Source organism: Macrosteles quadrilineatus, unplaced genomic scaffold (genome assembly GCF_028750875.1).
Source record: "Macrosteles quadrilineatus isolate MER2022 unplaced genomic scaffold, UCM_ALF_1.0 Scaffold_7__1_contigs__length_78375512, whole genome shotgun sequence".
NCBI classification, from domain to species: domain Eukaryota; kingdom Metazoa; phylum Arthropoda; class Insecta; order Hemiptera; family Cicadellidae; genus Macrosteles; species Macrosteles quadrilineatus.
Window position 1 is genome coordinate 19,729,624 of NW_026542600.1, and position 119,458 is coordinate 19,849,081.

The following is a 119,458-nucleotide window of genomic DNA, read 5'->3' on the forward strand; positions in this document are numbered from 1 at the left end:
CACTATGCCACGTCTCCATCGCCTTGGAAACTGTCTTCCAGAACACCTGGACTTCTTCTCCATGTCCGATGAAGTCTTTAGAAATGGGCTGAAGAGTTTCTACGCTTAGCTGCTGTTGATCATTATACTGTCACCTTCTTTTTTGTTTCTTTATCATTGTAGTTGTTGTTTACTGTTACTTGTTTTTTGATTTTTTATCTTTGTTAGCAAATTACCAAATTTGTTGTTCCCCATGTTGATTGTTAATTATTGTTGTTATTTATTGTATTTATTGTTATTTATTGTTTTTTATTGTTATTTATTGTTTTTTATTGTTATTTATTGTTATTCATTGTTATTCCTTGTTATTTTTTGTTATTTATTGTTATATATATTGATATACAGGGTTATTACAAATGATGTTCATGATTTCATACATACATAAAATATAGTTTTAATTCTTATACAAAGAAATAAAATGGTTACAACTTTTGAAAAACTCAAAAAGTTTCGACACAGATACACAGAACTTTAAATGCTCGATACGAGAACCCCTTGTTGTACGACAGCTGTCAATAATGTAGTCAAGCTTTTGCTAGACTTTGAAAAGTGTTTCTAGGTCTATTGTTTCGATAGCATTGGTAATCCGGATCTCAAGTATGCTATCTGATAATAGTGGTGTGTACGCCTTATCTTTGATGTATCCCCACAAGAAAAAAATCAGGGGGTGATGTCTGGAGATCTTTTAGGCCAGTTCAGGGGTGTGTCATTATTCGGACTACCGAGCTCGTTCCATATCTCAGGCAGCACATTGTTAAGTTCAGCCCTACTACAAGTAACATTCAAATGCAGCCATTTCTCTTAAATTTCAAGTGTCACTTGTCAATATAGTGGTTACAAGGAGGATCATCGTTAAACCTGGTTCTAAAGTGTCGTTGCGCACTAATAACAGATTGGTTAATGTAATATTCCGACTGGCAAAAAGCTTTCCTGCCTTCAAATTCAGCCATTACACAACACTTACAACAATTGACTTGACAAACAGCTGATATGCACCCAAACCAATGTAAATGAAACTTTATGAGTTTTTCTTTCCAATGGTACCAACTAAAATAGTCTTGAAACAAATTAACACAGTAAGATTTATAATCAAAATCAGGAACATCATTTGTAATAACCCTGTATTTTGATACATTCTTATTTATTAGGGTTCTTTAGTCAGGTCATCTTGATGTTATGTATGAATTGTTCTATGTAAGTCTGAATGAAACGTCTTGCCATGATTGTATGTTATGAAAATGGAGTTTTCCGTCTGTAAATATATAAATAAATAAATTAATTAATTAATTGCCTTTAGCTTATCGTTAAAAAATATCATCCAGATTGCGGGGGGGGGGGGGTCAAGTTGGAGCGGTCAATCTACCGGAGCGTGAAGGTAAATTGTACAGTATAAGTTAATTTGTACAGTTCATTAGACATCTGATCTTTTAATATTTTAAAATCCGCGATCATACATACAGATCAAACTAAGATTTAAAAACAAATGTAAAAATTTCACAGTCTGTTTTTTATATAGTATCACGTAATTTTAATTTCGATTAAAAATGCGTCGTTTAAGATTCCTTTCTAAAAGTCTTTCTTTAGAATCAGCTGACTATGTATAAATATTAGTTTTTACCATTCATATTCATGTCATACTTTGTATCGTCTACGTCTAGTTGGTTACCTACCTGTCGTCATTCGTAGTTAGTTCAATTCATGAATTAGGCAAGATACAAGTGTCATTTAACTGTCGTAAATAAATCAGATCGGATTCTTAAGATGAGATTAGGAATAATTTAATCCAGGCCCTGATTTTTAAATAATTTTAACTGATATGGGAGCTAAAGATTCAAAGCAAACTTGCATTACATATGAAGAGGCTGTCAAGAGAGGTAAGATTAACACTTCCCTATTTAATGTAAATAATACATTTGCGGATTACATTGGAATAAAGCATAAACCATATATAACCACGGATAAACCATAGCTAGTTGGTTTAACATTCGAATAACCATCTTAGATCTTAGGAAATGCAAGATTCTTTGCATATAAATCCATTTAGTGTTTACACTTCAAATAACCCAGGGCCTTGGTATCAAGTGTTTTTCCTGGTGCCATATAGGCCTAGGCCTATTTACACTTTTGAATCTTTACTCATAACCAGGCATATTCATTTCAACCCAGGATAGTTCTTTCCATTCAAGGGAATGTAATATATTTGAGTGAAATAGGCTTTTAAATTTGAGGCGGCGGCTCTCTTAGATCAATAACTTGCTGTAAGCTATATTTCCTATCAGCTCAAATCTTCTGAAGAGTATAACAGTCAGCTTTTCTTTTTATTAGAAGGGGTGTATACTAATTAACTATTCCCAGGAAGTAGTTTTAACATGTATGGTACCGGTACCTAGTTAGTTGGCAAGAAGGTTAGGAAATTGATCTCTGGACACTTGTTTAGGAATGGCCTGCCTGTCCAACGGGCTTTTTACGTGTTGTATTGGTCTTTATGGGGAAGATAACTTGATCTCAGGACACTCGTTTGCGGAAAGGCCTGCTCAACAGGCTTTTTTACGTGTTGTATTAATCTTTATGGGGAAGATAAGTTCAACTATCCGCTATATACAACGGATAGTTAAGTTCAAATTAACTAGGCAACAGTGGTTATTCAACTAGTACTCTACTTAGCTAATAGTACGTGTACTCAACTGGTACCCTATGGGGTGCCGCAAGGCTCGGTTCTGGGTTCCCTACTGTTCATTTTACACATCAACGACCTTAGTGTTGAGGGGGGAGTGCTAATGTTTGCAGGTGACAACACTCTTCTCAGTAGGTGGCGAAATCTTGATGAGTTCATTATCAACCAGGAACTAGCTTTCGACCAAGCTAAGACATGGTTCCAGTGTAACATGCTACCTACAACTGAACGAGTCAAAAACACAGTTACTACTCTGCAGTCTCAGCGAAATATAATTTCACAAAGCCGCTGATCCCGTAATACTTTTGGGTTTCACTCTGGACCGTAAGCTATCCTGGGATAAACACATTTATGTGATCACCAAGAGATTGTCCAGAGTCGTGTTCCTGCTGCGGAAGCTTCAAAGCCTACTCGACCGCAAATACCTAACAGTGGTTTATCTTGCCCTATTCCATGCTCACATTCATCGACTGCTTCTTTGGGGGTACACTTCAGAGTGCTACAGACTGCTTTTGCTGCAGAAGGCAGCATCACTGCCAGCCCCTGTTTCGGAGTTTGCGGATACTTACTGTACCATCGAACTACATCTTGATTTCGCCTGGTAGGTATATGTTAAGCGAAATGAGGCATTCTTCACCACCCGAAGCAAAATTCATGACCACTACTTAAGAAGCAGATCTAATCTGGACATCCCGAGATGCAGGCTAGTTAAGACTTTAAAGCACTTCCCGGACTTGGCGTTGAAGATGTTCAACAGGCTTCCAATTGATGTTAGGCTGCTTGAGAAAAACCGCATTGAGTGTGACTTGGTGCGGTGGCTAAAGGCATTGACTATTGCATACAGAAGAAGACATCCCATCTATATAGATCAGCTGTCACCAATTTTTGACTAAAAAATAATGTAGTTGTGTGAGCCAGTCACAGATTGCGCTAGTGTCTAAAACTTTATTTTGTACCTTATTTCTCGTTACTGACATAATTGCTGGGTCACAACAGTTGATATAGCTCATAATAAGTCATTCCATCAGTTTGACTTGGTAAAAACCATCATGTAATCGGCAGAAATCAGTAATTTAGATCAGCGCAATCTGTAGGTGGCTCATATCAACTAAGACAAATTTTATTAAAAACCTGGCTACAACTTTAACATGGGGATGGGATGTCTAGTTGTTGAATTAATAGTCAAAGCTAAAGGACATGGCTTTCTACTCAATTGATGAATTTTTTTGCCGATTCACTCATTTCCCTGCTCGCCAATAGTGCTCTGTAAATATTAATGTCACTTAAATGTTTCCATATTCAATTTTATGTATGAAGTGTTGTTTAAATTTTATTGAGACGAACAATCCATTTTCTCTGGTAAAAGTTCACGACGGAAGTTAAAAGGTATAGTTTTCGCTTCAAGAAAATTAATAGGCCTAAATAACACACTTTCGCAGTCATCACTTGTAGGCTGAAGGATGAGTTCATCTATACATGATGATATGGTCTCACAGGTCAGGCCCTGTATTTTACTTAATAAGCAATGGTTGACCATTTGATAGCAAGTACCTGGATTTTAAGCTCATCGAGTTGGGAAATATGGGTGTACGTTGGGCCCAAATAAGTTATTATAAGTTAAGTTGGATTTTTTGTTGGCTTGGTTTGGATACCTATCCAACCATAAGTTAGAAGCTGCTAGCCATGATGGGATATGATAAAATCTGCGTTAGGTTTCCTAATTACCATCCATAATAAGCCTAATATAAATCAAATGTCCTGCAGACTCTGCACCCAATACCCCTGGCAGTTTGGATTTCTTGGTGCAGTTCTTCAATGTTCGGTTTGGTGCTTATTCACTCAAGCTTTTGTTAGGTGTGCCTATTTTTAATGGGGGGGGGGGGAGACTTGTAGTAGGCTGGAGTGAAATGAAAAGAAATGAAAATCCTTCTTTAGGCCTATTGAGGCAAACTTAGGACCTCATGGTCCTTTCTTACAGTTGACCTCTGAGTAGACATAGACATAGCCTTAGTTCACTGTGGTCAGTTAGGGAGTGTTGTTGAGTAGGATATTTGAAAGTTTTTGTTTCCATAAGTCAAAGATTAGGCCTATTCCTAAGACTTTTATATTTTTAGCAGAGGTCACTGCCAATATCTTAAGGTTCTAGGTTGTGTAGAAGTTTAAATTCTTATGAAAGAGGAAAATTTAATTAAACGCAGAGTAATCCATACCGGTATGTATTTTTCTATATAAATTATATGGGGAACTATAGGGTTTAGTAAATTCTAAATCAATGATAGATTAAGGTAGGCCTATTGATTGTACTAGATTCTTTAAATAGACGGCTTTATACCGTAGATGTTGTTTTACAACTAACTTGATTAGCATTTATGTGTTGGCTCTTTTATACAAATACAATAAAATAAGTTTCCTAGCACTTTAAAATGCATTCACAGTATACATTGATAAGACTGTAATTATATAGGCCTATCAAAGATGTTAGAATGGCTATAGATTTCGACCAGTGACTACAGACATAATTTGGCCCAATCGGAAACTGTTGCTGAAGATTATTTTGATGTACAGTTTAAAACGTTCGCTACCGATCGTCAGCTATAGTTAATGCCAGACTTTAAGACACTAACCTATCCTGCGGGCCAGATTGCTCTTTTGGACTAAGCTTATTGAATTAAAAATACCTACAGACCAATTTTTTATGGGGCCTATTCGTTTTTTTATCAATTAGGGTCTAAATAATTGGCTATTTATTAAAGCACTATTTATTGCAATAACAATTTCAATCCTGTATTAAAAAAAAATAAGTTTTGTCGTCAACTAAGATAATAGTTGACATCAGTCCATCGCTTTCTTCGTTGTAGTCTATGTATTGATTTCTTTAACCATATAACCAGTAATATGACGATAGTTATCCATGATATAAAACTTCACAAAAAGGATTAGGAATAAACACACACCAAATCACTTAAAGAGGAATGGGTTAACTAACCCTTCGAGACCTGTAAAAATTTATATGTGTAAAAAAAATGTTTCCAGTTTTACAGAAAAAAATCACCCACGTGTAATGGTTTCTATTTAGGGGCTATTCCATTAGACAACCAAGTCGATAAAACAAACCGTACATTAAAGCCATAAAGTGTGCGTATTGTTGACGCCGGTTTGTGGAAAAAAATCCATGCTTGGTCTCTAGTTAAGGAATTTTTTTAACATGTCGGTAGCAAATGTGTTTAGTAGAATAATGACGGAGAGTTTTACTATATTGAAAAGTAGAATTATATCTGAAAAACCTTTGTACAAAAAAGAAAATTTTGTTTATGTAAATATCCTTACTTCCTGCTGATTAACCATAATGAGTGAATCTACCGATGACAAAATTCTATTTGACCAACTTTGACTCTATTGAAATCTTGCTTACGCTGATTGTACTGCAAATGCACGTATACCTGACTAAACTTGTTATCTACTGTTATGCCAAGAAATGTAGTTTGACTTGCATCTGTATTGCATGCTTTGTGTCAGATTAAATAATAAATCTTTAGATTGAGAAATACACTTGTGCTGCATTGGATAGGTATTTATAAAACATGATTTAAATTCAACATTCACTTTTTAAGCCGGGTTTTCCTAGGCACGGAAGTGGAGAGCGGAGAGAGGACTCCACTTGTCTTAGGTAATTGAATGTTACTGTTTTCCTAGAAGCGGAGCGGAACACCATGTAAATCTCTTTTCCGCTCTCCGCGTTCCTCTCTCCGCTTCCGCGCCTAGGAAAACCCAGCCTTAGATTGGTTTTGGGAATGCTTTTAATCAAATTTAATTGGTCTATGGTAAGAACAGTTAAGTTCGATGAAAGATGAGAGTTGTGTCAAAAGAGAAACAGAAAAAAGAGAATAGGGGTATCCATAAACATGGCAAATGAAGCAGTCATTAACAAAAGAGGACTATAACCAAAGTTCACGTGGCTTGTTTTAATGTAGACCAATTCTAATAAATTATAACTAGTTGTCTAAGAGGGCAACTAAGTTATTTAATTTAAAATTGGAATTCTTAATTTTGGAGCTTTTTTATAACTCAGATATTGACAAAGGTATTTAAAATGGATAATCAATGTAAAATGTCCTGTACATTGTTTACTTAGCTTTTTTCTTTTTTACATAAAAAAGTCAGTCTTCTGTTTAAATCTATAATAAAAACCACCCAAAACTGAGTGAAAGTTAGATTTTATCAGAGATACGATGCAATATGCAAGCTTATCAGCATCTGAATTCATTAAGTGATCATTAGAACTTGCAATATTGATTTTCTTAGTTTGTCAATAGACCCATTTACAGTAGGCTATAAGAAAACCATCTGTGCATTGACAAGCCCATCACAAATTTTTATTATATTTTAAAATTTATTGATCTGATGTAATAGTACGTTTAGGCATATGTTATCAGAATTCATGGTGTTGATAAATCAACAATCTTAAATGTTGATTGCAATTCTGTAATAGTTCAAATATATTCCCATATGTTGTTCATTTTGTATAAACATGAATACTGTATAATGTTATTGCCACTGATTTTAGTAATTCTTATATACTCAGGATACATGGTTTGGAAAATATATTTAACTAATTGCTTATAACCTTGGAAGAAACCTCACCACTTAACTAGATATTATGTCTGGAGGTACAGTACAGTAGCACCAGTTTAGACCTTTATTACTTCAAACGTGCCTTTGGTTCATAATGTTGGTAAGGTGTATCTTGTATTTGTATTCACCATCCAGTGTTGCCACACAACCTGAAGTACTGAAAACCTGTCATTAGTATGCTAAATATAAACCACAGCGACACAAAACTCCAATGAGAAGTACTGTAGCCTATCACCTCCAGATCCTATATATTAATAGGCAAGCATGTTTCTTGAAAACCTTTTTTCTCAGCTCGAGTTCATCACAGGGAAAATCCACGCATACTGTTAAAAAGATATTTTCCTGTAGATGTACAGAATCCCTTTATAAATTAAAATAGGCTCAAAAATAAGAACAAAAAATGACTTTAAAATAAAAAAAAATAACATGGGCCTTACGGGTTGCCATGCTGGTGACAAAATATAAACAGAAAATCAAAAAGAATGGAAGAAATTCCAATCACATGTTTTATTTACAGCGTGAGGTGAAAATAGAGAAGTCTGTACATTACATATTTTTGGTTGGATTTTAGACCACTGGACGACCTCTAGTATTCGTTATAGCTCAGTGAATCTTAGGGGGGCCACACTTGTAATTTTTAACCAGCGAGATTGGTTTTCCGTTTTCACGTGCGACGCACATGGAAGAGTTTGACCGTGGCCACACTCGTCTTACGAGAAAGGTTTTTCGGGCTAACCAGCGAGACTGATAGAGCATGCCACACTAGCAATAAAATCGCCCCTGTCCATGATCCGCACTCCCCCCCCCTCTCCACGCTCACTGCACATTAAATCAGTCACGTTAAAACTAGAAACGTCCGAGGAACAAATCTAGCGAGATAAGATGAGTGTGTTCACTCCCATAAGCCGCAATGCCCCGCGACTAGTTTTACGTGCAATGCCTGTGGAATGTTAGTAGAGAATACACCCGCAAATCTGTTTGTCAGTCTCGCTGGTAAATCAGTGAGACTGATAAACGCATTTACGGAAGTTTTTACTCTAGTGTGGCCTGCCCCATATACCGTAATATAACTCTCAAACCCACGGGGTGGAAAAAAATCGGCAAGGTAAGATGAGTGTGGCCCTGACCTTAGGCCTACTGTTTGATGAAACATGTCAGTTTTTCCTAGGCTGTCATGCTTCATTTAAAAAACCATCTAGCTTAATATAAAAAAAAAACTGCATTGTTAGTTGCATCGTGTCCGTCACCGGGGTACTTATGGCCAGCCGTGCATTCATTTTTTAAAATAGTTTGTGTCCGTGTTCGTGTTTATATAAGTTAAATGTACTATGTGTAATGACGACGACAAGATGTCCCAATATTTTTAAGAGGCAAGAGGCTCGACAATGAAACCACTGATGTTTCAAAACTAGTTGTCATAGCCTAATTTTAGGATTGACAACGTAATGTATGTTAACCTATTTATATTGTCAATAATCAATCCTGGAGGCAATGACAAATAAAAAAAATGTATTAAACCCTATAGAAATAAATCTTTGAACTTAGTACCTACGTTTTACTATCAAACAATGTATTAGAAAACAATTTAAATTGTCCAAATATGCACAAGTTACCTATATTTAGAGTTCATTTCATACTGTATCATTAAATATTAATGAATATTAATTTTGTACCTTCTGACTTTCTGCAGCGAATAGGAATGCTAGAAGATAAAAATTTATAATCATACATGTATTGTTTGAATCCCAATCATGCAAAATGTACGGTAATGTATTACAGTAACACATGGTTGTTAAAAAATGTCTGGCTATTCACAACTAAATTTAATATGTAAAAATAAGTTGTTGTATAGTTTTTTTTTGCTTCATCTAGCTGTATTCAAACATATTGTATTAATGACAATAATAATTATTTTTAAACCCCAGTGTATTTTTCTTGTAAATATTTTAAGTTGATAGGGTATTTAAACATAAAGCTTACTCATGAAGGACTCTTTGAGATGTATAAATATAACTTGTCACAATGTTTGTTCTGTTTCAGTCAATGAGGCGGAATACAAACGCTTGAAGGAAGCATTCAAGAGGCTGTCCAATCTCAATGGTTTCATCAGTAAGCAGTCTTTTGTAAAAGATGTCCTGGGAGATGGAGTCCCAGTACCCGTTGCCGAGGTAAGACTTTCTATCAGCATCAATTCAGTTGCTAATTTACCCTAAATTGCCGACCAGTCATTTTATGGCTGATCAGGGTCCTTTCTGTAGTGCCATCCGCCACAAAATGACTGATCCACTATTTTACATATATTCAAGCTTATAATCAACAAATTTGTTTGCTATCCTACTAACTAGCCTGTAATATTTTTATTGGGTTGGCATAATTTAGGTCTTGTTTTCTTTGTCTGCTGACTTGACAATTCCTAGTCAGCTGATGAAACAAAATGTATACCTATGTTATACTTATTTTTGGGTTATTTTTACCAATAAACATTTATAGTAGGTATGAAATATTTTTTTACAACATATAAACAAAGAGGTCAACAATTGTGGTTTGGTTTTATTTCCAAACGAATGATTTAACAATATTCTCTTTTTTTTTAAAAAAAAAGATGTGTAATACAGTACAACTGCCTTGTAAATGATATTTTTAATTCATTTGTTAGTGAACTATGTAAACTGCAGCAAAATACTGTGGGTGGCATTTTGGAAAATCTAATCAGCAGTTCCAGGGTTCGTAACTTACAAACAAAAACAACAATTTATTAAGTTACTTACCGGTACTTCATGAAAATCAATTCAATCATAAAAGAAAATGAATTAAAATTACAAAGTATTTTTTTAAATGATTTAATATCTATTTAACAATCAACAGCAAGCAGCCAACAACTACAGTAGAATCCCTCATATCCGACCTTGGCATAACCGACTCCTCAGTATATCCGACCTTAGGCACCGCTGCAGTAGCGCAATGACAGGCTGTGGTCGGGTGCGGGAACAGCTAATCCGCTGTGTGAATGAGTGTGTGAAATCGTTTAAATTTAGTTTAATCCAAATGAAAGCCATATTATAGCATGAACTGCAGGCTCCAGTCGTTGTGGACGTAGTTTTATAGGAACCCAACAAATAGCTGCACTAAACTAGTATTACCAAGTGGAGGGAAAAAGCAGGGGCGAAAACCCCGAATACACCATGAAAAAATACCGCAAAAATTGCACTAAGCACAATTATGAGGTTAGGTTCCTTCCACAATGTTACACCACAGTCATTACCGTTAAGTGTCACTAAATCCAAGCCAAACCCCCACACTACACTAAATGTGGAACAGTCCACAACCGAAAAAATAGTCGGATCTGAAAACAAACTATACCGGATTGAAGTATAAAACTGGCACAATAAGTGGCAAGTGAAACAACGTCTCACACTGGAACAATACTTTAGAGGTGGGAGTGCTTCATTATTTAACGTAGTCCGCTGCATGCACTAGTCCCGCACTACGCTAAATAATGTAGGCCGCATTCAAAGTGTTAAAAGCTACAGTCTACATATCTACAAAGGTACCTTCTAGCAGCTTGATTTTTGAGCCTCTAAACGACCTCGAGATTTTCGATCGAGAGATAGAACGTTAGGTCAGAAAATCAATCTCTGCTGAAATTTAACGATTGTGGTATATTGCAATTGAAGCACTCGTCCGTAAAGATCGATATTACTGCGATAAAATTGTGACATTGTGATGTATATGAATTGCAGTATGCCTATAGTATTAGGCTATTTATAGTAATGATTTATCACATTGAATTAATATTTTATAAGAACACTTTAATGAAGTTTCTTACTTGCAAAATGAGTTTCTTGCTCCTCCTGATAACCAACCTTTTGGCCGTTCCGACCATGTCTCGGTCCCGCCATTGTCAGACATGAGGGGTTCTACTGTAGGCCTACTGGTATTATGTACAATACTTTTAAGATGGTAAAGTCTACATGTGTCAAACTAATAAATTAAGATACTATTCAATTATATGAAATAATAATACAAAACCCTTATCTTTTTAAGTTTCAAAAAAACTTTTGATTCATTCAAATCAGCTTATAAAGATAAACTACATATTTCATTGCTAACTATACCAATTAGTTACCAAGATAGTAAAAATGGTAAATGAAGTATATTGTCTCCTCTCCTGTATTATCTTGATAAATTAATTACTTTATATACCCAGCTTGTTTAGGCCATACAACTTATTATATCTTCAAAAAATTTGGCAAATAAGTGTAACAAAATGGAATAATAAAAGATTACTTATAATAAAATATAACAACTTAGAACCACTTAAAGTAAAAATATTATATTGCTATACTAGCTAATATGAAAATATATATGATAATAAAATATGTTAGTATTAGTTTGAGTTTATTTTGTCTCGAAATTGTTGATAAAACAAATTTAACTTTGCAGTAACTGGTAGCTGCTAAAACAATTAAATTACTGAATCAGATCTAATTAATAGGGACAAGATTCTTGATATAAATTATATTTATGAATAGAGATTATATTTACACTGATGTAAAGAGAATCAAAGAAGTAGGCCTATTTAACTCAAAATTAAACATCAAGGTTTTTGTTATGACAATAATTATTAAAAGTTAAAGGAATAAAAATCAAAGTTAAAGATACAATTTCAACAGAATTTTGTATAAACAAGTTTATCCGCTTATGATGTCAAGAAACTATTTCAGTAAACTTACCTCAGTAGTTGGTTTTTGGTCAAGCTTAATTTTTTCTGATTTTTTCCAGTACATCTACACAGCTTGTGGAGGGACAACCAAAGGAATTGCTCTTAAAGAACTGCTATGTGGACTTGTTCTTATCACTCGTGGTCGGGAAGAGGAGAAAATCAAATGTAAGATTGTATCTAAGGTTCAGTTAACTAATTTTAATCAAATTTAAACCCTATTTTAACTCAAATGCTCTTGTTTGTTATCAGATATGGAGACGGTATTTTTTATAGCATAGACCTACAGTATTTAAAAAATTGCAATAGAGTCTTTCATTCCTATTTTATGCAAATCGATTACTTAGATTAATTTGAAGAGTAAATCAAATTTTTGTCGACCAAATATTTATCAATGTGTCCAGCCAACTTGGAAGCCAGTAATTGTATGTGAATTCTGATGACCAGGGTAAAATCGGTGAATTGCACCTGAATTTGTAAGAAACCGGGAAATTATAATCTTTTAATATTAAAGAAAACACCCAAAATTACTGATTTTCATTGTTTTGCGTCATCAAAAATGTTTTGTGAAAGTGTTTTGTTTGAAAAGTTAACCTGAGTACACATTGAGATAATGTAATTTATATTGTACTAAGTGTGGCATGTTACATCATGGTGTGGTACTTGAGTGTGACTTCCCTTTCACCATAAAATAATATTTAATTTCAATCAAAAAATTATTTAGAACTTTTTCTAACAATACAGTAGTTGTTAAAAAGTTAATGAAAAAACTATCTGATTGAACGATTTACTGATATGCTGTGACAGGCATGCCAATCATGTTATATTGTGAATTTTATGTTTTTGTTGTACAAAAGATAACTATCTGCCCTGTTAATCAGTAGCGGTAACCCCCCCCCTCACTGTTCTATTGGAAAGTAATCTTTTAAGAATTGTGATCTATGCAATCTCAATAACAAATCCACTATTTTATTTTTTATTTTCTCTTAATCTAGGCCTAACCCCTATTGAGTTCTTCAATAGACTAAAAATTGGTTCTCAATTAATTTTTTTTTAATATTTTAAAACATCATTGCTGAGCGTAAGAAACTTTAAGATACAAGTTTCCAACTTTGTGAATTAAAAGATATTTGATTGTAAAAGATTTTTCATAAACATTAAATTCATCACTGTACCATAAAGGAAGTTTTCTGTTCCAAAAAAAATTTGTAAAATGAGATAGTTTCACGGATAGTAAATTCATTTTTCTTAAAGTTATATAAAATACATTGATTTTTAAGTAACCTGTAACTTAATCCACAGAACCTTAGAATCAGAAGAATAACAACTGTTTATCAATATTTCCTTCAAAAATTGTATCAAATCCATGATTTTTACATTTAATTCCTAAAAAATATTTTGGAAGACCAAGACGCTATAGTTGTAGTGTTGTTGTGGAACAGCTACCCCCTCCCTCCCCTGATTTCAAGATCTAAAACAGCCAATTTTGTTGATTGACATATGTAAAGCAAGGTGCTATTTTAAAAACCATTTTCCCAAATGAAAATTTACAGTTGTACAGTCTATAACCATGCTTTTATATTCAGAAATATAAATATATTCAGTTAAAGTATACCTAGACGAAATATTCAGATCACTAAATAAATAATTGAAATATTTATAGCACATTTTCAATATTTTTGCCATTTATACTCTTAAAATTTTCCAGATTCAATTTGTTCTTTTTCTTTGTTAAATTAAATATTTTTGAGTCAAGCTTTGTTATACCTAGAAATAGTTTTAAAGTTATTTAAATTCATTATTTCATTTCAGCTCTGAATTTTCTTATTGCTAACTGAAAATACAGGAGTTTGATCACATATTTTTTTATCTGGCTCCAGTGGTTCTGTAACAGTAGGAATTAGAGTCCCACTAATGCACTGATAAAGCATGCCTCCGTGCATGATAATTGACATGTTATCAGAACCTATGAAATCCAATCTAGGTCACCAAGGTGTTAGGCTTACGCCTACATGCCATCGCTGCATTGTGATGATGGGAGCAGGGATCAATGCTGCTTCCAAGTTATTTTAGTTATTGGTTTGTGGTTTCATGATTAAACCAATTATTTGCCACGTTTGTAATTGTTATTTTGGATAATACTTGGTTAAGATCATACTTACCAAGAGTGGGTAGTAATTATCAACATCTTGGTATTGCCTGAACCACAATAATAAAATAAATAAAATATATATTTTTAAATAGGCTACACAAATTTATCTATTTAAGATATTCTAACATTTTAAGGCCCTCAAAAATCCAATATTCTACAAAAAAACTTAAAAATAATACATACAGATTTGTTTAAACTTTTACAAATCTTAGGTTTTAATTACCTACTAAACATTCCAATTCAACAGCTTGTCATTTTAGGTCTTTCTCATTTAAGCTAGTTTGCTAGTTGTAAAAATGTAATGAAAGTAAAACATGTTGAACAATTTAATCATGCTTGGCTGGTGTTTATTTATTTTAGCTGTATTTTTATGACTTGTCAAGTAAAATGATATCCTGGAGAACACAGTTTTATCAGATGACTAATCTCATTATTTTGTCGACAGTTTTGTTTATGCTGTATTCCAATGAGAGTGGCACTCATGTAGTCAGAGAAGAATTCCAGAAACATCTACATGTATGTGAGAGTGGTTATATACCCGACTCAATCGGAAGCCTGTTCAATGAGGTACGTTCAATCAGGTTCATTTATATTTGGAGTACTATCTTGAAACACAAGTCTTTTAGTGGAGTTAGTTCTCTAGAGAAAGTTTTAAATAGGTTGTCTCCAAACCACGATATTACTTATTAAGTCCATTGGTGACTGGCGGGATTTGAACCAAGGTCTCCAGGACAGCTGTTCCACACTGTAACCACTAGACCAGCTGGTCCCATAATGAACAAATGAATTGGCTTTTCAGTTTATAACTGCTTTATTGACTGCTGTTTAGTGTAATTTAACATTCAGTACAACCCCACTAATCCAACACTTACAGGATCGGGACCATGCTGGGATAGTGAAACTGGATTTTGCGGTAGACGATGATAATGTTTCCATTACTTCAGAAGATGTCCTAGATTTGACTGTGATTACAGGGGATGACCATAACGGCTGAAGATTTGTCCATAATGGACAGATTTTTGCCACAATTAAATATTACTGTGATGATATTGTCACCGATAGGAGACTGCAGTCAGATTATGCAAGGAGTCCTACTGTAATTAAAAAAAAAAAAAATCAGCAATAAATAATTTTAAAACAAATTTCTTTGGTATTTTGGTGCTCTTTATATTAAAGTGGAGTCTTGAAGAAGTGATGAAATCATCTTCAAAGCTATCTGGAAGTTTTTCATTGATTTTTGTTCTTTTGGAAAATAAAAACAGGCAAAGAATATTTAAAAGCTTGTCTAGCATCAAAATACAGCACTAATGCAGCATAATATTCTACAATGTTCATTATCTTCTCACTCTAATCTTTTTTACGTGGTTAGCACCACTCCCATGTTTCTAAATTTAGGGAAATGAAGTAGGCCTATTGTGTAATGTATATTACTGTGGAAAATCCCTCTTCAAATCAAATAAAAATGACTTATGATATCAGAATTTAAACTTTTAGAAATATGAAAACTTTGAATATTGTATATATTGTCTGGTAACTTAACAACCTAGCTTTAAACCAGTTGTCAAACTATCTACATCCTTAATATATGATTAGTCTGTTGCATTATTAAATTGTGCAAGTTAACCTTTTAAACATGATTATTACAGAGGAGGAAAGACCAAGCAACATATGAAGAGTTCCGTGAGTGGCTGAAGGAGTACCCAGACGCCACTTCACTCAGTCGTTGGCTTCTGTGTGAGCCTTGTACAGTCACTATCAGCAATGAAATGGAGACCCCCACATTCTACCAGACACTTGCTGGGGTTACACACTGTAAGTTCATTATATACAGTATAACAAATGTTGTACTATTACAAAAGACTTTGTCTTAACCGACACCGGCACCGGATCAACTGGAACTGATGCTCAGATAAACCACCTATCTGGGTAAAAATGGGGGTTGTTTCATTCACCCTGAATAAAAAAAACTATTTGGTTTAAACTAGCTTTACAAGGAATCTACTGACATTTGTTCCTATCTTTATCACAGTAATAAAAAATATAATAGTGTCTGTGCAGCAGGGTTTCCACCCCTCCGGACAGTCCCTATTTCGGTCCCTTGTGCCTGTGTTCATGCCCATGTTAATCCGAGGGGAGGGGGGCCCGTCTCGATTTTTTCCTAACCAATGGTGTTAACCCTGCTGTGCTGGTTTTGTTTTGAACACACAGGAAACTCAAAGAAATGAAATCCCTCCGCTGCATCAAGCCTCTAGAATTAACCGATTTCAAATTGTATTGATTGGATTTTCATTAAAACATTTCAAAAAACAAACCATATTTGAAAAATATTAGATTTATTAGGTATGATTAAATGTTTAATAGTATAGGATGAAATAATACATTTGCCATACCTAATTGTTTTAACTTATTCAAATAAATATGTTATTATCGTTTCAACTTTGCCTATATTATTACCTCAGAAACTAAAAAATTCTAATTCAAATTACATACATTATTTTACATATATATTTATAAAAACTTTAATTTTGGTCATTCAAAATTTGGTGCGATATAGTCAATTTAAATGGTGTTTATAAAAACTAAAAAATTAGCCATATATATTTTTAGTGATAAAAAGGTATTAAATATATCATAACAAAGTACTAAGTAGGCCTATTAACACTTTATTAAATATATCAAACAAATAAGAAAGTGACTTGATTATTCATTTGTTAAAGCATTTTCACCATGAATAATTGCAGTGATTAGACAATCTAACAAATATTAAATATTTTTAGCAATTAAATTTCTAACACAATTCTAATGATTTCACTATCACAAAAACAATTCTGATTTTCAAGAAAAAATGATAAAAGTAGGTTCATAGGATGCGTTTAGTGCTGATAAAACTAAAGTATCGGAAGGCCTTAAATCATCCAGTTTAATGATGTTTATCTTTACGATTGCCGTTGCTGCTTGAACAATGCACATTTGGCATGCACAAGATTATCTTAATAATGCTTGGCTTCATCCAGTATCTGGAATATTGGAAGCACTTGGCAATGAGGAATGTGAACTGTGTTATGTGTTAAATAGACATACGTATTTCACAATCAAACCTTTTTATGGATTTTAAATTTTATAGTTGGTTTTTTAAACATTGAGCTGAACAATGTATTATTCATGTTGGTTTTATAAACAATTTTCATATCCATGTGGTTTTCACACTGCAAAGAAGAAAAGAATTTCAAGATCAAAAGTAGGGCATTGTAAGTATTTGAAGATGATAACTTATTGTTTTTTACATATTCTTTATTTGTTCATTTAAATATACAAACAGTTTTATTTTAAGTTAAAATAACAATAACAACAAAAATACCTTTTATGTGTAACTCTTCATTCATGTTAAAATAAGTTATAAGTTCATTCTTTAGCAGATAAAAGCAACTTATTTTTGTTATAAATTAAAATTTATTCTTCTTCTTTATGAACAAATAATCTCAATGTACAAAAAAAAATATGGTTCAGTTCTTATTGTGTTAGGTAACATTTAACAATAGAAATAAAATTAACAAAAATTTTATCACTTGGTCATAAGTAAATAAAGTTAAGACCTCCGATTAGGCCAAAACTATTGAGGACTGAGGAGTAACATTTAACGATATGATCATTTGCTGTCACTAAAATACATTGTTATATTATTGTTATATTTTTTTGTAATTTTACTACATTTCAGACTAATCCGAATAATTTGGTAAACCGAACAGGGCTGGTCCCAATTTGTTCAGAGTAGTGACTGTTGGTTTTAGGTGTTTAATTCAACAAATTATTATATTTTACACTTTTGATACAAGTTAGTTTTGGTTACAGTGGAAGAGAGGGACATCATTGAGCTTGAGAAGCGCTACTGGGTTCTGAAGGGGGAATCAAGAACTGGGAAGTTAGACTTGGACACTCTCCGACCCCTGATAAGTCCTCCTGTACCGTTGACTGTGTGTGCTGGAGTCTTTGCAGCCTTTGATGAGAACAGAGACAACCACATAGACTTCAAGGAGATGGCGTGTGGTATCTCAGCCGCCACCAGGGGCCCGATGGCAGAACGGCAAAAGTGTGAGTTTTCCCTTTTATCTCCAATGTTCAAAGAGACCTATTCATTTTGGATGAGCTTACAATTATTGATGTCCAATTAGAGGTAATCAAGATCACCTTAACTTATTTTTTACATATTTACAGTAAACCCTTGTATATGGCCACATCAGGACCTTAAACGCAATCAGAAAACAATTTAGGCAGTTAGGTGCCCTCAGTAAATATTTTACCCATGTGGGTTGATGCAACTCCTAAAAATTCACGTGTGGTCTATTGATTTGAAACCCAAACAATTAAACATATAAGATTGAATTTCCCTTTGGTAGAATTAGTTATCTTCCAATTAAATTTTAACAAATTATCACTGGCTATGATCTTTAAAATCATTGAAACTAGTTTTCTTTTTATAGTTGTTCATGTCAAAAATTTGTTTTCAGTCTGCTTCAAGGTTTTTGACCTTGATCGTGATGGTTATCTTTCCGAAAGCGAGATCAAACATATGGTGACAGTCCTACTTCACGTACGCAACGAGAACCACACTATGACACCAAAACTTGGTAAGACTTAGTAGTATTTAATTTAGTGACATTTTGCATTTAAATTTGTATTTAAAAATACAAGTTTATAGATTTTTTTTAAATTAGGTTGACAGGATCTTTTATGCATCAAATCCTGAGAGACGTCAAGTGAAAACCCCAAAATCTTACAAAGATTTCTTGATAGATTCCAAAAATGATTAATTTTTAACGACTTCTGAAATTTGACAATTATAAGTATTAATATTTAAGCAATATTAATAACTTAATTGTAGGTTTAAGTAACAAAAGAAATTATTATTTTTATTTATAAATCATTATAAATTATAGCCAATTGAGTTTTTAAAATTGCTACCGTAAAGTGGTAAAAAGTCATAATGCTTGGCAAATGTAATCATTATGAGAATCTGAATGGGTAAATAATCACACATTTTGTAATAGGCTACATTAGTATGTTAAATATTGATTTTAAACTATTTAAATATATTTAAACCTTGGGGTACTGTAGTTAATGCAAGGCTAAAATTCTATAAAATAGCACATTTATAAATTTTATTGCACCATGAATACTCCCTTAGCTGACTATTTTCAGATTGTAGTGTTTGATTCTTTGGGTAAGCAATTCATAAGATGTTACCATAGTATACCGTTTTAAATTCAAATTTGAACATAGACTTTTCAAAGCTCATGACTTTTTGTAAATATGATTACCACATTTATGTTGTTTTTGTTATTGATCATGCATCACACAGCTTTTTAATAAATCCTTCAAACACAACTCATACTAAAACAACTAATGATGAACTTTAACATCAATTTGACAGCTCCAATGGTTTTCCTTTAATTTTTTTCCACAAAAGTTTTTTTCAAAAAAATTGTTGTTCTCTCTTAGTTTTATTTAATTCTCTTAAGTGCAAATTATGTCATTTTTGTCCAAATACAAGACATTAGTGTGTTAATGTGAGAGTTCTTAAGAATTTGAAATAAATAACAGTATAAAATCTACTGACATGATTAATTGATTTCAGGATGTGACGCTAGTAAGGAAGAAGAAGAAGTATTGTCAGAGTTGAGGAAGCGTGCTTCACCCAAAGGCTTAACTATTGAGGAGTATCTTATTTGGTCCATGGAGAATAATCTCTCTATGGACTTTCTATGCCTTCTATTTCAGGTTGGTTCTTCAACAATGAAAATAAGTACGGTAATGATTGAAGTTAAAAAAAATTTCTTTAGACAGGCAAAGTTAAAGTGGTATGGCTCTTTTTACACTTATTTGTAAAACATTTATGTTGCTGGTTGAACATATAACCTTTATCATACGGTACTGAGGTGTATATGATCCTTTTGTGTAGTTTGCTGTGAGTACATTACTCACTGTAATACACTTTTGTGTTTGATTGTGCTATCAACATCCTGTGTTCAGTAATATTTTTAGTAATTTGAACTTTGATTCAGACTTTTTGTTAGTAAACAAGAGTGTATTTTTATTTTATTTTGTTCATTTAAGTAGTTGTATCTGTTTCCTCCTTAGCTTAAAAAGTTATTGGGCATTTGCATTACCGGTATATATATAACATATACAACATATCCTCAATACAATACAATATAATGTTTAAATTTAACATATCCTCTTCCAATAACTTATTCCCAGCCCTTGAAGGTTCCTCTTTCTCTCCCATCTACCATCTCACTCCCTCTTTTATCAAAATCTCTTTTCAGCCTGTATTCCAGTGCCACGATTGAAATTGTGACCGGGGGCGTTACCGGGATCGATTTAAATAATAAGAATTCTTTAGTGAGAGGTAAAAGAATGTTTAATCATTATTCAAATAAAGTGGATGGACAATATGATAAAGATAATAATAAAGACAATAATAAAAATGGATGATAAAATAATTACAGGCTCCTTTTATTTAAGTAGGCCTAAGCAAATGAAATTTATATATCAAACTCTAATAATTATAATTCTGTTTGACACGTTAATATATTCAAACAGGAATTTAATAGTCACTATATTTATTCACACAAATTATATATGAAATCAATTATTATAAAATTGATTACGATTAGTATCAATCAATCACTGACTTTAAAAGGTTAAGTTAGCCTGGACAATCACAAAAATTATAAAGTTAAATATTAATAAAGAAATCGCCTTACCAAAAACCCGGAGACCGGCGAAGTGTCCCCGATAGATGACTGGGGCCAAGTGTCTTCCTTTCGGTCAACTCCGACCTCAGTCTCTCCAAAGTACAATTGCTAAGTCTACGGTTTTTGTGGGTCGGTCGATTGAGCAAGCTACGTGTCATCAAGAATTCTGTCTACTAAATGCCAATGTTCTGACACTGGTATATGCATTGTGAAATCCATTTACCAGGTCTTTTACTTTTGAAATATAACCCCAAGATTTAGAAAATAATTTTTGGTGACTACCCGTCATATTACCCCCGCCCAGTTAGACATGGTCCCCATGTCTATTAAAAGGAACCTGTGCAATTGAAAATTAACAATGTCAAATTTAGATTCTTAATTGGTGTTGATGAGAAGACGGTAGAGATGTAGAGCGGCCGTGGATTAGGTTGTGGCAAAGACTGGTGGCGTCAGCGTAGATAGTAGACTAGTGTCGGGTGTGGCGGCGACCATGCGGACTATGTGCAACTCAGCGATGTGTTGTTGACTGTCTTTGGCATCTCAGCTCCCATGGATATATGTAAACAGAAAGAAACAACATGTGTTAGTGGTTGTATGTATGTTATGTAATATAAAGAAAGTTGTTTTTTTTAATTTTTTTATGGTTTTATGGCAAGGCGAACAAAAAAATAATTAATTATTAGCAACAGTTTCGAAAGTAAAAAGAGATAAAAAATATGCCAATTATAAACTGTTGCTGTTATAATTTTCCTATTCATGAAGATCAGTGATTGTGTGATAGTAGGGCAAACACTAAATTAATGTTCTAATTAATGAATATATGTGTGGATTGTTGACCTATATTATTACAATGTATTACACCTAAATCTACCTACTATTAAATAATCCTTTTTACAAATACCTAGTACCTTTTTTTAGGAGATTTGCTTTAACCAATTGTTGATTTGCTATAGTATAACATAAAACCTTTCATTCTACGTATTATATTTACTACACTACCTAAGAGAAAAATCCAAATACAATTTATTTACGTCAAATAATAGTCCCTACTTAATTGATATAACTATGCTACTCTACAACTACTCTCTTCTATCATAGAATGGTTTCATCCTATTTACATGGACTACGTCTGTTGTCCATTTTCCCGCCTTTTGAAGATGAATCTCGTAGTTGAGGTCCGAGAGCTTCTTCCTCACTTCAAATGGTCCACGATAGGAGGGGGCCAATTTCTTTGATCCTTCGCTAGAGTGGGGAGTTGCTAGAAGTATCTTGTCACCCGGATCGTAATGCCGTGGTGTGTGTCCTGCATCATGACGGGTCTTCTGGCGCTGCTGGGCTTTGTGGAGGATGTCTGGGATTTTCTCTCGCACATCGTGGATTCTCTTGACTGCTTCTAAGATGTCGTTGTCCGGGATTGTTGGGAGGATGGCCAAATCGATGGGATGAAGAGGCTCATAAGCGTGCAGCAGATAGAATGGTGAGTGTCCGGTGGATTCCTGTATTGACGTGTTGTAGGCGAATGTCACATTGTCCACAAACTTGCTCCAGTTGGTATGCTGGCTGTTAGAGTAGAAATGAAGCATGTCCAACAGCGTCCCGTTGAAGCGCTCCGTGAAACCCTGTGACTGTGGCCGATATGCCGAACTCTTCTTATGCTGGATTCCTAGGGCGTCGAGAAGCTGTTTCAAGATGTCCGCAGTGAAGTGTGTTCCTCGATCAGTCTGGACCTCTTGAACACACCCGAATCTTGGTAGTATTGTTTCCAATATGAATCTTACTGTAGTTTTTGCGTCTGCTTTCTCCACGGCTTTGGTGACTGCGTATCTTGTGGTAACATCCGTTGCCACAATTATATATTGTTTCTTGTTGGATCTAGGAAGGGGACCGAGATAATCTATCTGTATCTTCACAATCTATCTGTATCTCCGCAGGCTTTCGTTTGTCGGTTTTCCTAAGTTGGCAATCTAAACAAGATCGGACGTAGGTAGCGATGTCTTTATTCATTGTCGGCCAATAGTATCGCATTCCTATTTTGTACGCTGTCTTTGTTATTCCCGAATGTGCACCAGAAGATAAGCTATCATGGAATGCATTTAGTATATCTTTTACTAGAGCAGTTGGGACGGCTAGCAAAAGTTTGTTCCCATTCCTAAAGTTGGATTTGTAGTAAAGAATATCGTCTTTTAAGACATACATTCTAGAGGCTCTTCTAATCTTCCCACGTGCTCCTACAGGATCATGAAGTGCATTACGAATGCTTAAGAGATACTCGTCTTCTAACTGGAGTTTGTGAATGTTAACTTGAGTGACCAGGTTTATCAGCATCTCCTCAGCAACTGCTTCATTGTCTATTTCCACGTTGATCGGGTTCCTGCTCAGTCCATTCGGGACCCTCATTACCGCACCAGGCCTATGTGTTATCGTGAAATCAAAGTCAATCAGTTTCATAGCCAACCGATTTAGCCTAGAACTCAAATTCTTAATGTTCTTGTAATACTGAAGACTAGCGTGGTCATTGTAAATAGTAAAATGTCTACCTAGTAACAACGAACGGAAATAATTCACTACAAACACCACACTTAAAAGTTCTAATTCAGACACAGTCCAACGATTCTCCGTATTCTTCAACGTTCTGCTGACGTAAGCAACGGGTCGCAATGTTCCGTCCACTTGGTACTGACACAGCACTCCACCGACTCCTACTCGACTTGCGTCACACATAACCACTGTGTCAAGGTTGTCACTAAAATGAGCTAGTAAGGGTGGAGTAGTCAACGCATCTTTTAACGCCTTAAAGGCCGTTTCATGCTCTTCTGACCATGGTAAGCTACGCGAATCGCAGTGCTCCTTCTTGGTTAACTGCGTTAACGGATGAGCGATTTCACTGTACTTGGGGATGAATTTCCTATAGTATGACGCAGTACCCAGAAAACTCCGCACGTCTTTGACTTTACGGGGACGGGGGAAATCCTGTATAGCCCGAATATTTTCCTGGAGGGGCCTTATACCATTGGGCTGTACTTCATGCCCCAATATTTCTATTTTAGTGTAGAAAAAATGACATTTAGATGTCTTAAGTTTCAAACGAGCGGTCCTAAGTCTTTTGAATGTCTCTTCTAAACTCTTAAGCTGCGAGTCAAAAGTGTTACCATACACGACCAAGTCGTCAATGTATAAAACTATTCCGTGATAACAGCAATCCCGCAAAAACCCTGTTCATTGATCGCTGGAAAGCATTTGGACTAGTTTTCATTCCCTGAGGGAGACGGGTATACAACCCCTTGTGGGTTATGAAAGTTGTATAATCCCTATGCTCGGGGGCTATTGGCTGTTGAAAAAATGCCTGATTTACGTCCATTTGAGAGTAGAATGACGCACCTTCCAAAGTCTCAAGGATAGTATCTATTCGGGGGAAAGGATATTTGTCATCCACTATTAGTTCGTTAATTTTCTTATAATTATGTACTAAACAAAACTTTCCCCCAGGTTTCTTCACCATGAAAGTAGGTGCAGCATACTGGCTCTGACAGTGTTCAATAACACCAGCTTCTAATAAACCGTCCACCTGTCTATCTAATTCTTCCATTTCTTTGGGGCCTAACCAATAGGGAGGTAGGGCTACGGGTTCCTCTGACTTAACTCTTATCTCGTACGGGGGAATATTTGCTTCCTCTAAGTCTGTATCGTCCTTAGCAAACACGTCCCTGTAAGAATTTATTAGCTCCTGTGCTAATTTGAATTGAGAAGGCGTTAACTGTGGGTTTATATCTATTTTGTTCCCGCCACTATCATTTATACTTCCTGAGAAGGTAGGAAGTAGAGGGTCCGATTTAGGTACTATCGTTAGAATATCAGATTCTACAACATCAGAGATACCATTAAAAATAGGGCTTAAAGTCACGTTTTGGGGCTCGTGGAAAAGTGTTCCCAAGTATGAGTCACGTTGGATGCATCTAGTGTAAAGTTTTGGGGAGCATCGAATAAATCGACTGAGACTATTTGTACTGGGGCACTACGTGTAGCGGCTGACTCATCATTGCGCGCGGAAGTGCGTGTCCAGTTACCTAGCATCGGCAACTCTGTACGTTGACCCTGGCACGAGAACGTAACTGTTCGCTTATCATAATCGAGTACTGTACAATACTGAGACAAGAAATCATTTCCTAGCAGTAAAGAACAATTTAGTTCCTCTACTACAAACACATTATGTACAAAACACTTAGAGTCTATGCGAAATTCCACTTCTGCTTCACCTAACACATTTAAATGGGTTTTACCCGCTGTAGTGAGGAGTGCGTTAGTTGGCTTGATAATATATTTTGATTCTCTGAGCTCCTTGCTATTTACACATGAAATATTAGCTCCAGAATCTAAGAGTATAGCTACTTCACCGCCCTCCATTAGTCCGTTCACATGCAAAGGATATCTTTTCTTGATTCCCCGAGTAACAACTGAGCTGCAAACACTTTCCGCTTTCATTTGTTTTGTAAAGTCAGAAAGGAACCTTACATGCTTTTGCTGATATTGCTTTTGCACGCATGGATTGTAAATGTTACACTCATCATTATCTATGCTATGTACACTGTCGTTAAACTTCCGAGGTATTTGGCCAGCGGGGGGAGGTTCATCATCCCCCGGCCTAATTAGTTTTTTTTATAACGAGGGGCACGACAGTCAACAGTGAAATGTCCCATGTTATGACAATTCCTACAAGGCTGACTGGGGAAGTTAGAGAAATGCACCTGTTTACCAGGTCGACCCCCATAATGTACATTTTCCCTGCGGTGATAGCGGTCACGATCACTATACGAATTAAGCTGAGTATAAGACCTTGAATTGTGGTAAGGGCTTTCAGATCGGTAAGGACTACGTCCTCTTTCATCTCGATTATTATAGCTGGTTCGGGCGGGGGAATGGCGATAACTTGGTCTCCTATTCTCCTCGCCTGGCAGGTGATCGGTGATACTTTTGGGAACTAGACGACCTATTTTCTTCATGACGTGGTAAACTACGAGAGCTATGTGGAGTATAGGGCGAGATATCCCTACGAGATCGCCTGCTGTCGTCTAAGGATCTGTCGTCGACTCTATCTTTACCATAGCGTTTAACTCTGTCGGTTTTAGCAGAAACATGTATCTCGTGCACCATTTCAGTAAGAGAATTTAATTTGGCTTCAATATCAGCATGATTGGACTGCTTAGGTTCTAATACCCCAAATCTACGCCTTAACAAGTAATTACCATGCTCAAATTTAGCAATGTTCGCCTTTAACAATCCTAGAGTGGTATTATCCAAAATAGAAATTTGCTGTAACATCGCAGGATTTAACCCCTTTAGAATATGACCGCAGATTTTGGACTCGTCCATTGTCGAGTCGACCAGCCGGCAGAGTTTTTCAACATCAGCAGTATATTCTGCTACCGTTTCATTAGGTTGTTGGACTCGTGAGTTTAGCTCTAGCATAAGCAGTTCTTTAATTTCAACCGGTGCAAAATTCGATAAGAAAGCAGTTTTGTAAGCTTCATAGGTAGCCTGAGGGTTTTTAACTTCAAGATTTTCAAAAAAACTCAATGCAGCGTTTTCCAGATACATGGGAAGATATAAGACCTTTTTATTATCATCCCATGCGTTTATCTTGGATGCACGCTCAAATTTGTTAAAAAATATGTGAATATCCTGACCAGCTTTTCCCGTGAAATTTCCAGGTTGATAAAAAGGAGATTTTTCCCTATTCATAGTGACGGCTTCTGAAGGTTCAAACGTAGGAAGTGAACTGTTGGTCTGGTCGACGGTATGCGATTCCGAGCCGGCACCTAAGGTCTGGATGTCAGTATTTTGATATACGGGGGCGGGGTTAGCGGTAGATGGAAGTTGTCTATTATCTAAAGTTATCTCATTATCAGACTCATTAACTGAATCATAAGTGTGGAACTCACTTGGTGAACTATACAAAGTAAGTTTGGAATCTTGATCGTACTTAAGTTTCAACAACCTAAGGTTTCCTCTTAAATAGTCTAGATCAGCGTCTACCGGATAAGTTAGCCCTAAATTTTTATACCAGTTTAATACCTCCTTTCTATTACAGCTTTTAATGTCTGACAAACGTAGTGCGTCCGTTACTCGCCATTACACATAGTTTTGTTATATGACATGAAAAATTTATTAAATAAAATAATTCACATAGCTAATGTAACAAAATCAATCCACACATTCCTACGTTAAAGAAACACATTACTAATTTTAAACTCGCTATAGAAGCCTATCGCATCCTATCAATAGGTACAAAATAAAAGACATAAACAGATATAAAATTCAACTTTAGACAGCGTTAATGTTATCAATCGTCATTTAAATAAAACGGATAAGCAATCTTCAATAATACAAAACAAAAATATTCGTGTAAATAAGCTAATTATAACCGAGCCCTAATACCTGGTAAAAGACGTACAAAACGAAAGAGTGGCTAACAACTTTAAAACTAGATTAATACAGAGGCCTAACAACAAGAATTAAGCATGAGCTGCAGCTCACTGTCGTCAAGCTATTTATTCTCAACGAGGGTATATCAAACGGCTTAAATCGCTTATCATGCGCCCAAAATCAAAAATAGATAATACTTTTATAAAACACAACACTAAATAGAAATTACGTACTTTCTAGCATGCACAAAAACATACAACGATTGTCCAGGTAATAATAACAAAGGCCTAACAATTATAGACATATAAGATGTAACTCAAACAAAAGAAATTATTGATGTACACACAAAAGAACTATTCTTAAGTAAAAACTTAAGACACGGCTGTCTCCACCATTTGCCACGATTGAAATTGTGACCGGGGGCGTAACCGGGATCGATTTAAATAATAAGAATTCTTTAGTGAGAGGTAAAAGAATGTTTAATCATTATTCAAATAAAGTGGATGGACAATATGATAAAGATAATAATAAAGACAATAATAAAAATGGATGATAAAATAATTACAGGCTCCTTTTATTTAAGTAGGCCTAAGCAAATGAAATTTATATATCAAACTCTAATAATTATAATTCTGTTTGACACGTTAATATATTCAAACAGGAATTTAATAGTCACTATATTTATTCACACAAATTATATATGAAATCAATTATTATAAAATTGATTACGATTAGTATCAATCAATCACTGACTTTAAAAGGTTAAGTTAGCCTGGACAATCACAAAAATTATAAAGTTAAATATTAATAAAGAAATCGCCTTACCAAAAACCCGGAGACCGGCGAAGTGTCCCCGATAGATGACTGGGGCCAAGTGTCTTCATTTCGGTCAACTCCGACCTCAGTCTCTCCAAAGTACAATTGCTAAGTCTACGGTTTTTGTGGTCGGTCGATTGAGCAAGCTACGTGTCATCAAGAATTCTGTCTACTAAATGCCAATGTTCTGACACTGGTATATGCATTGTGAAATCCATTTACCAGGTCTTTTACTTTTGAAATATAACCCCAAGATTTAGAAAATAATTTTTGGTGACTACCCGTCACACCAGTATCTTCTAGGTTTTCCTCTCAACCTTCTCTTTATTACCATCAACTCCATTTCCTCACCAATTATCTCGTTTCACATTCTTCTCACATATTAAGCTATGCAACTGAGGTAGTATACAGTTGTATGTGACAGGTGTGTCATATCGTGCTGGGACTGCGACCCACGTCTAGTCAAGAGGAAGGAGAGATTGTCAGAGGGTGGTTAGAGAGGGAGGAGAGGAGGGGCTACAGTGTTGGTCAGTTCTGGTACCTGATAGCCATGGACTGGTGGGTGTCTTGGTTGGAGTATGTCGGCTACCCCAGGAACCTTGGAAGTGTGAGTTTTTACCTAACTATTCCTAGTGCCAATGCTACTAAGCAGTGCTCGATTTGTGGGGGAACAGAGTTCCGGTACTTCTCTTTCGGAATGATAAAAATATTGTCATAAATAGGTGCTAATCACATTAAATAAGTTACAGTTCCGGCTCGTCATTTTTTACAAATCGAGCACTGTTACTAATTGATATGACGAGTCAAATACTTTATTAAATATGTCAAACAGGGTTTTGACCTGAATCGATATTTTTCCTGCTCCTATAGTAAACTATGTTGTTGGTTTGTGAATTTGTCACTACACATTATTCTTTGTGCTACAATTGCGAGCTTGCTTATGTGTTGGATACTTGGGCCTAGTTTTCGGAATCACCTTTACTAAATAATCATCACAAACGAACTATAGATGGCTTAAATAGTTATTTTATGTTTAATAAGTTGTTGGTGGGGCTGGATGTTGAAATACACATAGCTTAGAAATAGATGACTAAATTATCAAACACAATTTAATTAGTAAATTGGGAGAGCATATACTAGGTGGTAAATAGATTAGTTTATTCTGCCCTATTCATTGGTATGTTACTTTAGTCTCGATAAAATAAGATGCATACCTAGTGTAGTCCTCAATTCTCCGTTAAGAGTCCATGGAGCCTAGACGTTTTAACTTATAAAACAATTTAGAATCTACAAAGCAAATTTTCAATCTCTCAGTATACTAGTTATTTTAATTACAATAACTTTGATATTTGAACAAATATTTTTAGGTGGTAAATAACTAAAAATCTTCAGCGGATTTTTGAAAATAACAAAATTAACATTGCTCTTATGACAGGCAAATCCTAGATGGCCGTTGGCTTTCATGGACTCCCTGGCAATACATTCAAAACAACAAACAACATTTCTAATCTCACAGTGTACTAGATATTTACATTATAATGACTTTGGTGTTAAAAAACTATTTTTGGATGATAGTTAACCCTTCAGCAGCTGTTTGAAACTATCCAAGATGGCCCCTTGCCTCCAAGGACTCTTAATCACTAGTTCTGGAGTTTCATTGTTTCATTTTCAAATCCAACTGTTAGAACTGTAACTATGTTGTCCTCAATCAAAACAAATATTCATCGACTATATTTCATTTACCATTCTGGTTCTTACATTGATATATGTCATTTTGTGGTGTCATTTAGATGAGTGGCAGTGAAGTTTCTCTGAACAATATTATATCATCAGATTACAACCCAACTGGCAGCCTGAAGCGAGTAGCTCAACGACTGACAGGCAATAAGAGGACTATCGTAGAAAACTGCCTGGCACTTGAGAACTCTCCAGTAAGTTAAATCATTGAATTATACTCTGTATACATATACCATTACATACAAGTACGGTACTTTTAGTTTAGGGAAATAAATTTATGTATTTTTCTGTGGAATTGGCTGGTTTAACTGAAAACTTACACAACTACATACCTTGTGTAAACAACCGCACCTAATAATTTACATTTACATTTTTTAGTAAAATTTAACAGAACTAACTTAATAGTTGATCATAAAGTCATCCACCTCATATAATAATAACACGAGGCAAGAAACATGCGTTAACTTCCAATTTCATGAAACTTGATTACAGTGTATAAGGACTTACAACAAGCTCCATGAGACCTCTTGACTTTGAGTCACAGAACATGAAGTTCCATAAAAGTCTTGTTAATTTGTTTGGAATTGCACCAAAACATTTTATAAGTCTTTATGTCCTTAAATTGTTTCTGCTTTCATATGAATTCAAGCTTACACTTAGATACCGTACCTTTAATTCATTAAGTGCTAAATATAATTTGAACTAGGGTGAGTAAAGGATTGTAATAGTTTCAACTGGCAGTTTTTCATACATATTACAAAGTCCATAAAGAGATTTTGTAACTTCAACTAATGCAATTATTAATAATATTTGCACCTAATTATCTTTTTTTGTTTTCAGGTGGTGGTGACTGGAATAACCTCTCTTGAACCATCAGAGCCTCCAGGCCTTAGTCTTAGGTAATAATTGTTTTTCTTAATAACAAATAAATATAGCATTTAAGGCTACAATTTTAATTTACACAATTTACTCTTCTACAAAAGATAAAAAAAGGGTAAATTTTTAGTTCAAATACCACTATTGTTGTTTATCTAAATACTTAACTGAATTAGATTCAGTAACTGGTATTTGTGTTTCAGTGTGACTCCTAGTCCATCCCAGTCACCGAGACCCATCCGGCGCTACCCTGTCAAGCCTGGACCCATCGACAACTCGGGTCTGGTTGCTCCTCCTATGTTCAAGGTAGTAATATAGCTAACAATTGACTAAGATGTGTTTATTGTATTAGTATTTATCAAGTGTGTCAATACTTTTCTATTTTCCGCTTAAATTTATTGCACTGTAGTTGTTTTGAATGAGAGAGGCTACACCTCCAAGATATTTCCGATCTCCTGATAAAGTCCCTGATATTTCAGTTGGGTCCCAGATATCCCCGAAATTCCACAGAATTGTATAGTGTAACCCCAATTGTTATTAACTTTAAGAAGTGATATATGGTCTGAACCAAAAGATAATTTTCATCTTTCAAATCAAATCAAATATGCCTTTATTTAGCAAGCGTTCCTCAGTATATACTGCTTTACAGGATAACTCTTGTCAATTTACTATTACTAGATAAAACTAATAACAGGAAGTATAATATAATCAGAAAGTATATATACAAGCAAAAAATTCTATTTACATTGCTATTTTAATCTATTTACAAAATTTGAGGTACTTCATTCACAGCTGTATACATTTATTTTATTTTATTTCTGAAAGCTGGAACAAATATTATCTTTGTAACGGTTATTTGAGAGTTTGAGCATGAAAAATGAAGTTTCACTTAAAAGGATGGTAAAGATAATGTACCCCTGTGCTCACCAAATAAACTGACGATCGTAGTGAGAGCAACCAAGAACTTTAACCTAAACTCCCTAAAAAGAAGACCTATGGTAGGCAAATGAGAATTGACCTTATTTTACACATAATGTATCCTTGAAAATTGCTAGGTAAGGTCCTTGAAAATTCATAAAACACTCAATTTTGGTATGTTGATGCCATTTTAATTAATGTGACTCTAATTGTGACTAATTTATTATAGTCCATTCACAAAATTTAGGTGGTTTCAATGGATATTCCCCCACTACCTTTTTTGCTTGATGTATATGTTGCAGCTGATAGACGTTTCGGCAAACCTCAGCTGTTGACATATTGTTTTAAAGATAGGATCAAGTGGAGGGGATGCATTTCTTCCCCTAAAACCGCCTAATTTTTTTCAATGGAGTATTCTACTTCTTAACTTTATCATAGGTAGCCCAAGAAATAATTTTAAAACTAAACCATTCATAATTATATAATTTTTGTCATATTTAATACTAAGTGTCAGAGACTAAACTTTTTCGTAGACATTTTTAATTTAATCATTGGAATATTTGATTTACAGGTTAATAGTCTGACTGGAGAGGGAGGAAAGCTCAAGAAGAACTTTGGGATTCGATCCCGAGACTTTGAACTGGTTCCCGATTCATTGTGGAAAGCTCTTTCTCAGTGGTATGGAGGGTCCCCTGCACTACCCCGCCAGGTAATTTAAAACTTTTGATGTGTGCAATTTAATTATTTTAATATGTAATTTTTGTCTTTGGAAACCTTTATAGTTCAAGATTTATATTTGGCACTAGTCATACAAAAATGTTGCATTGGACATTGTCAGGTTAATCTTAAATCTATGTAGTTGAAAACTGACACATTTCAAAACCAATTTTCAGTCATTGTTGATCACTTGAAAGTCTATGTGTTTAGTGCAGAATTCTGCCCTCTCAAGAATATGTGATGCAGCTATTTTCATAAATTATTTCAATGAACTGTGTAACATTGAGGAACAAAAAAGTTTCTTTGGCCTATTCATGGCGCCTGTTTTCCTTAGCTACGATTTGGCTTGCACACTGTTAGGGAGTTTTTTTTTACGCTGCCTAAGAGTCTGCTGACTGTAGATTACTTGGTTTGCAATTTTCTCAATGGATTGGCAATGAATTACCACATTTGAACAAATATATTTTAATCCATGTCCAACTAAAATTATTTATGGTCAAAAAGTTAACAATATTAACCCCATAAAACAATACTGTATCAAAATAAAAACTAAAGGAATTGTGATGGTTCGCTAATGCTCTTAATCTGCCACTGCCCTTTACTAGATGTTTACAATAACAAGACCTAAGTGGGGCTCAACTGTATTTGAATGTGTTTTGCCAGGTTATATTGCCCAAGGGGGGTAGCCAGGTTGAGTTGGAGCTGTACCCCATCACAGTAAAGTTGCTCCGTCACCAGAGCCAACCTGCTAGGCTACCTCAGCAGCCTAACACATGGTCTGGTATGGTGGGGGGTTACGGAGCAGCAGCACTTAGTAAGTATCTTCTATACTAGATGCTTAAATTTGCAAAGATATATCTGTTTAAGGCTCTAGGGCAGGATTTTGATTTGTAGAATGAAGGAATAGCAGCAAGCTACCTCAGAAGGGGTACAGTTAGGCTATAGAACACTCAAAAGATCCATAAAACACACGTTTAGCGAAACAAGAACTATCTTTTTCTACCCCTGAAAAAGTCCCTCAGGGGATGAAATATTGTGTGTACTATGGCCTACCTGTACCTCTTTTAAGGTAGAAGCTGCCATTTTCTCATTCCAAGATATATTTAACCTGATCATAATATTTTTCAATCCTGATTGAATACTATAACCTTGACTTAGTGAACCTCAATATTACAAAATCCTTATAAGTAATAGTAATGGACTTTTTTAGGACCAATTAGTAAATTTAATTTCATTATGTTTACCCTTATAATATGATAATTAAGATTATTTAATATTATTTATATAAGTGTATAGTTTTATTCATGTTTTGGAGGTTAAGTGGTAGAGAGGACTTGCAAGTCCTAACTTCACCTCTTACATAAAGACATTTTTCATTTTTTCAAGTAAGAAAGTGTAAACTATAAGGTATGATTGAAAAATCCCGGATCGGTGTAATATATTTTTTACCATTATATATAAAGTAGTAATAAGACTTGGTATATTGATATATACCATAAATGTCTACTTTATTAAGCTATTATAACTATTTTATCCCTTAGATGGCCCATTAGGAGTCAGATGAAATTCTTAAATAGCAGCATAGGTTGAGTTTGGTATCACATTAAAGGTCTTTGTTAGTAAAACACATTGCCCCAAACGCAAATTCGAAAGGACAACCTAGTCAAAAATGACAGCTATTCAAAGATTCATCGAATTTGCAATGCTACTATACGCTACCTCCTCATGCCTGCTAGAGTTTGGAAGAAAATCATAAACTTAAGCATAGGTTGATATGCACATCAAATAAAGATCTTTATTAGTACAATACAATACCGTAAATTTGAGCTCAAAAGAACAACTGAGTAAAAAACAGCAGCTATTCAAGGATTCAAATGACTTTGAATGCTTTCTATGTCAGTAGGTACAACAGGCTACGCATATGTATCCAACCTGCCGACTGCTCCGAAGCGTTATCTCGCCTACTTGGCTACATTCAGCAGAATGGCCACTGTCAATCAAGTCTACGACTTCCTATGCGAAAGGCTTCATTTCCGAGCAGATGACATGCGTCTATGGCTCTACAGAGACGAGGTATGTATTAGTTCAACTGACTACTTGTGTGAAATTAAAATTAACATAAAATAGTGCATAATCTCAAATCTGTAATACTGACTGCCTTTCTCATGTATCAGCTGGCCAGCCTTCATGTGGTGATAATCGTGGTAGCAGTGGGAAAGGTGGTATGATAGAACAATCAATGTGGTTTGGTTAGTTTCAGTTTGTTAGATATGACGCTACATTGTATGATCTAACGGTACATGGATCAAACTGGCAAGTTAAATAAAAGTAACCAGGAGAATTATAAATAGACAATATAAAATGAATTTGAGTTGATACACAACATTTTTTCCACCCTTACGTTTAAAAGGTTAATTTATTTTTATTTTAAAAATTAATATTTATTTTAATTATCATAAACATATAAATGGGGTCTGGAAAAATATGTCTCAAAATAGGTCTCAAAATACCCCCCCCCCCCCATTTTGAGTGTCCGCTGTGTGAGTTATGGTGATGATACAGTGTTGGAGACAGCAGCTATAAAAAATGGTAGGCATGCCATGTTTTGGTAGGCATGCAATTTTTATTGACAATCTTACAATAATCTTACTAAGAGATGTACAAATCCATCCATACAAGATTACTACGAAGTTACTATTAAAAATATAAGTGAAAGAGATTTTGAAATCTGCAGGGCTGCCTACGAGAACATTCTTCACAACGTACCCAATCACTGTTGTTCAAGTGTTTGACTGCTACCTTCTGTAGTGTATTCCAACTTAGGTTGGGCGTTTGTGTATTGTTAGTTGTAATGTGTTAGTTAAGTTTTTTTCACCTGAGGATGGGATCAGATTCCAGATCCCGAAACGTTGTGTATTGTTTTTTTACAATCGTGATGGAAAATGTCTGCAATAAACCTGTTTTTTTTTTTTTTAACAACATAAACTCACCATCACCAACAATGAACTTCAAACAAAGAGTACCCAATCACGCTTTTTAGTGTTTGTCTGATAATGGTGACCACTTCCACTTGTCATGTACTGTAAATAAAAAAGATTCCCTCTACTGGGCTGCATTAAACCCACAGGAACTTCACCAACGACCACTTCACAGCCCCTTTTTTAAAGTTAGGCAACGATATAATAAAATTCAAATCGCTACTGTTAAATGATTTGAGTTCCTCAGACCTACTAAACATTTGAAGTCATTGAATAGCAAAAAATTGTATTTCAACAAGAAGGGGCCATAGCACACATTTCATATTGATTCCTTTTCCTATTCCTAGCAATTTTTAGAGAGTTGTTTCCTAAACGACTCTCTTTGGGAAGAGGCATCTCATTGCCCGCTTGGTCACCCTATGTTTTTTTTCCTAAGGCACTAAGGATGCAATCACCCAAGCGGTGACTGCCATTTCAATGAATATCACGAATTTCAATTCATTTAATTTCAATTTCATTGAATTTCAATTTTTATTCAATGAAATTCATGTGGCACAACAAACTATGTTAAACTTCCAGAAAAGAAAAAAAACAATGTCTCAACAATGGAGTGCACCATTTATCAGCTATAGTTTTCAAAAACAAATATTGTAAAATGATATACAGTAGAACCCCGGTTAACCAAATTCAGGTTAACCGAAACCGTTTTATAAAATAATACAGGGCTAAAATATAAGTAACACATAGTGTAAAATAATTTAGTAACTTCAATTTGTTCTACTTCCTGTCCTGCCCGTGGCAATGTACGTGCGTAAATTGATAGGCCTATCTGTTATAGTTTTTAATCGTTTCAAGTTTTGTGTTTATGTTAAATGTGTGTAACAATTCTGACGACACCTCAAGAAGTGGATCCTTTTATGTGCCTGACGATGGTGGAGTTAAAGAACTACCGAAACATGTATCAAGTAAATTTCGACACTACAATACATGTCAAGGATTTTCTGACAAGGAATTTTTTTACCAATGAAACGCAATCCTGGGGCTATCAAAATGAATTATCAATTGTTTATTTTAAAGTATTTTCCAACCCATTGTAACATTTCTGTAGCTAAAATAACCGAAAAATACTTTATTATATAGTCATTGTTTTAAATTCATTATTCTTACTCACGGTGGTAATACATAGGCAATTGTTAACATATGACGGATTGACCGAAATTTTGTTTATCCAAAATGGCTCCCCCCCCTTTATTTTGGTTAACTGGGGTTCTACTGTATTAATTACTTTTATAAATAAGAGTATTAATTTTAATAATCTTTTGAAAAACGGGAGGTTTTTTCCGGATTGTGTCTATGAGTCCAATATAAGTAGCCTTAAATAACCAGTAGTTTACATAACGTACAGCACACATACACTCAAGTTGATATGTCAGTACTGAGTATTGAAAGCAAACAGTAACCCAAAATAGAACATTCCAAACAATTACAAATCAACCCTTTTTTGGGGTTTCCTATCATGTTGTGAATGGCGCCTAGTATTTGTTGTGACAAGTGACATAGCTGACAGCGAGTAATGAATGGGGATTGGAAACAATAGGCTTATGACGTTTGGATTGGAAGTGAATCGTTGAATTGTGAAGAGTAGGAAAATTCAGTTGAAGAGGCGGAGAGTACTGGCGGTTCAGCTCGGCTGGTGACGACACAGGAAGCAGGAACAGTTGATGATGGTGAAGTCACAAGATCATACATAGTTTCTGCCATTGTCACAACAAAATTTACTGCTTCATTGTAAACCTACCAGCTGGTCTGTTGATTGAATGTTAGGTCATGGGCTATTAATTAACAACTGTTTCTCAGGATATGTCGGCCTTAGTCACTAACAAGACTACATGATCGCGCCACTCATCCTACACTCATCTCCATTCATACTTGGCTTAAAATACCTACTTAGTATGGTCGCCATTTCATTGAAAAGTATTAAAAGGTCTCATTTAATCCAACCTAGTTCTTAATGGTTGATTAAACATACGTTTGGCAGTGAATTTACAAGTAGTACTATGAACTGTGTTACGAGTAGAGATAAAAAATCTATTTAGTGCTAAATTCACATCTTTGTTTTCAAAAGTTGTAAATTTTAATCTTTAGTTTAAAAATACATACATAGTCACTTAATTTAAGTTCCTGAATAGTTGGTCAACCATACAAAATGTAACAAAAGATTCTATTTAACTCACTGTGTTATTTAGTTTCCATATGCACATAATTTAAATCTGTCGGTAATGGAACTTGAATAGACTTTTAAAATATGTTCCTATATAATCAATATATACATTTATTCGCATAATTTAAATTTAGTGGTAGTCTAATAAATCCATCTGTGTGTCCATGATTTTGTGACGATAATTAATTTTGTAACCTTAACCTGTAAAAAGTAACCTGTAGTGTTGTAGTCTGCTTGCTGCAAATGCTAGAAATTATTTTTTTGGACCAAATATAGCTAATAGTGGTTTACAATTGGCTAAGACCAGTAATTGGTACAAGGGTGATAGAATGGTATCAACATTTGGTACAAACATTGAATAGTAATTAATTACACCTTGGAAACCCTTGAGTAGGAACTGGTTCCTTAACAATTGATCTGACTTTATCTTTGGAAATAGCAAAACCATCTTGTCTAATTACATACCCTAAATACTGTAAGCTATCACTGAAAAAATACATCTTTATGAACGGTTAACCCTTTTGTATTCAACTTATTACACTTGTATCATAGTCTCGACAGGTGTTCAGCGGTGTCAACTTCAGTAACAATAATACTATTAAAAAAAATTAACTTACACCGGGGATACCTTGTAATGTTTGTTCAATTAATCTTTGAAAAATTCCAGTGCCGGACAATATTTTGTAACTATCTGCAAGGTATAGGATGTCTGTCTACTTCAAGATATGAACTTAAGATTATCACCGTCAACCGGGGCTACTTTATAACAATTTTTTTGAATAACTGTAATAACTTTTTTATTTATAAAGGTATATATATATATTTTATATCAAATTGTCCGGATTTGCATGAGCTATTGAGCTATGTAGTAAAAAAAAATTAATTGCTTATGTACAATAAAAAAAAAATAAAATGTACCTGTAAAAAGTAGCCCCGGGTTCGGGGCTACTTTATTACAGTCACTTGGGATACCAATAACTCCAAGATGGTTAGTCTAAGGGGTTACTTTATAACATGCATTTGAAAGCTGGGGCTATTTGGAACAGTTTGGTGGAAATTGCATTTTTCTATCTCTATTACTTTAGAAGTTACAGCAAATTGGAAAAACCGTTGCGCGGGGAACTTTGTACACCATAAGGGTTTTGTAAAGTATATATACAGGGTGTTTTTTTAAAAACTTGCATCTTTATTTATGTAAAAACCGCAATAGATAGAAATATGCAGTTTGCGGGAATCATCTATTGACGTAGGGGGACCAATTGTTTTGAATTCAACGTTACATTCACATTCCCCCCCTTTCCCCCCTGCCACCAACTTATTTTTTTTAAATAGCAAGGTACCCCTTGTGACATATCAAATAAAAGAGCATAAAAAAAGAAAATGTTTGATGAAAAAAAATTGAAAATCGGTTCATAAATTTGTGAGATATTCCCCCCCTCACCCCCCCGGAACTTAATTTTTTTTTTAATAGCAAAGTACCCCTTGTGACATATCAAATGAAAGAGCATGAAAAAAGAAAATTTTTGGTGAAAAAAAATTCAAAATCGGCTCATGAATTTGTGAGATATTCACCCCCCTTTTCCCCTACTCATAACTTGTTTTTTAATAGCAAGGTACCCGCCCTTGTGACATATCAAATGAAAAATAAATTTCGCCAAAATTTGTCTTTTTTCATGCTCTTTCATTTGATATGTCACAAGGGGTACTTTGCTATTAAAAAAAATAAGTTCCGGGGGGGGGTGAGGGGGGAAATATCTCACAAATTTATGAACCGATTTTCAATTTTTTTCATCAAAAATTTTCTTTTTTCATGCTCTTTTATTTGATATGTCACAAGGGGTACCTTGCTATTTAAAAAAAATAAGTTGGTGGCAGGGGGGGAAAGGGGGGGAATGTGAATGTAACGTTGAATTCAAAACAATTGGTCCCCCTACGTCAATAGATGATTCCCGCAAACTGCATATTTCTATCTATTGCGGTTTTTACATAAATAAAGATGCAAGTTTTTAAAAAAACACCCTGTATATATAAATGAAGGAAAGTATATAGAGTTGTAATGATGCATGCAGTGAGTTACCAAAGAGTTATACTTAACTAAAAAAAATAATAATTAGCTCTAAATTACCTGTGTTTTTTTTGTCTTGTCCGGGAAAATTGGCTCCAGAAGCAAGGGTCGCCATGCCCTTTCAGATAAAAATCTGCTGTAGCTGTAAGTAGTCTGTTACTTATTCTATTTCTAGTCCTTCAAACTTGTGTGGAAAACTTAACAGACCTCTTCTATTAAGTTTGGGCTCATTCAGCACTGCCACAATATCAGCAAATGGCATGTTCAGGTCTTCATCGCGTAGTTCCGGCCAGTGGAAAACATTAACAGTTCCCGGCACTTTTCGAAGGAACCGTACGTCACAAGCATTTGGTAATGGTGACAAGAGCAAGGAACACATCAAGCAGTAACCTCTCACAAGTTAAACATGTATTGAGGGGGTTATAATTGATTAGGTGGTAAAAGCAAGCAGGATGGGGCATGAAAAAATTAAAATAAGCAGTGTACAAAGTTACCCCGGGTTTTAAAAATTTGTGTACCTTTTTCAAAAATTTTTTTTTTTTAATTAATGATAATTTTTTTTGTAACATATTTGGTATTTTTAGAGTCCCAGAAAGTGGGGTAACAACATATAAAACAACATATAATGGGACCGAACCTAGGTCGGATAACTCCAAAGGTTGGTTAAAACGGGCAATCCCTAAAATCATAACATAATGAAGTGCTATTTGGAAATTATACAGGGTGAATTTTAAATGAGTTCCCCCCCTACTTTTTTCTACATTTCATAAGATATCATCTCCGGACCACGACAGATCATTGTTGAGTAGTAAGTACTTCATTTTGACTGGGTATACATTTTTGGCCGCCATCTTGGATCCACCATATTGGATACAAAGTTTTTTTTCAAATGTAAAGGTAGGGTTGTGACCCATTATTTCAAACTAGAATTTTACGCTGATTACAATGCCGCAATTAGTTTTTAAAAATCTTGATCCGTTCTAAAGTTATGAGGACTTTTTATAACTTTATTTTTAGCGCATTTTAACATTGTGCATTTACAAACTAAGACCATAATCTCAAAATAGTGCTAGATAAAGATAAGTATACACCACCATTCATTGCCGACATATTTTCACTTGGTTATGATGGATGTAGCTTTTTCAGCCGCCATCTTGGATCCGCCATTTTGAAATGTGATCAATTAATTTAAATATGAAGGTGGTGTTGTGACCCATCATTTTGAACTACTTTTTTATGCTGAACTCAATGCCGCAATCCGTTTTTCATTTGCATCTTTGGTTTTTGAAATATTGAAATTTTAAATAAGACTATTTTAATATTTCATCAAGACAGCTTGATAACCAAAAACGGATTGCAGCATTGAGTCCAGTATAAAAAAGTAGTTCAAAATGATGGGTCACAACACCACCTTCATATTTAAATTAATTGATCACATTTCAAAATGGCGGATCCAAGATGGCGGCTGAAAAAACTACATCCGTCATAACCAAGTGAAAATATGTCGGCAATGAATGGTGGTGTATACTTATCTTTATCTAGCACTATTTTGAGATTATGGTCTTAGTTTGTAAATGCACAATGTTAAAATGCGCTAAAAATAAAGTTATAAAAAGTCCTCATAACTTTAGAACAGATCAAGATTTTTAAAAAATAATTGCGGCATTGTAATCAGCGTAAAATTCTGGTTAGAAATAATGGGTCACAACCCTGCCTTTACATTTGAAAAAAAAACCTCGTATCCAATATGGCGGATCCAAGATGGCGGCCAAAAATGTATACCCGGTCAAAATGAAGTACTTACTACTCAACAATGATCTGACGTGGTCCGGAGATGATATCTTAAGAAATGTAGAAAAAAGTAAGGGGGGAACTCATTTAAAATTCACCCTGTATAATCATTTGGAATTATATAATCATTATTTGAAGTCATACTTGCATTATTTATAAAATAAACTACTCGCATCTCCTTTCTCGTATTCATAGAAAAGTCATAAACACAAAACATGGTTAAGTCAAATAGGCCTACATTCAGTGGAATTATAATACTTTTTTTTGCGCTCAAGATGGCCGCTTGCTTGGTTCTAGTGTGAATTGTGCTCCCATTAAACTGCTTTTTTCCTATGCTTCGTATGATCTTCACATATATTGCATTGTTTCTGCTTTGAGCCGTGAGTTCTATGTGGCCTTCCGTCTTTATAAATAACAAATCTAACAGCTATTATCAGACACCTAATCTAATTCACTACTGAATTTTTAATTAACAGGATTAAACCAGCTTAACATCTCAATCACATCTGTCATTCTGTCAACCACCTGTATGTCACTCTTGTCAGTATCAACGTCACTAATACAGATTCGTTTGGTCTGGTCGGCAGCTCAAAATCATATTCTAATGGATCTATGAAACTTTTTTTCCACTGCCATATTGATCAATTGTTGTTACTAGAAATAGTACAATTGGTTATAATGCCTACCAACAAACGCATTTAAGGATTTGTCTTTCCACTTGCATCTGTATTCGCACGGACTATCTGTTTCAAATCAGCCTTAAGAAGCTATACTATACAAAAATCAAATCACCATGATGAACATTGAAGGAGCCTGTATTGTTTGTATGAAAAAGGTACTGGATGATGAAAAATCCATAGGTTGCGACAGTCACTGTGAACGGTGGTTTCACATTGATTGTATCAAGATGCCACCTACTGAGTATGCAAAGTTTGCGGGAAATAAGAATCTGAAATGGAACTGCAACAGGGTTGATTGCGATGAGGCTATCAAGGGTCCCATGGTTCAATTAATAACTCAAATTGCTGAACTCACAGGGAAGATGGATCAGCTTATTAAGAAAGTCACTTATCAATTTCGGTTAAAAAAAACACAGACTTGTTTCCATATTCGTGAAATTCGTGATATTTCACATAAAACAAGTTTTGAAAAACCTGCCATTTCTGCTAGGGATGAGATATCTACCACGGGTTTGTGTCATTGTTTCTTTTGACAAACTCTTCAAAATGAGGGGTCTTTAAATAGGGGTTGCTATTTGCAAAAAAATTATCTCCCCCTACCCCCTATCCTGTTGTGGGTGTTTAAAACGGTTTTTGATCTAAAAAATTGCAAAATCAATGCCACAAACAGAATATTTCTATCTATTTCGGTTTAACAAATGCAGATTTGTTCCCATACTTAATTCACACCCTGTATATAAACTCAGACTTCAGTAGCTTGACCTTTTTTTCAAAGGTACAGTAATTCATTTATAAAAACTGTAACAATAACACTGTTATAATGTCATGTCTCAATATAATGTATAGTGTACAGTAAGGTTTAATATTCATTTCATGTTACGACGGTCCCTGCACTCAAGCTTGGCTTTGCACGGACCTGATTTCATACACATAATGTTTTTTCCTGAATAAATTTTGATAAATAAATATAAGAACCAAACCAAAATATTTAGTGAGGTGCAAGAAGCAAATTTCTATCGGTCTGTTTTGGTTAACTCAGGTTCTATGAGTGTAATAAATTCGCCTAGATTCCCCCGTAACACATTCTTGAACTGTCATGAGATGTGTCTATACCAAAATTCATTGATTCTTGATCTCGATACCGGAATAATTAACTCATTACCATGGTGCCATACTTTTTTCTTTTATTTTTCGGAACAATTATTTTCATAGAAAGGGTACACTTCCATATCTGTTGGCACAAAAAACCGAATGAAAATATCAATTGATATATTGTTTGGTTAGTTAGGTAAGGTTAACCTAGCCTAACTAACCAAACGATATATCGAATTAAACAATAGAATAATCAATATAACTCATTCGGTTGTTTGTGCCATCAGTTATGGAAGTGTACCCCATAGAAATGCAACAAAAGATAAGTTTACAGGATAAATATCATATAAGTTAATGGTAGGCCTCTTACAATTTATCTAAAAAAATATAAGAAACAAACCAAACTATTTTTAGTGATGCAATTTTTATTGGTTAGGGATTTTCTTGATAAATTTGACAAGTTGGATGTCCCCTCAAAACGTTCTAGAACAAGCATCTATCTCAGTTTATCTAGCATTGGTTTTAAACTTTCTTATAGCCTACAATTATCATTTAACTTAACTTCAAAATTTATTACAGGTTTATCATTCTAGATGAATACAACTGTTTCAAAGCTCTTTCTGGAAATAAAGGAAATAGGTTCCCAGCATATTTTTACAGCTTTTCTAATAGTTAAAAGATTCAGTCAAACTAAGTACAGCCTACTTACAAAACAAAATGCAAAAAGCAAAATAAAATACAATACAAAATGCTTTTGAGGACAAGCATTCCATGTCCATTGTCCTATGTGATCTGTCAAAGGCGTTTGACGTTGTCTCCCACAGTATTCTTCTTCAGAAGCTGGCTCGATATGGGTTAGGTGGGACTGTGCTCAAAACACCAGACTCCTATCTTTGTGAGAGGAGCCAGATGGTGGCCATACAGGGGGCTCTCTCTGCTCCAGCTAAGATGGACCATGGTGTCCCGCAGGGATCGATATTGGGGCCTTCATTGTTCTTGATCCTAATGAACGACCTCAGTAGGGATGATAAAACCCTCCTATACGCTGATGACACAACTTTCTGTGGCAGGGGACAACACCCTCTTGAAGCGACAGCGAAATCAGATGAACTGATCAATAATGCAAGTAGCTGGTTTGGGCACAATGGCCTTAAGCTAAATGAAGCCAAAACCCAGAAGCTTCTACTAACGCTCAGCAAAACCTCTCCATCTCAAGACGAGCCAGTAAAACTACTAGGGTTTGTCTTGGATTCCAAGTTACAATGGGACTCCCACGTTGATGCTGTGTGCCTTAGGCTTAGGCGTGTAATTTTTCTTCTTAGGAAACTCAAACATCAAATCACGCAGAAGTACCTCATGACAATATACTTCTCATTATTCCATAGTCATATAAATTATGGAATCTTACTCTGAGGCCACTCATCAGGGTGTATCCGTATACTAAAGCTACAAAAACAAGCAATAAGAATTGTAACTGGAAGTAAAAGATCGCAGCCATGTAAACCCATCTTCAAACAACTTAACATATTGACAGTATACAACCAATATATATTCAGTTGCCTGCTTCATATAAAATCCAACTTGCATCTGCATGAAAACAGAGGGGAACAGCATGATCACAACATAAGGGGAGCACACAAACTCAACACAACTAGATGTAGGCTAGCAATGACGAGAGATAGTTTCCCGCAGGTTGCTGTTAAGATGTTCAATGCCCTGCCGAAATGTTTAGAGGACATGGAAGATAAGGTTTTTACCAAGAATTTAAAAGAACTTCTCCTAGCAAACCCATTTTATTCAATTGATGGATTTTTCGAAAACTCGACAACACTGTCGCTAGAATAAGCATCCACCGCCAATGCGCAGTCAGTTTATTTTAAATATATGTTTATTTATTTGTAAATAGTAGTTTTGTAAGGATTTTGACGCTATCTATCCGGCCCAGGCTGGTCAACAATGAAGAGGAGGTATTCAGGTATTAGTTAGAAGGCCCTATTTACTGGCAAACATTGAGGTTATAAAATAGCAAAGTCATAGCATACTGTCCTTTTGTATGTAGGCCTAACACAATAGTCATTTGTAAATGGTTCGCTATATTGTTATGTTATACGGTTATACTAAGTTAATCTTATTAGGCCTATTTATTTATTGGCAAACTATTTATTGTCTTGAGACAATAAAAATATGTTATAAATTATTGTAAAATGTTAAGGCCCTATACCATAAATAAATTAATTAAATCAATTACATTAAGGATATACAACAACATATTAAACAAATATGATAAACAAAAAATAACATGAACCTTAACAACCAACAATAGACAAGGTCAAAAACATAATCAGCCTAAATGATTTTAGGGCAGTAACTTAGTCTACTTATTCTGAGGAATAAAAACAAACACAGGAAGCAGCAATGCTTGTAGTTGTGTAAATTAAAAGATACAATATCAATAAAGATATACAGTATTTAAGCTATAAATGCATTGCAGATTAGATAAAATTTCAAAATAAAACCATTAAGTTAACAGTAGGCCATCGCCTAAATGGTTTACATCACAAAATGCACAACTTGGAAGTGGGAATCCAAATAAACATATAGGCCCTACGAATAGTTTAATAGCCATTGTAAAATTGTATTAGCATATCTTTGTCATAATGATTGCATCATTACCACAGCAATAAATAAAGTCGTAAACAAACTTAAGATAAGCCTTGATATGGTAGGTACCAACCAACTACTGTACTGGACTTGATCCCGCGATCACGGCAAAATTATTGCACAACAGATAAACCAGAACCGTCATTATCAATTTATTAATCCTTGGTTTTTAAGTTTTATATAACCTTAACATTTAGTTTTATGTAAAATCATAAAACGGGTTTAAGGCAGAAGGCAGTAACTTATGATTGTTCACACTGAGAAATAGGTTATGCCGTACGGCCAGAAGTGGAAAACCATATTACCGTAGTCGTAAAAATACAATAGCCTTTACATAATTTTTATTGTCGTGATAAAGCGTTAAAATATAATTGTAATTTCATGATTCCCTTTGTAATAAATTATAAGGAATTCGTAAACAAACCTCTGATAAACCTGTTTATTTTCTGCTAAGCAAAGCAACTAACCGGCGATTTTGACACTTGCTCATCCCCGTTCCCTTCCATTCCATAGTTGGTGACGTTTCAGTCCAGGGAGTCGAAACGAAACCCTACTGGGACTGGACTGAAACTGTTGTAGGACCATGACCTCTTCCCTAACAACCATTGAGAAATGTTATACAACCGGCTGTGGCATAAGACCAACAATTCCAACAATTGGACAGCTGACTACCCAAACCGCAAAGAAGACAAATTTAAATACCTAGTATTTCCGATTGGAAAAGGCTGATAGTAAGACTAAAAATGTCTTTTTTAAATTATTAGTTTTTGTTTTTAAGAAAAGTGTAGGAGAATAAATAGATTCCATATGCGTGATTCCGTTTGGGTATGGTAATTTTGATAATTTGGGTTTAGAAACCTATCGTAGCTTAATAGTTTACAACACACAATTAGGCCTACTGAAAACCTAAAAAGAGCTCATTGAAGCTTCCAATGACGCTATGAGTTATTACTAAAGGCCATGAGGCCATGGGTATCGTTCATTAGGTTTTGCCTTTTCAATATCACTGTCCAATGTCATAAAACAATCCTAATTTGGTAAATTGATCAAACTAATAATTAATAATACTTATAAATATATAAACTAATACTAATGCTAATTAAATACTAATTAAAATAATTTAACTAATCATAAACTAATAATTTTAGTGTAGGCCTAGCCTAGGCCTACACTTTTTACAGCCATAAACTTAGTGACTGATTTTAAAGATTGGGTTTAATTTTATTGGTGTTAACTTATCCAAAACATATTACAGCTAAAATATTAGGTTGGGCTTGAAGCCTAGGCGAGGTTTCGGTCTTAGTTTAGGGTCTACAAAAGATTTTCAAAAACATTTTGTTCTCATTATTTAGCCCATTTTGAACACTTTTTTGTGTGGCACTTTGGAGAAACGCATAAGTAAGTTATTTCACCCTAACACGTGAAAAGCGCTAAAAATCTGCAAATGTCTTTTGGATAAAATTATGTTTTTGCATATTTATATGCAGGATTTAGCTTATTTAAAGAATTTTTGTTTATAGCCATCGTAAAATTTTATTAGCATATCTTTGTCATAATGTGAAATGGGGTTTTCCCTTGGGCAATTTTTCAACAAATGCTGTTTTCACTCTGGAAATCAGGTTTAAAAAATCATAAAATGTTGAAATTTACCTATTTTTGGGTAGCCTAAACCAAAACAATTTTTTTCAAATTTGCAATATAAGTTACAGTACTGAAATGTGCTAAACTATGTTAGTAACTTACTTTCAGTTGCTCTAATCTAAGTTAATTTACTTTGCCTAACCTAGGCTTAGAATACAATTTTTTTCTCTTTAGTTTTATGATTTGGGCCATTTTGAGCAAGTGATTAAAAGATTAAATAATTTTATTTGAACACTTTTGGTGATTTTCAGGGTGAAAATTGGGGTTTCCCTCAAAAATTTCAGAGGGATGGGTTCGTAACCTAAAGAACAAATACCCCCACCACAGCAAACCCGTAGACTAAGCGAATTTCCTTTAGCCTAATTGGATTTCTTCAGCAAAATATCTCCTTAAAAATATCACATTTGTTCCCTATTTAAATAGCATGAGTAAGTTTAAAAAGTACTTAGGTTTGCTGCAACAGGGAGGGTTAACAAGTGTTTTTTTGTTGTTGTGAAATGTTAATAAACTTATTTAAGTGTAAAATACATTTGTTATCCAAATTTGATCATCATTAACAGGCAAACTTTGTAGTTTAGGCCTACTTTTTCTCCTTAAGAATAGCATAGGAATTTAAAAATTAAAATTTTTTGGAATTTTCTTTGTAACCATTATGTGTAGGCCTATAATAACACTTAATATACTAAATTATTTGTTATTTTAAGCTCTACAAAATGGTTTCAAAGAAATCACAAAAAATTATGTTTTTAGGGTTATGCTGGTCGCGAACACATTCGAATAGGTTTACGTGTTTGTACCAAATATCAAAATAGCATCATTTTTGCTAGAGTTATCGAGTAAACGGACGTATATAAATATATATGAATCTGAACGGATGGTTTTGGCCTCTAGGGACCTCAAAACGAAAAAATAAATCGGCCCCGGGTCCAGGTCTTACCATTAGTACTGTAGTCATAGCTTATTCCCTATGTGGGAATTTTGCAAAAACTACTTTTTTATAATATACCAATTTTCAGTGTGTTTTACAATTTTCAACTTTGATTTTCCAGGTGAAATAGGCGTTTCCCCCATAACTACCAGAGGTAAAATTTGATCAAAGTGTGCCAAATAATGAGATTTTCAAAATTAGTTTAGAGATCCTAAACTAAACAAATAACTTACTGGATTCTCTAGTAGACATAAGCTTATACTTAACTATATTCAATATATAGGTCTACTAGCTCTAGATTCTCGACAGTAACTAATTCATCCATCAATTGCCCTCTTATTAACAAGATAACTAAGGCTCAGTACTGATTGCCAATATCAGTTTATTATTTCTTATCACTTGTACATCAGCCACAAGTGAAGCAATATTTATTATCACTGTATGAACCCTCGTAGATTTGTTAAAATATTTTTTATCTGTCTTAGCAATCTTAGGATTAAAGTTTTTTGTTTTTTTTTTAGATAAGGGCATAACTTAAGGTCTAAATGATTTTTTAAATTGTTAATTGCGAACTGCTACCCGATTGTGAACGATAGTGATATTTTGAACTATAGTTCAGATAGGCCTAAACTAATACTAAACCATAAAAATGAACTATGAATTAGAGATTTTAAAGTACCAAAGAAAATAAGGCTCATATTTGTATATTTAAAAAAATACCATAGGCAGCCCTAGATTTATAAATTTTAATATCTTTGGCCCAATGGTGTATCCTACTTAAAGTTAATACTTACATCAAGAGCTAAAACAGATTAACAAAATCTGTTAAATCCATCTATCTAATTCAAGTCATTGTTGCTTCTTTTGGGTTGTAATGAATGACAAGTTACCTAGTCAGGTTTGTAAATGGGTATAGTTTGCTGCAACTCACTTTAGCTATTGTACCTGAGAAAATTGAAGTCCATAGCACTATTGATACACAAAAAATAGAACACAGATGTGTCTTCCTAGTACAGGACTTCTTCCAAGAGTAAATATGTTTGAGAAATGTTAGTCAAAATTCAGTACCGGTACTGTTATAATCCATAGTGTTGCCAACAGTTTTGAATTTTAAGTGCCATTTCTCATCTATCTACTTGCTGAAGAGGTCCTATATGAAGTACATAGCACAAAATATTAGTGTTGTGTTATGTGTGATGTGATATTTTTCTATGTACCGGTACCCATAAACCCCGTAGATTTTAATTTTTTGGCTTAACGAGTTTAAAAAAAAAACATTAAGTCACATGTTTTATTTAAAGTACTTGAATAATGCTTTAATTGTTCGCCAAAACCGCTACGTATTGTACTCAATATCGGATAGGCCTACTTTAATAAATAGTAATTTGATGGTTGATATACTATTGTCATTGTGTATTTTGCAGAACAACATGTTGTTGATGGAGGAGGAGGAAGCCACTCTAGAAGATCTTGGAGTGTGTGATGAAGACCAATTGCTGATTGAAATTAGAAACAAAGACCAAACATGGCCTGAGGAGATAGGCTCTCTGTCTATGTCTCCCAATGATAAAGCCAAACAACGTAAGTTGAGAACCAATGTATATGCTTGCTTGTAGAACATCTTTTGCCTACTTCATTTTTAAACTAGTTGTTTAGCCTCCGGATTACTGTATTATACTTAAAATGGTTTACAATACCTGCATATAGTAATCCTTTGTTGCTGATTTAGGCAACTAGTTTCAGGTCTTGTTTTGAACCATCATCAGGCCTGAAAACAATAAATCTCTATTCAGCTATTAGGATACTGGAGGGAAACAATGAATGAATGAACACGCACCGGTGATAAGAAGACAGAGACAACGTCATAGACCACTTTGACCACCAGTCTAGACTTTACCTCAGCCCGGTCACGATCGATTGTCAATGTCCCTTCGTGTTTTTTGTAATGTGTGTCAGTTTTGTGTTATCGTGTTTTTTATATGTTTTATTTATTGAACTCTGTTTGGTAACGACCTTCGAATGAAGTGATTACCTGACACCTTGAGGCCTGATGATGGTTCAAAACAAGAACCGAAACTAGTTACCTAAATAAGCAACAAAGGATTACTATATGCAGGTATTGTAAACCATTTTAAGTATCTTTTGCCTAAATTATGTTAGCTCTTTCTTAACAGATTAAGTTTGATTTGTAAATGAAATACTACTGTGATATAGAACCTATAGGAAATTACCACTCTGTTCTGTTACGCTTAGTGCCACTATTTTATATAGTGCCACACAACAAAATCGCCTAATTTCGCGATCAGCGCCCCGCTTTCGGTCTGCAGCTTGTTTGTGTTAGAAACGGTCGAGGAGCGACCTAATCGAGAACCCCTCCTCCTTGTTTTAAAAGGTTCTTGAAACAAATTGCAACGCCGCCATGACTCTTGTATCTTGCATCTGGATAAGCTCTATATATTAAGTTTTAGTTAACCTTACTTTTTATAACTTTTTTTCATACTTTTTCTTTTGAAATGGCGACCATACAAAGTAGGTATTTTAAGCTAAGTATGAATGGAAATGAGTGTAGGATGAGTGGCGCAATCTTTTAGTCTTGTTAGTAACTAAGGTCGACATATTCCTTAGACACATCTGTTGATTAATAGCTCATACAGCTAATGACAACTAAGGGACCTACAGTTTATAGTGGAATCCGAACCACATTTTTGCCTTGGTATTAACAAATTGGGGAAGCCGGGCTTTCGGCCCATTTTGTAAAAATGTTAATTCCAGAATTATGATTACCTTGCTTAACGAGGTAATTCTTCCTAGACATGCAAAAATCACCACGTTGAAACCTTAGGAATAATTCATTCAGAAAATGTCTTAGAGTTAAGATATTTTCAATAAGTAGTTAGGGAACGCATTAGACCAGTTAAATTATCGTCACAGGCAATGTATCGGACCTCTCACCATATTTAAAAATTTTGTTTGGAAGGTTAGTTATAAGTTAGTTCAATGTTCTATTTCCAAGTAAATTAAAAATCTCTATAATTAAAACATTATATAAATCTGGTAGCAATAAGGACCCTTTAATTACAGACCATTATCTATTTTGCCATGCTTATCTAAAATCTATTATCATGCCATGAATTAACCATTAGTGAATTATAAAATCGTCTTTGAGGTGTATCAAATATAGTGTACCTCAAGGTTTGATTCTTGGTCGCATTTGATTTCTTTGTTATATTAAAAGTCTGCCAATATCATTAACAGATAATATGGCAAAATTGAGTCTATATGCTGATGATGCAAATTTGTTAGTTTCTGGTAAATGTTTTAATAGTGGGCTTATAGTGTGTTTCAAGAGTGGGTCCAAAACAATTTGTTATCTATAAAAAAATACTTAAACTTAAACTTACTTTACTTATACTTACTTAAATTATTACTCAATTTCAGTACAGCACAAAGAAAAGTCCAGAATTCTGTATGATGTATGTATGTAAATGATCTCCAAATTACTCAGGTAAAGGTGACAACATTTTTGGGTTTATTGCTTGATGAAAATTCATCATGGTGACTCCATACGGATGAATTGTTACATAAAATTTCCTCGGGTTTATTTTCCTTTAGAAATCTGTCAAAATGTTGTACCCTTGAGATATTGTTTAAGGTTTACCATGCACATATCAACTCACATACATTTGGTATGAAGTTATATGGCCCAAATATAGGTTCAGTTGTATGGGATTTACATATTTTTTTTTGTGGCAGTTGGCATTTTACATTTCTTCCATGGAAATTTGACACCCCTGGATATTTGCCATCCTAGGTCGCAGCCTGATATACTCCTGAGATTTCATTCTATAACATTTTTTAAATGTATATAAAGCTACGCGCGCACTAGGGCAGCACGGCACGGACGGACGGGACGGGACAACCGCACATCGGCAATTTAGGACAGTCTGCGAGCTAAAACTGTGAGTCCGACTTCGGCGGTGACCACGAGACCAGCACCTGGTCGGTACGGCAGCTCGGAAATGTCCTAGAGTTCTGTCTCTCAGACTTTTTAACAAACGGCGGAAGCTGCCAAACGTCCGTTGTCGGCCGTCCCGCCGTAGTGGGCGCACTCATATTACATTCAATGTTATTAACTTTTAAAATTTGCCGTGCCAAACATCCGTCCAAGCCGTAGTGCGTGCATAGCTTAAGTTCAAAAACGGGGTTTCAATTTTAAAGCTAATTGTGGTCTATTCTATTTTAAGTTTTATTTATTCTTTGTTTGTTTCAGCTGTGGCCACTGAAAAGGGTGCTACGGGACTGAACAACTTGGGAAATACTTGTTTCATGAACTCTGCACTCCAGTGTGTTAGCAATACTAGAATACTTACCAGATATTTCCTTAACAACTTCCATCTGTACGAACTTAACAGGTAAACCTTGGCATATGTGCCTCAAACAGATTTTTAAGTCTTTGTGTATGTTATTATATGTGCCAATTTGTTGGTGAACAGTAATGTTTTCTTTTAGTTTGAATTTATTCAAATAATTGGTACTACGTTATAGTTTTGTCTAGATATTAGCCTAAATTCTAGTGTTAAGTGCTTAAATAAAAATTTGTTTTGTAGCCTACCATAAGATAACCATCCAATTGTCTATGTATAGATTGTTCTTGGTGTAATATATAAACTTGTCATAAACACATGTTCAAGATGCATACTTGGGAATAACGAATAGAATTTCTTACGAATAGCAATATTCATTAGTTCTTTCTGTTAACTTCTATTTTATTTGTTATTTTTTTTAAAGTGCTGGAAATAACTTCTACTCAGTTATATTTATAGCTAACGAATAGTTTTGGTCAGGTGAAAGTATCTTAAATACGGGTTATTTATGTTATGTGATCAGTGAGGGTTGCGTGCGGTCGTGAGGGGTTAGCGCCCTTGTTGACAAAAAACGCGGGGGTGGGGAAAGAGAAAGTCAAAGTTCAGTTGCTTTGGTATTCAGTGGGCCCGTGGAAGGGCATTGACGGCCAATAACAACACCCCAAGCACGGAGGGGTGGGAAGGGGGAATGTTTGTTTGGTGATTATACACTCAAGTTAATATAAGTGTAAAACATTGTCCTCAGTTGATGTTCATTATCTGACAGTGACAAGTTTTAAGTCAAATATTTTGTTTCTGTTGTAGCAATGTAAAAAGTGAAAATTTTTGATTAAAACAAAAGTAATAGGAGACTGAGCATTGCTCAAGGTGTTTCATTTGTTCAAGAGGTAAAAAAAATAGAACTTATAAGTCTACAAATATTTTCAGTTTTACTTCGATTAATTAAGTTGTAAAGTCAATTTGTTTTCGGTAGACATCCACTCATCCTTAATTTTCCTAACAAACTTTTTCATGTGGATGAGCAATTTATAAAATTTCTACAATAAGCTTCTACATAAAACTCATGATATGATACAAAACATCTGTTATCTACTTATCTGTTGACCGTTATTATTGCATTAGCCATTGGGATCACGGAACGTCGCAACTATAACTACGGGATGGTGTAATAACGCACCAATTTGTGCGGCACATCGTTAAAAACTACAAAACGTCCTTGGCCTTTCCTTTAGACTTTAATTCAATATCAGTGTATAATGTTTTGCTGTAAAATTAATGTTTTTAAACAGCTGTAATTATCCTTTGGTTAGTAATACATCATACAATCCAAATAAGTTTTTGACGAAAAATTGAATTTTCCCAGAACAGAGGCTGGTATGAATATTGTTTTTAGCCTAAAACTAAGATATATCTAACAATTTGGAGGAAATCGTAGGAACCGTTTTTTTAAATCATTGTGCGTAAACTTTACTCATATTATAGTATAGATTAGTTACCAAGATGTGTCATTATTTCATTACATACGAAAGCCTTTAAAACAACTGCCCAACAAACAGCTAGGCCTACTTCTACAAAAACTATCTTTATTTTCTATCAGTTAGTTTTTCAACTAACTAATAACTTCTATCAGTTACTTTTTAAATTAACTAACTAATAACTTCTATCAGTTACTTTTTATGGGACTAACTAATAACTTCTACCTAGTTAGAATTTTTGACTAACTTTCCCAAATATGTCAAGATGTAACTGACTTGCTGGTTGAAGTATTCCCAATGTATCATATGGTTATGTTTTTCTAGGACAAACACTCTGGGGATGAGGGGAAACATGGCGAAGCGCTACGGAGATCTGATTCATGAGATATGGAGTGGGTCTGCCAAAACTGTGGCTCCTCTCAAGCTAAGGGTAAAGTATCTTTTCCTTTCTAAAATATTACACAAAAACATTACATAATGGATATTTGACAACTCTAAAACAACACCAGAAACCAATAAAAACAATCCAATAACACAACATACCATTAACATCACCCAAACAACACTAGAAACAAAACCACAGACACCTTGAAATTCCAAATAGGTTCCATTTCTTTTGAAGGAAATGGCTGTTTAGCTAGTATACCACATTTTCTACTATCACATTCTCTTAATTAGTCCTTGATGGCTCCATAAGTGATCAATTAAGAGTTTTTGTACTTTTTTTATTTGTTATATGTAAAATGGAGATGTCAGTTGAAATAAATAAATAAATTATCTATTTGGCCTGGGGTGTATAGTTATAATAACTGCCCTCTAGATGACGTTAAATAATAAATATTATGTATATTCATATTGTTTCTTTCTTTCTATTTCATTTGCCTATTGTTATTATAGACATTGTTAGACTAGGTTTCTGCAATGATACAAAGATGGTACAGTAGACCCCCTCTTAACCGACCCTAATGGGACTGGATCTAGGTCATATAACTCAAAAGGTCGGTTAAAACGGACAATCCCTAAAATCATAACATGAAGTGCTATTCATTTGGAATTATATAATCATTATTTTAAAGTCTTACTTGCATTATTTATAAAATAAACTACTCTTATCTCCTTTTTCGTATTGATAGTAAAGTCACAAATAAACACAAAACGCCTACTTTCAGTGGAATACAGTACAGTATATTATAATACTAGGCAAGAGTCAATAACACTCCTATTTTAATAACTTTAGTACTGTAATGTATTAATTGATGCTTTCCAAATCCATCGAAATACAGTACAGAACCTTTTGTCAAAATTAAAGATACAAGGAACCATTTTGTTACAAGACAGGATGTTTATTTACAGCCTCTCACTGGAGGCTCGAGGCACAAAAACTATCTTGACCTTGGAGTTGTTAACCCCCCTTCCCTGCCCTCCCTACAAGTTGCTTTGTTTGTTTACTCTAGCGATAAGATAATCAGTTCTCGGAATCGTAACACTATGATGTTATAAATTTGTCGCACAGATAACAAATCAGATCAGATGTGCTCTAGCTAAGAACGATGTTGACAAACTGACAATAGGCTATGCTATATTTTTTTTGATCAATGCAAAACAATTTATTCTTAGTTATATCCTATAGAGATAAGCGTCTGGTTCAGTTCTCATCGCCCAACGTGGGAGCGGAAATGCCGAAATTCCTAGAAAGCGGCGGTTAAACCGAACTGCTCTCAAAGCAAGGTGGGTTAAAACAAACTGTATTATTTTACGATCGAAGGCGGATAATCGGATTATCGGTTAATACGAGGTCGGTTAAGAGGGGGTCTACACTGTAGTACAAGTCACATAGACTAAGGTGACTGTACTATGCTAGTCATGCAGCGAACCCAAAAAAACCCATGCCTAGTTACTAATCAGCCTTAGATACTGCAACAACCTTGTATGGTATTTTTACTTTTTTTGTTTTTATTTAGTGGACAATCGGCAAGTACGCCCCTCGCTTCAATGGTTCGCAGCAGCATGATGCACAGGAACTGCTTGCGTTTTTGCTGGACGGTCTTCATGAAGACCTTAATCGAGTACATGATAAACCTTACGTAGAACTGAATGACAGCGATGGTCGCTGTGATGTCAATGTAGCTCAAGAGGTAACTTTTTACTTTCTCTGTTTAGTGATTTTTTTCTGTGAAAGTGTTGTTACTGGCTGTGAAAGCCAAAAGATCTCAATAAAGTTGAGTGAAAGGTTAATATACTTCAGTGAAGTAAAATGAAATTATTTTAAAGGAGTGTAATTTTTATATTAATCTTTGGAGTTTTTAAAAGCTTGAATTTGGATTGACTTTAATACTTACTAAAATAGACTGTACACAAATCATCAGATAAATTGTAGGAGCTTTTACTACTACTTGATTCTATACAGAAATACTACAGCTTTGAATTAACTTTCATAGAACCTCTTTATGTTGTCTATTCAAAATAATCTTATAAAACTTATATGAAAATTTGGTTGTTCTGTATTCTTTAGCTTCAAACTATACTGCACTGTTAATCAATAGTTTACACTAAAATTACAGTCCATGTCCATCGCATAATGGACTAAACCTCAGATAACCTATCTGAGCTTAAAAATTCAAATAACAGTGTTTTATTCATTTATCATTGTTTCAGGCATGGGAGAACCACATACTAAGAAATAAATCTATCATTGTTGATCTTTTTCACGGCCAGCTGAAGTCTAAGGTTCGATGCAAGGAATGTGGTCATGAGTCTGTAAGATTTGACCCATTTAACTATCTTTCTCTGCCTTTACCCATGGAATCCTACATACATATGCAAGTGACAGGTTAGTTAATTTTAACATCAAGGTACTACTAACAAATTTGAAATAATTGAAAATTCTAATTCCCAAAGGTTTAATCAGATAAGTTTTGTCATAAAGGGCTTGAAGTCACATTTTTTATTACAACTGTACCCTTAAAACATAGTTAATTTAATGGTTAATTAAATCTCTGCTATTTTTTACGGAAGAGTAGAAGATGTGTGGGTTGGTTTGGCTTTGGCATGACAACCTTGTGGCTTGATTTTAAAATGGTAAACTATTTATAAAATAAAAAGTAACAAATGACAAAACAGGGTGTTCACATTCTGGAAAGTCAGGGATAGCCATGGAAAAATCTGGTCATTGAAAGTCATGGAAATTCCTAATGATAAATGGATTTGAGGGGACCTTTCAATGCTCTAGTCAGCCGTAACCTACACTATTGTAGCATTTTTCACAAATGTACGACAATTCAATTTATTACAGTTGTATTAGTTTATGAGTTTTGAGTTTGTATTATTTCGTTGTTGTACCTATTGTACTCCATCGTTATCTGTTAATACATATTTCAGTATTTTCTGTGAAATAACTTGTCTAGTCAGTATTATTTGTGTGTGTGTGTTATATTATAATTCTCAAGTAAAGTTTGTGAGTCATGAAAATCAATGGTAAATGGTCATGGATAGTCATGGAAATTTATGGAAATTAAAGATAAATTTTCTGTGGACACCCTGCAAAAGCTCTTACGATGTGAGAGGTTCACTGTGAATAATCAACAGATGGACAATACAGTACAAAGCAAGTTTTTGAAATTGGGAGTAAATTACTAGCGACCAGCCAAATTTAAAATACAATCATTAAGGATAGTTTAATGAACAGAGGAGAAGACGTTTTTCTTTTAAACCCTAGTCGTCATAGATTATTGTTTGGACAAATTCAAGTAATCTAATCTACTATTTGAATTACACTATTTGGACACTGATTAGAGATGGTAATTCTTAGGACCTAGAGAAAAGAAGTCCTGCATTGTTTCCTCCAATAAATACCATAGGTAAACTTGAATGAATTCTTTATATCTGTTTCCAGTGATCAGATTAGATGGATCAATCCCGACAAAGTATGGACTACGTCTGAATCAAGATGACAAGTATGCCGCTCTCAAACAACAGCTGGCTAGTTTGTGTAACATTCAGCCTTTCTTCATCAAACTGGCTGAGCTGAGTAACTCACAAATTAAGGTGATTGGCAATTTTTTAATTGAACTCAATTAGATTATAGAAATATTTTTAAATATTTATAAATAACTAAATAGCTGTAACAGGGTTGTCAGCGACCGGGAATTCCGGGAAAATCGGGAATTATGTGTGAATTTTAATTTTTTACTGCCGTGAAAAAAACAAGGGAACATGCTTGGTATTATTCAGTGATTTTCCGTGAATTTCAACTATATTATCATTATGTTCGTTTATTTACAAGGAATTTTATAGTTCTAACAATTTTGGGCCAATTTATCCGAAAAATTTTACAGTTAATGTATATTTATGGAAGATTCAGATTAGAAATTAACCAGATTCGAGAATCAAATCTCGGGTCCGCCGACAGAATACGCTGACTCGCCACCAGCTCTATAATAACGTGAAGCGTGTAGCAGGGTAGCAGCAGTGTCGATATACATACACATAGCTGGAACAAAGCGAAAATCGGTCTCAAAACTCAAGGTTATGGCTTGAATTACGTCCTAGTTGTATATTATTTGTATTTTAATTAGGGATAGGCCGATAAGAGAATTTCTCGGTTCTATACCAGTTCTGAAATATTACTCACGATTCTTGATACCGATTCCATGTAAAAACTCATATTTTTAAGGAAGTTGCCATGGTCAATGTTTTATTGTTCATATCATCCATGTTTGAATTCTGAATCAGACAACCAACGTAGTTCATGCCGGCTCAAAATTATCGTGCGATCTCAGTTATTTATCGTATCCAAGTCTGATAAGTAAACGGAATCAGGGAACCGCTCTTGCTTTTTACGAAACGAAATAGTCGTAGACTGAAAACATCCAAATGGAGGTAGCACAGCAACTCTGCTAGAAAATTGAGACGCTGTAAAATGTTGTTTTGTTGGTACCACTAGAAGAATCAACCTGCTCATTGGATATTGGCAATTCCACAATCCCCTAGTTTCAAAGTACTATTCCCCTAGTGCATATGGTGGCCAACACGTCTCTCAATTCTAGCATTCAGTGATACCAAAGAGAGTTCTATTGTTTGTGGTGATACCTTCAGTTGCGTTGTAGCTCTAGTTCAATGGGCAACTATTGCCGCCATTGCAGGTATCGACTTAACCTTGACCGCAATGTATTTGTCTGCGTTCGCGTTGTGCGTTCGTGTAGCAAACAATGTCGGAACTGTACTGTAGAGTGTAGCCACTAGACAGACGACACGACAATTTACGTGATGACAATACGATTCCCAATCGACGCTCGACTGTGGATTGAATTGATGTTTTAGCTTTGACTTTTAAGTTAAGTTAATTTTGGAAAATACATAAGTTTTAATTGTAATAATTATTGGTTTTTTACCGGTTTACAGTTAGTCATAAGTAACTATTGGCAAATATAACGCGAAAATCGTTTATTTTGCAAAATTTTAAACTCATTAATGCTAATTTTTAACCTTAATTTGCAGTGTTTGTCGAATGTCGAGTGAATATTAAGAGTTAATTTTCCTCAAGGGCTGTAATAAATGTATTTGGGTTTTTAATTATTTACCAATATCCGTTATTTTAATTTGTTTTTACAACTTTTATTGGGCTTTTCTTATAAGTAGCCTATATTAGTCGCCGGGAATTTTGTACTTTTTACTTTGTACCTGATGATGACCTCTTAGTAGGCCGAAACTAGTTGTGAAATAATCCACAATTGGATTGCCAGAATCAGGTATTCAAACTACTATTACTAGTTATTCTACGCAATCCGGATTCTATTCATACTACAAATAAGTTGAAAATTGTTTGACAGATTATAGACTGAGATACAAAAATAATGTTAATAGAAAGAATGTTAGTAAGGTAGTAGAAGAGTGAAGATTCATTGTATATGTTCTATTACCCGTTTTAAATATATCTACAACAAAAATTATTTTGAAAAAATTAGACATTTTGTTGGATATAACATTTTCTTTATTAGATAGGGATTTGCTGTTGCCTAATATGCTATTGTTTTCAAATGTAGAAAGCTGGCAATAACTGGCAGTAACTTTTCTGATGTTCATTAGTAAAATATCCTGTAGTTTCAAACATATAAGACTTTACTTTGGTTTGATCTCTGTGTGTGAATAGGTGGAAGTATTATTCTTATATTTATAACATTTACCATTCATAAAAGCATTATTTGCAAAACATTCAGGTCTGTGTTGAGCATTTGAATGAGATTAGTAGTTTTTACAGAATGTACCCAATGATGATCACAAGATCAAAGCCCCCCCAAGTGGCCAAATTGGGATTTTGTATGCCTACGAACTACCTCCTTGTCAGGGCGGGTCTGTGTTTGGAGACGAGGAGAGATTGTCCATCAACAGCCTTAAGTCTCAAAGGGAAGCTCAGACGTTTCAAGCTATCCAGCGATCTACTCAACCTACTGTTACCCCAGGTAAGATTGGTTGTATGTAAAATATTATAACTAAGTGTTTGTACCAAATTCACATATTATAACTATTGAGCGTGCCTGTAGAACTGAAACATTAGGATTTAATGTGAAATTTACAAAGGAGTCAGGGAACAAGTCAAGGTAGTTCTTGTTTTACACAGTTCTGGTTCGCGCACTTTGACATGCAAGTGATTCATAACTCCTAATTTTGTTTGTAGGTAATTCTGTATTTAGTAATTGAATACTTTCTCTTGAAACTGGCAATGTTATTTACAATAGCAAAACAATATAGGTAAAGAACTAAATTTTAGGGATGGACTTGTCCCAAAATTTTCGGGAAATTTTCAGGAAAAAATATTCCCGATTTTCGGGACGGGATTACATTTGAGTCGGGAATTTCTCGGGATGGGATTTGATCCAATCGTCGACAATTTTGCCCCTTCGCGAGTGACGATTATGCCGCTATCGCGAGAGATGTTCACGATAGTTCCGTGAACGCAGGAGGCGGAGCCATACCGACGATCACGCCGTGACCGCAAGTCATACTGACGATCAGGCCGTGACCCCTGAGTCATACCGACGATCAGGCCTTGACCCCTGAGTCATACAGACGATCACGCCGTGACCGCGAATCATACCGGCGAGACCGTGAGTCATACCGACGATCAGTCGTGACCGCGAGTCGTACTGACAATCATGCCGTGGCCGCGAGTCATACCGACGAACACGCTGTGACCGCGGAGTCATACTGATGATCGCACCGTGACCGCGAGTCACAAGTTTCTATACCTGTAAATTTTTACCAATTTTTTTGTTTTGATAGACCAGTGCCTCAAATGGTAAAAATTGATTTCGTTTGTCTTTTTTGGCAACTGCAATACCGTACTCATGACTCTTTTTATGCACAGGAAAAAGTCCCGTCCCGAAAATCGGGAAGGAATTAAAAATCCCGTCCCGTCCCGTCCCGAACATAAAAATTCAATCCCGTCCATCCCTACTAAATTTCTGTCAGGATGTTTACAATCAATTGCTTTGAGCAGATTATCTGTTCCATATTTAGGCACTAAAGTGAGGTAAGGTTTTTAACCAATCATTCCACAAAATTGTAATAGGATATATGATGTAACATAACCTATCAAATTAAACTACCCAACTGTCACCTGTCACTTACTAGCTGACTGATTTTTGTCTTAGAAACCTTAAAAACAATTACAAACTTTTGATCAAAATCCTACTTCTCGACAATGATCCCAATGCTACTAGAGTGCTACTAAATATTTATTTTATTTTACAGTGACTGTTATAGAAATATTAAGTCATTGAAAAAATATTTGAACTTCTCCTCCTCAATTTGTATTTGGGTTAATAAACAGGACAACACTTACATAGTTTCAAAAATGTTCTTTTTTTAGATGTGATACTAATTAGTTTTTAAACTACACTTAAAAACTTACTAAACAAAATCTTAATCGTTTCAGCTGTTCCCCATAAAGTGTACCAACATGCAGTATTCCACAGCGAAGACCACAATAACGTTTCTAGTCCAACTGATTCTGAGGTTTGTGTGACAGTGTTTCAATCCATAACAATTTAGTCCATTCAAATATTTCTAAGGTATGGAACTGTTAGTAAATACATCTCTTGTAAAGGTGTGCTACAGGATATATTTTGTTAACTATTATTTCCAGTAAATTGTTAGAACATATCTTAAACAAAAATAAGTAAGGGCCGTTTGTGCAAGTAAATTCTTAGTTTGCATTACGCCTCAACGAGGCTCCTCGTTGTGTACTGGCATGATTTGTGAACAAAACGGTGCCATTTACAGCTCTGTAGCTGATGTGTACGCTTCGCTGTGTTAAGTAAATTTTTAAAACAATTGAATCTCCTGCTGCATGCGTGATGAGGTCAGTCATACAATTTTTGACCATAAGAGACACATTTGATGTCAATATTTATTGCCTGATGACTAAAGGTTATGGCCCTAATGCAATTAATGAGGGTAAGATGTGTAAATGGGATAAGCACTGTAAAAAATGGCTTGAAAACCATTTTCTTTGTAGTATTCTGTGTGAAGTCTGGATATTCGCCAGAAACACAATTTCTTCCGAAATGGACATTTTTACAGCCATTTTTAAACTCTTAAACCCATTTCTACACTTTGTCCTCTATCATTGCATTAGGGCCATATACTTCAATCATCTAGCGATGAATGTCTGCAGCCGATATGTTTCTTGTAGTAAAAAACCTTATCATTGACCTTACCTTGCACGCGACGTGTGATCCAATCATTTTAAACATTATCTTCTAGACACACAGTGAAACTTGCACGTCAGCTACAGAGACGACTTTGCTATGATAGTCAGGAACGTTCCTTAGCTTTTCAGTGAAAAGTGAAATAATATTACCATTTTTATCACATGTTACTATTACCAAGGTGGCACTCCAGTATATTATTTAACGTTTGATGTTTGTGTTGTGCCTCAGGTGTGCCTTACTACTGCAGACGGACTGGTCGTGGAGGTGGCTGAGACTATTCCTGACAGTGGCAACTGTAGTGCCTCCAGCTGTAGCCTAGCTGACAGTATAGACACCAACTCCTGCCAACAACCCAGCTATATCACCTCCTACCATCGCAAAATGGTACAGTACTTAGTCACCAATTAAGTTAACGCATGTTTAGCTTGATCCTTTTTTGGGTTGACTCTTTTCTTCCATGACTGTCTATGTTTGACCACCCAATTAACACCATAAAAGAATGTTATTACCTATCCCAAGCTAACCTAAACCTAACCTAACCTGGTCAACCACCATGACAAACTCCTGTCTTAAAGACAGTGGCAAAGAGGATAAAGGAAGTAAGTACAACAGTCAGGATTATATGTAATTAAAGTGGTTCCTCATAGACACAAACAAAACATGACACAATGTTTACAATATAATATAGTTCGGCAAAAAAATTATAATCTACTAAAATGTTCATCAGAAATCAGAAACGTTTTATTGTCCTTCAACATTTACAACAAATGCAATAGACAAAAGTCAAGAAAATTCAGCTATTACATAAACAGCCTATTTTTAGGCAAAACAAAACAAGCCTAAAAACAAGTCAAAATAGGCTATACTAATACATATGCTTACAAATAAAAAACAATGTGGAAATGTGAGGACATTAAAAGTTAACTTCGTCAACCTTAAAATATTCTTCTAAGTCATAAAAAGGATTTAAAAGTAACCAATCCTGAGCTCTTTTTTTAAATGACTTAAGGTCCAATTCTTTGGCATTGATGCTAAGCTTATTAAATAATCTTAATGAAATAACATGGTAACTATTTTTACATTTACTTAACCTACAATAAGGCACGTCTAATAGGAACTGATTACGTGTGTTGTGTGAATGGATATTAAACCTATAAACATGGGAACTAGTATTTTTCTTAACCCTAAGTAAACACATAAATATGTACAGATTAATCACAGTCAATATTCTACTTCTTATGAACAATGGTTTGCAATGCTCTTCAATTGGAGCTTTGTTTATTATTCTAACTACCTTCTTTTGGAGTATTAACACTTCACTTATGTGACTACTGTTTCCCCAAAGAATCAAGCCGTAGCTAATTATGGATTGGAAAAATGCAAAGTAGGCTACCCTTATGTAGGTTTCAGGTACAACACCCATAAGATTTCTAAGCAAACAGATTACTCTGGACAATCTTGCACAAACCAAATCTATCTGAGGAGACCAGCTTAAACATTTATCAATTTTTATTCCTAAAACTGTAATTACATTTTCATTGTTTACATCTTGTGACTCTACTGGAATGTTTTTAAGACTACACAATAGATTTTGAGTTTTATTCTTATTAAGACAAAGGCTATTAGCATTAAACCACATATAAGCTGAATCAGTTGTGAGCTCAGTTACTGACATAAGATCATAAAAGTTGGGATGAACACTCAAAAAATTGGTGTCGTCCGCAAACATGATGGTAGAGGATCTTTTAATATTGGCTGGTAGGTCATTGATGACTGTGATAAAAAGAAGGGGGCCTATAATCGAGCCTTGTGGCACACCTGAGCTAACTTTCAAGCAGCTTGACATCTTGCCTCCTGCATCAACGAATTGAGTTCTCTCTCTCAGGTATGAATCAAAAAACTTAAGCTGTATACCGCGGATGCCATAGTACTCCAGCTTAGTGATGAGTATGTTGTGATCAATACAGTCAAATGCTTTACTCAGATCACAAGCTGTGATCTGAGCAAAGCTCGACTCCTCAAAAGCTCTCAAAATCTTAGAAACAAGGTGGTCCAGGGCATCCACGGTAGACAAACTTTTACGAAAACCAAATTGAAAATTTGAAAAAATTTTGTTTGTGTCAAAAAAAGAACATACCTGAGGTTTGATGACAGCTTCAATGATCTTGCCAATTATAGGGACCAGAGAAATAGGACGATAATTTTTAATCTGTGATTTTTCCCCTTTTTTGAAAATTGGGATGACTCGAGAAATTTTTTGGGAGGTTGGGAAAACACCTTCTTTCAGACATAGGTTGATACAAAAGACAAGGGGCATTACTATTTCAAAGATAATGTGTTTAACAATATTGCTTGTGAGACCATACACATCTTTGCTTTTTGAGGATTTCATTTTTGACACTGCACTGAGCACATCATCACATGACACTTCATTCCACTCAAGTTGGGTGCTGGGCCTCTTCACTTGCTGCAGGAAGTGATCCGCAGGCAGGGGACTCACAGGAATGCTGGCTCGAACATCGTTTACGGAGTCGATGAAGAATCTATTGAAGTCCTCGGCAGAATGGTTGTTGCTGACCTCCTTCTTCTCTCCAGAAACTCACCTTACTATCGTCCACGCTGCTTGGCATTTGTTTGCTGATCGCTCAATGAAGTCAGCGTTTGCGGCTAATTTTGCTCTGTTCGCAACGTTTTTATAGAGGTTTCTTAGTTCTTTGTAGGCACTGTACGAGGCATCAGTTCTAAGGTTCATGTAGACAGTACGGTAAGCCATAACTGTTTCCTTAAGTTTCTTGAGGTCATCACTATACCAGGCCACTCCACTTTTAGGCCTATTGTCCTTACGTCCGGAAATCTTCTTTGCGGTTAGGTAACTAACAGGACAAGTTAAGTTGAAAATATCAATCAGCTTGTTAAAAAATAAATTGAAAGTCTCTTCAGCTGACTGATCGGCCGCACGGTTACTGTTCAGGATGTTAGGCCAGTTCACATTCCCCAGTTCAGCTTTAAAGTTGTTTAAGCACCTTGGGGAAAGACTGCGGTGCATAATTTCCTCAATATATGGTTTAGCAGCTTCTGATGCCGTTATTAGCCTCAACTCCAGGCCTTCGTGATCAGCTATGTCAGGGTGAACGATGTGTGTGGAGCAGGAGTTGGTCGGGACATTTGTAAAAATATTGTCCAGACAAGCTTTTTTGCGAGTAGGCTTGTCATTTAAGTAAACACAATCAAATTGCCTGAGTAGGTTAAGTAATCTTCTAACACTAGGCTGATCTCGGGTAACATCAAATCTTGAGTTTACATCGCCACCAATAACAATATTCATCTTCAATTTACTCAGGTGGATCAGTAGTAGCTCCAGATTATTCAGAAATATAAGTTCATCCCCTGCAGGAGAGTGATATATACAAACAATTATGATTTTAGGATTATCTAAAACTATTCCCACACATTCAAAGCTTATTTCATGACAAAAACATTCAATGTCCAACACTTGGAAGGTAGGCCTAGTAGGCTTGCTATTATTGGCGAATATTGCGACGCCACCTCTTATATGGGTTTTACGACAAAATATCGATGAAAGCTCATAACCCTCAACGATAACATAACCTGCCTCGTTTGGGTTCAACCAATGCTCGCTAAGGCAGAGAAAGTCATACTGATTACTCACAGCATGTAGGCCTAAGATGTTTTCCTTGGAATGTAACCCCTGCACATTAAGAAACAAGACATTAAGGTTATCATTTACTGGGTTTAGGCTATGTTTGCCCCAGTCTCGGCCGTGCGTTGAGAGTTTAAATTGCGCCTTGGAAGTTTGAATTCACTGATGAAAGTGTTTTCCGGCCAAAAGTCCTCACAAAAAATGCTATCCCATAGCGATTCTGGAACACCAACTTTGAAGGAGTTATAGGTTGGATACTTGGTATTCAGCTTTTCAACAACATAATCGCCACTTTTGAATGATGTAAGATGGTTTACGACATCGGCCTTTTCGACCGAAGGTTGAAGTCTCGAAACAAAAATAAATTTAGTCCTTTTCACTGCCTTCAGGTTAGAACTGTCATTACTGTTTGTCAACTTACCAGTGCCAGTTAATACTTTCCGGGTGGGCCTGCCATTTCCTTTAGGTTTAGTAGGCCTAACAGTTTCTTGATTCGTTAGTTCTGGCCTTCCATTTTCTAGGTTAGGATTAGACCTATTTTGCACGGTAGTTCTCTTCTTGTGCCTAACTGTCCTCCATGGGTTTCTGATGGAGTTAGAAGCACTCACTTCGGGGAAAGAGTCACTGGATATTACGTTATTTCCATTCACAGACGTCTTCTCAATATTCCAAACACAGGGTAATGGTTCACGGTCAAAATCTGCTTTCTTGGGGTTATCAACCGGCGTCATCATAACATTTATGGTAGAGGAACCATCTTCCCGATCTTGATTCGTCTGCTTGGAACTGGTTGAACGGGAGTTGTTCTGGAGAGATGGTTCTGTCGCAAGAGTCTTGGTAGGTTGGCAAGTATCACTCAAAACTTGATTTAATTTAGATCTAATAATTTCGCTCTCACTTTCTAGTCTAGTGAGCCCTTCAGACATAGACAAGTTACTTTTCCTTATCTCGTTCAGCTCCTTAATGATTTGAGTCAGATCCGAAGCGTTCTGTGGGCAGTTCTTAGACGACTCATCAGTTCCGAATCCCGAGTTGTTCACGGAGTCGTTCGCCAGTATGATCGCAACTCGTTCTGAACACGATTGGCAGTACCAATTTATTCCTTTCATTTGAAAAATACACTTAAAATGATCGAAATTGGTTTTTGAAATGCTAGCACAGGCGATATGCCACCATTTTTTACACCACCCATAACACTTCACTGCGTTATGACGATTCTGGACTAGTTTATCGCACGAGCTACAAATACTTTCAGACTCACCACCCGCCATCTTGCAGACGAAACTCATTTATCAATGCATAAAAAATAGATAATATTGATACCTGATTAGGCACTCTTTGCATTATATTGGCAAATTGAGTGATGTGACCAATAATTTAGTGGCCAATGTCTGTGACTTAAGACTTAAAAACGACCATAACTACTGTAGTCATTTTGAAATTTTGCCAAAGCTTTATAGTTCATAACAGTAGTCCAATGCTTGGCTATCCCAAATGATCTTATTCTTAAGTCACTTAAGTAACAGACAAATTCATAAGTCTGTCTTCTAATAATGCTTTTGTTTAATGTTTATGATGTTGAGTTTTTTTCACTAAACTTTTAAAGTGTAGAGTTTGACAAAATAAATAGTTGTTTCGAAACTAGTCGCCCGAGACTACAAAAGGATTTGACGACGTAAGGTACGTAAACTTATTTATTTTGTCATAAATCAATCCTGGAGGCAATGCTGAATAAATTGTACAGTTTGATTGTCAGTATCAGGGTCAATTCATGGGGCATGATTAGTTGCATAAGAGTTTGATATAGTTTTATTTGATTTATGGCAAATTTAAAAATATGGTAAACTATTGTCAAAGACATGCACTAACTTCCTTCTTTCAGCATACTTTGAAGGATTTTACCTATCCACCTGTATATGCCTTGTTCCATTTTTTTACTCAGTTGACACTACCTTAACAACAATTTACAGAAAAAAAGAAGGAGAACCATCAAGGAAAAATTCCCATATATCATCGTCTACCACCGCAAAATGGTAAAGTATTAAGTCTACTTTTTTTATAATTTCAACCAATTATGTTAAATTTTGTTTGTTTGGTTTAACCATTTTCTTCTACATCTATCTATATTTTACATCCTATTTTGTAAACCATCAAAGAATAGTATGACCTAACCTAGTCCTAGACCTACCTAGACCTAACCTAACCTGACCCGCCTTTTACAACACCAAAAGCACCCTGACGAACCCTCAGTCTTAAGTACAGTACTGGTGAAGAGGAAGCAAGTACAACGGTCAGGACTATATGTAATTTCTGAGGCTCCCCTTAAACACAAACAAAACATCACACAATGTTTACAATACAATATATTTGTATCAATCAATTTTAATCTACTAAAATTGAAATTTCATAGGAAGGAAAGATAGCACTGTAGTACAGTAAATATTTGTTACCAAACAAAAATGTTTTCTTGTTTTAGAGATTAGTTATTTATTCCCACAATAATTGTAAAAGACAATACTTAGGCCTACCTAATTAAAACAGAAATGTGACTTTTATGTATCATCATAAATCTGCAGCTACTGATAAATATCTTTTTCTAATTACTTTTCTCTTGGATTAATAAAAGTATTAAAAGTTTTTATTTTATATACTAGATTAAAAAATACTCTTATTTTGGTTTACCTTTGTACACGCAGCCTTTTATTGTATGTGGTACTACCTACCGGGTCTTGCTAATGGATTTAAACATTAAATGGCTCCGGTCACTATTTACAGCCATTTCATCATCCATGACAAATTTTAAGAAAATCATTGTGTAATAATTTTAGTAGTCATAAAAAATGTTGACACAATGCTATCGTTCACAACAGCAGTTTAAAATTAGTAATCCCATGCCTTATTCTAAGTTTGTTATTTAAGTAACAAACTCATTTTACCATACCTTGTGAAAACATTTAATATGATGTTTTTATACAACATTTGATTACATGTTGTGTTGATTTCACTAAACTTGTAAAATATACAAACAGGGTCAGTTCAGTTTGGGTCATGGTTAAAATTTAAAATTGCCGTGATTAGTTGTATAAGGATTTGATTATAACTATATTTGATTTGTGACAAATTAAAAAATTTGGTAAAACAATGTCAAAAACGTGAACTGTTCTTCTTTCTTTTAGCATACTTTAAACATTTTTACTATTAACCCTTTCGGTGCTAATGATTATTTTTGATGATTTTCAAAAACTGCCAGCATATTTTAATAATTGCACCCCTAGACTGCTAAGGCAATAATGGGAATTTTGTTGATGTTTATAAAAAAAAACCATAACTCCCTTATAAATCAAGATATTTGTCTGAAATTTGTTTTTGCTTGTTGAATACAAAATGATCTAACTAAATATATATATATATATGTTTGAATACAATTTCAAACTAATGATTATATGTATGTAAGTATATGTTTTTTTAGGCTATATGTAAATTATTAAAACATTGACTTTGAGGCATTTCAACATTCTAAAATAAAAATAATAAAAACAGGGATACCGAATGTATCATTTCCCATGTCAATAAATCCAGAAAATTTCTATTAAATTGATATATTTTCACAAAAGTTACAAAAAATTTAAATGTACTTACGTATTTGTGTTGTTGCTTGGGAATCACAAAATACTCTCTGGCACAGATGAAAATTGTCTATTTATATGGCAAAATCTATGTCTTTATCTATAGGCCTAAATTTAAATTTCAGAATATATTTACACCATTTACAAATAGTTTTTACATTTTTAGTGGCACACATGTTTTATCAGGCACTCCAGGTGTACCTCTGCGTCACACCGAGCACATTCTGTACGCGAACAAGTTTTTTTACCTTCTGGATTATTAATTCAAGAGCAGTCTTTACGAAGTTTCTCTTTTCTTTCTCGCAGCTTTCTAAGGCCAAATCCATCTTGGGGACCATCTCCTCTATTTTGTGGACCATCTCCACTATCACGAACATCATCGGGAACATATTTGGTAGCCAGCCACTCATTTGATAACTTCTCTATAATGTCTTTCATGCAGTCAGCTCTTTCCAGTTTGCCTTGGGTGGGGTTCAACAAAATGTAGGAGTTGAGAACCATGCGCCCAATAACATTTTTATTTTAGGCATGCTCTATGCTCTTGTCCATGTACATAGAGCATTTGATCAGGTGAATCAGTGCTCCCTTCCTCATCATTACTCTGTTATATTGGAATTGAATTTGTGTTTTATTTCTTATCAAAACTTTGCCACTTCTATATTGAGTAGCATATATTGTTTGGCTTGGTAATCACTTTATATTAGGATAAATTGTTTTTGGTTTGTTGGCTTTTCTCTAAAGACTATCATTAAAATAGGACCTTTCCTGACTATGTCTTTTGTTTTGACCAACGCAATATTTTCCTTTCAGTTGTTTAGGAACGCCAACTCTGTCCATTCTTACAATCCAAGTGACAAATGTTTGATTATTGTACTGATCTCTAACAAGAGGAATATATGTAAAAAATTATCTAAGTACAACTTCTTCCTCAGACATATCATCATAGGGCCTAGGCCCAGTTCTGGATAGAAATGGTAAATGTAAACGTCTTTGGGAGAATCCTGATGATGTGCTAGGAACATCAAGATCAAAAGTGGGATCTGCACCCATATCATCCACTATGGATACACTGTCATCACTATCTTCTTTAGAGCTAGAGTCCACAACTAACATCATTAACGTTTTCATTGTCACTGTTGTTTATGTTTAGTTCAGATTCCCTTGCAAAATATGCCAAAGTATTTTAACTTACACGTGAATTATTACCGGTAAGTTTATTTTTACTCTCAATGAAAGTTATTGATAATTGATAATCAACACTAAATAGCAATAATAATCATAATAAAACACTGAAATACCATCACTTAAACAAATCACAGACAAATAACAGCCGTTCTTTTTTATTGCACACCTAACAGCCACAGCAGATGCCACTGCCTCTTGCATTTCGAAGCCATCATGGTTAAAAGTATACTATATAAAGTGAAATGAAATGAAAAAGTGTTTTATTGCTGCTTTTATTTACATTTCCAGATACCATGCAGGGCATCTGCCAAAAGAAACACTTTAGGCATTGGCCGGAAGGGCCGTCGGCCAGGTTGGCAACACAGCAAAGTTACATTTACACTTAAAACAAATATATACACACATATGCATACATACATATATACATACATATAAATACACGCACACACACATATAATACTATATAAAGTGCAAAATGATAATTCATATTTCTCTAAAAAAACATTTATTCATCTTTCATTTGCCGCAAATAACGTAAATAGTATTAATAAATAACACCGTAAAAAAAACTCCCAACAACGATATATAGTTCCATAGCAGTCTGCGGGTAAAAGACAAACAATATATCGTTCCAGAGCACCGAAAGGGTTAACATATATACCTTGTTACATTTTTTCATTTAATTGAAACTGCCATAACACCAATTACAGGTACCCGAGGAAAATCCTAAACCCGAGGAAAATCCTAAACCCGAGGAAAATCCTAAAGAACCTGAATCTGAACCCAAACTGAAGGTTAAGAACAAAAACAAACTTGTACTTGTACGTATAATCTAGTTTGTTTACAATGCATTACTTAGGATAAACCGCCAATTTTGCTAACAAATACTCTGTATTAGATAAGTTCCTGTCACAAGCAGTCTTAGAACCAATCAATAAAAAAACAATTGTGTACTTTAAAAACCTTTAAAATCTTAATTATAATTCTCTGACTTTTAATATGGCTTCATCATCACCTTCCACCGCAAAATGGTACAATGTTTTGTCAGCTAATCAGTTTTAACAAATAATTTAAAAAATAATAGTCAAGTTCTTTTAGTTTGATGATTTTTTTTTACTCTTTTCTTCCATAGGGATATGTATATTCAACAACCCATTTTATACTACCAAAGAGTATTATGAATTACCTAGTTCAAACTAACCTAAGTTCTTTTCAAGATAGTCGTAAAATGTACAGTTTGATCGACCTTACTCAGGGTTGATTATTTTGGTTCTTGGTTATATAAAATTCAAAATTGTCATGATTCAGTTAAATGTTTGATTTGTGGCAAATTTAAAATATGCTGAACTAATCTTCCTTCCTTCATCCCTATCTACCTATATATTCCTTGATCCATTTCTTCCTTTTAATTTAACATTGCCATAACTACAATTTACAGGATCTCTCTGTGGTGAATATCAATGAGCAAGGAACAAGCATTGACAGCAAATTTGTACGTATAATGTAGTTTGTCTATAAGGCAATTTCTTTTTTACTTAGAATAAGGCACATTTTGCTACCAAATAATCTGATTTTGAAAGTGTCTGCCAGTTTGGGTCTTGGTTAGAATTAAAATTGTCATGATTCAGTTTTGGGTTTGACAACTTCATTTGATTCATGGAAATCAAAAATAATATGGTAAACTAACGTGAAAAACTTGAACTAATCTTCCTTTTCTAAGCTTACCTTGTAGATTTTCCCTACCTACCTACATATTCTTTGTTCCATTTTTCCTTTTCATTTGAAACTGTCATAACAGCAATTTACAGGATACCATTGAGCAGAATCCCAAAGAGCACGAGACGAAACCAAGTGTTGACACCAAACTTGTATGTATATTTGTATATGTAAGATGACACAACAACAACTTACCTTGATCTAGGACTATTCAAGGATACATGTCCTAATAATCCTATTCTAGAATTTTCTACATGAAGAAGTAAAACATACGGGTACAAGACAATAGCTACAATACAATTGAAGAATTTACCCAAATCTTTTAATTTAACAAATTGAAATTATAAAAACATACTATCATGTATAAATACAGTACTGTTAAATGTACAACGAACCCGAACAAACATACCCCCCCCCCCAATCAACAAGAACAATCATCAATCACCACTACAATCATATGCCCCCCACCCTAAACAATCACTCTCTTTCATCCTCTCTCTATATCCCCCTCTATCTTTTCTCTCTCTCCCCTTTTCCCTTTCTCTCTCTCTCTCTCTCTCTTCATTCCCCCTCAACTCACAACAACAAATACTACCTCACTAACATGTCTCATTAAAGTTATTAAATCCTTTCCATTCATGACTACTGATTTGTGACAAATTTAAAAATATGCAAATATAGTAAAATAATAAAAAAAAAACTTGAACTAATATTCCTTCTTCTGACATATTTTTAAGGTTTTCCTTATTTACCTTGTTCCATTTTTGTCCTATTCATTTGGCACTGCCAAAACAACAATTAACAGGGTACGATTGAGGAGGAACCAAATGAGGAAGAAACTGATCAAAATGTTGTCAGCAAACTTGTATGTATAATGCAGTTTGTAACCAAGGCAATTTCTTTGATGCTTAGAATAAGACACACATTTTGCAACCAAATAATCTTTTTTTGAAGGTGCCTGCCAGTTTGGGTCTCGGTTAAAATTAATTATAAATAGACAAAATTCAGTTATGGGTTTGACAACTTCATTTGATTCTTGGAAAATAAAAAAGAAATATTCCAAACTAACATGAACAACTTGAACTAATCTTCCTTCTATTAACTTCTTAACTTCAGGGTTTTCCCTTCCTACCTATACACCTTGTTCCATTTTTCTCCATTCATTTGACATTGTCATTGCAAACATTTACAGGGAATCATTGAGAAAAATGCAAATAAGAGAGAAAACGAAGATAGTGATCACTTCAATTTTTCATGGGTAATATAGTTTGTTTATAAGTCTATTACTTTGTTACGTAGAATAAGGTGCACATTTTGTTACCAAATAATCTGTTTTTGAAAGTGCTGCCAGTTGTGTCCTAGTTAGAATTAAAATTTGTTTTGATCTAGTTATGGGTTTGAAAACTTCATTTGATTCTTGAAAATTATAAAATATGGTAGACCAACTTGAACTAATCACCCTGCTTTTAACATACTTGTAGGTCTTTCCTTATGTACCTTTATATACCTTGATCCATCACTTTCCTATCAATTTGACTTTGCCCTAACAACAATTTACAGGATTTTACTGATGAGCCGCCAAAAGAGGAAGAAACCAAACTGAGTGTTGAGAGCAATCTTGTATGTATAATGTAGTTTGTCTCTAAGGCGATTTCTTTGTTACTTAGAATAAGACACACATATTTTGCTACCAAATAATCTTTTTTTGAAGTTGCCTACCATTTTGGGTCTTGGTTAAAATGAATTATAAGTAGTCATATTAAATTATGGGTTTGACAACTTCATTTGATTCTTTAAAATAAAAAAGAAATATGCTAAACAAACATGAACAACTTGAACTAATCTTCCTTCTATTAACTTCTTAACTTCAGGGTTTTCCCTTCCTACCTTTACACCTTGTTCCATTTTTCCATATTCATTTGACATTGCCATTACAAAAATTTACAGGGAATCATTGAGAAAAATCCAAATAAGAAAGAAAACGAAGATAGTGATCACTTCAATTTTGCCTGGGTAATATAATTTGTTTATAAGTCTATTACTTTGTTACTCAAAATAAGATGCACATTTTGTTACCAAATAATCTGTTTTGAAAGTGCTGCCAGTTGCGTCCTGGTTAGAATTAAAAATTGTTTTGATCCAGTTATGGGTTTGAAAACTTAATTTGATTCTTGAAAATTATAAAATATGGTAGACCAACTTGAACTTATCACCCTGCTTTTAACATACTTGTAGGTCTTTCTTTATGTACCTTTATATACCTTAATCCATCATTTTCCTATTAATTTGACTTTGCCCTAACAACAATTTACAGGATTTTAATGATGAGCAGCCAAAAAAGGAAGACAGAAAACTGAGTGTTGAGAACAATCTTGTATGTATAATGTAGTTAGTCTCTAAGGTGATTTCTTTGTTACTTAGAATAAGACACACATATTTTGCTACCAAATAATCTTTTTTTGAAGTTGCCTACCATTTTGGGTCTTGGTTAAAATGAATTATAAGTAGTCATATTAAATTATGGGTTTGACAACTTCATTTGATTCTTGGAAAATAAAAAAGAAATATGCTAAACAAACATAAACAACTTGAACTAATCCTCCTTCCATTAACTTCTTAACTTCAGGGTTTTCCCTTCCTACCTATATACACCTTGTTCCATTTTTCCATATTCATTTGATATTGCCATTACAAAAATTTACAGGGAATCATTGAGAAAAATCCAAATACGAAAGAAAACGAATATAGTGATGACTTCAATGTTTCATGGGTAATATAGTTTGTTTATAAGTCTATTACTTTGTTACTCAGAATAAGATGCACATTTTGTTACCAAATAATCTGTTTTTGGAAAGTGCTGCAAGTTGCGTCCTGGTTAGAATTAAAAATTGTTTTGATCCAGTTATGGGTTTGAAAACTTAATTTGATTCTTGAAAATGATAAAATATGGTAGACCAACTTGAACTTATCTCCCTGCTTTTAACATACTTAAAGGGTTTTCCTTGTCTACCTATATATACTGTACCTTGATCTACCATTTTCCTATCAATTTGACTTTGCCAATAACAACAATTTACGGGATTTCATTGTTGAGCAACTGAAAATAGAAGAAACAAAACCAAGTGTTGACAGCAATCTTGTATGAATAATGTAGTTTGTCTCTAAGGCGATTACTCTTTATTTGTTACTTAGAATAAGACACACATATATCAAATAATCTTTTTTTAAAGTGCCTGCCAGTTTGGGTATTAGTTAAAATTGATTATAAATAGTCATATTAAATTATGGGTTTGACAACTTCATTTGATTCTTGGAAAATAAAAAAGAAATATGCTAAACAAACATGAACAACTTGAACTAATCTTCCTTCTATTAACTTCATAACTTCAGGGTTTACCCTTCCTACCTATACACCTTGTTCCATTTTTCCATTTTCATTTGATAATGCCATTACAAAAATTTACAGGGAATCATTGGGAAAAATCCAAATAAGAGAGAAAACAAAGATAGTGATGACTTCAAGTTTGCATGGGTAATTTAGTTTGTTTATAAGTCTATTACTTTTTTACTTAGAATAAGATGCACATTTTGTTACCAAATAATCTGTTTTTGGAAAGTGCTGCAAGTTGGGTCCTGGTTAGAATTAAAAATTGTTTTGATCCAGTTATGGGTTTGAAAACTTCATTTGATTTGTGTTAAATTATAAAATATGGTAGACCAACTTGAACTAATATTCCTGCTTTTAACATACTTAAGGGGAGACTGAACCTTTTATGCCTTAAAAAATTAAATTATTCTTTTTCGTCTAAAATTAATCTCCGTTTCTTCCTGATTAAGAAAATATATAATACTTAGAATATTAGAAAGCTTCTTATGATAACAATAAATAAACAAAGCTAACTCTACCAAGGTTTCGGCCACACTATTCTTATGGCTTTGAGTGTGTGCCGCAAAGCTTTAAGTGTGTTTTTCCGAAAGTTTGTTTTTTTATCTTTAGGTACACATAGTTCAAAATCTGTAATACATAGAGACTTAAAATTTTGCATTCATTAGTCTGGGTACTTGGTGAGTACATTAAACCAATCATATATTGATTAGTTATACATTTTCATTTAAAAAAAAATTAATTTTATTTTTATAATATCGCATACAAATTTGTATTTTTTGAATGATTGAAAATAATTTTTATATTTATATATTTCTTTAAAAAGTGGTTTAACATAAAGATATGGATGTGATAATTAAGTGTGCAAAAAATCAGTATGATACGTTTAGTAGTTTTAGTGCTATATGTACTTGAACTTGTAGAGAATATCCATTTAAAAAGCATTGAACCAGAAAAGGTACAGTCTCCCCTTAAAGGGTTTTCCTTGTCTACCTATATATACTGTACCTTGATCTACCATTTTCCTATCAATTTGACTTTGCCAATATCAACAATTTACGGGATTTCATTGTTGAGCAACTGAAAATAGAAGAAACAAAACCAAGTGTTGACAGCAATCTTGTATGGATAATGTAGTTTGTCTCTAAGGCGATTACTCTTTATTTGTTACTTAAAATAAGACATATTTTGCTACCAAATAATTTTTTTTTGAAAGTGCCTGCCAGTTTGGGTATTAGTTAAAATTGATTATAAATAGTCATAATTCAGTTATGGGTTTGACAACTTCGAAATATGCATAAAAAAACAACTTAAAATAATCTTCCTTCTATTAACTTCTTAATTTGAAGGTTTTCCCTTCCTACCTATATATACGTTGTTCCATTTTTCCCTATTCATTTGACATTGTCATTGCAAACATTTGCAGGGAATCGAGAAAAATCCAAAAAAGAGAGAGAAAGAAGATAGTGATCACTTCAATTTTTCATGGGTAATAAAGTTTGTTTATAAGTCTATTACTTTGTTACTTAGAATAAGATGCACATTTTGTTACCAAATAATCTGTTTTTGAAAGTGCTGCCAGTTGTGTCCTAGTTAGAATTAAAAATTGTCTTGATCCAGTTATGGGTTAGAAAACTTCATTTGATTCTTGAAAATTATAAAATATGGTAGACCAACTTGAACTAATCACCCTGCTTTTAATATACTTGTAGGTCTTTCCTTATGTACCTTTATATACCTTGATCCATCACTTTCCTATCAATTTGACTTTGCCCTAACAACAATTTACAGGATTTTACTGATGAGCAGCCAAAAGAGGAAGAAACCAAACTGAGTGTTGACAGCAATCTTGTATGTATAATGTAGTTTGTCTCCAAGGCTATTACTCTTTATTTGTTACTTAGAATAAGACACACATTTTGCTACCAAATGATCTTTTTTTTTAATCGCCTGCCATTTTGGGTCTTGGTTAACTAATGAAATAATTAATTAGTTATAAATAGACATAATTCAGTTATGGGTTTGACTACTTCATTTGATTCTTGGGAAATAAAAAAGAAATATTCTAAACTAACATGGACAACTTAAAATAATCTTCTATTAACTTCTTAATTTGAAGGTTTTCCCTACCTACCTATATACACCTTGTTCCATTTTTCCATATTCATTTGACATTGTCATTACAAAAATTTACAGGGAATCGAGAAAAATCCAAAAAAGAGAGAGAAAGAAGATAGTGATGAATTCGATTTTGCCTGGGTAATATAGTTTGTTTATAAGTCTATTACTTTGTTACTTAGAATAAGATGCACATTTTGTTACCAAATAATCTGTTTTTGGAAAGTGCTGCAAGTTGGGTCCTGGTTAGAATTAAAAATTGTTTTGATCCAGTTATGAGTTTGGTTTGAAAACTTCATTTGATTTGTGATAAATTAAAAAATATGGTAGACCAACTTGAACTAATCTCCCTGCTTTTAACATACTTGAAGGGTTTTCCTTATCTACCTATATATACCTATACATATCCATAATTTTCCTATCAATTTGACTTTGCCAAAACAACACTTTACAGGATTCTATTGTTGAGCAACTGATCAAAGAAGAACCAGAACCAAGTGTTGACAGCAATCTTGTATGTATAATGTAGTTTGTATCTAAGGTAATTTCTTTGTTACCTAGAATAAGACACATATTTTGCTACCAAATATTCTGTTTTTGAAAGTACCTGCCATCAGTTGTGGTCCTGGTTAGGATTACTGATTTGCATGTTCAGTTACAGGTTTGAACATTTTATTTGATTTGTGACAAATATAAAAATATGATAAATCAACCTAAAAAACCTGATCCAAGCATCCTTATATTATCATAATTTGAAGGGTTTTCCTATCTACATATGCATACTTTGTCTCATTATGTTTTTCCTATATTAATTTGACGTTGTCATAACAAGTCACAGGAAACCACTGATGACAATCCAAATTAGCAAGAAACATAACAAATTGTTGACAGCAAACTTGTACCTATGTAAAATGTAGTTTGTTTACAAGGCATTTCTTTGTTACTTAGAATAAGACACACATTTTGCTACCAAATAATCAGTTTTTTAAAGTGCCTGCCAGCTTAAGTTAGTATTAAATATTTTCATTATTCAGTTATGGGTTTGACAACCTCATTTGATTCATGGAAAATTTTAAATTTATGGTAAACTAACTTAAACACTAAAAAAATTTGGAAACATTAAAAAACTACAGAGTTTTTAAAATTCATAATGGCGTTCGTTTTTTTTAATATGTTCTATATTAAATTGGACTATTTCAACGTGTCTCGTGTTTAAAACTACACAACGTTTCTGGAGGTGGGTAAACTCCTCCCGTTATCAACGAAAAATACTATGCTACATTAACCCTAAATTGACCCTCAAAAGGGGATCACCTAGTTGAGAGAGCATTACACTCACTAGAGTTTTAAAATAACTAACAACCCTAAATTGAACATTTGCAAACAGAAATGATGGTGTTTTTAACATTATTGTACTTATTGACATAAATTGTATTAGGTAGTTATATTATAAGGATTAGTTTTAAGAAATGAGGCATGTTCAATGTACTTTCATTACAAAACAACAAATAAAATATGTTTTGACTTTGACTTTGAAACATCTTTAAATAATCCTCCTTCTTTCACCATGATTTGAGGGTTTTCCCCTCTCTACCTAGGCCCTATATATTCCTTTATCCATAATTTTCCTGTTAATTTTACACTGCCATAACAACAATTTACAGGTAACCATGGATGAGAATCCCCAAGAGCAGGAAACAGAGCCAAGTGTTGACAGCAATCTTGTATGTATAATGTAGTTTGTCTATAAGGCAATTTCTTTGTTACTTAGAATAAGACACATATTTTGCTACCAAATAATCTGTTTTTGAAAGTGCCTGCCAGTTTGGATCCTGGTTAGGATTAAAACTTGCCATGATTCAGTTTTGGGTTTGACAACTTAATTTTATTTGTGGAAAATTTTAAAATATAGTACACTAACATAAAAATCTTTTACTAATCTTCCTTCTTTTACCATAATTTGAAGGTTTTTTCCTCTCTACCTATTTATTCCTTGATCCATTATTTTCCTATTTATTTTACACTGGCATAAAAACAATTTACAGGTAACCATGGATGAGAATCCTCAAGGGCAGGAAACAAAGCCAAGTGTTGACAGCAAACTTCTATGTATAATGTAGTTTGTCTCTAAGGCAATTTCTTTGTTACTTAGAATAAGACGCAAGTTTTGTTACCAAATAATCTGTTTTTGAAAGTGCCTGCCAGTGTGGGTCCTGGTTGGGATTAAAACTTGCCATGATTCAGTTTTGGTTTGACAACTTAATTTGATTCATGGGAAATTTTAAAATATAGTAAACTAATACCTTGCCAACAAATTTTGTAAACCTGGTGAGACCAAGCCATTGTTATACTAAAGGGTGTCCCAGTAAGAACGCCGGATTTCAAGATTGTCTTATCCTTATATGTATTTCGATAGGAATTCCCAAATTATCAGCTATGTTATCAGTATTAGGTCCCATTTGTAGTCATGAATCGCTACACGACGGATCAACGCTTGGTCATAGTTAAAGTGCACTACAAGTACGGGGAACGTTTCGCTGAAACGGTGCGGTAGCTGCGCGTTATTTTCGGCCGGGACAATGCACCAAATGAGTCATCTGTCCGGATCAATTTCTAAGTTCGAAAAAATATGCTCAGTTTTGGACATTAAAAGACCATTGCGCAGTCGGGCAGGTCGCCCTTGAAAATATTGAGGCTGTACATGATAGTGTAGAAGACAACGCAAGAACATCGATTCGTCGGCGTAGTCAGCAGTTAGGCCTAGCTCGGAGCACAGTACAAAGAATTTTCGTAAAAGACCTTCACATGGGCCCTTACAAAATTCAACTCGCACAAGAGATCAAGCCAAGAGATCCCGTAAACGGCCGTAAACGGTTGGCAATCAATATGAAAATAACAAAAAACTTTGCTGTTCAGCGATGAAGCACACATCGCTGCATCGCCATCTAAGCAAGATCGTGCGATTTAACACCGTGTGACTACTTTCTTTGGGGATATTTAAAGTCACTTGTTTTCGCCAATAATCCTCAAGCAATCCAAGACCTGAAGGAGGAAATTGATCTTGTCATTCAACAGGAAGTGTGTGAAAAAGTGATGGAAAACTTTGTCAAGAGATGTCGGGCTTGTCAGCAGGCAGCAGGTGGACACTTACGAGACATAATATGCTATTACTAATCGGAGATACTATGCTTTAAGATTCATGTTTCATATTGTAAATTTAGCGTGAAAATATATGGTTCATTAACATTTCATATCCGGCGTTCTTATTGGGACACCCTTTAGAAATAATTTATTAATTAATAGGTTATATTACCCTTTGTCTCCCTAAGTTAAAATGTTTGTAGTTTCATGTCATAAACATGTTTCATGTATGTTTCATGTTTCAGTCTCATGTACTTAAACTAACATGGTGTCGAAGACCTTGATGGCTTAATTTCCAGTTTACAGGACATAAAGCGTGTTCAATCCTCTTCAACCTGGACGGTGTAAAGATTCGTCGTACTAAACTTAAAACACAAATACATCAAACAGTGGCCACGATTGAAAATCTTGTTGGACAACGTGTGGGAGCAGCCGGTGGAAGTTTGGTCATGATATATATGTCCGCGATGGTCATGAATAATTTAATTTGAATTTGAAAGTATCATGTTGTGTAATATTTGCAGACTCAACAAGACAATTACTTTGTGTCATCCCAGAAGAGCAAGCCCAGCCTGTTTGGTCTGCCTGTGATAGTTCCCTGCTGTGACAACACCACACACCAAGACTTGTACCAAGCAGTATGGCTACAGGTGGCTAGACTGGTCTCTCCGTTACCTCCCTCCGAGACTGCTCCTCCCAACCACGCCATGGACTGGTAAGTAAGGCTCATAACGAGTCAAAGGAGCTAAGGGGATAAACATTAAAGATATTTGTCCAGTTATTTTATTAATAGTTTTAAGGGATAGATTTCACCTAGCTTATTTGAAAAATACAAGGGAGTCTAGGAGCTAATAGATGGATTAAAAAGGCCTCAAAACATAAAATTTACATATTTCTGGTAATCATTCTTAGTACAGTATAGGATTTCTTCTGAGAGTATATTCAAAGCCGCTTTCATAAATGGGCCGGGTGGGTCTGGGCCCAGGGGCGCAAGGAGGTGGAGAGAGGCGCAATTATCTCACAAGCCCATAATACATTGCATGCAAACCGCAGGCCTGAGTATATTGAATAGAAATAGAATATTATTATATTATTTATTTTGTCCTAGGACATTACGCACTAGCCCGGGATTGTTTTTCACATTACTTCAGGCTAGGCCTAGGGGTTGTGGTATTATTGTTTAGATAAAATCCATTGTTGATATGGCAGGATTTGAACCTGGGACCTCAAGAACCGAAGTCCCACGCTCTACCACTAGACCACCTCGCTCCCCCAATATTAATTTATTAAATTGAACATTACTTATTGAATATTAATTGTTTTATTGTTATATGACCTTTTTTGTATTTATTAGCCCTTGGAATCTAAATTTCTCAAACAAGCTAGAGGAACCCTTAACTCTAAAAAGAATTCCTAATCAGCCAATTTGTTTTTATTTAATATAACCTTCTTTCTTAAATTATAACCTAGCTTTTTTGTTAGTAATCACTAATCATTCATAGCTTAGTTCCCATTTGCTTCATCAAAATACTGCTGAGAAGAGAGATATTTTTGTTTTGTTACACCAAATTCTTGGAGCATTCTGTAAGATGTAGAAATAAAATCCAGCTTACAAGTATATTTTAAACACAAAATTTTAATATTAAAATAACGACTGAAATTTTTTTAAGTATTGGGTTTTAACAGTCAGACAATTGATAAGTGCATTCCTGGTCTGGAAACGTGCTCTCGAGCCTGGGCAACCTCCGTGTTCTACATCGTCTACCAACCAATTGTAAAGAAACAAATAGTGTGGTGATAATTAAAGCAAATAGTTATACTTTGCTTCTTAGGATGCGACACAAGTGTTAGATCAAACTTCACCAAACCAAGTACTTCACGTAACTGCCAACCATATGGTAATCCTATGAATATTTTCCCCGTACCGTACATAAGTACAGCCTCCTCTAACTCAAGGCCGCAACCAACAATGTGGCAGCACTGCATTCCCCTGCCTTTTGCCATGGTAATAACAAACCTGTAAACATTAGCATTACACTGATGCTCCATATGTTTTAGTGTGTTCTACAGCTGTCTCAGTTGACGCTTTGTCTTGCCACGGCCTTGTATTAGTGGAGGCTCTGACATAAGTCATTGTATGATTATCTTCATATAATTCAAACCTTGTTTGTTTCAGTGATGACAGTCTAGGTTACGAGTTCCCGTTTGTACTCAAGGCAGTGAACAAAGATGGGTTTCTTTGCGCCTGGTGTCCCTGGTACAGGTAAGGCTGGTCACTGGTCAATGAGTTAATGAAAAACAATGGAGGAAACTATATTCCAGTCAAATTGTGATTTAAATATGGGCCATGATGTTTTGAATATGCTTTTAATTAAATAAGTTTGAATATGATTGTATTTATTGCAAAAATTGTGTAAATTGAGATTGACAGTTATAATATTTTATTGGCTTTTGTAATGCAATGTCGTTTGTTAAAATAAACACTACAAACATAAAGTGTCTCAAAAGAGTCCAAGTGTCTTAAAGTTAAAGGAATAATCCAAACCCCGATATTGTTTCTTTTTAAAACTATCCTGTTAGAAAATATCCAAAATTATTAGCCCGATGAAAAATGCCAACTGAGTCTAGTGTCGAGTCTATAACCTTCTCCAACCTCGCAGCTTCTCAGTCATAAATGAGAAAAACTGAAGCTATAACATGGGTATCTGAGAAATAAAACCTGTCCATCTTAGTCCACAATGCTAACTTCTATCTTATTCTGGTTCAGTCATGAGTGCAATCGATATAACTTGTCATTTAACTAACTCGAGTTACTTTGTTCCTAAATTATTCTCAAAGTTTTGAGTCAGAGGTGAAATTTTTCATTCAACAGTTTGTTAACCCTTTGAGGTCGAATTTTTGTTCATTTTTCGGCGAGTATAGGTTGCCATTCGAGCAGTCGGGAAAATGGCTTCAGCAAACCTATACTCGCTATACGACTACTAAAATAATCTTTTTTGATTTTTTTTTCTTTGTGAGTATAGGTTGCCATTTTCGAGCAGTCGGGAAAATGGCGGGCGGCGACCTATACTCGCCATTCAGCCGCAAAGGGTTAAAGGGTTGTATTCAACATTGTAATGCGTTCGTGAATATCTGTTGGCCCGTTCTTACAATCCTTGTATTATATTAAAATAAGAAATCGGAAACATTTTGTGGTGTTAAAGGGTTGTAAACAATGTAATGCCTTTGGACAATTTTTTGGACCGTTTTTTAGGATCCTTGTATTACACTAAAATAAAAAAATTGAAAACATTATGTGGTGGAAACTAACATTGATCTTGTAAAGACAGCATTTTATATTTTGCAGGTTTTGTCGCGGATGTCGAATTCAGTGCTGCGATACGGAGTTTAACTTTTCAAGTAACTATCTGGCCATTGACTGGGACCCAACTGCCTTACATCTGCGTTACCAAACTGCTCAAGAGAAGGTAGCTACAATTCCAATCCTTGGTTAGAGTTTTATTCTCTTTTAAGTATAGTGTATTTCTATTTCCTACCACTGCATAACAATGATGATATTGCCACACCTGTAAACAGTACCCAAAATAGCTCATTTCCGCTTTATTCATTCTCGCTCGCTATATCAGCTGATTTCACTGTTGGTATTTATATAAACCACTAACATCCGATAAGGAAAAAAAATTACCTAAAAAAAGCGAACATAACCAAAATGACATCTTATATAGGCCTACAACTAAAATGCTAATCTGTGTGCTATGATATGTTATAGTGGTAGGAAATATCTTGTGATAGGGGTGGCTTGATTGAAGGGCAATATGACATGGAAGAGCTTTAGTTTCAGAAAGATGATTGCAACTTGCTATACAGAACAAGGTACCAAAAGTGTATTGCATTGTTGTTAATTTTTAACATTTCATGAGCTTATAATTTTGGAAAAGAACATTGAATGTTTTACATAGTATGATTGTTATTTTTCTTTTCACAATAACTCTCCAATGTTCCGTTTTCGTTTGGAGATGAACACAATGCTTACTTCTTTCGTTTTGTTAGGCAAGTTGTATAAAGTTCACAACATAATTGCTACGTCCACTTCTGCCACTTTCTCGTCTATTTTTGTAAACACCCCACACACACTGCGTTTTCACTACACTGATCTACGGGGGACTAACCGATTTTATGTTACCTCCAGCTTTTTGTCCTTTGAGACTACCGCAAACTGATTTTTGTTTTCTGACAAAACGTTTTGAAAAAACGTTTTGTCTGGCCATTGTGCCTTACAAGATGATCATTGTAGCCTTAGAAGTTAAAGAACCAGCCTCGTGATGAATTGTAAATTATTCGTTCAAACAATCTGGTGGTAACTTTGCAAACTTCCAAAACCCCAGTCTGGTTTTACCTTATATACAAGGTTGATGATGGAGATGATTCTGTTTTCCCAGGTTGTTGAGGAGCACAACAGTGTACAGACAGTGAGACAACTACAATTGGAACCAATCAACCTAGACTATTGTCTGGAAGCTTTTACCAAAGAAGAACATCTCGGAGAGGAAGAAAAGTACTACTGTTCGAAGTGCAAAGAACATCAACTCGCCAGCAAGAAACTAGAGATTTGGAGGCTACCTCCCATCTTGGTGAGTCATCAAAATCTAAGGAATTTTTTTAGGTCCTAAAAGTAGTTCTCGAAACATACAATCATTATTTTTCGATTCACGCAAAATATTCACTTTGCCTGAATAAGTTTTAGCGAATTTCCCTTTAGGGAATGTAACTATTACCGTAGGTGGCACGGTGAGACCTAGGCTCAGGACCGATTTAATGTCCCCAGAAGCCAAAAACACCATTTGTTCAAATTTGTATTTATAAATGTATATTGTATATATATATGTGTGTGTGTGTGTGTGTGTGTGTGTCCGTGAACACGATAACTTGAGTAATTTTTAGCCTTCTTATCTAAAAAAACGTTCCTTGTGGCTTAAAGACTATCCCAAATAAACAATACCCCCGCCGCAGCAAACCTGCCGACTAAGCGAATTTCCATTTGTCTGAATTGTTAAATATATTTTAATAACATTAGGTTTAACGAGTACCTAGGTTTGCTTCTACAAGGAAACTAATAAAGTGTGTTTTTGAGTAAAATATTGATAGCTTAGTACAAAATAAATAAATTTGCCAAGTTTGATCAAAATATATCCATAAACAAGCAAACCACAACATTTGACAATATTCTCCATAAGAATAACATGGGAATTTTAAATTTACAATTTTTTTAATTTTCTCCGTTACTAATAATCGAACAAAAATACTTTTATATACTAAATTATTTGTTTTTTTAAGCTCTTTAAAAAGGTCTAAAGAGAAATCGGGAAATTTTGTGTTTTGAGGGTCAAAAGTGAGAAAAACCAATTTTTACCCCATAAAACCCCCCAAAAAGCCCCATTCCCATGGTCCGATCGTGCTGGTTCGCGAACTCATTCAAGTTTATCCCGCTTTACACCTTTAAACCAAATTTCATCAAAATCGGACAAAAATTACTCAAGTTATCGCGTTCACGGACGTGTATATATATATATATATATATATATATAAGTCTATATATATATATATATACATATATAAAAATTTGAACGAATGGTGTTTTTGGCCTCTGGGGACATCAAAATGAAAAAGTAAATCGGTCCAGGGTCTAGGTCTTACCGTGCCACCTACGGTAATAGCTACTTCCCTATAGGGAAATTCGCTAAAACAATATGATAATTTATGTTCCTTCTTCTCACTGATATATTTATGCAGTAGGTTGAAATATTAGCAGAATGTATTCATGTTGTTTGTCTATCCCTCCATACATTACCATTCTCTAAGGCAAACTACTGAAATCCATCTCTCTCCTAAATAATTGCTTGATTATTTAGCACTCTAGATTTCCTTAGCTTGTTAACTACCTGTGGCAATTTCTTGTAGTTTTTTTGGGTTCCTCTCTCAATTTTAATAATCTTTAGAATAAAATACAAATTAAATACTGTCTGAAATTTCTAATTTTAAAAGTTCTAAGAAATGTGAACTTAATACTGATGTTAACAAAATAGTAGTGGGGACCATAACCTTACTATTTAAGAAATGTTATTCAAATACTTATCTGAAAGTATACTCCATTATTTAGGCAGTTTGAGGGGAAGTTCCCCTGCCACTTTTTGTTTGTTTAAATGTATGTTGCAGCTGATTGACGTTCTGATAAATATCAGCTGTTGAGCTGTTTCAATGGTAGGATCAAGAAGTGGAGGGGATAGATTTCTTCCCCTAAAATCACCAAAGTTTTTTGAACAAAGTACAGTACCAGTCGTATCATTGCTATTAAAACAAGTTCAAACATCTGTATTTTTTAGATTGTTCACTTGAAGAGATTTCAATACGTGAATGGAAAATGGGTGAAATCTCAAAAAGTTGTCAAGTTTCCGTTTGAAAACTTTGAACCCACTACATATTTGGCTTCAATACCCCGAGAAACGGTGATTAGACACAAGGCTTCTCTTGATCAAAAGTAAGTGTTTATTTTTGTAACTTAAACAACTTAAGACTTTTAACATATTTCTTCACGAAACCAAATTATTATAAATACATTATTTTAAATAGTAGCATCAACTGTGATTTTTATGTCCGTCCACCTAAGAGAAAGAATAAAGAATATCTTATAAAGGATGATTTTAGCTTAGTATATCTACATTGAAACTATTCCACCTGGATTATATACAGTTTTAGCTCTTTTTCTTTTTTATTTGATGATAAGCCAGTGTTATTGTTTCTTCTTATATTTAAAAATATACCAATGCTGCTGCTTCTTGTGGTTGTTTCTGGGTAGTAGCCGAAGTGAAGAAGTTGTCTAGAATAGAAAGAAATTGTCTATTGTCAATGCGGGTTTATGATACATGCTCTAATATACTATTCTACACTCTTATGATAACTCTATATATTACTTGTTTAAAACCACTGTTGCATAAAAGGTCAAATTAATGTGTTAAATAAGTAATGAAATGAAATGAAATGATTTATTGACATTAACTATGTACAAAGTTCATGACAATCGTCAAAAGAAAAACAAAACAATCAAGATGGCTCTGGCAACTAAAATGACTAAAACTCTAAACCAAAGTACTCTTCATGTTTATATAGGCAAGCCTGGGTTAAAGTAGTTTTTTAAACTTGTTTGAATTTTAAAACACACAGGTTTTTGATGGATGCAGGCAAGAAAATGTACATTTTAAGTCCTTAAACATACATATGTTCAGTACATTCAGTAAGTATTAATAAATAATTGAAATTCTTATTCAAATCAGAAACTGAACATTAACTGAAGCTTTAGTGGTCGAAACTTAAATTGTACTTTTTTATTTAAGTTTAAAAATAATATATACATTTTTTTTACAGAAGTAGTGATGACAAATCCAAGGCAACTACCTCAGAGAGCTCAGTGGAATCTGGTGGGTTTTTCTTCTTTATTTGTGAATTACTCATTTCAACTTTTCTGTAATGGTTTGGGTAATGTTTTCTGTAACAACTTGTTTAAGGCACTTGAAACGTCCGTCAAATCCTGCTAACATTTCCTCTAAATTTTTTTTTATATTCATATACTCTAATACGAGTAAGTTTTGTATGCTAGTTTGCAGAATTATTAAAGCAATGGCTCCAACAATTTCCTTTAAATTGTCAGGAATATGATATTTTTTTATAGAATAACAATAATATTTATGGTTTGCTCTGTTTAAGAATAATTGTTTTTGTTCAAATTTTTAGTTGATTTTGTTTTTATTTTTAACATTGGCCTTGTAGGTTTTCATTTTAGTTATGGAATAACAAAAAAAATTAAACAAAAGAATCTTAACATGCTTTTAGAGAAGCTAACTATACTTACATATTACTCAAAAAAGTCTTTGATCAACAAATTTAAGCAGGAAAGCATTGAGGCAGAATGAATGGATGCACAACTAAGTTACCCTAAGAAGAGAGTCCAGACAACTACCCAAACAATTGATAATACATAAACATGTATAGCAAAATTACATATTTTGCCCCTCTGACGGGCAGAAGGCAGTGTTTTACTGCTTCTACTTGTTCAATGCGAAGGAGTTTCCTGGGAGAAGAAAAATATCAAGTTAATAGTATTGTGAAAGTTTTCTTACGTGAGTTATTTGTGCATATGTCTGTCTCTTATTAATTTATTCCTTAGACAAGTGTTGTTTTTTCATTTTCTCTTTTATATCTCATGTCCATTATAAATGCATGTTCTGTTGCAAGAAGAGATGAATCCACTGCAGGATTTCCACCAGCATCTGTTGAGTGAAGAGGCAGATCCGTTTGATCTACGATACAACCTATACGCCATCACGGTAAGTTGATGTATCATCTTTAGTGTCAATAATAGTAATTTATTCCATCTTTAAACAACACAATATTGTGATTGATTTAATCAAAAATAAGTAACTACATCCTAATCTTGGCTACATTGTAGTTGACAAAAGACAACATGGCATGCTATAATATTCTAATTTAATTTCTGATCATCTCCACCCAAGAGTTAACCATAAGGATCTCAATTCAGTTTTCCAGACTTCTTAAACTAATACACAGAATACAGTAATATCACAGTAGCTATAAATAAATATCACAGATCAAGATTGGCTGCACTAAATGAATTGTAAAATCATGAAAACTACAAACATTAGACATACCGGTACACAGTGTAAATGATTGATAACTGAGATAGAATTTGTGTGTGTTGTAGTGTTCTCAGAGTACCGCTTTGATCCTGAAACATCAAACTTGATTCATTGTAGCTTTTGCTCCATGGTTGAAATGCTAGATTGTTTTTTTCACTAAATATCTTCTTCAGACATATCAGCAGCAGCAAAATGTTGCAAATCAGGGAATTTAATTTGGCAAAGAAACCAAATAATTTTTATTCTTTGTCAATTGCCTTTTTAAAATCTTACAAACCATTGTTCTAAGGGCTGTAAATCCTCTTAAACAAACAAAAATTCTATTGACGTGAAGTGTAAACAAATCTTCTTTTGGAAAACTTTAAAAGTAAAGAGTTATCATTTCCAAACTCAATGTCCCTGTTTTAGCTTTTTTGAATCTTAAACATTATTTTTATTTAGCGTTATTAACATTAACTTACACAGTTTTTTTTCACTAGAGATTTCCCATTAGAGATTAGTAGTGAATATAAATTTAGAAAAATGAACAACAAAAACTGTTAAAATTTCACGTTAAATTATTTGTTATAGAGCCACTCTGGAATCCTTGGTGGAGGTCATTACGTGGCTTACGCCCAGAACCCAAATGGAAAGTGGTATTGCTACAACGACAGTAGTTGTAAGGTTTGTACTTACAAAATCAGTAATATTACTCGAACTACAGATTAAATCCTAGTTTTAATTTTTTTCCTCCCAGCTTAAATTCATTGATTTTGTTTGCTCCTTACACCACCATCTTCTTAAGTTTTGACCACTGATTGTCACCTCTATAGTTAATTTAATCGTAGAGAGGTTGTCTGAAGCAATATAATGTTTACCAACCCAACCTTACAGTTTCCATTGAGAGATATTTTAGCTTGTGTTTGAATTCTGAGAGTCAAGCTAGGAACTACTTAAAATGGCCTTTTGGTTGACCGGTCTTATTAGTGTGGTAAACATTTAGGTATGACCAAAAGCTTTAAAAATTTCAAAATCATTTCATATTTGTGTTCATGAGAATAAATCACTGAATAACCCATGGAATTCCAGGGTTTAGCTGGAAGGTTGTTTAATGTGCTGATTAATGAGTGATAAAACTACTACAGTAAAATCTTGCTAATCTTCATGTTCAGGACATCAGCAAGTTGCCTCATTCAGAAAAATCTTATGATGTTGTATTTTTTAAATGTGCATTGTCACTATTAATTATTTGTAAGGCATTCAATTCTATTTAATGGTGCAACTAACAGATAGTGCTGATACTAGTATGGTTGGTTAACAATTGTTTTTATCTTTATCACAATCTACTGAGTGTACTACAGAGTGTCTGTTTTCCTGACTGCAGGAAGTTGTGGACTTGGACACTAGTTCTGCGTACATGCTCTTCTACGAGAGGAAGGGAATCTGTGAGTCGAGGTACATGCCTAACATCACAGGTCGACAGACACCTGACACAGCTGAACTAGATGAAGACTTTGAAAATGACTTCAAGAAATCGTGCTTACTCATGTAATCAAGACACTTTGTTCTCTCGTCATTATTTAATTTGTGATTGTTGTAAGTAAGATACTTTGCAAATTTTTATGAAGCTGGGTTCTTTCGAGCAATCTCAAGCAGTTGTTGTTTTCATATTTTAATGATCATATAATTTGTTGGTGTTATCAGTTCGTTATTTATTCAATAATTTATGAATTGTTGAATTATGTTTCAATTTTTGTGTTTAATGGATACAGTTGTTATTTGTACACTGAATTATTTATGTAACGATTAAAACAATAAATTACTAAAGTTTAAGTCATGTATTGATACAGTTCAGTAAAAAGTGTGAAGTTAAAAAATTATGTCTCAAAAATGTGTTGAGAAATAAATTTGAAATTAAATTTTGCTATTTTTATTCTTTAAATTGCTGTGTTATAAAATGTATCGGCCCGTATCAGTTAGCCCTTAAAGTTTGTAGGAAAAAAATAATGTTTAGTTAAGTTATAGCTTTCACCACAGCTGCTACTGTCTGGACTGAGATTTCAACATTTTCACTTTCATTTCATTTGTGTGTCATATTTTGTTAGGAACTAGGTATAACTGTTTTATACTCTTTGTTTGTATCACTTAAAACGTAATTACTTTCCCACAGCTATGTGCCATCTTGTACAATTTTTCAATTGAATTATGTTATTCCTAGCTTAGTAAAAACTAAACTTTTGTTTCTCTATAGCATTGCCCTCTTTAGGAAAGTAGTAATGCCCACCTATTTTTTAACTAACTTTTAAAATATGCCAAGTTGCCAATTATATCCTGTTGACACAAACTATTTTGGTTTTTTTGGGGGGGAGGGGTTTTAGAAAGGTTTTAGAAAGCTTCATCCGACACCTCCTAAAATCAAATTTAAGTATCTTACATTATTTAAAACTTAATACTGCCACTTTTGTATGTGTAATGAATTCTGTGTTTGTACAAGGGCTATCCAGAAAGTAGATTACGTTTTTGTCTGTATCCGCTAGGGGCGGGGCTAGCGCAACCATCTTGGTGTTAGTTCGTTATGCAGCTCAGTCGGCATCTAGCCGTGCTAGTAAGAGGTTTCTGCTGTACTCTGTTGAATTACTGTGGCAGTTTAAAATGTCTGTGTTAATTTAAAATACCGTGAACTGTGAAGTGTGTGCAAAAAAAAAAAAAAATGAATGGACTCTTTGGTTACAGTTTGGCAACCAAGCTTTTTGGTTATGATCTTGTGCAACAAACTTCGCAAAATTTGTGGAAACCCCATAGAGAGTTCTGTTATTGTGAACTTTCGAGCTTTACGGACATCGGCATCGACTTTTTCGACAAGTTTGGCAGTCACAATGATGGGTCTTCCACTTCGCTCTTCATCGTAAACGTTAGTTCGGCCATTTTTAAATTTAATGACGCACTGACATACTCCACCTTCAATAATAATGTTTTCCCCATAAACTTCACAAAGTTGCCGATAGTTTTCTATCGGTTTACAGTTTTTTGCAGTCAAAAACCTTACAACTGCACGCATTTCACAGTTCGCGGCATTTTCAATTAACACAGACATTTTAAACTGTCACAGTAACTCAACGAAGTTCAGCAGAAATCTCTTACTAGCACGGCTAGATGTCGACTGAGCTGCATAACGAACGAACACCAAGATGGTCGCGCTAGCCCCGCCTCTAGCGGATACAGACAAAAACGTAATCTACTTTCTGGATAGCCCTTGTATAATCCATCTATTTTCTTATGTTTATTAAAATACCTTTTAATGTATTTTGATATGGTGAAACCAGTGCCTGGGACCATAAATTTAGAGGATGGGCAGATGCTAAAAGTAGCTTATCATTATATTTGTACATATGTATAGACCCTCATTGTCCCGTTATCATTTCACCAAAAATACAAATATTACACCAATGTTTCGATATAATGTGAATACTTTAAAAAAAAAATGTATCAATTTTTTGGTTGAATACTTTTTACAAATGCTTTCAGTCAAAATCCTCAATTTACTTTTGTTTATTTCTCCCTACAATTATTATTTTATGAGGTAAAATTACTTGACACAGCTATAAAAGGTTTTTTTCCTAAAGTTCAATCCACCTATTGGATGCATTGCGAGTTAATTGCAATTGTTGAATATTTCTCAACATAACAAAATAATCAGTTTTGAAATGCAAATTTCAATATCAGCATAGTGGACAATATGGAGCCAGATTCATGCAGACATAAAATTATTACATAGCCTACTGCAAATTTCAAAAACCTCATCAATTTTGGGATAAAGAAATGTGGTACTAGTCTAAAAAATATTTGATAAAAAAAATTGAAACAAATATTTGAGAATAGTTAAGTCAATTAAAATTAAAATGTATTCTTGTATCACAAATTGTTAACCAAGACTTTGGCATTTAAGGTTAATCCACATAACATAAATATAACTAAACAAGCATACGTTATGGTAGCTCAAACAACTTGTAGATTTTCCAAAAGTGTGTTTTAACTCCACACAAAACGCCTGTACCTCCGAGTCAATACAAAACACAATATAAATCAAATGCAATACTTTTATTTACTTTCATGATTGAATCAAAGTGATAGAGAAGATCTCTTCAACTCTTTTGTTTTCTGTCCAATCAACGCAAGATGGAATTGAACACTGTCTATAGAACTTCATTTCAACATAAACATTAATTACATTGCGTAAGCTTGATAAAGTCCAGAACTGGTTATTTTCCAGAAGGGTATTTTAAAAGAAAGTCGTGATATTTCTGTTTCGTACCAGATTAACTTTCTTATGGCCAATACTTCTCATTGATTAATATCTGTTAAATTACATGATGGGATGGCCTCTGGATTGTCTGAATTAACTATATAGATAGTGGTTTAAATTACCTTGTTACTGTCAAAACAATCCTTTGTAGTTTATAAGACTACAGCTGTTTCATGCTTCGAATGGAGCACATCATCAGGTCAGAAGAATGTCAAGTAGTCTTCATTGGATATTTTCGTAGTGGAGTTCGTCAAAAGTTAAATAATAAATAGGTAACAAAACACATAACACACGGAAACACAAAACGTTTAGTATTGGTCCTGACTCACCCTCAGCCGGCGCCGTGTCACGTGTGTTGTTACTGTCGTCTGGTCAACCAATACTAAATGTTTTGTGTTTCCTTGTGTTATGTGTTTTGTTACCTATTTATTATAAAACTTTTGACGAACTCCACTACGACGAATATCCAATGAAGACAACTTGACATTCTTCTGACCTCATGATGTGCTCCATTCGAAGCATGAAACAGCTGTAGTCTTACAAACTACAAAGGATCGTTTTGACAGTAACAAGGTAATTTAAACCACTATACAGTTAAATTAATTTATTAATACTTATTTTAAAATTTGAAGAAAAACGATTAACCTCTAGAGAAGTCCTCATGTTAGACATTTGACATAATTTAAAGTTTTTGCCACTTATTAAAACTATTCTGTAGGCTTTGTTTTTCCAAATCTCTTGTATAATTGTTGTTATGCATCTTGATTTATGGTTCTTAACATAAAACCTTGTTAAGTTACAATTTTACATAGCTTATCCAATACAATAACTAAAATCATCATCCTCATTTACCTTTCCCTACAACAATTTTTACTTGAAATACTGTCATACTTTGTCTGTACTTGTTCTAGTCAAGACTGTGCCTTATATTGACTAGCTTCTTAGTATCAGTTACTGTGGTTGAAGGTATCACAAAATTTGAAAGAATTGTTTGTCTCAAAACTCAATGCACTATGGTCTTTTGCAAAAAGAATTAATTATTTGAGATAGTCAGTTACAAAAACGTTTTAAACTGATAACTTTCTATAAACTTTTGATGCCCTAAAACTTAAGATAGTTTTGGTCCAAGTAAATGTAAAATAGTACTAAACACAAAACATTTTATAAATTAACAGTTTAAGCCTTCAGCGTTAATAATAAACATCTCATTTTTAAGCTGAATGGAACATTTATGTATTGTTAAATCTATGCTTTAAATAAATGACTATTTTTACAATCTTATGCCCCTCACATGGTATGGTTCCTAGAAAATGTCTTATCAAATGAGCATTCATTACACCTTATTATTTAATTGTCTTTCACTCTGGGTAGGAAATCACTCAAGTTCAGATAAAACAAATGATTTTTGATGGACATACTTTTCTCTATGGATTTTTATTCCTTGATTATATTTTAGGGGAAAAATTATGTTGATAGTTAAAATCTGACTAATCATTATAACTAGTGAATACAATTTGCACATGGTCTGCTTTAGAGTTGATCAGGCCAATTAATATAATTAAACATAAACTATGATTTCTCTCTAAACCAATATAAATTAATCCTATATGAACAATGTAAAACAAATATATGAACAACACATAAAAGTACAATTGCTAATGCTTACAGTTTTAGGCAGCTTTCCAAACAAATCCATCAACTGTTCATAAATACATTAGGGAATATAGAACAATTTAATGCCTATGGGGTGGATGAGTTCTTTTCTCATATATTAGGCTATCTATCCTACTTGTATATATCCCCTACTCTCACTTAAAATATGTGTATCGTAAAGAGTTATGTTTTGTGATCTGTACAAACACACTTTATAAATCCACAGATCCCACTCACTAGCATAAGTGGTTCATTTTATTCTGTTGTAATATATTTTTCTTATATTATGTTTATATTTTATTCTAACCAAAGTGGGTTAAAAAATGGCTAAACTTATTACAATTTGAAGAAATTCCACTAATTAACAATTATTATAATGGACTCTAGTGGATGCCTGAACACCATCATACTATTTTACCTCCATTAATTTTGGGTTATATTAGATCATGCCATTACTTTATGTGTTAAGTTTGAAGAATAAAGACCAAAGAAATTAATGTAGGCCTATCTCAAAATGTAATTTCAATTTCTATAGTTTAAAACAACCTAAATCTTAAACGCATTTTACAATAGTGTTTTTCCATTGTGTAATGTGCTATACAATTCTTTTCGATCACAAAATTGTATGAAGTTTTTTTTTTATTTTAGGACTGATTTTACCAACTAATTACAACGCTTAACACATGGCACTGTGTTTAAGGTATAAATAGTCTGCCCTATTACTTCTATATTTTTTCCAACCTTGACTATGCAATATATTTTACTATATGGTATCTTACAATATTCAGTTATATTATTTATCTTATGCTGTGATTTATTTGTAATTCGTAATAAGCTTATCTTAGTGAAGTTATATTACCACTCTACTTTTACTTTGCTCGCTGTGTATATTCGTATTATTTATATTATCTACGGTTATTCAATCATAATGATATTGGGTTACTGTTATTACTCGCAATATTGAAACTCGAACAAATGACAATATTAGTTAAGGGTTTCTAAATGAAAGTATAAAAATAATTGTTAAAATATGAGCTATTGATAATGGTTCTATAATGTATGTATAACTTTTACCATCGACTTATTAATTATAAACAACTGAGATGTAACAGCATATGAGAAGGCATCGACAACACAAGTCTCCACATTGAGAAAAAGATATTGTTTTAGAATGGAATTGAACCCAACGTTCCTCGACTATTGTGCCAGTCCTCTTGCCAAGATACAAGATAATTGCAAAACCAATTTCCTTTCCCGCCGTTATAAATATTCCATTAATTTATCAATAATGATAATCTTTTAAATTGATTCAACTTATTACCTTTGATATTAAAGCTTTGTCATTTCTACTATACAACCTTTGTTGTTAGCCATTTGTTAGTAAGTTTACGGAGGCATGACTCGGTATCCAACAAATTAAATTTTACTATAATTTTTAAATTCTCTATATTTGTATACTACACCGTGTTCACTTTTTGTGAATTAGTACCCTAATGCTATCTACTCTATGTTAAAGTGGGATTTCAATTTATAAATATTTGTGTTTCAATTTCAAAATTGATAGACAATAATAATGCTTGTTATACAGTAAGCTTATAATAAAACTGTAATTGCAATACCTATCGATGATTTTTGTCAGAATAATAATTTGAACTATGGAATTTCAGTTTAAAAATTTGTTTGCTCGTAAGGATTTTTATAAAAAGTTGTGCTTATATTTAATGAACATTTTTGTTTCCTTGTCAGTATATTAATACTTTCTTTTGATTTAAAGTCTTGCAAAGAAAACTGGATGGTACATCAATGAAATGTTATGTACTATTTGTTCAACATTCTTGGCACTGTCGATATGTTTGGGCTTGGCATGTTATAGCCATGTGGTTTGGTTGACTTTGGTCGAATATTGACTAAAGATTAGCTTGGATGGGAAAATAAAGTTGCCATAATCGTACATTCCACTAGTCAAAAAATGTAATGTAAGTAATGGCTACATTTTGTGTTGTTAATTTAAGGTACCTTCTTTATATAAATATTCAACTTATTGTGATTCTCTTGTTATTATTTACCTATAAACAAAATTATTTACTTCTTAAGCGTCTCATTTATTTGATCCTTGCCATTATTTATGTTACCCTACTTTAATATTTAGTTTTCAAAATATCATAAAACCTTTTTTCTAAACAATCTCCTAAGCTTTTTTGATTTTTCTTGTACCGGTATGTATCAGCTGTTTTTTTAAATGCAATTTCATGATCAAAAGTAGTGTTTTGATAGGATCCAAAACTGAGACTTCAGGCCTCAGTGTCATAAATCAGCTGGTGATTTGTCCAGTTTTAACATTTTTACTAAACTCAATACAAAACCATAAAATTCTGAACGTTGTATTGAAGTTTTATATCATGGCGGGCAAGATGTTTTGTTTCCCGTACATTTTTCCTTGGGAAGTATATTACCATAGACTTATGAGACCTAGGTCTGGGAATACTACTTTTTGTTTCCCCCCAGATACCAAAACCCTCATAAACTCTAATTGTTGTATATCAAGGTTTGTCCCACAAACTCACAATAACACTCTCACACAATAACTCTCATAACATTTCTTGGATTTTTATTAAATTTGGATGAAATATGTAAACCAACTTTTAGTCTGGTTTCTAAATCATCTTATTTTTCATTTTCAAATTTAGCTTAAAATGACAAATTATATATTCCATTTTATGTCCACAACAATTAGTTGATAAGATGTACAGCTAAAAACCGCTACTGTATTAGCTTTTGTTGCAAAACCTATTATTTTAGCCTTGGGATCCTTTTCACTTTTATTCCTGCTGTCATTTGTAAAAGATTGTTAGGGATAACATTTGGTAGCAGTTGAACAGTTTGGTTGAGAATTTTAAATGAACAAAAGTGAGCATAGTTCAAAATATACAGATAATATTTCAGACTTTCAGAAAGTTTTCATTTTTTTGTTTAGTGCTAAATCTGATACTCATCATCCTTAAAGTAATATAAGAATAGTGTCTTATTTACATTATGGAAAAATTAATAATTACTTTGAAAATAATATAATTACGCTTACTCTGTTTTGTGTGTGAAAAAGCCAGCCAAAATACCAGAAGGTTTCTTTTTATGAAAACAACAGGTATTTAGAATGGTATTATTCTACTTAAAATTGTTTGAATGTAGATAGCCTATACTATAAAGGTAAAATTACTAGGCTATAGGAATAAAATGATAAACCGTCTAACCATACTATAATCTGCCTGACAACAATATTTATTTTGCAGAATGAAATTAAGAATAATATATTATGCCAGGCATTATCAAACAAACTATGTTATCAGCATCAAGATAAGATGGACACCAGAAACAGTGTAAACTATGTTTGCTTTGTGTTTGTTTGTATTTTATTTTTATGCAATATCAAGAAATCTTGCTGTGATACAATATATGGGGTAAGGTATTGAATCAGAGTTCATACTTCTTAAGGAAAATTTTCTTTTGCTTATATAAGTACTACAGTAGAACCCCTCATATCCAGCTACCAGGGGACCAAGCCCCTGGCCGGATAAACCAACCTACTTCGGAAATAACAATTCATACCTAATGATAATAATAATAATATTTAATCGATATATGCAGTCAAAAGTATCGTTCAAGTCTGTTTTCTGGTATTATTTTTAAAGAATAAACATGTTTGTAAAAAGAAAAGAAAAAACTGAAATGTTTGTAGGTTTAAGTTGCTAAACAATGAACATACGAGTATTATGATTCTAGGTAAAAAAAACTATTAAATAATAATGGAGATAAAAATGGCAATAAATTGGCCTTGAAGATCGTAACCACTTAAATGACATTACTACTCAACTTTCTTATCCATTTTGTGAAATACAACAATATTAATGTACTGTACTAACTAATCCCGCTTTGGAAATAATCAACCAACTGTTCAGAGGTTAGGGCTACTAGCTGAACTGAGTAGTGACACAGTAAAATGTATAAACGCTCAAGCCGCAAAGACTATGCTTGCGTCTACACGTCTGTAAGCTGTGAGAAAAACATTCTGATATTGGCTTCCTGGAAGGGGCCGGATAAACAGAGGACCGGTAAAACTAAGGCCGGATATGAGGGGTTCTACTGTATGCTTTACTCAGTGGCAGAAAAATTCCATTGAAACATCCCAGTGCAATTTCAAATCATTTAATATACAGTACTGTATATGAATTTTACATACCTGATGGTGACAAAAATTTCATAAAGTGAAAATATTGTGAAAGGATGAAAACTAACCTCATATTTTACCAATAAACTAAAAGTATATATATAGGAATATAGAGTTCACCAGTTCAGATAGATTACATGAGAAAATTAGAGTCCCGGGTGTGTTTATAGATGCACATAAAAAAAACACAAAACATAGTACTGATATTTTGTCCTGATGTAGTCTTCTTCAGATAGTAGGTTGAAGAGGAAATCGATTAAGAGAAAATGAACTAAAAGTATACATAATGATTATGGCACATTTTGTGTTTTAGGTTGTAAAGGTGTATTGACTGTAACACTCTAAATCGTTAATTTATTTGGTCATCCCAGGTTTAAGAACTTGAATTATATTAGATTACCTTTTTTTGTTGTGCCAATGTTCTTGAGTAAGATGTTGTGTGTCACCCTATGGATTGTGTGGCATCTTCAAGGGGTCTTCTCAAGCTATCTTCCTATCTCTAACACTATTATACTAACAAAAATATTTACACGTCACTGGTATGGCGATCGGATGAAGCGAACAACATCGGCATCAACAGTCATGGTGGGAGGTTTTTATTCCTTTATTTGCTTTATTCCAGCATTTGTTTAAATTATTCCGAGTCAGAGAGAGATTCGTTCTCCAAGGGACGAGTTTCTATAAGCCTACAGTTTACAGGTCTCTGAAGTTGTCCCTTGTCTCAGGAGCTTGTACGGATATTCACTGCAACCTTTCTAGTTTCAACCCAGACCAGAGAAAGCATGGATGTTAAAGACTGTGAAAAAACTTACCAGTCTTAGCCCAATGAGGAGAAATTAATACCATAGAAATTAGAAATGGATCTTACAACCTTTGAGATTAAATTTACTATGCTCAAAAGTTTTTCACTACCCAAATACTCTATTTTGCTTATGAAATGCAGGGAGTTACTATTGCAAATACACTCTTCACTTTTCATCTTATTATATTTTGAAAACACCTGCAATGAGTATTTGTTCAATCGTAGGAAGATGATACAATGCACCCAGTCTTCATTTTTGGTCCCATGAAGAGAGGTGAGCCAATGCACCATTGGCTAGAGAATCCAGAAAACGGTGTTGCTTTCTTTATCACAAAAGCAAGGACTGCCCAAAGATTTCCCATGGTGATAGCCACAGAATATAATGTACCATTGGTTCTCTTCAAACCAGAGTCAGGCCATGTAAGTATAAAATTGGTTTTTAATCACATCTAAAAATACCCCCGCCGCGGCAAACCTGCAGACTAAGCGAATTTCCATTTGCCTGATTGGATTTACACTAAAATGTCTCTTTAAAAATATCACATTTATTCCCTATTTAAATAACATTAGTTTAAATAGTACTTAGGTTTGCTGCAACAGGGAGGGTAAAAAGGTGTTTTTTTTTATGTTAATAGTTTAGTATGTAATGAATGCATTTTCCAAATTTGATCAAAATATGATCATAAACAAGCAAACTACAACAGTTTACTTATTCTCCATAAGAACAACATGGGAATTTTAAATTTACAGTTTTTTTGAATTTTCTCCGTAACCATTTGGCGCATAATAACGCTTCAATATACTAAATTATTTGTTTTTTTAAGCTCTACAAAATGGTTTGGAAAGAAATTGCTAAATTTTAAGTTTTAGGGTCAAAAATGGGAAAAACCAATTTTTGCCCCATAAAACCCACCATAAACCCCTGTTCCCATAGTCTGATCATGCCGGTTTGCGAACTCGTTCGAATAAACGTAGGTTTACACGTTTGTACCAAAATTTCATCAAAATCGGATGATTTTTGCTTGAGTTATCGCGCTAACGGACACATATATAAATATATATATATGAATTTGAACGGATGGTGTTTTTGGTCTATAGGGACCTCAAAACGAAAAAGTAAATCGGTCCCGGGTCCAGGTCTTACCATGAGTACTACGGTAATAGCTTATTCCCTATAGGGGAATTTCGCTAAAATTGGTTTCAGATCTTATTTTATTTTTTAATTAGTTTGTGATACATATGACTCACTGTATAAACCATTTTCTGTTACCAATTAAAAAAACTAATAAGTGTATCCACAGAGAAGTAAGATACAGATGATACATTTAATGATACACTTAAGTGGTGTTTAGCATCAGTTGCTGGTGTCTAGAGCAAATTTTATTTGTCCTCCTCTTCCGCTCTCCTTTCCCCCTCGCCATCTCGTACTAGAGTGATCACACTGTGCGCTATAACTGCTGTACGAATATGGCCATCGCTTTTCGGGCTCTTCCTTGCTCGATTCTAGTACATTTCGGCCCCAACATACCAGAGCTAAAAGCAGACGGTTGTCTCATAAGCTTGTATCCTCTGTATCTGACATCTCTGTGGTTTAACACATCCACTTCACCCGAGCAATCATATCAATTTCTAATTATAATAACTCCTATAATAAACTATAATAAATTCTTATCTGTAATTATAATAACTCCATAATGTAAACTATTGAAACTAAGCAAATCATTTTTGTGATTTCCATGGATTCATAATTTTTAATGGAGAATTAATTTGAGTCCATCGTAAAAATAAATAGGATTTTAAGTTTGTATTTCAACATTTCTTTAGAATGGTAAATGTTGCATTGGTACCTGTTTTACATTTTAGAAGAGTACAACTCGTTTTTATGGTAATATCTTTGCAATATTGTAAGTCTATTAAGTTGGTCAAATTTTTCACATACACAAAATGGCATTACTTAGACATAGACATTCGGAACATTTTTGTAATAAAATACAGGAGACTCACTTTCATTTAGAAATCCCAGAATGACATGTCCTAAACATTGGAAGTTAGTACAAAATGAATTAATATATATCAAAACCATGCATTATGTGCACAAGATAAGACTTATTTATAATTACAGTGGGCTTGACTTGTAGTTCTATTGACAAATTGGCACTTTTGTATGAGAGTGTTAAGTTACACCCCTGTAAGTCTATGAAACCTATTTGTGTTTTGTGGTAACACGGGTGTCCGTTCAAACCAAACATCCGAACAAGAGAGTAGTAAACCACCAGTATTTGGCAGTCGTCTACTGTAATGCTAATTTAAATTATTTAAAATATATCCTCTTATTTTGAATTAAAATTTTTGCATTCACAGAATATCCAAGGAGAACTTTATGAATTAAGCTTAAAAATGATAAAGAAATTAGACAGATATGAGTTTATGCCTAATGAAGTAATTCCACGTATTGAGATGATAACTTACAACGATACTAAAAAAAATCAAACCATTTTACGGCCAGCTATGATGTATGTAAAATACTACTTGTTAGATGACAGCTATCTGAAACTGCCTTTTATATCAAACTACCAATCAAGAGGAGATCATGGACTCGAGTTTCGAGAAAGGTTAGTTTTGAGAGTTAATCTAATCTTCAAATTATGTTTCTTAATACTTTTTTCCTTCATTGTTTTTATTTTATGACCTCCTTCTTGAGCTTAAACACCCAATTTAAATAAGAATTTCGGGAGAGAAGTAAATTATTATTTCTTATTAATTATGGTAGAATGCTGATGATTTATTAGGAAGCTAAAAGCATGCAAATGTTTTACGTGACAAGTAATGAGCCACCCAAATCTATTCCACATTCACCGTGCAGCACAGGTCTTAAGGATGATAGTCAGGCTACTGAAAATATCATGTGAGTTGTGTAAACTGCCTTCTTGACCTTTATAAAAATTAATTTTATAAATTGTAATTTCGTGCTTTTTTATTAAGATGTATTCAACTGACAAAAGATATTTTGACAGTTTTTAGTATTACAGTAAAAAAGCAATGGAAAAAGGTCAAAAAATTAATAGGAGTGTTTTGTTGGTCATAATGTGTTAAGGATCTCTAGTATTGCTGTGACTATTGTTTGAATTGCATATGAACACTCAGTATTTCACAGTGAACATGGAAGAGTATAGTTAAGGAATCTGACTAAATATTCCCTAGGGCAGGAGAGATTATACGAATTAAGAAATGGTTTGGATAGAGATAGAAGAAAAAATATGATCCTTGTCAATATGATTTTGCACACTGAATAATGATATTTTTATCTATAACAGCGGTTGCTTACCCACTTGCCAAAATGACAACAAAGCAATGTGTTATCAAGAGCTGTTCATTAATGGTTTATTTTGAGGTTATTAACATTTGTCTATAACACATAACTATTATTTCAAACTAATTTAGTCGTAGGATGATGTCCACTTATCTGATCTAAATAATATATTTATTTTTGTTATAAGAAAGTTTAAAATTTATTTTTTAGACCACCGAAAGAAAAACGAAAAGGTGTGAAAAAGAAGAAAAGACTTAAATATGGATTCAAAAAAGTTGAAAGAAGAAATATTACGTATGTGTCTGAAGCTGGTAATTATACATATGAAGTAGAAGATCTCAGTGGCGATATAAGGAGAATGCAAAGACGCTTAGAAAGGAGCCAAAGAAAGAAAGATAGGGAGAACTTATATACAAGCAAAAGACCTACTTTCACAAACAACTTTTTAAAGGGTCTAAATGGAACTAAGTTGAACTAGCTAAGCATCAAAAGTTTATTGATGTAATGAAATTTATAACTTCAAAATAAAAGACCCAAAACCAATAACCATGTTGGAAAGTTAATTTGGTGTTGTGAGAATCTTGGTATAATCACAATCCTTGACCTAAAATATAAATAACAACTGCTTCATACAATTATAATTAGTCTCAACGGCCACATACAAATTGACCAGTGGTTCAAGGGTTTGTTCTAACATACAGACTGACCAGAGCTCCTAATGAGCAGGGACAGAAAATGGGGGAGGAGCTTGTCTAGTAAAGTATTCATATGTTTGTCATAGCTTTCTAATCCTAACCAGTCACAAAAGGGTGACCAAACTCAAGACACGCACTAAGTTTTATGTAAGCTGTTGAGTAAACAAATAAGGTTGTTACACTCAACTGTAGCTTACATAAAACAGTGCGATATTCAAATACATATACAGTAATATAAAAACTAATTGTGTATAAGTTAGATTTACTTAAACCAACTATCAATTCCTTATAAAGTACATCTTTTGGGACTTTGAGTTGTAGTGATACCTAGTTATAGCAAATAACTAAGAAAATGTTACCATTTTAAAGCCTTGAAGGGTTTTTGAAGGTTCAAAGCATAAGCAAAGCATTCTTGTTTATTGTCTTATGGAGAATAATATAAATATTTTACTAAATAAAAGACACTTTATTACCCTCCCTATAGCAGTTAACATAGGTGTTAAACACAATGTTGTTTAAATAGATTTTTGTCGAAATCAAAACAGGCAAATACAAATTTGCTGTCAGCAGGTTTGCTGTGGTGGGAGTGGTTATTTTATTGAGCTGCTTGACGTAAGTTGTGTGCATAGCTTAGTATAGGAACAATAAAGGTTTAATATTTTACTTTAATAAAGAAATAAACAGGATACTTATAAATTACTGTACAGGTGAAAAAAGCCCAAACTAACACTATAAATAATAAAAACTTAAAAAAACTTTCAGAAGTTGAAACTTATGAGCGTAAGTATATGCTACTGAATCATTCAACCTATGTCCTTTCATTCAACCTGAATGATGTTCATCATTCAACCAATGGTGTTGTCTATTTCTGTGACAAACACGTGAATAGACAAGCTTATCCCCCACACGGCACATCGCTGCTGTAAGCTCCTCCCCCATTTTGTGTCCCTGCTCATTAGGAGCTCTAGTCAGTCTGTATGTTAGAACAGACCCTTGAACCACTGTACTATCTGTATGCATGCAGTCTCAATAGTAGAAATTGCCAGAAACCAGGGCATTTATTTTCTGAAAAAAACTTACTCATCTTAAATTTTAATACACTCGATAACAAGTCACCCTTGATAGCAACGGTCATTTTTAAATCCCCTTGAAATTATTTTACCCCTAATCCAAAATCATGTTATTGCAAACATCGATAAGAAGTGAACCTTGATAACAAGTCTTATTTTATAATAGGCTACCTATGAGAATCTTGTTATCAAGGTTCTACTATCAAGTACTTCAACAATAAAATTAAATTGCAAGTTTAATGCAAACAGTATTTTGGGATTTGCTTGTTTCAAGATTTCCAACAGCAACTCATTTACACAGTTATTTTTCTTAAAATAAAAACACACAGTTAACCAAACTCTTTATTGTAATAAATACATAATTAAATTATATACAACAAAGGAGGAATTCTCTCTGAACTGAGATATATGTGAAAAACTTATAAAAGAAAATATAAAGTTCATATTTTAATCCGGTTGGACAAAAGGATTTGGAATACTTTCCATTCCATCCACAGGACAAATGAGCACAACTGATGTTCCTCGGCAGACTACAAGCCCTAACAACCTTGTGTCCCTGGTGAGTTTGTAGGGGTCATCAGGATCTCTGAGGAACTCTGTGGTGTTATCCAGGACAAGATTCAGTAAGGGGTCAAAACCTTTTAGCACTCCTGCTACTTCCCGTCCGCCAGAAAACTTTACACGGATGACTTTCTCCAAATACTTGGAAAGATCAAGAATGCTTTCTTTTCGTTTCCTGTCTCTTTGTTCAGTTTGTGGTGCTGCCGCTGCCATTTTGTATCTGTAAAACAATTACCCCTATTAGTTAGTAACATATAAATTGGAATTTTTTTTTATCACCGAAGGATCAAGGTTTAATTTTTAGATTAACTCCCTGAGTTAAAAGTTTCACTACAGTAGAACCCCAGTTAATCGAAATAAAGGGGGGAGAGCTGTTTCGGATAACCAATTTTTCGGTTAACCCGTCATATCCTAAAATAGTACCACGGTGTGTTAGAAAAATGAATTTAAAACAATGTCTACCTATATAATACAGTATTTTATTTCAGCTACAGAAATGTTACAATGGGTTAGTAAAAATTACTTTTCACTAAATAACTGAAGTTACTAAGGTATTTTGCATTACGTATTAACTTATATATGAGCCCTGTATTATTTTATGGAACCGTTTCGGTTAACCAGGGTTTCAGTTAAACCGAATTCGGTTAATCGGGTTCTACTGTAGGCTATTTAGGTCATTTATCCACACAAAAAAATCCACAAAGCTTGGAAAATATAAAGTAGGCTAGTTGTGACTATCAGATATTTGGTTATCCAACCCTCCTTGCACACAATCGTGAGTTTCCAGAAATTGCATGCTATCCTATGTGGTAACGCTGTGAACCATGGGACTGACTATTTTGTTGACCCGGGTCAAAAAAATTCAATATATTTTAAAAAAAAAAACACTTGGAATGTAGATATGTACTTGAAACTTGGAACGAAGGTATATCCACATGTATTCTACACGTATGTTAAATTTGGTAACGATTAAAAAATATTTACCTACTTTATTAACAAAAAACCGCCGCAAAAAGCTAATTTTATTTTGTTGACCCCGGTCAATCACCAATAAAAGGTACTTAGAATTTAACTATATACATGAAACTTGGAAAGAAGGTATATCTACATGTATTCTACACGTATGTGACATTTGGTAACGATAAAAATTTATTTACCTATTTTATTAACCAAAAACCGCCCAAAACTGCTAATTTTATTTTGTTGACCCGGGTCAATCGCCAATAAAAGGTACTTAGAATTAGACTATATACATGAAACTTGGAAAGAAGATATATCTACATGTATTCTACACGTATGTGACATTTGGTAACGATAAAAATTCATTTACCTATTTTATTAACTAAAAACCGCCCAAAATAGCTCATTTTATTTTGTTGACCAGGGTCAATCGCCAATAAAAGGTACTTAGAATTAGACTATATACATGAAACTTGGAAAGAAGATATATCTACATGTATTCTACACGTATGTGACATTTGGTAACGATAAAAATTCATTTACCTATTTTATTAACTAAAAACCGCCCAAAATAGCTAATTTTATTTTGTTGACCCGGGTCAATCGCCTAAAAAAGGTACTTAGAATTAAACTATATACATGAAACTTGGAACGAAGGTATGTCCACATGTATTCTACACGTATGTAAAATTTGGTAACAATTAAAAAATAGTTACCTATTTTATTAACTAAAAACCGCCCAAAATAGCTCATTTTATTTTGTTGACCCGGGTCAATCGCCAATAAAAGGTACTTAGAATTAAACTATATACATGAAACTTGGAACGAAGGTATGTCCGCATGTATTCTACACGTATGTGACATTTGGTAACGATAAAAATTTATTTACCTATTTTATTAACTAAAAACCGCAAAAAACTGCTAATTTTATTTTGTTGACCCGGGTCAATCGCCAATAAAAGGTACTTAGCATTAGACTATATACATGAAACTTGGAACGAAGGTATATCCACATGTATTCTACACGTATGTTAAATTTGGTAACGATTAAAAAATATTTACCTACTTTATTAACAAAAAACTGCCGCAAAAAGTTAATTTTATTTTGTTGACCCGGGTCAATCACCAATAAAAGGTACTTAGAATTTAACTATATACATGAAACTTGGAAAGAAGGTATATCTACATGTATTCTACACGTATGTGACATTTGGTAACGATAAAAATTCATTTACCTATTTTATTAACTAAAAACCGCCCAAAATAGCTCATTTTATTTTGTTGACCCGGGTCAATCGCCTAAAAAAGGTACTTAGAATTAAACTATGTACATGAAACTTGGAACGAAGGTATGTCCACATGTATTCTACACGTATGTAAAATTTGGTAACAATTAAAAAATAGTTACCTATTTTATTAACTAAAAACCGCCCAAAATAGCTCATTTTATTTTGTTGACCCGGGTCAATCGCCTAAAAAAGGTACTTAGAATTAAACAATATACATGAAACTTGGAACGAAGGTATGTCCACATGTATTCTACACGTATGTAAAATTTGGTAACAATTAAAAAATAGTTACCTATTTTATTAACTAAAAACCGCCCAAAATAGCTCATTTTATTTTGTTGACCCGGGTCAATCGCCAATAAAAGGTACTTAGAATTAAACTATATACATGAAACTTGGAACGAAGGTATGTCCGCATGTATTCTACACGTATGTGACATTTGGTAACGATAACAATTTATTTACCTATTTTATTAACCAAAAACCGCCCAAAACTGCTAATTTTATTTTGTTGACCCGGGTCAATCGCCAATAAAAGGTACTTAGAATTAGACTATATACATGAAACTTGGAAAGAAGGTATATCTACATGTATTCTACACGTATGTGACATTTGGTAACGATAAAAATTTATTTACCTATTTTATTAACTAAAAACCGCCCAAAATAGCTCATTTTATTTTGTTGACCCGGGTCAATCGCCAATAAAAGGTACTTAGAATTAAACTATATACATGAAACTTGGAACGAAGGTATGTCCGCATGTATTCTACACGTATGTGACATTTGGTAACGATAAAAATTTATTTACCTATTTTATTAACTAAAAACCGCCCAAAACTGCTAATTTTATTTTGTTGACCCGGGTCAATCGCCAATAAAAGGTACTTAGCATTAGACTATATACATGAAACTTGGAACGAAGGTATATCCACATGTATTCTACACGTATGTTAAATTTGGTAACGATTAAAAAATATTTACCTACTTTATTAACAAAAAACTGCCGCAAAAAGCTAATTTTATTTTGTTGACCCGGGTCAATCACCAATAAAAGGTACTTAGAATTAGACTATATACATGAAACTTGGAAAGAAGGTATATCTACATGTATTCTACACGTATGTGACATTTGGTAACGATAAAAATTTATTTACCTATTTTATTAACTAAAAACCGCCCAAAACTGCTAATTTTATTTTGTTGACCCGGGTCAATCGCCTAAAAAAGGTACTTAGAATTAAACTATATACATGCAACTTGGAACGAAGGTATATCCACATGTATTCTACTCGTATGTAAAATTTGGTAACGATAAAAAAATATTTATCTATTATATTAACTAAAAACAACCCAAAATAGTTCATTTTATTATGTTGACCCAGGTCAATCGCCTACAAAAAGGTACTAAGAATTAAACAATATACATGAAACTTAGAACGAAGGTATATCAAAATGTATTGTAAACGTTTATTGTTGTAAATGGTTATTTTTTATGCAACTATTTATATATTATTGATTTATTAAGTTTTTTTAAATAGTTAAATTTTCAGTAAATATGTATAATTTGTTCATTTAATTTTCAAATTAAAATATATCAAGTCATTTGTACGTCTAATTCGTGTGTTTCAACTTATATCGTGGTGTGCACAAGCAGAGTGTGCATGGACGCTCCAGCTGACTGACACTCCCTCTAGTAGGCGCCAGTCTGCAAATCTGCACCACAGCTAGTACGCCAGCATATCCATAGGGTTGGTTGTGACTGACTACTGTAGTGTGTACTCGTTTTTATTGCTCATAGATATCTTGCTTGTTGAATTGTTGTATGCGAAGTGTTCTCGTGATGTGGTTTATGTGCGAGTGCTACGAGATGTAATACAAGGACCTTGTAGAAATACCCAAGTAAAATTTTAGTGATATTCGTTTGTGGTGTGTCATTTAGAAAATGTGGTTTAATGTTTTCATTGTAAGCCTGTTTAAGTAGCTGTTTCAGTGTTGAGTCCATTGCATTTAACGCGTTTTAATCCAAACCTACGCTACGCAGAAATTGTATTAAAATGTAAGGAAATAACTTCAGTACATGGAGGCGCCACGCAACGTCTGACGGCACATCAAAGGCCCGCTCGCCGCCGCTCTACACACACATCATCCCTGTACATAGAATACCGCGAGTTTTACTTACCGACCTGGCCAGCATTGTATATGTATGTATGTATGTAGGTATATAGTTATAATAATACTTAATATAATATCAAACATAGGTTTGACAATCATTTTAACTACCGGTACAACTGCAAAGATAATTCATATGTATTCGACGTTACGTAGGAACTCAAGTTTAATTAAAATGTAGAGTTATTGCGGATTATGTTCTACGGAAACACTTGTTACGGTTTTTTTTAGAGACAATGTCCTAAATTGTATCTAATTCATCCGTAGTGTTGGTTTAATAGGGGTTAGATATAAAGCAATTAATTTTATCATTCATAATCACGTGTAGTAATCTAAATGGCCTATTATAATACGAATGATAATAATACTCCAATTATTATTGAGTTATTGCGGATTATGTTCTACGGAAACACTTGTTATGGTTTTTGTAGAGACAATGTCCTAAATTGTATCTGATTCATCCGTAGTGTTGGTTAAATAGGGGTTAGATATAAAGCAATTAATTTTATCATTCATAATCACGTGTAGTAATCTAAATGGCCTATTATACATCGAAAAGGCGTCTGTGTGTAGATTCTCCAACTGGATGTATAATATTTTATACGCAATATAAATTGATTATAACCCGAAAGAAATTTGATTTGATTACTAAGTTGGAAGTAATTAGTGAACGTTATACAATCGATATGTATAAATATTTACGTTTAGGCAAAAATCAATTTTTATAATACCCCCGCTTCAGAATACCTGCAGACTAAGCGAATTTCCATTTGCCTGGTTGGATGTACACTAAAATGTCTTCCAAAAAATATCACATTTGTTCCCTATTTAAATAGCATTAGTTCAACGAGTATTTAGGGTTTTTATTTTTTATGGGTCCAAAAATGGGAAAACCAATTTTTAAATTCCTAAAAATAAAATTGAGGAATTATTATGATTAACACCTTAAACAATATTCAATGTTTTCAAAAATAAAAACATTAGTTTATTATTGAATTACAAAACATAGCATAATATGGATGTTAATCTAAATAGGTCCAGGTCTTACCATGAGACCTACGGTAATAGCTTATTCCCTCTATGGGAAATTCGCCAGAATAAAGGACATGATTAACTACTACTTAAACAGGCTTTCAAGTGTTTTCATTTTATTTTGGTTTCATATAGAGTAGTTTAAATTCACCCGGTTCCATGGATGTGTAGATTACACACATCTATACTATAATGGTGTAATGAAACAAATGTGAATACCTGTTATAAGTTTGAAAAGTATACATACGTTTATTGTATATAAAATGACACTTAATAAGACTATCTCAACGAACATAAACTATTGGCTCTCTGTAGAGCATTATCAAGACATCCTGCTGACTGCTAAAGAAGATGAATCTAAAAGTGTGCCCCCTGTAAACCCAAAAGCTGGTGACATTTATTTGTATTGCAACAAACATAATCGGGAAGACTGGAAGTCGGATCAAATCAGATGGCGGCAGAAAGGTACAAAACATTTGCCAAAACACAGCCCAATACTAACATGTCATTATTATGATGGCTACGATTTTTCCGGCCTCCAACGCAGAGCGTATGTTCTTTATGAAAAAGATAAGAAATACTCGGATTTTACAGTCATCCATTATGTTGGCAAAGTCGACTTTGTTCCTCCAAAATCAGTTCATGGAAATTCAAAACAAAATAAGAAAACTCACATAATGACAACTAAGTCGCAACTCCAAAAACAAAAAGATATGCTGAAAGAGAAACCGAAAGATGTTTATCGCAAGCTCGTTTGTGAAAACAGCAGCCACCCTCTACTTGCTCCTGTTGCAGAGCCAAAAAACCCCAAACAAGTAGCTAACGCAATAGCAACAGAACAAAGAAAAAGACTTTTATCTGATGATGACGTTCTCGGACTGTATGCTTTGCATTTAGAGCTTGATGGTTTCATTAAGAAGCTTGAACTTGTACCCCATTTTGTAACAGTGTTGTGTAGTTCAAAAATGATTGCACTTTGCCAACAATCTTGTGTCGGAAAATTGTCACCGGTGTTTTATTATGACACAACGTTTGATTTGGGAGATTTTTATGTTTCTCCATTAGTCTTCTCCAATAGCTTTTTTGAAAATGGACCATGTATACCATTGGCATACGGCATTCACGATACCAAATTTGCAACTGTCCACATGTCAATCTTTCAGACTGTCCTAAGTGTTTCCCCTGAAATCGTTGGCAAACCAATTGTGACTGACAGAGAAGAGTCTATTAAAAAGGCTATTTCAAAAGTATTGCCTGAAAACCCACACGTGTTCTGTTGGAACCATATTCAGCAGGATGTAAAAAACTGGCTGAAAAGGCATCTTGTTGAAAAATCATCAGATTACAAAGTGTTAATCAACAATGTCTGGGACCTAATGGATTCTGATTCTGTTGAAAACTATCAATCTAAATATGATGATATGTCCGTCCATTGGTCATGCGAATTTAAAACCTATTTTGACAAACATCTTGCGGAAGATGTATGTTCTTCCGGAAAATGGATCCTCCAAAGTCTGGAATTGTATTCAGTTAGAAGTGGAATCACTATCAACCCTTCAGAAAGCTTTAATGCATTGTTGAAAAGATTTTTAAACAGAAGTGAAGTAAGGCTCCAAGTACTAGCTTTGTCGTTATTCCAACTTGACAAGTACTATCAAAAGGAAATACTAAGAGGCATGTGTGGACTTGGAGAGTTTACGCTGAAAGAAAACATAAAAAATCAGTGCCTCATGAAGTTGGAAGACGTCCAATTCCCTGAGGGTATGATTTCATTGGACAAGTTGCCTTATGTTTTCGAAAATAAAGACTTTTCTATACAAAGGCAAAGTGAAATGCCATTCACCAATTACGGTGTGGCAAAAATGCTTGTCCTACAAGGTAGGGTAAGACATGTCCCTGAGGAACAAGCGTTCATTGTTTCTGGTGATGAACAAAAAAACTTAGTTCGTTTGTTCCCCACTGAAAAATGTACCTGTAAAGTGAAACAAAACTGCCATCACATAACATCACATACTTGGACAGCTTACATCTAAGACCGCCTCAAAGTATATTAGCAACACTGTTGAAGCTTTATAAGAACTATTACGGGTTTCAAGGGGAAGAATTCTCCCAAAACTTCCAGATTTTTGCTCCAACAGATATACCTTTGCAGTTTAACACGTACGACTGCGGTATATATGTATGTATGTTTGCTGAAGTAATTCTTCAACACAGTCTAGACTGCCTCGCTGGCCACAAAAACAATGACATGTACTCGTACAGAACAACTATTCATGAGAAGCTAGTCGAGCATATGAAGAAATCTAAAAACACCATTGTGCCGAAAACGGCAAGAGCGTACAGTAAGAAAAATTTTGAAAAGTACGTTTTTACGGAATTTAAAAGTCTTAATTTAAATATTACAAGATCAGCGCCATCAGAGGAACCCACTTTAAAGTACATGGCAAAAATAGTGGACAATTACTGGGATGATACCTCGTCTGTGTGTCACCATAACCAATGTGCCAACCCAATGGGTGCTTTGGTGCATTGTTACATGTGTGAGCACTGGTATCATGTGGAATGTATCGGATTCGACTTAAAAAAAACAGCCGAAAAGATACATCTGCGACCATTGTAAAGGTAAGTACTAACTAGCAAAATAATTTCAATAATTATGGCTAGGAAAAACAACGTGATACATAAATACTGTATTACCATCAACAGAAGAAAAGTGAGTGATTCAAGGGCAAAGATCTGGATGAGTGCGTGTGCAAATGTGTCAGTATGAGTGTATGAGTGTGAAAACAATTGAAAATAAGGGTAAACTAATGCGTGAAAGAGATATGCTAGACAGGGTGGGAGGAAGTAAGGTAGAAACAATATCGGCAATTTAATTACTTTATATATATTGCTTTGATATCAGGGAAAAGGAAACTAGGAACAGTTTCAATACAAATTCTTATAGTTCATGACATGGGGATCTTATGATGACAATTATGACGACAATATTAGTTGAAACACACGTACACAATATATCAATAAAATAATATATTTCATTCTGAAAAATAAATAAAGAAATTTTGAAAAACTAAATATGTTCAGCTATCCTTTAGCTATGCAGTCATTATATCATTCCGAATTGGTTTATGACCAAATTACATTCACACCACAGATATTGTTATTTTATGATATTCAGTGGGTACTTCAGCATAAGATATGATACATATGTCTTACGGACGTGACAGAAGATAAGAGGAATGAAATGTAACGACAAAACTCTAAACTCTCTTCTTTTTTAATCATGTATAATTATTTATGTTAGAAAAAAGGACAAACTCAAAACATACATAGTACCTGCAATTTAATTGTAAGTATACTCAATACTAATAATGTACAAAGCAGGAAAAAAGTAAAGAAAAATAAACATGCTGAATCGGTATTTGTACAGATCAGTAGACTAATACATCTAGCCTACTACACACGTCTTCATCCTATTATTATTTTTACAATACTTCTAAAAATGTCTATAATTATATTCCTTTAATGTTGTTATAAATAGGAAGCGATTATTTTAAAAATGGTAATATTTTGTGGGTACGTTGTCATAAAACATAATTTTACAGATGCCTGATGGACGTGACAGAAGAGAACAGGAAATGAATGTATATATGTATAATATTGTAATTATTGTGTTAGGAAAAAAGAACGAACTGAAAAAATACATACATAGTCCCAGCAAATTTGATTGTAAGTATACTCAGCTTAATTACCTATTTACGACGGTTTTTTAAATAATAAAATAGGTAAATATTCTTCAATCGTCACCAAATTTAACATAAGTGTAAAAGGACAAACTCAATTACACATGTACCTACCTGCAATTTTAATTGTAAGTATACTCAATACTAATGTACAAAGCATGAAAACGTACAAAAAAATACACATATCTGTACACACGGCCAGTAAACTAATACATCTAGCCTACTACCTTAGTCTATGCTACTAAACACGTCTTTATCTTAACTACCCTTTTTACAATACTTATGAAAATGTCCATTATATTCAGCATGTTGTTTTGAAAACCGATTATTGTAAAAAATGGTAATATTTTGTTGGTACGTTGTAATAAAACATAATTTTACAGATTCCTGATGGGCGTGACAGAAGAGAACAGGAAATGAATGTATATATGTATAATATTGCAATTGTTGTGTTAGAAAAAAAGAACGAACTGAAAAAATACATACATAGTCCCTGCAAATTTGATTGTAAGTATACTCAGCTTAATTACCTATTTACCACGGTTTTTAAAATAATAAAATAGGTAAATATTCTTCAATCGTCACCAAATTTAACATACGTGTAAAATACATGTGGATATACCTTCTTTCCAAGTTTCATGTATATAGTTTAATTCTAAGTACATTTTATTGGTGATTGACCCGGGTCAACAAAATAAAATGAGCTATTTTGGGCGGTTTTTAGTTAATAAAATAAGTAACTATTTTTTAATTGTTACCAAATTTTACATACGTGTAGAATACATGTAGACATACCTTCGTTCCAAGTTTCATGTATATAGTTTAATTTTAAGTACCTTTTATTGGTGATTAACCAGGGCCAACAAAATAAAATGAGCCATTTTGGGCGGTTTTTAGTTAATAAAATATGTAACTATTTTTTAATTGTTACCAAATGTTACATACGTGTAGAATACATGTGGATATACCTTCGTTCCAAGTTTCATGTATATAGTTTAATTCTAAGTACCTTTTATTGGCGATTGACCCGGGTCAACAAAATAAAAATAGCAGTTTTGGGTGGTTTTTAGTTAATAAAATAGGTTAATAATTTTTATCGTTACCGGATGTCACATACGTGTAGAATACATGTAGATATACCTTCGATCCAAGTTTCATGTATATAGTTTAATTCTATGTACCTTTTATTGGTGATTGACCCGGGTCAACAAAATAAAATGAGCCATTTTGGGTGGTTTTTAGTTAATAAAATAGGTAACTATTTTTTAATTGTTACCAAATGTTACATAAGTGTAGAATACATGTGGATATACCTTCGTTCCAAGTTTCATGTATATAGTTTAATTCTAAGTACCTTTTTTAGGCGATTGACCCGGGTCAACAAAATAAAATTAGCTATTTTGGGCGGTTTTTAGTTAATAAAATAGGTAAATAAATTTGTATCGTTACCAAATTTCACATACGTGTAGAATACATGTGGATATACCTTCGTTCCAAGTTTCATGTATATAGTTTAATTTTAAGTAGCCTACCTTTTATTGGTGATTGACCCGGGTCAACAAAATTAAATGAGCCATTTTGGGCGGTTTTTAGTTAATAAAATAGGTAACTATTTTTCAATTGTCACCAAATTTTACATACGTGTAGAATACATGTGGACATACCTTCGTTCCAAGTTTCATGTATATAGTTTAATTCTAAGTATCTTTTTTAGGCGATTGACCCGGGTCAACAAAATAAAATGAGCTATTTTGGGTGGTTTTTAGTTAATAAAATAGGTAAATAAATTTTTATCGTTACCAAATTTAACATACGTGTAGTGGATATAACTTCGTTCCAAGTTTCGTGTATATAATTTAATTCTAAGTACCTTTTATTGGTGATTGACCCTGGTCAACAAAATAAAATTAGCTTTTTGCGGCAGTTTTTTGTTAATAAAGTAGGTAAATATTTTTTAATCGTCACCAAATTTAACATACGTGTAGAATACATGTGGATATACCTTCGTTCCAAGTTTCATGTATATAGTCTAATGCTAAGTACCTTTTATTGGCGATTGACCCGGGTCAACAAAATAAAATTAGCTTTTTGCGGCAGTTTTTTGTTAATAAAGTAGGTAAATATTTTTTAATCGTCACCAAATTTTACATACGTGTAGAATACATGTGGACATACCTTCGTTCCAAGTTTCATGTATATAGTTTAATTCTAAGTACCTTTTTTAGGCGATTGACCCGGGTCAACAAAATAAAATGAGCTATTTTGGGCGGTTTTTAGTTAATAAAATAGGTGAATAAATTTTTATCGTTACCAAATTTAACATACGTGTAGAATACATGTGGATATAACTTCGTTCCAAGTTTCATGTATATAATTTAATTCTAAGTACCTTTTATTGGTGATTGACCCGGGTCAACAAAATAAAATTAGCTTTTTGCGGCAGTTTTTTGTTAATAAAGTAGGTAAATATTTTTTAATCGTCACCAAATTTAACATACGTGTAGAATACATGTGGATATACCTTTGTTCCAAGTTTCATGTATATAGTCTAATGCTAAGTACCTTTTATTGGCGATTGACCCGGGTCAACAAAATAAAATTAGCTATTTTGGGCGGTTTTTAGTTAATAAAATATATAAATATTTTTTTATCGTTACCAAATTTTACATACGAGTAGAAAACATGTTTATATACCTTCGTTCCAAGTTTCATGTAAATATCTACATTCCAAGTGTTTTTTCTTCTTAATATATTGAATTTGTTGACCCGGGTCAACAAAATAGGGAGTCCCGTGAACCATAGCATGTACATTGAAACAAGACCCTTTTCTGCCCGTGCCTGTGTCTTGAAAGATAGGTACACCATTCTCTAGACAATTTAATCTAGTGTGCTTTCTAATTTTTTTAGTACGCCTCATACCACGTAGATTCTGTCCTAACAGTTATTATCGGTTCATAAAACTGACACGTAAACAACCAGCAGATTCATAATGTTTCAAGTAAGTGGGATATACCAGGACTGAGCCAATAATATTTCCTATAAAGTATCTATACCGTAGTACCTA

The 119,458-nt window shown here is 33.9% G+C and overlaps 2 protein-coding genes and 1 long non-coding RNA gene across 3 annotated transcripts in view; 2 read left to right on the top strand and 1 right to left on the bottom strand.

Moving 5' to 3' along the window:
- Positions 1–1,742: 1,742 nt before the first annotated feature.
- Positions 1,743–93,690, top strand: LOC128997888 (ubiquitin carboxyl-terminal hydrolase 32-like). The gene is made up of 33 exons (XM_054423672.1): positions 1,743–1,913; positions 9,386–9,513; positions 12,128–12,233; positions 14,663–14,784; positions 15,864–16,029; positions 18,067–18,306; positions 18,723–18,842; positions 19,850–19,992; positions 28,633–28,815; positions 29,999–30,139; positions 30,786–30,844; positions 31,025–31,127; positions 32,311–32,448; positions 33,120–33,270; positions 34,360–34,529; positions 49,938–50,094; positions 52,784–52,925; positions 54,677–54,782; positions 56,314–56,487; positions 57,008–57,182; positions 58,245–58,396; positions 60,609–60,810; positions 62,286–62,365; positions 63,292–63,447; positions 82,420–82,610; positions 84,072–84,158; positions 85,242–85,362; positions 86,335–86,526; positions 88,276–88,430; positions 89,315–89,367; positions 90,185–90,273; positions 91,174–91,266; positions 91,967–93,690. Exons 1-33 carry the CDS (start codon positions 1,856–1,858, stop codon positions 92,132–92,134), a joined length of 4,521 nt encoding a protein of 1,506 aa, XP_054279647.1. The 5' UTR covers positions 1,743–1,855; the 3' UTR covers positions 92,135–93,690.
- LOC128997889 (uncharacterized) lies at positions 72,297–74,862 on the top strand. The gene is made up of 4 exons (XR_008491164.1): positions 72,297–72,356; positions 72,974–73,027; positions 74,444–74,509; positions 74,812–74,862. It is a non-coding gene; the product is annotated as an uncharacterized LOC128997889 (long non-coding RNA).
- A 13,276-nt stretch (positions 93,691–106,966) lies between the features above and the next one.
- The window catches only part of LOC128998548 (U6 snRNA-associated Sm-like protein LSm7), a 15,249-nt gene continuing 2,757 nt past the window's right edge, over positions 106,967–119,458 (bottom strand). Inside the window, exon 2 of the mRNA XM_054424733.1 lies at positions 106,967–107,418. Within this exon, the coding sequence (XP_054280708.1) occupies positions 107,085–107,411 (327 nt within the window). The 5' untranslated portion in view covers positions 107,412–107,418 and the 3' untranslated portion in view covers positions 106,967–107,084. The remainder of the gene's footprint in view (positions 107,419–119,458) is intronic.

Excerpts from the sequence above, each read along its gene's own strand:
- LOC128997888 (XM_054423672.1), top strand. The coding sequence starts at position 1,856 with ATGGGAGCTAAAGATTCAAAGCAAACTTGCATTACATATGAAGAGGCT. Across the intron at positions 85,363-86,334 it reads ACCAAACTGCTCAAGAGAAG|GTTGTTGAGGAGCACAACAG; the intron begins GTAGCTACAATT and ends CTGTTTTCCCAG. Across the intron at positions 91,267-91,966 it reads ACAACGACAGTAGTTGTAAG|GAAGTTGTGGACTTGGACAC; the intron begins GTTTGTACTTAC and ends TCCTGACTGCAG.